Raw genomic sequence first — 144,179 nt, 5'->3', positions numbered from 1 at the left:
GCTGGTGCCAACGTACGTCAAGCGACCCAGCGGCCCTCGAAAAGAAACGAATAAACTAAGTAAAACTAAATTAAATTTAACGCCTAGCCCGAAGTTCAGGAACACTGGTGCCAACGTACGTCAAGCAACCCAGTGGCCTCGGAAAAGAAACGATAAACTAAATTAAATTAAATGTAAACACTAAAAAAACTACGATCAATCCTAGTCCAAAATTCAGGAAAACGCTGGTGCCAACGTACGTACGTCAAGCGACCCAGCGACCTCGAAAAGAAACGATAAGTAAAGTAAAACTAAATTAAATTACGCTTAGCGTGAAGCTCAGGAGCGCTGGTGCCAACGTACGTCAAGCGACCCAGCGGCCTCGAAAAGAAAACGATAATAAATTAAGTAAAACTAAATTCAAACTCTTCTTTACTAGTAATAGAATCTAATCCTATTCGTACTGATCTATTTTCTTGCTACACTTTATATCTATAATTATATTCTCTTAGCAGCTTAAGTACGTAACGTCATGTATTTATCCTATCGTTAGTGACTAGGCAAGCTCAGGTAAAAGCGTGTTTTGGCAGGTAAATAAGTACCTACTTACTTGCACCTTATCGTGGCGTGTGTGGGGCGGCGACTCCGACTCGACGACTCCGACTGCTAGACACCGACCGAAAGACAGCGACCAAGAGACTGCGACCGAGAGACAGCGACCGAGAGAGCGAGGAAGCCAGGGCACAGCGTACTTACGTACTGTAGTACTGGAGTCGTCCGCTGTAAGGCGCTTCAGCCCTTGAAGCGAACTCCGGCGGATGTATCCTGAAACTCTGTGTCTTACCCCGGTCGAGCCGGACCCCGCCAGCTGACGTCTCCTAGTTGATGTTTGAGCTACTAGAGCATAATTGTAGATGGAAGAAATAAAAATCATAACATGTCATTAACTAAAAAATATTCTCCTCTCAAAAAAATAAATATGCCTTATTTAAACCCCCTGTAAAAATGACATGTTACATCCCCCACCCACTTCGGGGAAACAAAATGAGAAAAAAGTTAAACTTTCGATTTCTATCAGTTGGATCCCGTATACGTTTTCACGTCTTTTACGTGGGCCGTTTGAGTCTTGTTCGTAGAACGGTCTTTTAACTCGACGATATTTGGGCCTTTAAACGTAACTACTTCAAATGGTCCTACAAAACGGGGCGCCAGCTTCGATGCGTACGCGTCAGGAGCTGAAGACAGGGTATGGTGTCTTTTCCAGACCAATTGTCCAACACGGAGGTTATGATCTCGTCGCCTGAGGTCATAATATCGAGACTGCCTCTGGAAGGCACGGGCTAAATTTCGATGACAGCTTTGATAAATCCTTTTAAATTCTTCCATTCGTTGTTCGTGTCGTTCTTCTCGTGTAGTCGTTTCCTGGTCGCCGGAGTACTCAAACGCAGGTCCACATATTGCTCTAGGTAGTCTCAGCTCGCGTCCAAAGTTAAGCATGGCTGGTGGCGTGAAGTTTGTTGATTCGTGGTTCGCTGTGTTTAATGCATATCTAAACTCACTTAGTTTAGCGTCCCACGATCGGTGGTCTTCACCAACGAATTGCGATATCAAGGTTCTGATGACGTGGTTAGAACGCTCTACTGGATTGCTCTGAGGACTATAAGGGGCCGTCAGCTGACAGTCGAACGTTCCAGTTTCTACAAAGATCTCGAAATATTTTCGAAACAAATTGGGACCCATTATCGGTTATTAAAACGCTGGGTGCACCGTATCTGAACAAAATCATCTCTTTGAAATTCTTTACCACATTAGCTGCTGTGGCCGATCTAAGTGGACTAAGATTTAACCACTTACTGTAGTAATCTTGACATACTAGTATAAAACCGATTTCCGCTCTTCGATCGTGGTAAGGGGCCCACTATAATATGCGGTAACCGTGTACCACGGACCTTGTGGCTTACGAAAATACATCCTCCCGGCGGGCTTCGTTTGTTCAACTTTATATCGTTGACATATCAGGCATTTTTTACGTATGCCTTTACATCACGAAACCAACCTGGCCAGTAATAACATTGGGAGAGCTTTAAGGCGGTTTTTCTAACACCCAAATGACCTGCAGTTTCTTTATCGTGATTTTCTTGCAGTACTTTCGGGCGGTCTTTCTTCGCGAACACACATTTTTCCAGTGGGCTTGTCTGCGTCCGTTATTTTCCTTTTACTACTATTCAACGATAGAGGTTCCCATCTTTTATAATTAGATTTGAGTCACCCTTTGTGGCCATCTTGTATAGCCTTTTATACCATAGGTTCCTATCAACCATCTCTACATCATTGGATTTATCCGTGATTTGTTGTTCATGGCGTGGTCTCCTGTTTATCTGCCTTCTTTCCTGAGCTGAACAATTTTCAGCCGTAAATGATCCTATATGTTGAATTTGTTGCTCATATACCGGGTTTCCGAGAGAGAGCGTCAGCCACTTTGTTTAGGGCTCCTTTCCGGTATCGTATCTCCATATCATGTTGCTGGAGTTCCAACACCCAGCGGGCCAGGCCGACCAGAAGGAGTCTCTAAATTTTGTAACCATCTCAAAGCCTGATGGTCCGATTCTGCGATAAAGTGATATCCCTCTAGGTATGGGCGAAATTTTTTTACGGCCCAGACTAGCGCTAAACATTCTTTTTCTGTGACTGAGAATTTGCGTTCATTTCCCGTCAACAATCTGCTACCGTACGCAATCACAACTTCTTTCCCGTTCTGTGTTTGTGTTAACGATGCTCCAAGGCCATCGCCCGAGGCGTCCACTCGTAAAACAAACGTTTGTCCAAAATCAGGACAGGCTAGGATAGGCGTAGTCGTTAATTTTTCCTTAAGAGTCTTGAATGAACTCTCCTGTTCTTCCGTCCATTGCCATCTAGTATCTTTCTTCAACAGTCTCGTGAGGGGGTGGTCAGAGATGCGAAGTTGGGGACGAACCTCCGATACCACGAGGCCATACCAAGGAAGCCTCTTAGAGTTTTCAAATTGGACGGCCTAGGAAATTTCTACAATGGCTCGAACTTTCTCTGGATCTGTCTTAATGCCCCTGTCGTTCACAACGTGACCCATCCAAATACTTCAGTTCAGTTTTGCAGAAGTGACATTTGGCAGGTTAAGTTTCAGACCTGCTCTTCTTAGTCGTTGAAAAACCCCTTGAAGAAGCTCTAGATGAGCCTCGAAGTTAGGGCTCACGATAACCAAGTCATCCAGATAGGCAAACACTTTAGGTTCCAATTCTGGTCCTATAACGGTGTCCAAGAGGCGCTGGAAGGTAGCCCCAGCCGAATGCAAACCAAATGGCATGACGCGAAATTGGAACAATCCTTTTCCAGGTACAGTGAATGCTGTCAGCGGCCGACTTTCCTCTGATAAAGGGACCTGCCAATATCCATCTTTGAGGTCGATGGTCGAAATATAACGGGCTTCCTTGAGTTTTTCTAGAATGGGGTTGATTTGTGGCAAGGGGTAAGCATCCTTCACCGTGACTGCATTTAGACGCCGAAAATCGATACATACTCTGTATGCACCAGATGGTTTTTTTGGTAAGTACAATCGGTGAGCTCCACGGACTCGAAGACGGTTCGATCACTTCAGCTTCGATCATACGCTCTAACTCTCCTTTTCTAGTACAGCCTGCATTGCCGGGATTTCTCGTATAGTACCTTTGTTTAATAGGTGTATTATCGATCAGGCGAATCTTGTGTTCAACTAGTGTTGTTTTACCCGTAACATCATCGAATTTAGGCAACTCCTCTGTTAGAAATTTTTCTAAGACCTCTTGTTCATCTTCTGATAGCTGGTTCAATCCGCTAACATCCCCTACATCACTCTTCTGTAAGAAGATATTACGTTCGTGTCGCGTCCTGGGGAGGGAAATCATATGTCAGCAACCCCAACGATTCAATCGAATCGACAGCAACTATCAGGTCCGAAGTAAGTGACGGCACGCAAAGTGCCTCGAACGTATGCGTCGTATCTCTATAGGAGATCAAGCCCTCGAACGTATAATATTCTTCTAACGATGTCTGTGAGCCATCAGCCATCCGGATTTTCATTGGGCGTTTAAATGGTAAATTTCCGTTTCTTCTCAAATGTTCAGCTAGTCTCTTTCCCACCATTGAAATCGTTGCTCCAGTATCTATTAGAGCAGAAAAATATGCTACCGTAGATTTCTATTTCGATGTGTGGTCTGCTGTCCATGTTTCTACTACTCTGCACCGATCCCGAAAAATTCGCTATTGTGCGAAGCCAACTCTGCAGTCTTCTGGGGTCGTTTTTAATTTCTTCGGTTGGGACTCAGGTGACCCCTTCTCGGCTGAGTCCACCATCCGTTTCCCGTCCGACAATTGCAAGCGGTAGTTGCTATAACGCTTACAATAAAAACACCTTAAGGTCTTGGGCCTTTGGCATTCTCGAAAAAAATGCCCCCCCTTTTTTCGCAGTTCCAACATATGCTATTGTCACGTATACGCCTCACTGTGGTTAACTGGGGTTTGGAACCTCACGTTAAGCTCACGTTTATCTTTTGAACGTTAGGTTTGACAATTTTGGTTTCTGTCGTCCGTCTTTGCGTGTGGTTCGCCTCGCCATGAATGGTGCAACTCATTTCATTTTGTACTTGAGCGGGTTTTGTCTTTGTAACGCCGTTCTTGCTAACCGCAGACGCTTCGTGAGATTTATCAGACTTCTTCTTTGCACAGTATGCCGTCTCTGGTACTAGGGCGAGTGATGGCAGTGGAGGAGGCCGGTAAGTGTTTCGGGCCCTCAAATATTCTTCATACTGCTCAGCCTGGTGAATCATATCCGATATGGTCCTACATTCTTGTCGTTTCATCGTAAGTTTATACTCGGGACGCATGTTTGAATATAAAATATTGAGTTTTTTCGTCTAGCGTTAACGAACCTCTTCTGCGCATTAATGTCATTAAAGCCACGACAAAGTCTTTAAATTGCTTCCTCTTGACCTTGTGTACGCTTCCGGATCTCGTCGTCAAGATTTTGTTTGTATCCAGGGAGGAAGAAACTGTGTTTCAAAGTCCCTCCGAAAATCCACATAATTGTTCCATAAGTCCTTATTGTTCCTATACCACAGGAGTGCAGAGTTTTGGAAAATCTCTGGCAAGGCTATAAGGATGTCGTTTCGCTCAATGCCGTACGCGTCGAGTAGCTCATCCAATCTCTCTAAGAACGAGATCGGTCCTTTCACTCCGTCAAAACGAAGATTCCATTTCCTTACTAGGTTGCATAAGTTAGGCGAGTTGTTCTGCCGATCGAAACCACCTGACTGTTTTTGTAAATCCGACAGCATTCGCTTCTGTATAAGTCGGAAGTGAATAGCTTGCTAACATCGATTGATAGCTATGTACTACGTTTGCGTGCGGAGTTCCCATCGTGCCATGAGCTGTAAGCTGGGATTCCCTACTGGTTTTTAATGATAAAATCATTTCCCTTAGGGTTTTCTGCTGTCAGCGTTAGGAGGGAGTCCAAGAATTTCACGAAGAGCCATGCTTTCGTTTTGCTCGTTGCTGCTCAGTATCCTGTGGGTGTGAGATACGGAATTGCCTCCTAAGACGCCCGCATAGTCCATCCTATTATTTTCTTTCTCGACCTCACGCTCTGAAGTCGTTAATTTATCCGACCGTAAATATGCTACGTATCGTTTTCTTAATTCGTCAACTTTTCCCTCACTATCAAGATTGTATTTTAATAATTCGTTGCGTAGTTGGGTTTTGTCTAAGCGATAGACCCATCCAACATATGGGTCGTTTTCCGTCGGGGATTTATCTTTTATTGTTTTCCGGTTGCCTAGTGGGAACATTAAGCGTTGCCGAAGGTCGAGTTTCTGTAGACAATGGTACAGGCGTATCTTTATCACCCTTAGTACCGTTAGCCTTATCTAAATCGGCCCTTTTGTTTGAGGTTGGCAAAATATAAAAATACTCCCAACAGCCAGCGTAAAACTGAAAAGAACTTGCAAAATATAACGTTTTCAAAACATTTAAACTAATTTCCTTAAATATACAGTATTTTAAAGAAAATTGAATCGTTTAATTTCGTCCAATTGTACGGGCGCCAAATTTATAACGTTTAATCGGGTCAGGGATAGTTTATAAAAATATATAACCCTAAGACACCGGATAGAACAGTCGAGAGGGGTAAAATCCAGGGTTCGAAAGGGAGAGGGTAGTTTTCCAAGTTCAGCTCAGAACCGAATTAATGTAAAACCAAAAGCCGAAGCAAATACAGCACCGATGATCAACGGATCAACATGCTTTCATCATCGCAGACTCGGAAACGAAAGGGAATAGAGGGAAGGCGTCAGCATTTGCTTTAGGATGACTGTTCCACCACCTAAACGTCCCCTAATACGACAGTTGTTAGTTCAACTGAAGCTCGAAAACGAGGAACGCTGGGGCCACCTTACGTCAAGCGACCCAGCGGCCAAAAAAAAAAGAAATGATAGCTAAATAAATCTAAATGCAAACACTAGTTTCGCTCGAAATCACACATAGCTCGACTAGTGCTCGAAAGTAAGGAAACGCTGGTGCCAACGTACGTCAAGCGACCCAGCGGCCTCGAAAAGAATCGATGAACTAAATAAAAACTAAATGCGAACACTAATTCACTCGAATTCGCGCCTAGCTCGACTCGAGCTCGAAACTAAGGAACGCTGGTGCCAACGTACGTCAAGCGACCCAGCGGCCTCGAACAGAAACGATAAACTAAATAAAAGCTAAATGTAAACACTAGCTCGCTCGAAATCGCGCCTAGCTCGCCTAGAGCTCGAAAACTAAGGAAACGCTGGTGCCAACGTACATAAAGCGACCCAGCGGCCTCGAAAAGAAACGATAAAACTAAGTAAAATTAAATCTAAATTTAACCTAGCCCGAAGCTCAGGAACGCTGGTGCCAACGTACGTCAAGCAACCCAGTGGCCTCGAAAAGAAACGATAAACTAAGTAAAATTAAATTAAATTACGCCTAGCCCGAAGTTCAGGAACACTGGTGCCAACGTACGTCAAGCGACCCAACGGCCTCGAAAAGAAACGATAAACTAAATTAAATTAAATATAAACACTAAACTACGTTCAATCCTAGTCCAAAATTCAGGAACGCTGGTGCCAACGTACGTCAAGCGACCCAGCGGCCTCGAAAAGAAACGATAAACTAAGTAAAACTAAATTAAATTACGCCTAGCCCGAAGTTCAGGAACACTGGTGCCAACGTACGTCAAGCAACCCAGTGGCCTCGAAAAGAAACGATAAACTAAATTAAATTAAATGTAAACACTAAACTACGATCAATCCTAGTCCAAAATTCAGGAACGCTGGTGCCAACGTACGTACGTCAAGCGAACCCAGCGACCTCGAAAAGAAACGATAATTAAGTAAAACTAAATTAAATTACGCTTAGCGTGAAGCTCAGGAGCGCTGGTGCCAACGTACGTCAAGCGACCCAGCGGCCTCGAAAAGAAACGATAAATTAAGTAAAACTAAATTCAAACTCTTCTTTACTAGTAATAGAATCTAATCCTATTTGTACTGATCTATTTTCTTGCTACACTTTATATCTATAATTATATTCTCTTAGCAGCTTAAGTACGTAACGTCATGTACTTATCCTATCGTTAGTGACTAGGCAAGTTCAGGTAAAAGCGTGTTTTTGGCAGGTAAATAAGTACCTACTTACTTGCACCTTATCGTGGCGTGTGTGGGGGCGGCGACTCCGACTCGACGACTCCGACTGCTAGACACCGACCGAAAGACAGCGACCAAGAGACTGCGACCGAGAGACAGCGACCGAGAGCCAGTGACCGAGAGAGACAGCGACCGAGAGAGCGAGGAAGCCAGGCACAGCGTACTTACGTACTGTAGTACTGGAGTCGTCCGCTGTAAGGCGCTTCAAAGCCCTTGAAGCGAACTCCGGCGGATGTATCCTGAAACTCTGTGTCTTAACCCGGTCGAGCCGGACCCCGCCAGCTGACGTCTCCTAGTTGATGTTGAGCTACTAGAGCATAATTGTAGGTGGAAGAAATAAAAATCATAACATGTCATTAACTAAAAAATATTCTCCTCTCAAAAAAATAAAAATGCCTTATTTAAACCCCCTGTAAAAATGACATGTTACAGGGTACAAGGATGAATGGATAGGTCTAGTGACTACTGTTGGAGTGGATGGAGTGTTAAGGACTAGGTACAGACAGACCGGTGTGTCACTTAATATGAGCAACTCTGTCGATGCCCAAGAGCGGCAAATCACTAACCGCAAATGTCGTGATATCAGGGTACAAGGATGAATCGATAGGTCTAGTGACTACTGTTGGAGTGGATGGAGTGTTAAGGACTAGGTACAGACAGACCGGTGTGTCACTTAATATGAGCAACTCTGTCGATGCCCAAGAGCGGCAAATCACTAACCGCAAATGTCGTGATATCAGGGTACAAGGATGAATCGAAAGTTCTAGTGACTACTGTTGGAGTGGATGGAGTGTTAAGGACTAGGTACAGACAGACCGGTGTGTCACTTAATATGAGCAACTCTGTCGATGCCCAAGAGCGGCAAATCACTAACCGCAAATGTCGTGATATCAGGGTACAAGGATGAATCGATAGGTCTTGTGACTACTGTTGGAGTGGATGGAGTGTTAAGGACTAGGTACAGACAGACCGGTGTGTCACTTAATATGAGCAACTCTGTCGATGCCCAAGAGCGGCAAATCACTAACCGCAAATGTCGTGATATCAGGGTACAAGGATGAATCGATAGGTCTAGTGACTACTGTTGGAGTGGATGGAGTGTTAAGGACTAGGTACAGACAGACCGGTGTGTCACTTAATATGAGCAACTCTGTCGATGCCCAAGAGCGGCAAATCACTAACCGCAAATGTCGTGATATCAGGGTACAAGGATGAATCGATAGGTCTAGTGACTACTGTTGGAGTGGATGGAGTGTTAAGGACTAGGTACAGACAGACCGGTGTGTCACTTAATATGAGCAACTCTGTTGATGCCCGAGAGCGGTAAAATCACTAACCGCAAACGTCGTGATATCAGGGTACAAGGATTAATCGAAAGTTCTAGTGACTACTGTTGGAGTGGATGGAGTGTTAAGGACTAGGTACAGACAGACCGGTGTGTCACTTAATATGAGATCTCTGTCGATGCCCAAGAGCGGCAAATCACTAACCGCAAATGTCGTGATATCAGGGTACAAGGATGAAATCGATAGGTCTAGTGACTACTGTTGGAGTGGATGGAGTGTTAAGGAACTAGGTACAGACAGACCGGTGTGTCACTTAATATGAGCAACTCTGTCGATGCCCAAGAGCGGCAAATCACTAACCGCAAATGTCGTGATATCAGGGTAACAAGGATGAATCGATAGGTCTAGTGACTACTGTTGGAGTGGATGGAGTGTTAAGGACTAGGTACAGACAGACCGGTGTGTCACTTAATATGAGCAACTCTGTCGATGCCCAAGAGCGGCAAATCACTAACCGCAAATGTCGTGATATCAGGGTACAAGGATGAATCGATAGGTCTAGTGACTACTGTTGGAGTGGATGGAGTGTTAAGGACTAGGTACAGACAGACCGGTGTGTCACTTAATATGAGCAACTCTGTTGATGCCCGAGAGCGGTAAAATCACTAACCGCAAATGTCGTGATATCAGGGTACAAGGATGAATCGATAGGTCTAGTGACTACTGTTGGAGTGGATGGAGTGTTAAGGACTAGGTACAGACAGACCGGTGTGTCACTTAATATGAGCAACTCTGTCGATGCCCAAGAGCGGCAAATCACTAACCGCAAATGTCGTGATATCAGGGTACAAGGATGAATCGATAGGTCTAGTGCCTACTGTTGGAGTGGATGGAGTGTTAAGGACTAGGTACAGACAGACCGGTGTGTCACTTAATATGAGCAACTCTGTTGATGCCCGAGAGCGGTAAAATCACTAACCGCAAATGTCGTGATATCAGGGTACAAGGATGAATCGATAGGTCTAGTGACTACTGTTGGAGTGGATGGAGTGTTAAGGACTAGGTACAGACAGACCGGTGTGTCACTTAATATGAGCAAACTCTGTTGATGCCCGAGAGCGGCAAAATCACTAACCGCAAATGTCGTGATATCAGGGTACAATGATGAATCGAAAGTTCTAGTGACTACTGTTGGAGTGGATTGAGTGTTAAGGACTAGGTACAGACAGACCGGTGTGTCACTTAATATGAGCAACTCTGTCGATGCCCAAGAGCGGCAAATCACTAACCGCAAATGTCGTGATATCAGGGTACAAGGATGAATCGATAGGTCTAGTGACTACTGTTGGAGTGGATGGAGTGTGAAAGACTGTTGCGAACCTGGATATGGAAACTACTGTCCCCTAGTCATTTTGTCTTAGAGGCTGAGGGAGATCCGCCCTTCCCCAAGGTGACATGACCTCTGTCATTATATCTCAATTTAATGTGCCCGTTATCCTTCCTCATTCCCATGAAAGGAAGCGGCCCCTGCCTGCAACCTTATTTATTTCGAATATCCTGTCACTCAGGAAGCAAGCTTATTGAGCCTTTTAGGACTAAGTACAAGGAAATGTTTCTATCTTCTTATCCCAAGTGAATGCAATAGTGAACCTAAAGGCTTGCGTGTGATTCTTAAGTAAAAGTAGACTATGTCCACCGAAGAGTGGAACATAATGTACTTACATAATTAACATAGAAACACGTGCACCCATAAAACCATAATAATTTTGGAACATTTATACAATTATTGTATACAAAATAATACAGGAATCTCACCCCAATGTCAGGGTAGTCTCGCAAGAAAGGATGGAAGTGATCATCGTGAAGTGTTGGCTGAACCCTGGGCGTTGCCTGGAACAAGAAACAAAGTAATGTCGGTGAGACGTAATAAAAAACTTTAAAATATAACTGTATCCATAAACTAATGTTTAATGCCAAAAATAACTTATCCTAAAAGTTGAAGTATTGGTTTTAATTAATCTTAAAACCAAATGAAACTTGGTCGATTGAATTAAATCACTGGTAATTCTTATAATATCTTAGTTTTTAGTCTTGATACAGGAGCGTCTATAAAGAGCCAGCTCAGGGTGCTCTAGTACCCCTCTGAAATGTCAAAAGACAAATTTTACGGTTGCACCCATTACTTTTTTAAGCTACAACACATTTACAAGGACACAATTTTCAGGGAGAATAGTTCCGAGTCGTTGTTCTTGGAAGATACTTTATACCTGCTAAATCACCCAGTGTATGAGCCTTGTCTAAAATAATATTCTATATCAGCTACTGTACATTCAATATTTAAAACTTTTTAGGATTAAATTAGGCTGGAGTATCTTTAAAGTCGTGCTTTAGATTTTTCATAACTCCTATAAAAATGCTGATCTAAATTAAAATTTAGTTACAGCAGATTTTTATTTGGTAATCCAGTACTCCCGATTCCTCAATTTACGATCACAATACGGAATACGACACACGCAGGCAAAACGATTGCAGGTAAAACACGGGTCTGGAAAAGGTTTATGAAACGTGTCAAATGTCAGAGCGATACGCACAAACTAGAGGGGGACACGCACACACTCTACTGTCAACTTTCGAAACTAGGGCAGTAGCGTCCTTGCGTGGTCGTTTACACCCCTCCCGACGCGACGTGTATATTCGTCCTTACTTCTCAGCCATTACACTTTCCAACATCCTGCTCATAACTGTTGGTAATAAGAATATCCAGAACGGATTAAAAGATACTTTCTATTTTATCAATACCTCTGTAATGAGAAAAAGATAAAAATTATTTAACATGGTCTATAATTACAAGAACATAATCAAAATGTTGGGTGTAACTATCAGGAAGGAAGTGTTCTCGTACCTAATATTACACGTAGGTGAGTGTTGAGAACCTAACTCTCGGCTGGAATATTGGTTTTGTCTGCACGAGATCTTAAGAGCTAACTGATCTATAGACTTGAAACTTTGCATGGAGCTTATTGTCTGTATGGGCAACATCGAGTTTGATGATGGTGCATGCCATTCCATGGAGTTTGGCTGAGCGTTAGCGAACAGTTTTGCATTGGTCTTGTACTTACCCACGCGACTAGAAAGTAGCAGAATAAATACATTTGTAAACAAAATGAAAACGATAATATGGCATTTTAACATTTTACTTATAAAGCTGTAGCCTATAAGAATAGAATGAGCTATAAAATATAAATTTTGTATACGACCTGAATAACTCTTGTTACACGTAGTGTGGCGTACTTTTGTGAAGAATATTGATTAGGAATCTTAAAAATCTTAGATCTTACTGAGTATATTAGACAATGTAATGATTTGATGACTGAAACAATACGTGGTGTTAATATGAAAACGGAAATAGTATTATTACGTTCTGCCCCATGCAATGATCTCTAACATATGATGACGTTATGTTTAATCCGAGCTAAATGAGGTTGAGGACAGGTTTGCCTGGAGCCTGTGCCAACATCTATCATATAAATTGTCGTTTTCCTATTGCGATTCGCCAACCACGAATAGAATATCATTATTTCTTGTATTGCAGACTTTTCTTACAAATTACTTAATCAACCACAAAGTTTAAACTCTTTATTTACCCTCATGGTAGCTGTCTAATACTAAAATCACTCTTCTGACGTGAAGATAGTTCAAGGAACTAATGTCTTATAGAAAACTAATCTAACACTGAAAAATATTAATTTAATTGGTAATTACTACACTTATAATATTCCGGTAAATTTCCACGGATTCTCCAGATGAAAATTGACAAATTGTCCATTAAAGCAGGTATTCAGAAGGCAATGGAATTAATGATGCTGCAACCTAACGTTACCCAGACGTAAGGTCAAATGAACGAAGGGGAGTTCAAATGACAGACTTAGAGCGTACACGATATTCAGTCTTTAGTTTGGTTATTCAGTATTCCAGACTTCAGCTAGCAGGAATTAATGATGCTGCACCTAACGTTACCCAGACGTAAGGTCAAATGAACGAAGGGGAGTTCAAATGACAGACTTAGAGCGTACAACACGATATTCAGTCTTTAGTTTGGTTATTCAGTATTCAGACTTCAGCTAGCAGGAATTAATGATGCTGCACCTAACGTTACCCAGACGTAAGGTCAAATGAACGAAGGGGAGTTCAAATGACAGACTTAGAGCGTACATTTACCACGATATTCAGTCTTTAGTTTGGTTATTCAGTATTTCAGACTTTCAGCTAGCAGGAATTAATGATGCTGCACCTAACGTTACCCAGACGTAAGGTCAAATGAACGAAGGGGAGTTCAAATGACAGACTTAGAGCGTACACGATATTCAGTCTTTAGTTTGGTTATTCAGTATTCAGACTTCAGCTAGCAGGAATTCACTCTCAAATATTCAGAAGGCAATGGAATTAATGATGCTGCACCTAACGTTACCCAGACGTAAGGTCAAATGACAGACTTAGAGCGTACATTTACACGATATTCAGTCTTTAGTTTGGTTATTCAGTATTCAAGACTTCAGCTAGCAGGAATTAATGATGCTGCACCTAACGTTACCCAGACGTAAGGTCAAATGAACGAAGGGGAGTTCAAATGACAGGACTTAGAGCGTACATTTACACGATATTCAGTCTTTAGTTTGGTTATTCAGTATTCAGACTTCAGCTAGCAGGAATTCACTCTCAAATATTCAGAAGGCAATGGAATTAATGATGCTGCACCTAACGTTACCCAGACGTAAGGTCAAATGAACGAAGGGGAGTTCAAATGACAGACTTAGAGCGTACACGATATTCAGTCTTTAGTTTGGTTATTCAGTATTCAGACTTCAGCTAGCAGGAATTAATGATGCTGCACCTAACGTTACCCAGACGTAAGGTCAAATGAACGAAGGGGAGTTCAAATGACAGACTTAGAGCGTACATTTACACGATATTCAGTCTTTAGTTTGGTTATTCAGTATTCAGACTTCAGCTAGCAGGAATTAATGATGCTGCACCTAACGTTACCCAGACGTAAGGTCAAATGAACGAAGGGGAGTTCAAATGACAGACTTAGAGCGTACATTTACACGATATTCAGTCTTTAGTTTGGTTATTCAGTATTCAGACTTCAGCTAGCAGGAATTAATGATGCTGCACCTAACGTTACCCAGACGTAAGGTCAAATGAACGAAGGGGAGTTCAAATGACAGACTTAGAGCGTACACGATATTCAGTCTTTAGTTTGGTTATTCAGTATTCAGACTTCAGCTAGCAGGAATTCACTCTCAAATATTCAGAGGGTTTAAAGTAACCGTAGCTGGAAAGGATTTATTCCAAGCTTTCTGGGCTTAAACAATATAGTGAGAGTATTTATTGAAATACTAGCAGTTACCCGAGGCTTCACACTCAATTTCGTTTGCTTTGCACTTGTATGATCCCTTGGTTTGAATAAATTATATTTCCGAAATGTTGAGTTTGCCTCGTTGCCACGATAAAAAACAAACCTCGTTTTATTATTTTTTTGCCATAGTTAATAACTTTTTCCGTATGAAGATAATATATGTATATACATGTACATATACAGTTTTGAGAAACCTACTTCTGTCAATAGATAACAAATATGGTTTTTAATATACATTCTAAATTTATAGCGAATATTAGATAGCAATTTTATCTTTCATAAAATATGCATTACAGTACTGACAAGTACTGCATATTTAATATATGGAAAAATGTACAGTTCAAAGTATAATTTTACTAAAACAGCTTTTATTATCTGTATACCTTCTTAGTCTGTCCTGAACAGTGGTTGCAGAAAAGGTTGTTACTATCAAGCTTACTCTATTAAAAACTATAAATGTGAAAATAGTCATTTCATTATTAAAAATGTGGTCGTACTGCCACAAAATAATGTTTACACGGAAGAGTTCATTACATTTAACAAACTCTTTCAACCTATAGAAATCTTTTCCTGATTTTTCCTTGAACTTTTACCATAATGTAGTATTTATTATATTATTCAGGGCTGAGACGGATGCAACAAATCAGAGATAATTATAATCTGTACATAGATTCTTGAAAGGATGTACAGAATGGTGGTCGGTAGTCCGACTTAGTTATGTTTATACTGTATAGATTAATATGAAATATACTACTTTGTAATAAATAATTCGTGCTTAATTACTAAATTAATTTCATAATCAAATAAATGAATTCTATAAGACATACACTATATGACAATTCACACTTAATTAATGCACATTAAGTTAAGCTATTAGGTTTGCAGAAACATAGTTTGTAGAAAACGTGGTTGCTTTGGTTCATGTCTTAAATACCGTAGTGTGCTCAATCGTGTACCTGATTGTCCTCTGCTTGGGACCTGTTTTGTAGTGCAGGGCGGGTGTGAGGATCGTCATGACAGTGTCAGATCTCAGGCGGTACACTAAGCGGACGTGAAAATGGAGCTAAACTCATCATTCTCATTAATTACTGTAGCTGAACGTATTGAAGTTTAACGACCACATGCAATCCTAAATTAAAAAATTCAAATCTCTTTCTGTTAGTTTCTTAATGCAATATTTGACGAAACAGTTTCTCTTTTATCTGAAATATAATTTTCTTATTCAATTCAATGGGGTCCAAGGAAGCGTGAAAATGGTTTTCAACAACGATCATATAATGGATTTGACATTTAATCAATCATGAGGCAACTATGCAATTTTACAGGCTGATTACAAAACCAAGGTTATATTTTGACTCGATTATGACCAAAGAGGGTGGAGCGCCAAGGTGGGCGCAGTTACTACTCCAGTGACTTGTATAATTTGCGTAATATTGGAAGGATCGCATACAAACTTGGTATAGATTTATGATTTATTATTTACACGGATTTGATCATAAATGCGTTTGAGGCAAGAGCCAAGAATGAAAAGATACTCCAAACAATGGTTTTTAACACGTTGATTGTGAAGGTGAACTAGACATAATGTTTTATGGATTGAATCCAAGGTAAAAGAAAATGTTCAATCAAATTCGATCAAACTTACCAAAGTCCATACTTAGCAAAGACTTTTTAAACCAGAGTTCATACTTTCATATAACATTTGAATTTGCTGTGTGTGTTTGTCTTAATGATTTTATAAGTTATTGAAATATAAGAATTGTATTATTTTAACTGATCAACACTGACATATTCCTTGGTTTCCGTACAACCTACTACACAACTTTAAAAACCGTGTATCATACAAATATATAAATATTGGGGATTATTTTGAGCACCCCTGACATATTCCTTCGTTTCCGTACAACCTACTACACATCTTTAAAAACCGTGTATCATACACATATTAAATATTGGGGATTATTTTTGATCACCCCTGACATATTCCTTGGTTTCCGTACAACCTACTACACAACTTTAAAAACCGTGTATCATACACATATTAAATATTGGGGATTATTTTTGATCACCACTGACATATTCCTTGGTTTCCGTACAACCTACTACACAACTTTAAAAACCGTGTGTCATACACATATATAAATATTGGGGATTATTTTAACTGATCAACACTGACATATTCCTTGGATTCCGTCCAGCCTACTACACAACTTTAAAAACCGTGTGTCATACACATATATAAATATTGGGGATTATTTTAACTGATCAACACTGACATATTCCTTGGATTCCGTCCAGCCTACTACACAACTTTAAAAACCGTGTGTCATACACATATATAAATATTGGGGATTATTTTAACTGATCAACACTGACATATTCCTTGGATTCCGTCCAGCCTACTACACAACTTTAAAAACCGTGTGTCATACACATATATAGATATTGGGGATCATTTTAACTGATCAACACTGACATATTCCTCGGTTTCCGTCCAGCCTACTACACAACTTTAAAAGCCGTGTATCATACACATATATAAATATTGGGGATTATTTTCTATTTTTTTAGACAGACTAATTAACTAGACAGGCTAGTTTTTCTGAAACCATTATTCAAAAAGTCGAACTTTTATATTACCATCCATAAAAACACATACCTGTAAAAACATATCGTAGAAAATTAGTTTTTCATATCATATTGATAGTACAATATATGCTAGTAGATAACGATTTTACTACTAACAAAACACCATTATCAACCGCGCTAAGTTCGGTGGGAGTTTTAAATATAAATTATTCAGCTTCAGCCAATATGGCGGCTTTGAGTCTTCTATATCTAATTGGCAGACGCTAATTATGCAGATTGGTTAAAGAGTGTACAACAAAAAAAACTTTTAATTATATTAACAATTAACACTTATAACATAACCCAAAGTTTTACAAACTTTTCGGATAACCAATTTATTTGTTTTAAGGTAAGCCATCTTACGAGAGCGTAAACACCCCCATTTTATTTGAAATTGGATCAAAATAAATACTTCGATAAGTCATGATAAGTAATTTCCAATTCAGTTCTCAACTTTCTCTAGTAACCTAATCCTAAAAGTTAATAAATATAGTAACTTTTACTGCAATAGCAACACGTGGTACTTATTAAAAAATACTAAAATTTGCTAACAATTGACGTACTTACAATGTCAAGCTCCTCTGCTGCCATATTGTACGATCGCGATCTCCGGGCCACTGAACGTGGAACTCTGCCCGAGACGGTACCGCAGCTGTCATTACTTCCCCGAACAACTTTTCTAACTTCCAGCCTATCTCAACACTACATTACTGCGCTCCAGGAATGGTTTTATTTAAATCCACCGACCCCCTAATACTGCTTTCCCACGACATTTCTGCATACGATATCGGTTTTATAACTCATCGTTGTAATCATGATCCCTCCGACTGTGGGATCTCGGAGTTATGCATCGATGTGATTTTTATTCTACCTAAAGTTTTGTTTGTGTGGTTAGCCGAGTCTTCTGAATAGGTAACGATACATTTTTATTCTTCACGTACAATACTAAAATTATTAATGTATTTTAAAATAAAAATTAAGATAGGCAATTGAATTTTCATAATTCGCTAGAATAGGTTGTAATGGAAACTATTAATCATTAGAATATTATGTAAAGTGAAATTCATATAAAACTATCACAGTGAAGATAATCATTGTTTATAGTTTTATCAATTAATGTGAAACTACAATCATAATGAAATTAATATGATATAAATATATATACGAGTATTTATATGGTTGTATGTATATGCGACCTTAGCAAAAACTGGGCACACACATACCTATAGGCATTACTCCCGGCGGAGCAAGTACTTTTTGTAACTCAATGTTTATTGAAATTATATATATATATATATATATATATATATATATATATATATATGCCTATATGTATAGGTAATATATTTGCATTTAAAATTGTACGTATATGTCATATGTTAAAATGATATAGATGACAACAGTTTGTTGAAAAATATATTTATTTTGCACATTTCTCGTTACCATCTTAATTACCGATAAGATAAATGTCAAAAATGTTTCTTACGCTCAAGAACAATCGCATGCAATGACATGCGCCATCGCCAAACTCAATGTTGCCTAAGTAAAATTGAAGCTCAATTCATAAAGTCAATAGGTCAGTTCGTTTTCGGAATATCCGAATATCGGCAAAAAGAAAAATCTCCCAATCACTCGATAGTATACATGATAATACCATGCCATTGCAATTTTTATAAATTACATCAAATTACATAAGTGTTTGGCAAGTAATTAATGTAGTAGTGATCCAACACAATTTACACCCTTACTATGAGATAATAACTGCATCTCTTATCATGAAACATATATTCTACATATTCTGAATAAGATGGCAGATCACAGTTGTTTGGCAAGTAATTAATGTAGTAGTGATCCAACACAATTTCCACTCTTACTATGAGATACTAACTGCATCTCTTATCATGAAAACATGTATTCTACATATTCTGAATAAGATGGCAGATAACAGTTGTTTGGCAATTAATTAATGTAGTAGTGATCCAACACAATTTCCACTCTTACTATGAGATACTAACTGCATCTCTTGTCATGAAACATGTATTCTACATATTCTGAATAAGATGGCAGATAACAGTTGTTTGGCAATTAATTAATGTAGTAGTGATCCAACACAATTTACACTCTTACTATGAGATACTAACTGCATCTCTTGTCATGAAACATGTATTCTACATATTCTGAATAAGATGGCAGATAACAGTTGTTTGGCAATTAATTAATGTAGTAGTGATCCAACACAATTTACACTCTTACTATGAGATACTAACTGCATCTCTTGTCATGAAACATGTATTCTACATATTCTGAATAAGATGGCAGATAACAGTTGTTTGGCAATTAATTAATGTAGTAGTGATCCAACACAATTTCCACTCTTACTATGAGATACTAACTGCATCTCTTGTCATGAAACATGTATTCTACATATTCTGAATAAGATGGCAGATAACAGTTGTTTGGCAATTAATTAATGTAGTAGTGATCCAACACAATTTACACTCTTACTATGAGATACTAACTGCATCTCTTGTCATGAAACATGTATTCTACATATTCTGAATAAGATGGCAGATAACAGTTGTTTGGCAATTAATTAATGTAGTAGTGATCCAACACAATTTACACTCTTACTATGAGATACTAACTGCATCTCTTGTCATGAAACATGTATTCTACATATTCTGAATAAGATGGCAGATAACAGTTGTTTGGCAATTAATTAATGTAGTAGTGATCCAACACAATTTCCACTCTTACTATGAGATACTAACTGCATCTCTTGTCATGAAACATGTATTCTACATATTCTGAATAAGATGGCAGATAACAGTTGTTTGGCAATTAATTAATGTAGTAGTGATCCAACACAATTTACACTCTTACTATGAGATACTAACTGCATCTCTTGTCATGAAACATGTATTCTACATATTCTGAATAAGATGGCAGATAACAGTTGTTTGGCAATTAATTAATGTAGTAGTGATCCAACACAATTTACACTCTTACTATGAGATACTAACTGCATCTCTTGTCATGAAACATGTATTCTACATATTCTGAATAAGATGGCAGATAACAGTTGTTTGGCAATTAATTAATGTAGTAGTGATCCAACACAATTTACACTCTTACTATGAGATACTAACTGCATCTCTTGTCATGAAACATATATTCTACATATTCTGAATAAGATGGCAGATAACAGTTGTTTGGCAATTAATTAATGTAGTAGTGATCCAACACAATTTACACTCTTACTATGAGATACTATCTGCATCTCTTGTCATGAAACATATATTCTACATATTCTGAATAAGATGGCAGATAACAGTTGTTTGGCAATTAATTAATGTAGTAGTGATCCAACACAATTTCCACTCTTACTATGAGATACTAACTGCATCTCTTGTCATGAAACATATATTCTACATATTCTGAATAAGATGGCAGATAACAGTTGTTTGGCAATTAATTAATGTAGTAGTGATCCAACACAATTTACACTCTTACTATGAGATACTAACTGCATCTCTTATCATGAAACATATATTCTACATATTCTGAACAAGATGGCAGACCACAGGTGGAATAGTATACTCGTATTTAATCTGCATTTGGAAATATAGATGACGTCTAATGCAGCACTTTCAGCAATTTCCTACAAACACTGGACGAACATTATAACATTATAAATATTTAAATATTTCTTAAGGGACACATGTGCACCAAGGCCCAAGTTGTCTATCCTTGCAGTACGATCTCAAGGGATAGCAATATAATGTGTGATGACTCCACAAAAATAGCAAACTTCAGTGGAGTTTAAATATTTCTTGAGCGACACATGCTGAGTTCACCGCAAACATTAAAATTCGTTTAGTTGACGATTGTATAGTTTGACGAACTGTATTACATTTGGCGAAGATGCTCGAACCAAAGATAGAACGTCTAAGTTATATAATCTGTAATAAATATTGAGTCAAATATTTATTGTTTTAAATGTGTTTAGTTAGTCAACATTGTTTCATCTTGTTAGAACTTGAAATGTGCGTGGTTTGTTGAATGGATATTCTCCATGTCCACAGCTTTAATCCAGGAATAGTATTAGAGGTAAGGCAGCGTGTCTGGTGACACGGCATTTCTCAGAAACTGAAACTCCTCTGGCGGGATTACCAGTGCTTGAAGCGCGTGTCCAAGCTAAACAACCACAAAAACAACAATTACAACTACAACTACAATTACGCTCAGGAGACTTAATATTCCTTGATTATGAAAGTCATATTAATTAAACAAAACTGTTTAAAGAGCAATGGAAAAGCATTTATAGTTAGAATCTTCTCATTCAATTTTTCCATTATAAAAATTGTCATTCTTCATATTGATAATACAAAAATATTTAAATGTTAGCTCTGCTCGGAGGCAACTCATATTACAGTTAGTTTTAAATCATAAAAACTAAAATATTTAAATATAAACTAAAAATAAATTCCTTATGTAACGTAACATCATGAGCGAAACTTAGGAAAACATTACAGTTTTTAATATGATCTAACAAAATATAGTAATTTAAAAATAAATGTTAGATTTGGAACTAAATGTTATACTAAGAATATTAGAAAACTATAACCACATAATATCTGATTGAAGGGTAAGTATAAATTGTTCATACATTTTAGTTATCACTTAATTTGTAATAAAAAGTGTACATTTTTAGAGTCAAATTTTAAAACGGTTTTTGATGTTTAGTAGCAGCTTTATTATTGCCTTCTTTAATTATTACAAATTTATGTACAATCTTCGTTTATAAAAGCTAAAACATAAAAAAGATTTACGATTACATACACTTGCTATATCATTTTAATTTCTGTTTGACAGCTTGTCTGGGCTATAAGGATTTCCAAAAAATTACTTACTGAGGTATTTTTGGCATTCGAAACATGTTTACGAATGAAGGGAAGAACAGTGGTACAAACGGCGTCCATGAGTCACGTGGTTTGGTGTGACGTCACGTGTGCAGCACGACACAGATGTGAGGACGAGTGAGGCACAGACCGCACTGACAACACTGTCTACATGGACACGATGGATGTCCTATCCTGTCCTGTCTTTGTCCTTAATTGAGCTATGACGATTGATTTTGTCCCCTCCCACACACCGCGGCACGGAACCTCTGACGGCTTAACCACTTGTACTCTATGTCTGTAATCGATATACTTGCCTTATTTTTAAAAGTCCAACCTCAATCACATGTGTTTGAATACAGCATCGGACTTCAGCGTTTCACGTGTTTATTCATCAGCCAGAGTTGAAAGAGCATTGGTAATAAAACACACAATTTGTTTATTGTTTTCTACCATTGAGATACAATAAATTACCACTACATTGGACTACATCGCTTCTATCCGGAAAAGTCCATCCCAAAAGAATTACACACCCTTATAGGAAATAAAATGTGAAATACAAGAAACAAATAAAAAAATAACGCACAATGAACACAAGATTGAGCGTGTAAAATAGCCATTTCAGCTCGATAGATCGACAAGTAATAACACTTAGAACGCTCGACACTACTTGAAAAACGCACAACTAGAGCAACACATTGCATCTTTTACAGTTCCCTGTAAAATTTTAAAGATTTTTAGAGAACATAAATAAAATACTAAAATTATTTGTCTAGAAGCGGAATACAAGGCTCAAAATGCGATCGATGCAGCTTCAGCTTCCACCTCCGTTACAACAACTACCACCGCACCTGAGCTGCATAACAGACTCGATCCCCTTTACGCATTGGACGAAGAAAAGGGATCCTTCAAAATGGTTAAACAAAAAAACAACAACAGAAATAACCATCCAAAAATAGCTCAAACCAAGCCCACATTCCCTAAAATATATAATAAAGCTAACAAAAATAAAGCACACATAGACCAAATTAGCTACCTTAAAACGAAAATACCCTTCAAAAAATTGTGATGTCGCAGGCGATGGCCACGCCCCAACGCTTTAGCCTCGTTGGTGTTGAATGCGACCCAGAAATCTCAGTCTCCGGGATGTGCAAGCCGGGTGCAGGTCTTCCGGACGTTGCACCAACTCCAGAGTCTTCATAACAAAACTGAGCAGTTCTTTGTTCTATTGGCTGGAGCTAACGGTATGAGTGCGGGACATCAAGATATAATTTTTAAACAAACAGAAAAAACACATTCAAGATTGTTCCAAGTCCTCTATGATTCTACTAACTCTACTATTCCCTAACGATGACCTTCCATCAAAACGTCCTATCCACTAGCGCATCACACTGGCAAACAACTACATGGCAGAGCTCTACTCTCGTTATGATGGAACCAAAATGCTGGACATCACAGATATTAAATCGTCAACATTTCACGCAGCACGGGCTGAATTTAAGAACAAGAGGGACTTTGCAGCTAGTTAACCTAATTTTTAACCACCTGGCCAAAATGTCACCCAAATTTCACAACTCGGTCCCGAGCCAGGTTCAACGCCAAGAGTGTGTGCATCCAATCCTGAATCTGGAGACCCAAAGATTTTTCCATTTGACTCAATCTTCGAGGCCGTCCAATAATCTCTGCCAAGAAGCCCTTGTGACTCCAAAGAATCTCCGCTTCAGAGAAACAGCAAGACACCAATACCGATAATTATTTCAAGTGTCACTATTTAAAACTTCTTCGGCAATCCACTTTCAGCCGAACTACAAAAATAACTCAGAACCGCCGGAAACAAAAAGTTTAAAATCAAACATCGCAAACAACCAGCTGCTAAGTGCTCCAAAATGCACAAATGGCAAAAACTTAAAGGGGATAAGCTAACTCTCATGTGCGAGAAATTGAGTTCCCAACTGCTAGTTGGCACTGAACACGGTTTTAACAACATTAATATTAATTTTTCCAAAATTCCGAATTAACAACCCGCAAGTTTGACTTTCCGCCCATCCACCAAAAGGGGAGATGTAGCTATTTTCTATAAAACAAACAAAAAAACTTTCACTCCCTACAAATTACAACGGTTTAGTTTCGCTTTCTTAGAAATCCTTCGTGAGATTGATCATCATCTCACGGTTAAATCCAGTTGGAGTGCGCACCTTCAATGATAGGATGCTAGAGTAATAGAAGCCGTTGATCAAATATCATCAGTAATGAGTCAGACACGGAGCGGAACGGTTGTGTATCGCTGGTCTTGTTGCGTTGCCTTATCTGTGTTCCTGTTTTGGACTGCTAAATATGCGATTTCTGCCATATGTATAATACTATTACTTTATAGTTTTTCAAAGTTGTTTTTTTACATTTTAACAATATTTAACTTTGAAGAAATTATTATTTTATTTGCGTATTTTAGTTTCTTAACTTTTTTTTATCAACTAAAATGGCCGATTGTTCAAAGTGCTTGAAGTCCTTGAAAAATGTTAAAGTCAAATTATCCTGCGTTGAATGTAAAAATAATTTTCACGGAAAATGTGTGAATATGAGTAACGACGATGTCAGTTATTTGGTGGAGAACGATGAAGTGTGGAGATGTGACCCGTGTGCTCAGACACGCCGTAAGAGTATGGTCCTTGAGTCCAAGACCAGTGTGTCTTACGATGATGTTCTCAAGCTTGTGACAGAGATTAAAGATGACTTCAAGCGAGTTGAGACTAGCCTCGGCGGCTCTTTAAAAAAACGCCTGTCACGAGGAGATAGCCCAGATCAAGGATCTGGTCAACAAGCAGAGGGAGGAGTTGACAGCGTGGGCGAAGATTGCTGAAGATCTGAGGAGTGAGAATGCTTCCCTTCGCCGTCAGGTCTCAAGTCTGGAGGCCAGGATGGACGAGGCAGAGCAATACTCGCGGCGTAACACCCTTGAGATACATGGAATCCCAGTGGAGAAAGGTGAGAACGTGGTGAGTCTGGTGAAGATGGTGGGAAGGGCCCTCGACTACCCCGTGGAAGACGGCATGATCGACGCGTGTCATAGACTCCGCACGAGGGACGGCTCCGGGAAACCACCTGGAATCGTCGTGAAGATGGTTAGGAGGTTGGACGCTGAGGGTCTGCTGCAGAAGCGGAGGGTGAAGAGGAACCTCAACACACATGACCTAGGACATACTTCGAGACCTGCAGATGTGGTGTATGTGAATGAGAGCTTGGCTCCTGGTCGTGTCGCAAACTTCTCAATGCTGCGCGCCAAGTGAAGAAAGACAAGGCTTACACCTACCTCTGGATAAGAGGTGGCAAGATCCTAATGAGGAAGAATGCAGGCGACCGTGTGAAGGTGGTAACAACTATGGACGATCTGACAAACTTGTAAGTTTTCTTTTTACACTTCGTCACCTCCTTTTAGTTTTGTTATGTCAAATTTTGCAGTAGGTGAGTGCTAACAACTTGTTTAAGTTAGTAAAATTTCTTGTAATCTTAGTACCTAATACTTAAGCATTTTAAATGAATATTTTTATTTTGCCAATTAGGTTCTTAATTTTTAAATTTGTATTTTTTATTATTGTAAACACCTTTTTTTAACGGCTTATGTAATTTTTTAACACTATAAAGATATCGGGTATTGGTATTTTGTCATTTTAATTAGAAATTTATGAATTGTAGTGCAGATTTTTTCAGTATTATTATTACTACAATACATATTTTTATAGTTTTTAAAATTTAAACTTTGTGTGTAGTTTACCTGTTATCACAATAATAATTCTTAATTTATTTTTGACGTGACCCACTCATTAAAACTTGTTGTTCAGAATATAAGAAGCTTACGTCAAAACTTTGAATTGTTTATTATTGAGCTTAATCTAATGAAGGTAAAACCTGATTTCGTCATTTTAACAGAAGTATGGGTAATGAGTAATGAAGTTAGTTTTTATAAAATTGAGGGTTTTGATCTCTTTGCTCATTGTAATGACTCATATCGGTCAGGCGGTGTAATTGTGTACGTACGCTCGTGTTATCGATGTTATATTGCAGACACGTGTTCAGAGCTCCTATCAGCTGACTGCCTAAAATTATCCTGTCACTCTGATAACGTTGACTTTGTACTTCTTGCTGCATACAGGTTACGTAGTTCATCAATAGAACAGTACCTTATTGATATTGAGCAGTTGATCATGTCGTGTCATGAGCAGAATATTATCTACACTGGAGACATTAATCTGGATATTTTATCTGATAACAGCACTGTCGATAAATACCGTGGTATGCTAGCAAGTCATGGTTTAGATTGTTTAGTATTCGAACCGACTAGAATAGTAGACTTAACTCAAACTTGTATAGATCATTGTTTTATCAGATTTAAAGTTAAGAAAAACTAAAAATACAGTATAAATCCGAAGTGCAGCATTTGGGAATCTCAGACCATTCAATGATTATTTTGTCAATATTTTGTGATGAATCAGCAAATATGAGACAAATCAGGAATGATAGTTACTTTAAACTGAATTATAATAGTTTAGAAAATGAGCTAGGATTAGTGAATTGGAATCTAGTCTTCGAAGAGCAATCTGTTTCGAATGCTTTTAGTGTATTTATTAATATGTTGCAGGCTTCGATAGACAAATGTAAACAACATTATCCTATCACTCATTGTTCGAAAAATGTAAAAAATTCCGTTTGGATGACTGACAGATTGTTTAAAGGTGTTCAGAGGAAGCATAAACTATATAAACTTATGATAGCTAGACCACACGACGATAAGTTAAAAAAGTATTACAAATCGTTAAGAAATAAACTAAAAACAAATTTATGAATACTTAAGTAAAAATCAGTTTGGGTTTAGAGAGGCATTAAGTACGGAAGATGCATTGATTACATTTTTAGAAGATATATATAATGGTTTTGAACAAAGGTAAGAAATGTGCAGCTCTTTATATTGATATAACCAAAGCTTTTCGATACAGTTTGATCATGAAGTGTTGTTGAAAAAGTTATGGATGGCAGGAGTTCGAGGGCTACCCCATGAGTGGTTTAAAAGTTATTTAACTAATAGAGAACAGTTCATAAAGATTGGAACTAATCTAAGTGATGTTGGACAGATAAAGTATGGAGTTCCACAAGGTTCTGTTTTAGGCCCAATCTTGTTTTTGGTTTACGTCAATGATTTATGTGAAGGTTATCTCAATGGGGAAAATTACTGCATTTGCTGACGATACGGCCCTTACTTATATAGATGAGGACATAAACACAGTTTACGAAAAGATGAGTGCTGATCTAAGACTACTAAATTATTGGTTCAACAAAAATTTTATGATAATGAGTGAAAAAAACAAAGTACATAATTTTTTAGTTTAAGAGGTACTCAGAGTTTTTGAAGATGAAATGGTTTATCATAATATCTATTGCATAAATGCCAACAACTGCCATTGTTTAAAAATTAGTAAGGTTAAAAAAAATTAAGTATTTAGGCCTGGTTATTGATTCTAACTTATCTTGGAAAAGCCACGTAGGAAAGTTTGAAAACAGAAATGTTAAAGAGTGTAAGAATATTTTATTTACTAAGAAGTATATGCCCTACAAAAGTTTTAGTGAAAGTATAATCACGCTTTAGTAGTTTCCAGACTGAGCTATGGCTTGGCATGTTGGGGAGGTACATATGTTACTACTTTATATCCTTATCATTGTACTCCAGAAAACCTTCATCCGCATCCTATCCAATGCTCATAGAACGGAAACATTCATGGCCACTTTTTATCAATTTCAAAATTCTTCCCATTAGAAATCTATATATTTTTAAAGTTTTAAAACTATTTTACATCAGAAGTACATCAAATTTATTTGGAGAAAATATCAGATACCAATTAAGAAATCTACTAGTGGAAGTTCCGAAGCCTAACTTAACTCTTTATAAAAAGTTTTATACATTTAATGCACCACGCTTATTTAATTTAATTTCGTTCAAAATTCAGAAAAAAGAAACTATTTCACAATTTTTAGTTGGCCTAAAAAAAACTATTGTTCACGTTTCCTGATTGTGAAAATTTATTTAGCGTTATTGAATAGTTTGTTCTTTTTTCTTTCACAAAGGGGATAAATGATTTTTTACATTTTAATATAGGTTTATCTAAAATTAGTTTCCTACTAGATTGCATACATATATAATCATTTAACTCATCTATCAATTAAGTTTTGTTTATTTGATCCAATTCTAAGTATAGCTCATTATAATAAATGTTTAGATATATTTAATTGTTTTATTTTACTTGTTATGAATAATAGCAAAAATGTCTAAGGCAGAAATAATAAATGTTTATTTTAAATGTCCTTTAATTTTTTTTACGTAAAAAAGATGTATTTTGATTTTTTTAGACAGCACAAGTGCAGCTGTTGTTTTCTGTGTTGTTTTTAAGTGTTTTTTCAAGTGACGGATATCCCACACGGGCCTTGCCTTTGGGATATACCTAATTTATTTCACTACAAAATTATGTTATTTTATTATTAATTATTTTAGTTTTTTTAGGATATTGTACTTAATTGTTTAGAATAATTATGCTGTGCTTAATTTTCTTTTAGTATTAGTACTTTACTGTTATTTATTTGTATTATGTAAAAAAGTGAAATAAATTTCTTTTTGAATTGAATTGAATATTCTCCCTCCCGGATGTAACAATATTGAAAAAGATAATCACTAACAATAGGTCACGTAATTGTCTTGCTGGTATCTGGTCGATAGTAACCTGCAATTTTATATGACGTATCCTGTAAGGTAACATGACATGATGTTGAACAGTGTTGGTGAAGGTAGTTGTAGCATCGAGACCCTCGTCAACCATCTCCGTAGATTTTAGAAATACGCTCACCGAGGTAAGAAGATACTTCTAGTATCCTGCAATGTAACATGACATGATGTTGAACAGTGTTGGTGAAGGTAGTTGTAGCATCGAGACCCTCGTCAACGATCTCCGTAGATTTTAGAAATACGCTCACCGATGTAAGAAGATACTTCTAGTATCCTGCAATGTAACATGACATGATGTTGAACAGTGTTGGTGAAGGTAGTTGTAGCATCGAGAACCCTCGTCAACGATCTCCGTAGATTTTAGAAATACGCTCACCGAGGTAAGAAGATACTTCTAGTATCCTGCAATGTAACATGACATGATGTTGAACAGTGTTGGTGAAGGTAGTTGTGGCATCGAGACCCTCGTCAACGATCTCCGTAGATTTTAGAAATACGCTCACCGAGGTAAGAAGATACTTCTAGTATCCTGCAATGTAACATGACATGATGTTGAACAGTGTTGGTGAAGGTAGTTGTAGCATCGTGACCCTCGTCAACCATCTCCGTAGATTTTAGAAATACGCTCACCGAGGTAAGAAGATACTTCTAGTATCCTGCAATGTAACATGACATGATGTTGAACAGTGTTGGTGAAGGTAGTTGTAGCATCGAGACCCTCGTCAACGATCTCCGTAGATTTTAGAAATACGCTCACCGAGGTAAGAAGATACTTCTAGTATCCTGCAATGTAACATGACATGATGTTGAACAGTGTTGGTGAAGGTAGTTGTGGCATCGAGACCCTCGTCAACGATCTCCGTAGATTTTAGAAATACGCTCACCGAGGTAAGAAGATACTTCTAGTATCCTGCAATGTAACATGACATGATGTTGAACAGTGTTGGTGAAGGTAGTTGTAGCATCGAGACCCTCGTCAACGATCTCCGTAGATTTTAGAAATACGCTCACCGATGTAAGAAGATACTTCTAGTATCCTGCAATGTAACATGACATGATGTTGAACAGTGTTGGTGAAGGTAGTTGTAGCATCGAGACCCTCGTCAACGATCTCCGTAGATTTTAGAAATACGCTCACCGAGGTAAGAAGATACTTCTAGTATCCTGCAATGTAACATGACATGATGTTGAACAGTGTTGGTGAAGGTAGTTGTGGCATCGAGACCCTCGTCAACCATCTCCGTAGATTTGAGAAATACGCTCACCGAGGTAAGAAAATACTTCTAGTGATTATTTCAGAGTATTTCTTTTATTCAAAAACTTTCTAAATTAAATATAACAGTAATTAATTCTTTGGAGATGTAATCCATAAGGGATTATAACCCGTTAAAATTAGTTCTACCTACCGCAACCGTGTGCATTTTCTTAATTATATTTTATTGATTTATAACTAGTAAAGAACAGCATTTATAGTATTAAAATTACTGAATCATATTTAATCAATATTCAATATTTTTATACAATTTAAAGGGTTAGCGTCGATTACATTTTTAAAATAATGTTAATTTTCAACAACGTACTTCTATATCATATGTTTTATTGATGTCGTATTTATTGAGACTGTGTACTTGTAATACTATGCTATAAGGGTCATGTTATTTTGTTTAAATAGAAATCACTTTAAAATAGTTAACAAATTTAGTAATAAATTGTACTGAATATTCACTAGGAGCTTACTAATCAAAAAATATTTTATATCGTCTTGGATGTCTCATTGATAACTGAAATATTAATACTCTGGAATATTAATATCTACAATCCAAATCGTTATATTGACTTCGCCACTCTGCTTCAACATTGGCATTGGTGTCCTGCACATTTGCAGGAAAGATGTCTGCTTGAGGAACTGTGGGGTTGTCAAGACCAGTGCTTCTCCCCAATTAAAGTTCACGGCCACAGTTCCAAATCTCTGATATTACAGGATGGCCACAGCACCTGCTCCTGAGGGTAGTACAAGTGATTGACAAACTGCGGAGCCTGCAGTATGTTCCACACAGAGAAAGTGCGGTTAGCTATGTTCCTCTCGGCTCTCTCGCGGCTGTTGTTGCAAAGGAACATTCCAAACATGTTGGAATATGTGTGTTGGCCAGCTTGATGAGATAGTTGGAGTTATTTAAATTGGGTAACTAAATGATGTACGTTTTCAGTTCAGTTTTTGAAAAGTAGGACAGTTAGTCCACGCCGACACCCGTGGACTAACTGTCCTACCCTGCAGAAAAGTGACGTCAGCCACCCTCGTCAAAACTAGGCGTGGACCTAACGTCCTACAATCATTAAACCCTCAGACTCTCTTTGATCAAGTTATCCGTGAAGACATCAATGAGCGATGCCCGGTGTTTTCAGTGGCTTGAATGCATCCACAATATCATTAAACAATATCCTTGTACATTTGAGTTAAACTCCAAATTATTAGTTATAAAAAGTAATTTCATTCTAGAGTAGACTTTTCCTGGGAGTATTGCACTGTATAGTAGCCGTATGAAAAAAGTGTATTAAAGATGCTTGTTTTCAGAATCCCGCACGTGCTGTGTCAGGCACATGGGATCATGTATCAAATAAAAAAAACTGTTAATAAATAAACATATTTGAACTGTGAACTGTGATATCCTCATCACATAACAGCTTATGAGATTTCCTTCAAAACGTTTGCATCCTTCGTACAGATTTGCTAAAAAAAAGTCTAAATGAGAGCAGCTACATTTCCAAGGCGTTTGATCCTATTCAGAGCACTTTAAAATTCGTAGTTCCTGCCAGTAGATCTTCTACCATATATAAAAGTTCCCTTGATATTCTTACAGAATAACAGCGGAAATCAATACGGCTGAGAATGGAGGGGCTGTCAATCATTCCTGTGATGACCTTATACAAGAACAGGACATCCTGAACATTCCTTCTACATGCGAGCGAATGGAGTCCCTTAAGAGTTCTAATATCATTGAGAGGAACCTGTGTATATGGAAATTCCAAAAGACAATAAATTAATTGCAGGAATCGAATTAAGGGGTCCACACTACACAAAAGTACTCTAAAATAGGTCTCACATGAGCTCAATATAACAATTTCAAGGCCCTTAAGTTGGTTATAGTACTGGTGTTACGAATTAACAATCCCGAGACCTTGACGCCTTCAAAAATATGCCATTTCATGCTCTGATGGATTCATATCCTGGCTGAAAACAACTCCAAGATCTTTACCGACTGGACAACGTGTCAGCATTTGATCCCCCAAATAGTACTGAAATATTAATCGGGTTCTTGATGTGATGAAAAGTTATTACAGAACATTTCTTCACGTTGAGCTTCATACTGTTCAGGCCACACCACTCCTCCATAGCCACCAAATACTCCGGGAGGGATTTACAGTCACTCTGAGATCCAACCCCCTGAACAGATAATGACTGCTTCTCAGCCTCATTCCAATATCGTTAATAAAAATTATGAAGAGCAGTGGATCCAAGATAGATAACTGGGGAAATCCAGATATTGCCAAGCCTTGAGAAAGACATCACATAAATGTGATCACAAGTCTCCGAATGTATAAATAGCTAGCAAACCAGTTGAAAAGAGAACCAACTATACCACAGGCTTAAAGTTTAGCAAATAAATGCTTGTGATCCACTCTGTTATGCTTTAGAAAAATCCAAATATATAACGTCAAGTTGTTTCTTACTACTGAAGACTTTTTATATCTTCTTCTTGAAGGATTAAAAGGTTGCAGACTGTAGATCTTCCACTCGCCTTCGGCTCGCTGGGGGCTACGCCCCCAGGCCCCCAAAGTAAACGCTTGCAAATTCGGGGATAAGCGGAATTCGGTGACTGGTTAAGTCCGGACATTAAGTAAATGACAAGGGATTTAAAAATTGACCTTTTTCATAGATTTTTTTCCGGATTCGTAAACATTTTTGACTTTGAGGGCATTTTGCGGTTAAACCGTTAGAGATACGACAAAAAGTGACTGGACCTTTCTTGTTGGAAATTTAATTTTGTCTTTCGATTGTGCCCTCAGATCTGATCTACGACCTATGGTTTAGCCAGAAATGAGCTCGGGAGAAAAGTCTGCACGGGTCAGCTATATTGAATTGTTTAGTATAAACATAATAAAAACCGACGGTTTTAATATCACCAGGAGACTATCTAGTCAAGGCGAGAAATTCCCTGGGTGGGTGATTAATGTTAAGGAGGTTAAGACAAGAGGGGGTTTAATTTCGTCAGGATATTGTCTGGTCATATGAACAAATTCCCAGGGGGGGTTAACGTTACCGGGGGATAAGTCTCCAGGGGGTTATCTGGTCATACCAGGATCTTCCCAGGGGGGGGGGGGTTAAGAGATTTGGTGACTGGTAAAATTCGGACATGAGGTCATGGCAGGAAATTCCCTGGGGGGGTTTAATGTTACCAGGGGGGTTAACACATCAGGGGGTTGAATGTACAGGAGGTTATCAGGTCATACCAGGAAATCCCCGGTGGGGGGGGTTAATATTACCGGGGGTTAATGACACACTTGGGCCTTTTTTAGAGGGTATTGTGTCTGTGAACATAATAAATATTCCTCTGTCCCTATCTACTATTGACGCTTAGCTAACGCTCAGCCAACTCCCGAAGTCACTGAACCTTTTCTGTAGATCACGTGATTTCCTAAATCCCGTTTAAAATTTGTTTTGAGTTACGACCAACCGTTTTAGCCGCTATCAAGCCCGGAATGTAAATTTTTAGGCGAAAATGTCCAATATTTTCACTTAATCGCGTTTTGCGGTCAAACTAAGGGAAATATAGTAAAAAAGTCACTGGACCTTTTTTGTAGGTCATCTTATTTCCTAAATAAAACGTTAGTCTTATTTTGACCTCCGACCAATGGTTTCGCCGCTATCGACCCCAAAAACAAAAGTTTCGCGTAAAAGTTACAACAAAATTGTACATAATCACGTTTTTTCGGCCAAACCAATCGAGATAGGGCAAAAGATTACTGGACCTTTTCTGTAGATCGCGCAATTTGCTAATTTGATGGGTCAATCAGATTTGAGCTACGACCAACGGTTCGGCCGCTATCGGGCTTGAAAACATTATTTTTATCGAAAAAATCTCTGGAATTTCAAATGTTCGAGCGTTTTGTCGCTTAAACCATGGAAGATAGAGCAAAAAGTCATTAGACCTTTTTTGTAGTTCACTTCATTCCTGACCATGAATTTTCCGTCAGATCCGAGCTAGCTCCAACGGTTCGCCCGCTATCGGGCTTACAAAAAATGCCTGCAGGGGTGAAGAATGCGCGATTTTTTGGGAATTTTTTTGAGGGGTTGAAAATGAAAAATTCTCACTTTTCGGGATTTTCCTGGTGGTTACACGTGGAAAGCTATCTGTGTACCAAATTTCAAGTCTCTAACTCATCTGGAAGTAGGTTAGAATTAGTATACGTGAGTGAGTGAGTGAGTCAGTCAGTCAGTTACACATGCGGTTGTATATATATTAGACTCGCCTTCGGCTCGCTGGGGGCTGCGCCCCCAGGCCCCCATGATGTACGCTTGCAAATTCGGGGATAAGCGAAATTCGGGGATAAGCGAAATTCGGGGATAAGCGAAATTCGGGGACAGGAGGGATTTTGGTTATTGGTTAAAATCGGGCTAGTTTTCAAGTTACGTGTCCCCTACAGTGTCCTTTCTCGTGGGAAAACGCATTGTTAAACAATATTTAGTGCATAACGTGGTCTACAAAAAAGCTCGAATAGTATTTTTGCTGTATCTCCCGTGGTTAGGCCGTAAAACGGGATTAGGAGCGAAATTCTTGTAATTTTTACACGAAAATTGAAATTTCGGGTCCGATAGCAGTCTAACCGTTACTAATATTGTTGACGTATCACGTTTGCAAGTTGGGAGATTTAGCGGTACATATATATCTGTCAAATTAGTTGCAAGTAAGTTTTAGTTCATAAAACTGTTGTTTGTCCGTTAGTATGTCATGTAAGCACGACGTATCCAGTCTCGCCACGGGGAGGCCGGCAAACATTGAGACCATCTATTATTAACAAAATTACAGCAATCGTTGGTTAATAATGTTCACTCATATCGTGTACAAATTTAGTTGTTTATATACTTGTGTCAAATGATTTGGTAATAACTTATTGAATATTGTTTACACATCACGTGTGCAAGTTGGAAGATTTAGCGGTACGTATATTGGTGTCAAATTAGTTACTAGTAACTTGTAGTTGATAAAACTTGTTTGCCCGTTAGTTTTGGGTCATATGCTTTAAATGCCATCATGACGTATCCAGTTTCGCCACGTGGAGGCCCTCAAACACGGAGACCACATATTTTTAACGGAATTACAGTTATCATAGTGGACAATGATGTTCTTTCATATCGTTTACAAATTTGCATATTAAGTTCTGTGTATACTTGTGTCAAATGATTTGGTAATAACTTAATGGTGTTGAAACTTTTGTTTGCCCGTTAGTTTGTGAAAGCTTTAACTGTGTCCTTTCTCGTGGGAAACACATTATCAAACAATAGTTAGTGTATAGTGTGGTCTACAATAAACTTAAAGTAATATTTTGCTGTATCTCCCTTGGGTAGGCCGTAAAAAACGCGATTACGTGCGAAATTCTTTTAATTTTTACGTGAAAATTGAGATTTCGGGTCCGATAGCGGTCAAACCATTACTAATATTGTTTACGCAATCACGGCTGCAAGTTGGGAGATTTAGCGGTACATATGCTTGTGTCAAATTAGTCGCTAGTAACTTTTAGTTGATAAAACTGTTCTTTGCCTGTTAGTTTGTCACTGCTCAAATACGGAGACCATATATTATTAAGAAAATTACAGCTATAGTTAGTCAATGATATTCTCTCATGTCGTGTGGAAATTTGCATATTTAGTTGTGTATATACTTGTGTCAAATGGGGGTAATAACTTATTACTGTTGATAATGTTGTTTGCCCGTTAGTTTGTCAATGCTTTAAATGCAAGCATGACGTATCCAGTCTCGCCACGGGGAGGCCGGCAAACGTGGAGACCATATATTGTTAACAAAATTACATCAATCGTTGGTTAATGTTGATCTTCAATGTCGTGTGCATCTTTGCATATTTAGTTATGTATATACTTATGTAACATTATTGGGTAATAATGTATTTTTATTGAAACTGTTGTTTGCCCGTTAGTTTGTCAATGCTTTAAATGCAAGCATGACGTATCCAGTCTCGCCACGGGGAGGCCGGCAAACATGGAGACCATATTTAATTGACAGAATTACATCAATTGGTGATTAATCTTTTATCTCTTGCGCATCTTTGTATATTTAGTTGTGTTTATACTTGTGTGAAATGATTTAGTAATAAACTTATTGTTGTTTAAACTGTTGTTTGCCCGTTAGTTTGTCAATGCTTTAAATGCAAGCATGACGTATCCAGTCTCGCCACGGGGAGGCCGGCAAACATGGAGACCATATTTAATTGACAGAATTTACATCAATTGGTGATTAATCTTTTATCTCTTGCGCATCTTTGTATATTTAGTTGTGTTTATACTTGTGTCAAATGATTTAGTAATAACTTATTGTTGTTTAAACTGTTGTTTGCCCGTTAGTTTGTCAATGCTTTAAATGCAAGCATGACGTATCCAGTCTCGCCACGGGGAGGCCGGCAAACATGGAGACCATATTTACATATATACAAAAAACTTATTTACATCTACGAGGAGTTTTGTTTTGGCAGGCCCTCTAGCCTACTGCCGCATCAATCATAATGGGGAGTTTTGTTTCTGGCAGGTCCCATTGCCTACTGCCTAATCAGTCACTACGGGGAGTTTTGTTTTTGGCAGGTCCCCTAGCCTACTGCCTAGTCAATCACGACGAGGAGTTTTGTTTGGGCAGGTCCCCTAGCCTACTGCCTAGTCAATCCCGACGGGGAGTTTTGTTTGGGCAGGTCCCCTAGCCTACTGCCAGTGTCAATCACGACGGGGAGTTTTGTTTGGGCAGGCCCCCTAGCCTACTGCCAGTGTCAATCTCGACGGGGAGTTTTGTTTGGGCAGGCCCCCTAGCCTACTGCCAATCTCAATCCGGTTCACTGAAGAAGTTCGCCGTACACGATGTTCTTCGCGTAGGCGACTTCATTTTGTACCCTTTCGGGGCGGACGAGGACAACGATGTCTTCCGGACATCGAACTCTACTGAGCAGGACGTACAGCTGTCCATGAGTGAAACAATCAGTGCGAAGATCGACTCCGACCTGATCTATCGTCTGACCTTGGCTCTTGTGGCCGGTCATCGCGTATGCCAGCATCAGAGGAAACTGACGTCGACGGACAAGTAACGGCGAACCTTCAACGATCGCGAACCTAAAGATTATTCTAGGAATACCGATAGGTTGCGCGTCGTGAGGGCGTCTGACGGTAATCAAAACCGATTGGTTATAGCCGTCACAATGACCTTAGTGCCGTTTACAAGGCCGTCAGCGATATTTAGATTCCTCATGATGAGGCACACTGAGCCGATCTTAAGTCGCAGCACGTGATCAGGAAACACCCTTGCCTGTAGCCTGGTTCAGTAGAGGGACTTCAACAGCCAGATTGTCATCGTTTTCACGATCCACAGTGTCGGCGCTTCGCAGCTCATGAAGGCGACCGTCTAAAGAGTTCAAGATTATGTCGTTGATCTCTCTAACGTTCACGTTCAGAGTCGAGAGGATCGCACGACGAGCACACTGATCGGGATCGCGGAGTACGTCGGCAGGAAAGACAGTTGAGATGAGGACTTGTAATGCAGTGACATACCTCACCTCGGCCAAGGGAATAAGTGTGTCACTCTCTCTACCCTCCCCGAAAGTTGTGGACGGAACAGTGCCGTTGCCTACTGCGAGAAGGAATTCAGAGTAGTCAACGGAAACTGCTCGTCCTGTGCGGTGTCGTCAGAGAGAAGACGCGGAACAGTCGCCACAGACGCGAAGCCCGAAGAGAAACGCACGCGACGGCATCTGCCGTTCGTGCCTTTACAACAACGGGAGCGATCTGCCGGAAATCTCCAGAGCACAGAAAGATCTTGCCACCGAATGGCTCATCGCGGTTCATGAGATCTCGTAGCGAGCGGTCGAGGATCTCAAAGATGTAGCGATGGGCCATCGGGGCCTCGTCGAAGACGATGAGCTGAGCAGCTCTGATCAGTTCTGCGCGCTGGGACCCGTTGGTAATGTTCCAAACGCCAGACCCGTCGCCCAGATCGAGCGGAAGCCGGAACATGCTGTGGGCCGTTGAACCACCAGGCATGTTTCCTGCAGCGATGCCCGAGCTGGCGACGGCCAGTGCAATCTGACGACAACTACGCACGTGTGCCAGTATGACACGAAGAAGTGACGTTTTGCCATATCCCCCGGGACCATCGAGGAAGATTACTCTTGAAGATCGGCGGTCACCGGGGTTGTCAAGAAGGGAACGCACGTGTTGCAGAACGCGTCTCTGGTCTTCTGAGAGCTTTTGTTCCCATTCCTCGACAATGGCCCGCTGTTGGTTCTCGCCATAGTCCAACAGCTCCCTTCCCACTTCCGTCGTGTCATCCTGCACGTCGGGGAGACCACAATCCAATAAAGACAATCCCTGCCGACGTAGACTGCGATCGATATCGATCAAGGAAAGTGTATACGCTCTTTCGGGGTCAAGTGGGCTCCTTTCCAAGTGGTCCTCGCAAAGGGTGTCACGGAAGGAATCCCACAGAATTGCTGCAGGAGCACCCATATTACAAAGGAGCACGAAAAAGGAACGAAGCCTCGAAGCGACCATGAACCCAGAAGCCTCTCGCAGCGCTTCGCGGTACTCATCCCTCGTCCTCAATCAAGCCCGAGCTGACGACAAACCTCCTGGAACGTACGGCAATCAGGACCAACCGCGTGACAGGATGGTCGGGAGTAGTAGCCGCGACAAGGTGTTGACAAGAGGAGCATCCGAAGGTAGTAGAGTTCTCCACGATTAGGCGAGACCCAAAGTACCCTACATACCTTCCCTCCACGCTGGCGAGGTGTGACGAAGTGTTTCCCGTCTTGATGTTCATATATAGGTTCTGTTTTTGGTCGTTTGTCATGAATTATGTAGTTCTCAAAAAATGTCAGGTAAGTTAAACTGTCAAAAGTTTTATCAACAGGTCTGTTAAAATACAATAACAACTTGGAGCTTGATCTAGTTATCGCGGAGGTGAGATCACTGGGACGAAAACAGACGTGCTGTTTACCCTCAAGATGGACGGGTAGACACTTCAACTGTTGGCTCTGACTTTGAGATTGGGAAGTCCAAGAGACGCCAGCATGCGTCGCTTGCACCAACCATTCTCTTAGTTACATAGTGTTCTACCTCGTCCTCTTGTTGCCACAAAGGAGTGACGGTTGACATTTTGAAGTGATCCACCCTTCATCAGGTACTTGAATAGATACTTGATGACGCGACGGGTAGAAGCAAGCTCCAAGTTAATATGTGCTTCATACTTTAGCAGTTAGTGCGGCGTTATATGGCACAACCCATCCATCGTGAACAGTAACAGACCTGTTGCGTGACTTGATTTTACCGGTATTACTATAGTCCCGCCTGTACTGAACGAATCCTCTATCATCTACGTGGGTTGTCTGGCATGAAGGCTTAGGATAGAACTTTGTGCAGTGACCCTTCACAGCGTCCCAGCATAGGAAGTCGGTGCGATGATCAGTGCCACAAGGACCGTGGATCATGTGCTGCAACACCAACTTCCTGAGTCTTCCACCGGCTTCTGCTTCCGAGGGGATGTCCGCGCGGATTGCAGAGTCGATTTCGTCTGCTTGTACTGGACCGTCTCCGTCAATCTTAAACACAATGTGGGCGTGAGGAAGGCCCCTCATTTGCATTTCGATGACGTAGACGATATAGTTCGTGCAGAGCCGAACATCGCTCCGCTCCGCAGATCTCGAAGAAGCTCGAGGAGTTTTGATCTGGAAGACTCTGCAAGCCGTGCTAGGGTCACTGCGTCCACTGCCGTGAGGACACGCTCTCTTGTTTTCCTCCCAAGTCGCGCTGTACGTGAATGTTAGGAAGTACGTTGGTGAACCCAGGCGTGTGACGAGAGCCATCGCGTTCTCGTAATGAATTTTCATGTACCTGGGCCCACCAGTGAACGTACTTGGGAGGTAAAATCTTTCCAGGCTGTGCCCCACCCTCGCCTTGGACTGTTTCATCCCGAGCGATGTCGTCGCTAAACCTGCCTTCCTGCCAGACCACTGCGTTGAGCGTCAAGAAGCTCGTTCAGTTGTCCTATCCGCATAGCATTTTGGGCTGAAGACCTTGACTGGGAATATTTTATGAAAACGAAGTCTCTCCTCTTCAAACCTCGCAAACATTTCGACCTGCCAAGCTTGAGAAAGACGGCCAAGATAAGAAAAACGAGGATTGGAGAGCAAGAGACAACGTGAATAGTTATACTGAGAAAGCTTTTTTCCCGTTATTATCCAGCATGCCGATGTGCCAACCCAAAGTGCCTTGCGGATAGAGAAGTGGGTACTGGAAGGGCTCCATCAGAGGACTAAAGAGGTCGATGGTAGAAGGTCTTCCAGCCCCCACTTTCCAGACGGTGAGCCGACGAGGCTCAGTGACTGCGTCATCACAACTAAGCACGGCGTGCACTTCAATACCTCTTTGCCTGTCACCAAAGAACATTGCCATGAGTAGCTCGACTTGTCAACTGGAATTCCAGGTGTGCGTTGATCGAGGGCTCATTACTCAAACGCCGAAATTCACGAACATGTGGATTTAGTGAATACAAAAAATTGGTAATGGCGTCAGTTATGTCGGCATCAAGCGATCTAGTCATGGCTATGTTCCTGCGTTCTTCACCATCGTCAATATACAGGCGGCACCGGTTTACGAATTGTAACGTCCCCACCCGCAGTAACGAACCTTTGGCCGGGGGCGTCCAAGCTGTACAACCTGGTGGTACATCCTCCCTTCAATTTTGAAGAAGGAGAGGCCCACTTGGGTGCCGGTATCCGCCTGAAATTTCTCTAGGGCACAGAGAGCAAAGAGGTCATTGTAAGCACGCGCTCTGTCGAGAAAGCGGCGATTAGAATAGAACGGTGCATTAAGGGGCTGCGGTAACTTTGTTCACATTATACGCGCCCACTCCACAGCACCACTTTTTTTTCTGCCCTCCTCTTCCTCGAACAGAGGTGGCTTGGCAGTGAGGACAAATGAAAAACGTCATCACACCAAAGACTTGTTTTTTTCAGTTTGTATTTGTTTATGTCATAGAGTAGTACACCGCTCCAATATGCCATTGGTCCGTGGGGCAACGATGAGACGAGCAAGTGAGATAGGTAAATAATGAAGTTCGGTAAGTTTTGGATTATTAAGACGAAAACAATCTAACTCTGTCGTGACATGCGTCAAGGTGTCGTTCCTCATACCGATGAACTGCCTTCCTGTGGACATCAGGATGTTGTTCATCGTAACGACGGACAGCGTCCCTGTGGACCTCAGGATGAAGTTGGTCGTAACGACGGACAGCGTCTCTGTTGACCTCAGGGTGTTGTTGGCCGTAACGACGTAACAGCATCTCTGTTGACCTCAGGGTGTTTTTGGCTGTAACGGCGTACGGCGTCCTCTGTGGATCTCGGGGTGCTGTTCAATGTATTGACGCAGATTATCACGAATAGTTTTAGAATTCCTTTTAAAATATCTTTTCTTTGCCTCTCTCACTTGCTCGTCTCTCGTACTTGTAAGTCGTTTAGGACGTCCACGGTGTATCTTTTTAGGCCTCCCAATGGCTTTATGTTTGATTATACACTCTAACGGAGACAGAATAACTCTAGGGCTTTTTTTAAGTTTGGGATCATCAAAGACGTTTCCTCCACGTGTTCTGGTTGGTGTATTGCATATTCGTGGTGTCTGGGTGTCAGACGTTAGAGAATCGGACTGGGCAACGATGTCGGTCGGTGGTCGATAAAAACTCATTCGGGTTATACTGAACTGTCTCCTCGACCCGTCAAAAGCAGTGTTAGACAACAATAACGAAGCCAGTCCAGGATAACTCTCGCACTGGAAGAGCCGTTGCCAGGTTGTTGTTTCTCATTAGCCAGATCCATAATTTCTTTCCTCATTCACTGGGATGAGGATCAAACAGATACAACTGCTCCTGGGCACGCCAAAAAGCCACTGTAACTGTTTGTCCAGTGAAGAGGAATCCACTGTTTTCACGGGTCTCGGCCATCAAACACTGCAAAACATTGGACAAAGACATGACGCAGTCGTCCATATCTGCTGGAGAAAGGGGATATAGGGCATCATGAAACAAATAAATATTTTCTGTTGTAGCGGCAACGGACTGTCCCTCGATGACAAAAATTTAGCGGGAAGTTCATCGGGGCACAAGTACCGGTTTCCACCCATACGATTCTCATTCCACAATGTATTGTAAATACCATCGCCAGTGATGAGAATAGTATCGATGGCCGCTGTAGAAAATTCCAATCCAAGGGCCTTCCATACAAGGGCACAGGCAGAAATCGCAGTGCACTGGGAGTTCTTGCTCCTCGGAAACAGCTGCTCGTTACCCTGATGGAAAGAGCCCTTAGCAACGCAATAAAAGGACATAGTACCGTGAACAAGCGAATTATCACAAGAGTTAAAAGAAAAATTTAAAACTTGGAAGACTAATGTAGAGATGTTCCAAACAATTCAAAGCCAAAGAATGTTTGGTATCCGAAAATTCCTGCCGTCCCTATCTACGAATTTTCGAAAGGATCAGCCTCTGTTTTCACACGGCCTAAGGTACTCTGTTACGTACCGTACAGAGCTAGCCAACCCTGCATTTCAAGATTAGTAGTTAGGGATAGACTGAATTTTACAACATGAACCAATCTTTTAACTTTGAAGACGTATTGTCGCTTAACCGTTGAAGATATGATAAAAAGTGACTGGACATTTCTTGTAGGAAATATAATTTGTTTTGGGTGTTCTGCCCTCAGAATTTTGATATAACCTCTAGTTCGGCCGCTATTTATTATTTACTAAAAGTCTGCACAGTAAAAACGAGTCAATCCGTCCCCTATTCTATTAATTTCATATTATTCTCAATTTTCAGGTTAACCGTTTAAAGATTACGCGGAAAACATGCAAACCGGACCATTTTTTGTAGATCTCCTCATTTTTCTAAACAGACAAAGGAAAAACCATTCTGTACTAATTGATGGATCGTTTCGGTTCGCGATCGGGATCTCAGGAGATAAAATATTGTTGAAAAATCGAAAAGAAAAATTATTGTTCAAACGCGTTTTGCAAGCCAATACCCAATGGAGAGAGAAGCGAAAAGTCACTTGAAAAACCTTTTTTGATAGACCTCATTGTTATTTGTATTAAAAAAGCCGATTTTTATATTCTACCCTCAACTTTAAAGGTTCCGCTACAACGCGCGGAGCCCAGAAAACAATATTTCCACATAAAACTAAAAAAAAATCGATACTTTAAAACCGCGTACTGCGGGGCCAAAACCGTTGATGGAATACAGGGCAAAATGGTTATTTAAACCGCTTTTTTGTAGATCACGCAATTTGACTAAATCCCCACTGAAAATTTGTTTTGAGCATACGACCAACCGTTTAGGTTAGCCGCTATCGAGCCCGAAAGGTATAATTTTTGGGGCGCGAAAATTTCTAAATATTTTAAATTTCCAATCTCGTTTTTGCGGGCCAAACCGATGGAGATATATGCAAAAAAGTCACTGGACCATTGTTTTGTAGTTCACTAAATTCTCCTGACCATAGAATTTTTTTCGTCCAGATCGAAGGCTAGCTCCAACCAGTTCGCCCGCAATCGGGCTTCAAAGGAGAAAGCCTGCAATGGGCAAAAAGAGGGGTCACTTCACGAAGATTTTTTTTTGTGAAGGTGAGGTGTCAAAATTAAAAAATTTCCGGTTTCAGACTTTTCCCCGGTGGTTTTGGATGATTCCAGCTAGGATGTGTTGCAAAATTCGGTGTTTCCCCGCAGCACTTCTAGAAGTGGGTAGAATTTGTATAACCGCTAATCCAGTGAGTGAGTCCAGGTGCCAGTTACAGCATGGCGGCTGTATAATATATGGGATAAGTAAAACCACTATTTTGGGCGGGGTTCCATTAAGTTCCTAAAGAGAGAGTTATGATCTTGATTAGAATATGTTTATCATAATAACTTTGTCCATATGCTGGTTGGAATTAACACAGGGCTGAAGTTATACGACGTATTTTTTATCCAAAACTTGTGTATAATGGTAACCACACGTACTTAGTCCTTCGATATCTTTGGAAAAAAACCTGTTTCTAAGGGGACTTCGATGTGAAAAACAAAAGTGCTAAAGTACTAGAACAAATGGTAGAACTCTCTCAGTATATTTTAAAGACCATTGGAGGTAATTATATTCTGGACCACAATACTCTTGGAACTATCGTAGTTTGTCCCCACCGCTTTAGTGAACTTCATGCGCGTTCAGTGAATGGAAAAGCTGACGACGAAGGGTAAGCAAGAAGTTGTATTTGTTACTTCTCCAACAACATCCGAAGTGGAATAAAACAGAGATGAGAAAGAAAAGTTTCGCAAAGAATATCAACATAGCTCTCCCCCTGTGGAGAAACTTTATCGATAAATCCAGAAGCTAACACGGGTTCTTGTGAGCTTTGCATTTAAAGATGCTGACTATTTCATCTTGAAAAAGAACTAGGTTATTTGATTAAATGAAGGTGTGTTTATGATTTGGGGCTTGTTCCAAATCTGTTTCTTATATTGCACGTATGTAATCAATTGTAATTTAAAGGTAATATATGTCCTGTTATGAGGCATGTAAATCTTTATCTATGTGTTTTTTTAAATATTTTATCGCATGCAAAATAAACCTCCGTTAAAGATAGAGTTTTAAAGGGGTGGGGGTGGGGGGGGGGGGGGGTGGGGGGGGGGGGGGGTGGGGGGGGGGGGGGGTGGGGGGGGGGGGGGGTGGGGGGGGGGGGGGGTGGGGGGGGGGGGGACAAATTAGAATCAATAGGAGTAAGGGGAAGTGCTCTAAAATGGTTTGAAACATTTCTCACTGAAAGGAAGCAGCGTGTAAAAATACAAAACTCTTTAAGTACCCCCACTGTTGTCAGAGCTGGAGTGCCCCAAGGTTCCGTGTTGTCTGCTACTCTTTTTTAATATTTATAAACGATTTACTAGAATCAAATTTCTGTTGAATTCCAAGCGCTTTTGCCGATGACATAGTTATTTTTATTCTAAAAAAAATATTCAGGATATATTCGTTAACATCTCAAATGATTTGCTTCTTTTGAGGCTTTGGTGTTACATTAATAAAATGGAATTAAATGTAAAAAAGACAAAATATGTAAATTTTCATTTTAATGGATTCAGTTTCTTGTCAAATTTAAAGTACCACAAATTAGACTGCGTTGACATGAATTGTGACTGCTTGGTCATAAATAAAGAATTTAGTTTCAAATATCTTGGAGTTATTTTAGATGAAAAACTTACATGGGAAAAACATGTACATTCGATACTTACACAACTGAAACCAGCTTTGAGAAAATTCTATTTTTTGAAAAACTTTTTTAATGAAGTTTTATTAAGAACTCTTTATTTTGCGTTAATACATTCAAAATTACAGTACGGGATTCAATGCTGGGAAGGAACTTTTAAGTATAAAATTGAAAAAATACGTGTTCTTCAAAACTATTTTATAAGAATAATTCTTAGAAAACAAAAGAGAGAAAGTTCTTTTCCATTATACCATCAATTAACAATTTTACCAGTACAGCACCTGTTTGTCTACAAGGTTCTACGCTTGTTTTACATTAAAAGTGGTGACACAGGAACAAACCAACTTTTTTACAGTACAAGAAGTTGCATTAATAATGTTTTTTAGAGTGCCTAAAGTTAGAAAATCACTATTCAGACAATATTTTATTTATGTAGGCCCAAAATATTTCAATAAACTACCAATTAATATAAAAGTATGTTCAAATATTAGAGCTTTTTCTCGGGATGTGAAATACTGGCTGTTTAGTTACGATGACTTAAGTTTTCTAAACAATGTGATTATGCAAGATAAATGTATGTTGTGTTAAAAGGAAAAAATGGAAGATACGGCAGTTATATGATTACTTTAAATTTTGTTTTTGTTTTCTAATATTAATAATGTTTTAGTTGTAGAATGTATAGAATAAGTAATTTTAAGTTCTCAATTATGTATACAATCTTCATACAGTTGGTGTAGCAAAGTGTATATAGTGTATAGTGAGCACAGACGGCACAGAGCGTGGTGCTGCTCTTATCAAAGGACAGTTACTTTGCTGGACTGAACAATATTCATGTTTTTGTTTGTGTAGCGCTGCCACGCTACTTGAAACTGTGGCAGTGTAATTCCTGTCTAAAACTCTGTAAAATACCTGTATTTATTCTGGAATACATCATTATTATCATATACTTTGTATACATCTTATGGTTGAAGAGGCATTCGTGCTGCTGTATCATCAATTACTCCATGTCACACTTGTATAAATACTCATTGTGGAGTACAGGTTATTGTGAAGCTCTAGCCAAATGCTCACCTCACTGACGCGCTCCACCACCAACTCGAACGTTCCCTCTCTACTCCATAGAGAAACACCAAAACATAAACACAACTTTTTCCATAGTATAACAATGCTTTTATTTACTCATAGAGCAGGTTATTGTGAAGCTCTAGCCAAATACTCACCTCACTGACGCACTCCACCACCAACTCGAACGTTCCCTCCCTACTCCATAGAGAAACACCAAAACATAAACACAACTTTTTCCATAGTATAACAATGCTTTATTTACTCATAGAGCAGGTTATTGTGAAGCTCTAGCCAAATGCTCACCTCACTGACGCACTCCACCACCAACTCGAACGTTGCCTCCCTACTCCATAGAGAAACACCAAAACATAAACACAACTTTTTCCATAGTATAACAATGCTTTATTTACTCATAGAGCAGGTTATTGTGAAGCTCTAGCCAAATGCTCACCTCACTGACGCACTCCACCACCAACTCGAACGTTGCCTCACTACTCCATAGAGAAACACCAAAACATAAACACAACTTTTTCCATAGTATAACAATGCTTTAGTTACTCATAGAGCAGGTTATTGTGAAGCTCTAGCCAAATGCTCACCTCACTGACGCACTCCACCACCAACTCGAACGTTGCCTCCCTACTCCATAGAGAAACACCAAAACATAAACACAACTTTTTCCATAGTATAACAATGCTTTATTTACTCATAGAGCAGGTTATTGTGAAGCTCTAGCCAAATGCTCACCTCACTGACGCACTCCACCACCAACTCGAACGTTGCCTCCCTACTCCATAGAGAAACACCAAAACATAAACACAACTTTTTTCCATAGTATAACAATGCTTTATTTACTCATAGAGCAGGTTATTGTGAAGCTCTAGCCAAATGCTCACCTCACTGACGCACTCCACCACCAACTCGAACGTTGCCTCACTACTCCATAGAGAAACACCAAAACATAAACACAACTTTTTCCATAGTATAACAATGCTTTAGTTACTCATAGAGCAGGTTATTGTGAAGCTCTAGCCAAATGCTCACCTCACTGACGCACTCCACCACCAACTCGAACGTTGCCTCCCTACTCCATAGAGAAACACCAAAACATAAACACAACTTTTTCCATAGTATAACAATGCTTTATTTACTCATAGAGCAGGTTATTGTGAAGCTCTAGCCAAATGCTCACCTCACTGACGCACTCCACCACCAACTCGAAAGTTGCCTCCCTACTCCATAGGGAAACACCAAAACATAAACACAACTTTTTTCCATTGTATAACAATGCTTTATTTACTCATAGAGCAGGTTTATTGTGAAGCTCTAGCCAAATGCTCACCTCACTGACGCACTCCACCACCAACTCGAACGTTGCCTCCCTACTCCATAGAGAAACACCAAAACATAAACACAACTTTTTCCATAGTATAACAATGCTTTATTTACTCATAGAGCAGGTTATTGTGAAGCTCTAGCCAAATGCTCACCTCACTGACGCACTCCACCACCAACTCGAACGTTGCCTCACTACTCCATAGAGAAACACCAAAACATAAACACAACTTTTTCCATAGTATAAACAATGCTTTAGTTACTCATAGAGCAGGTTATTGTGAAGCTCTAGCCAAATGCTCACCTCACTGACGCACTCCACCACCAACTCGAACGTTGCCTCCCTACTCCATAGAGAAACACCAAAACATAAACACAACTTTTTCCCATAGTATAACAATGCTTTATTTACTCATAGAGCAGGTTATTGTGAAGCTCTAGCCAAATGCTCACCTCACTGACGCACTCCACCACCAACTCGAACGTTGCCTCCCTACTCCATAGAGAAACACCAAAACATAAACACAACTTTTTCCATAGTATAACAATGCTTTATTTACTCATAGAGCAGGTTATTGTGAAGCTCTAGCCAAATGCTCACCTCACTGACGCACTCCACCACCAACTCGAACGTTGCCTCCCTACTCCATAGAGAAACACCAAAACATAAACACAACTTTTTCCATAGTATAACAATGCTTTATTTACTCATAGAGCAGGTTATTGTGAAGCTCTAGCCAAATGCTCACCTCACTGACGCACTCCACCACCAACTCGAACGTTGCCTCCCTACTCCATAGAGAAACACCAAAACATAAACACAACTTTTTCCATAGTATAACAATGCTTTATTTACTCATAGAGCAGGTTATTGTGAAGCTCTAGCCAAATGCTCACCTCACTGACGCACTCCACCACCAACTCGAACGTTGCCTCCCTACTCCATAGAGAAACACCAAAACATAAACACAACTTTTTCCATAGTATAACAATGCTTTATTTACTCATAGAGCAGGTTATTGTGAAGCTCTAGCCAAATGCTCACCTCACTGACGCACTCCACCACCAACTCGAACGTTGCCTCCCTACTCCATAGAGAAAACACCAAAACATAAACACAACTTTTTCCATAGTATAACAATGCTTTATTTACTCATAGAGCAGGTTATTGTGAAGCTCTAGCCAAATGCTCACCTCACTGACGCACTCCACCACCAACTCGAACGTTGCCTCCCTACTCCATAGAGAAACACCAAAACATAAACACAACTTTTTCCATAGTATAACAATGCTTTATTTACTCATAGAGCAGGTTATTGTGAAGCTCTAGCCAAATGCTCACCTCACTGACGCACTCCACCACCAACTCGAACGTTGCCTCCCTACTCCATAGAGAAACACCAAAACATAAACACAACTTTTTCCATAGTATAACAATGCTTTAGTTACTCATAGAGCAGGTTATTGTGAAGCTCTAGCCAAATGCTCACCTCACTGACGCACTCCACCACCAACTCGAACGTTGCCTCCCTACTCCATAGAGAAACACCAAAACATAAACACAACTTTTTCCATAGTATAACAATGCTTTATTTACTCATAGAGCAGGTTATTGTGAAGCTCTAGCCAAATGCTCACCTCACTGACGCACTCCACCACCAACTCGAACGTTGCCTCCCTACTCCATAGAGAAACACCAAAACATAAACACAACTTTTTCCATAGTATAACAATGCTTTATTTACTCATAGAGCAGGTTATTGTGAAGCTCTAGCCAAATGCTCACCTCACTGACGCACTCCACCACCAACTCGAACGTTGCCTCCCTACTCCATAGAGAAAACACCAAAACATAAACACAACTTTTTCCATAGTATAACAATGCTTTATTTACTCATAGAGCAGGTTATTGTGAAGCTCTAGCCAAATGCTCACCTCACTGACGCACTCCACCACCAACTCGAACGTTGCCTCCCTACTCCATAGAGAAACACCAAAACATAAACACAACTTTTTCCATAGTATAACAATGCTTTAGTTACTCATAGAGCAGGTTATTGTGAAGCTCTAGCCAAATGCTCACCTCACTGACGCACTCCACCACCAACTCGAACGTTGCCTCCCTACTCCATAGAGAAACACCAAAACATAAACACAACTTTTTCCATAGTATAACAATGCTTTATTTACTCATAGAGCAGGTTATTGTGAAGCTCTAGCCAAATGCTCACCTCACTGACGCACTCCACCACCAACTCGAACGTTGCCTCCCTACTCCATAGAGAAACACCAAAACATAAACACAACTTTTTTCCATAGTATAACAATGCTTTAGTTACTCATAGAGCAGGTTATTGTGAAGCTCTAGCCAAATGCTCACCTCACTGACGCACTCCACCACCAACTCGAACGTTGCCTCCCTACTCCATAGAGAAACACCAAAACATAAACACAACTTTTTCCATAGTATAACAATGCTTTATTTACTCATAGAGCAGGTTATTGTGAAGCTCTAGCCAAATGCTCACCTCACTGACGCACTCCACCACCAACTCGAACGTTGCCTCCCTACTCCATAGAGAAACACCAAAACATAAACACAACTTTTTCCATAGTATAACAATGCTTTAGTTACTCATAGAGCAGGTTATTGTGAAGCTCTAGCCAAATGCTCACCTCACTGACGCACTCCACCACCAACTCGAACGTTGCCTCCCTACTCCATAGAGAAACACCAAAACATAAACACAACTTTTTCCATAGTATAACAATGCTTTAGTTACTCATAGAGCAGGTTATTGTGAAGCTCTAGCCAAATGCTCACCTCACTGACGCACTCCACCACCAACTCGAACGTTGCCTCCCTACTCCATAGAGAAACACCAAAACATAAACACAACTTTTTCCATAGTATAACAATGCTTTATTTACTCATAGAGCAGGTTATTGTGAAGCTCTAGCCAAATGCTCACCTCACTGACGCACTCCACCACCAACTCGAACGTTGCCTCCCTACTCCATAGAGAAACACCAAATCATAAACACAACTTTTTCCATAGTATAACAATGCTTTAGTTACTCATAGAGCAGGTTATTGTGAAGCTCTAGCCAAATGCTCACCTCACTGACGCACACCACCACCAACTCGAACGTTGCCTCCCTACTCCATAGAGAAACACCAAAACATAAACACAACTTTTTCCATAGTATAACAATGCTTTAGTTACTCATAGAGCAGGTTATTGTGAAGCTCTAGCCAAATGCTCACCTCACTGACGCACTCCACCACCAACTCGAACGTTGCCTCCCTACTCCATAGAGAAACACCAAATCATAAACACAACTTTTTTCCATAGTATAACAATGCTTTAGTTACTCATAGAGCAGGTTATTGTGAAGCTCTAGCCAAATGCTCACCTCACTGACGCACACCACCACCAACTCGAACGTTGCCTCCCTACTCCATAGAGAAACACCAAATCATAAACACAACTTTTTTCCATAGTATAACAATGCTTTAGTTACTCATAGAGCAGGTTATTGTGAAGCTCTAGCCAAATGCTCACCTCACTGACGCACACCACCACCAACTCGAACGTTGCCTCCCTACTCCATAGAGAAACACCAAAACATAAACACAACTTTTTCCATAGTATAACAATGCTTTAGTTACTCATAGAGCAGGTTATTGTGAAGCTCTAGCCAAATGCTCACCTCACTGACGCACTCCACCACCAACTCGAACGTTGCCTCCCTACTACATAGAGAAACACCAAATCATAAACACAACTTTTTCCATAGTATAACAATGCTTTAGTTACTCATAGAGCAGGTTATTGTGAAGCTCTAGCCAAATGCTCACCTCACTGACGCACTCCACCACCAACTCGAACGTTGCCTCCCTACTCCATAGAGAAACACCAAATCATAAACACAACTTTTTCCATAGTATAACAATGCTTTAGTTACTCATAGAGCAGGTTATTGTGAAGCTCTAGCCAAATGCTCACCTCACTGACGCACTCCACCACCAACTCGAACGTTGCCTCCCTACTCCATAGAGAAACACCAAATCATAAACACAACTTTTTCCATAGTATAACAATGCTTTATTTACTCATAGAGCAGGTTATTGTGAAGCTCTAGCCAAATGCTCACCTCACTGACGCACTCCACCACCAACTCGAACGTTGCCTCCCTACTCCATAGAGAAACACCAAATCATAAACACAACTTTTTCCATAGTATAACAATGCTTTATTTACTCATAGAGCAGGTTATTGTGAAGCTCTAGCCAAATGCTCACCTCACTGACGCACTCCACCACCAACTCGAACGTTGCCTCCCTACTCCATAGAGAAACACCAAATCATAAACACAACTTTTTCCATAGTATAACAATGCTTTAGTTACTCATAGAGCAGGTTATTGTGAAGCTCTAGCCAAATGCTCACCTCACTGACGCACTCCACCACCAACTCGAACGTTGCCTCCCTACTCCATAGAGAAACACCAAATCATAAACACAACTTTTTCCATAGTATAACAATGCTTTAGTTACTCATAGAGCAGGTTATTGTGAAGCTCTAGCCAAATACTCATGTCCCTGACGCACACCTCACTGCTAATTTGTATTCCTGTAAAGGTAACTTCCTGTAAAAATCTGTACATAGCATTTATCTATTGTTTTATTTTTTACAGTGTTACTGTCGTGAAAGGTGACATAAGTTCACTTAAATTTAGCAAACTATATTTTTTATAATGCCAAGCTTTGATAGCGCACTAGTTGATTGCCGACCATGCATCTGAGACTGCTTTTAATATAGGGATAAAGTTTAAAACAGCGTTATTACATTTGAACTCAACCCCGTAAATGTCTACCATTTATATTGAAAATAGAGTTTCTCATTGGAAATCTGCACTTAATATAAGTTATAATCAACAAATATTAAACAGATCATTGTAATTTTCTCAATTCATTACCACTGAAACACTAAAGTCTGTGTCTGCCGTGAAAGATTTATGGGATTGAGAAAAGTGCAATTTCCCATAAAATTTGAGCGCTATGTTAATAACGGAATATTATATGAGCAGGCGGCAGCTTACCAGAGTACACTTTTCCGTACGGGATTTTCGTCAATCAAGCTGTATTATATACAGGTTATAAAAACTTCACAGTGACGATAAAAAAAATCCAAAAACTAGTCTAATGAGTGAGTGATCCACTAAGGTGAGTAAAAGATGGGGTTATAGCAAAATGAACCTTAAAGGCCACATCACAGTGTCATCATACCCACCCCCGCACAAGATCAACTCTGTTGCTGCCTTCACTCTTACTTAGAGGGTAGCTACAAAAGCCTCTTTCTTGTAACGTAGTCAACTTATGCGTTTGCGCTGACACTCCATGTAATGTTTGATCTGATTAAAGTCGACTCTAAAGTAACTCGGGCCTGTTTTAATAACTTTTTGGCTCGGTTTTTGTACAGTAATCTATTCTTGTCATTGTTCTCCTATTTGCCGCACCTTAAACCTGCCGTCCTCTGTGGCCGCCTAGTTGGCCTAATTGCAAGATTGGATCTCCATCTGTACAGATTCACCACTTCACAAGTTACAGTCAATAACTACACAAACTTATAGGTTTTAAAATGTCACAGGACACTTGTTGGTTGTAGTAACACAATAATTGTAATAACCTAAAATAATTAAACACCATGTATATATCATTTGGCACTCACAATTAAATTCCTGAAACGTAATGGCCTTGCTGTGGAGAACTACGATATCTTCAGACAACAGATCTTAAACCGAAATAATATTGTCACTGAGGGTAGTTTTTCATGGTTAGACCGAAGGAAATCAAGAATTTAATTATGTAAGCATTATTTTTAAGCAGTGTATATTGGTAAAGATAGATTTTGGTTATGACACTGGCCGTGTAAGTCTAGTAAGTAACCTTTTTACTATGTACTTGGATGTATATTAATTTGAAGGAAAAGCATCACGCCTAATGAAAACTGAATAAAATGATATTGACTCGTTGACTGCGACTGCATATCTTCAGACAACAGATCTTAAACCGAAATAATATTGTCACTGAGGGTAGTTTTTCATGGTTAGACCGAAGGAAATCAAGAATTTAATTATGTAAGCATTATTTTTAAGCGGTGTATATTGGTAAAGATAGATTTTGGTTATGACACTGGCCGTGTAAGTCTAGTAAGTAACCTTTTTACTATGTACTTGGATGTATATTAATTTGAAGGAAAAGCATCACACCTAATGAAAACTGAATAAAATGATATTGACTCGTTGACTGCGACTGCATATCTTCAGACAACAGATCTTAAACCGAAATAATATTGTCACTGAGGGTAGTTTTTCATGGTTAGACCGAAGGAAATCAAGAATTTAATTATGTAAGCATTATTTTTAAGCGGTGTATATTGGTAAAGATAGATTTTGGTTATGACACTGGCCGTGTAAGTCTAGTAAGTAACCTTTTTACTATGTACTTGGATGTATATTAATTTGAAGGAAAAGCATCACACCTAATGAAAACTGAATAAAATGATATTGACTCGTTGACTGCGACTGCATATCTTCAGACAACAGATCTTAAACCGAAATAATATTGTCACTGAGGGTAGTTTTTTCATGGTTAGACCGAAGGAAATCAAGAATTTAATTATGTAAGCATTATTTTTAAGCGGTGTATATTGGTAAAGATAGATTTTGGTTATGACACTGGCCGTGTAAGTCTAGTAAGTAACCTTTTTACTATGTACTTGGATGTATATTAATTTGAAGGAAAAGCATCACGCCTAATGAAAACTGAATAAAATGATATTGACTCGTTGACTGCGACTGCATATCTTCAGACAACAGATCTTAAACCGAAATAATATTGTCACTGAGGGTAGTTTTTCATGGTTAGACCGAAGGAAATCAAGAATTTAATTATGTAAGCATTATTTTTAAGCGGTGTATATTGGTAAAGATAGATTTTGGTTATGACACTGGCCGTGTAAGTCTAGTAAGTAACCTTTTTACTATGTACTTGGATGTATATTAATTTGAAGGAAAAGCATCACGCCTAATGAAAACTGAATAAAATGATATTGACTCGTTGACTGCGACTGCATATCTTCAGACAACAGATCTTAAACCGAAATAATATTGTCACTGAGGGTAGTTTTTCATGGTTAGACCGAAGGAAATCAAGAATTTAATTATGTAAGCATTATTTTTAAGCAGTGTATATTGGTAAAGATAGATTTTGGTTATGACACTGGCCGTGTAAGTCTAGTAAGTAACCTTTTTACTATGTACTTGGATGTATATTAATTTGAAGGAAAAGCATCACGCCTAATGAAAACTGAATAAAATGATATTGACTCGTTGACTGCGACTGCATATCTTCAGACAACAGATCTTAAACCGAAATAATATTGTCACTGAGGGTAGTTTTTCATGGTTAGACCGAAGGAAATCAAGAATTTAATTATGTAAGCATTATTTTTAAGCGGTGTATATTGGTAAAGATAGATTTTGGTTATGACACTGGCCGTGTAAGTCTAGTAAGTAACCTTTTTACTATGTACTTGGATGTATATTAATTTGAAGGAAAAGCATCACGCCTAATGAAAACTGAATAAAATGATATTGACTCGTTGACTGCGACTGCATGTTATGATCGACAGTTGTCACTATTCTTATTAGGCTTCACAGTGTATAAAGCTACAGAGGTGTCAAAGAAAACTTTTACTTCAACTTAACACTGTTAGTAATTATAACAAGACTTGTCACAGAGACAACAATTCAAGTTTGCTTTTATGAATTTGGAATTTAGCTGAGGAAAACACGACCTAACAAATACTTAGTGTGTGTAAAGGTTTACACACGAAATCAGTTCTTCAACATCAGACATATTTATTTAGACATTCCATAACTGATAAAAAATAATTATTGCTTGTGGACTAAAAATAATAAAAAAACAAACAAACTATAATCATTATCTACGTTTTACTAACAACTTTGTGTTCCTAAAACAGTACCACAATTTACACTATTCTACTTATAACTAACGGCCTAACAGATATATTTCGTTTTCAGATTAACTTCGTATAGAATTCCATTTTCCTTTCTCTCACATCGCATTAACAATTTGTATTATTTCTTCACCGGTCTCTATTTTAAGGTTCGAAAAATTCTGTCAATTGAGTTTTTGCAGTAAAAATTCCAATTAATTTTTTATTATTTATATCGGTTTCTTTGATATGCATTGTATATATAGTTTATATATATCTAAAAAAGTTTACCAGTTAAAAGAAAAATTAAAAATATTACAATGGATTTTTGAAGAGAATTGGCCAGTTCTTTAACTTATACATGTACACGTATATATTACCAAAACGATCGATACTTATGTAGTTTCAATAAAGATTGAATCACAAAAAGTAAGTACTCCAACAGTACGGTTTGATCAGTTATGTATAATAAGAATATTTTTTAATCGGTAAAATGTAATAAAACGGAATATAAAATATATTAAGTTTATATTAACTTAATATAAACCATTGAACAACGGTATTTTGTTCTACCAATGTAGTTTGTTCTTTACCGACACCAAAATAATACTATAAAATAATACTAATACATGCTTTTTATTTAATTAATATATTTGCATCAAATGTATTCACACTCATTTTGGAAGAAAACGCTGATTATTACAGTGTAAGAGGAACGGCTGCCGCCGCCGCTCGCCCCTGATCGCGCCGTAGTGGACTAACGGTCAATGGAGTAATTAAATGCTTTATTTTATGGGATCGTTGGGCCAACGACCCAGTGGACTAATCGAACCTCTATAATTTATAAAGCGTGTCGTTGGCCCAACAAACAGTGATGTAAGCGAACCTGTATTTTAAAATCGTACTACTTATAAAAATGGGGTCGTTAGCCCAACGACCCACATAAGCTATTAGTTTTTAATAGACAATTTTAGGTTTGTTAGGCCAACGAACCTTGAGTGTATATTTACTTTTTAAATTGCAAATAAAGTTCGTTGGGCCAACGAACTGTTTAGATTATTTTTTGCTTTATTAAGCAAATCGGTCCGATTAAACAACTGATCGTTGGCCCAATGATTCTCTTGTTTATAAGTAAACTGATTTTGGGTAGTTGGGCCAAGGATCTGTGCAGTAATCGATAACTACGAGCTCGTATTATGCGTAAAATCACGAAAAAGAATATTACTGCGTCATCCTAATCATGAATAAACATCTTTATTACGAGCAGCAATAGTTTTATAAACCCCATTGTATAGTTACTTAATTTCATTATAACATTAATATATCGTGGGCTTGGTGTCCATGGTTTTACAAGGAAGCAAACTTGCAAAACTTATGTTGTTCAAGTTGTAAATTTGTATCTCAGGTTTAGTTCAAGTTAAATTGTTGTGATATTTGTTGTACTTCTTTAACTATGCTTTATTCACTATTAGATAACAACACTTTTAAATTATCTACGCCGATAACAAAAAATGTTGCACTACGAAGAATGTTTTTAGGTGAAACTACACGCTTGCTGCTAGTTATTTCATTAGAAATGGGAAGTTCTGTGGTATTTGAGAAACTAATTTCTCATTTAGGTACAACTGGAAATTTTGACTGACATTATTATGATAGACTACTCACTCCAGCTCCTTCTGCTTGGCAATCATCTTGAAATATACCTCGAGGCGCCATGCCGGATCACTCGGCAAAACTACGGTGATGTCTTCCTCCCCGGGCAACTGTTCCATCGACATCTCGGTGACAAGAGGATCACTGACTGGGGAAGTTCTTCAGTCGTCAGGAGGCAACAACCGAGACACTCCTGTACGTATTATGGCCGCACCTTCTTTATTTTCAATAAAAGAACATCCGAGATATTACGTAGATTAAAAATGTCACGTCAAACACTGGTTCCATACATTACCACATTGACAACAACTTTCCGGCAAGAAAAATCAAACATAAGTGCACTATGTAACTCATAAGAACGTAAAATATGTCTCCATAGAATTTCAAACCACTTGCAAAAAGATTATTTTACAGCAAGATAATCTTGCTAACAACAAGCTTAAGTTATTTGTAACTTAAAAGTTTAGTAGATCCATAAAGTTTCCTTCTTTTTAAGCAAAATAATTGTAGATCGGGTATGAATCAATGAATCGGACAGAAAATTTTTTCAATCATGTTTTGATATTATTGTTTAAAGGGCCAAAGTAAGATTTAGTTAGTTACTTATGATAACCATACAATAACAAAAATTATAATTATTACGAATAAGAATATCAAAATTTAAAAATGTATTTATAAATTGGAAAATATATTTCCATCATAGAGAACTGTAAATAATGAACAATAATAAATATATGGGGAGAAACTACAATAATATTCTCGAAAACAGGAATAAAATGAGTAAGAGTAACCACGAAAGCGGTAGAGCTCTCTGCGGCGCGGTGAGAGCGTGGACTGACAACAACAAGTGGATAAACTGTGTTTAGACAATGGTTGTAATACACTAGGGGTGGTTGGAGGGGAGAGGCGGGGTAGTTCCACCTCCCCTGACTCAGGAGTTGGCTGCAGCGATGTCATTCATAAATACTCTATAACTGTCAACCTGGTGTGCGGACCACGTGATGTATGAAGAGTGGTGTGGTCCTGTACAACATGGAGGAGACCTTTTATTATTACTGTCAGCGTGAATATATCAGTAATTGATTCCGACTTTCCTTGTACTTTATTGAATTTGGGATTTCACTGATACTGTTCTGTTTTGGGATTGAAATAAAGCTGTTAGAAACTGTTTTTTTTTGTTTTAATAAACGTTCAATTTCATTATGGCACTAGATAGAACAGTCTATTGCTATTATTTAACTAAAGGTCTTATTAAAGAACATCTCATCATAACTTTAGCCAGAATTACCCACGTATAATGGTTCTATATTCAATCAAATCGGCAACGGGTGCAATGCACTTTGTTTTTGTACGAATGTTGTTCATTAGATGCATTAATTTAAATAAATATAATTATGTTCAACAAAATATATGAACTATTATATTTTTAACTATTTATCAAATTATATTATGATTATTCAGGATTCGAGAGGTTCTTCTTAGGCTATAATATATATGTGTGTATGTGTGAGTTTATATATATTTTATATATATATATATATATATATATATATATATATATATATATATATATATATATATATATACAGTAACATGCTGACTGACGTTATACCACAAATCAAAATCCAGCAGGGTAATGAGGAATTCTACTTCCAACAAGATGGAGCTCCTGCCCACTATGCGGCAATCGTGCGTGACCTACTAAATCGGGAGTTTCCTATAACTCGTGGATCGGTCGAAGAGGATCGGTTTGAATGGCCAGCAAGATCTCCCGATCTGACACCGATGGATTTTTTCTTTTGGGGAGTTGTCAAAGACAAGGTTTTTTCGAAAAAACCTCGTGATCTTAATCAGATGGTTGAATTCATTCGCCAAGCTTGCCAAGACATAGATGAAAATAAAGAACTTTGCCGAAAAGTGTGTTTAAGCGTAACTTCAAGGTTACAGCAGTGTGTTGACTGTGAAGGCAAACAATTTGAACACAAAAGGAAGTAAGTGTATTGGTGAAGTACAACACTTTTAAGAGTTAATTTCTGTTTCTTAACGCTCTTAAAATAGATTGTAAAAGTTTAGTTTTTGTAGAAATAAACCTACTTATTCTTTAACATATTTAATTACTGTATACCTACTTTTGCACCCCCCTGTATATATATATATATATATATATATATATATATATATATATATATGTGTGTGTTTCTTTACCTAACGAAATAAGGAGACATGGACTTAACTGTCTAAACCATGCAAGGAAGGGTATTAAGCGACTTTCAAGGCATAACGGCAGTTGAAACACAGTAACATTACTGCCCAGGAACACTTTAAGTACTATTTCACGCATTAACGTATCTTAACCCACAGATTCGCTTAATCCATGGGCAACTATTCCACACCTCAGAGGCAGTTCAATGGAGAACTGGAGGTTTGAAGTGAATATTCGTCATTGTTCTGTCTATGCAAAAATGACGGGGAAGTTGCATGTTCCGCCGGTGCGTGCCGAGGATTGAGGCGTGTCAAGTTCCGGGGTTCTCATCCTACAAAACACTTCTTTACATTCTTTGAAGGAACAAAGGAGTATGAACGAGTGCTACGGAAAAATTTTTATCTGCTTTGTACAGTAAATATACACTTGATATTTCCTGTACAAGATGCTTTATAATACATCTCATTTCATTTCAAACAAATTTTATTTCAAGGTGCTTTATCATACATCTCATTTTATTTCAAACAATTTTATTTCAAGGTGCTTTATCATACATCTCATTTTATTTCAAACAATTTTATTTCAAGGTGCTTTATCATACATCTCATTTTATTTCAAACAATTTTATTTCAAGATGCTTTATAATACACCTCATTTTATTTCAAACAATTTTAATTCAAGATGCTTTATAATACATCTCATTTTATTTCAAGCAATTTTATTTCAAGGTGCTTTATCATACATCTCATTTTATTTCAAACAATTTTAATTCAAGATGCTTTATAATACATCTCATTTTATTTCAAACAAATTTTATTTCAAGGTGCTTTATCATACATCTCATTTTATTTCAAACAATTTTATTTCAAGGTGCTTTATCATACATCTCATTTTATTTCAAACAATTTTATTTCAAGGTGCTTTATCATACATCTCATTTTATTTCAAACAATTTTATTTCAAGATGCTTTATAATACACCTCATTTTATTTCAAACAATTTTAATTCAAGATGCTTTATAATACATCTCATTTTATTTCAAGCAATTTTATTTCAAGGTGTTTTATCATACATCTCATTTTATTTCAAACAATTTTATTTCAAGATGCTTTATAATACATCTCATTTTATTTCAAGCAATTTTATTTCAAGGTGCTTTATCATACATCTCATTTTATTTCAAACAATTTTATTTCAAGGTGCTTTATCATACATCTCATTTTATTTCAAACAATTTTATTTCAAGATGCTTTATCATACATCTCATTTTATTTCAAACAATTTTATTTCAAGGTGCTTTATCATACATCTCATTTTATTTCAAACAATTTTATTTCAAGGTGCTTTATCATACATCTCATTTTATTTCAAACAATTTTATTTCAAGGTGCTTTATCATACATCTCATTTTATTTCAAACAATTTTATTTCAAGGTGCTTTATCATACATCTCATTTTATTTAAAACAATTTTATTTCAAGGTGCTTTATCATACATCTCATTTTATTTCAAACAATTTTATTTCAAGGTGCTTTATAATACATCTCATTTCATTTCAAACAAATTTTATTTCAAGGTGCTTTATCATACATCTCATTTTATTTCAAACAATTTTATTTCAAGATGCTTTATAATACATCTCATTTTATTTCAAACAATTTTATTTCAAGGTGCTTTATCATACATCTCATTTTATTTCAAACAATTTTATTTCAAGGTGCTTTATCATACATCTCATTTTATTTCAAACAATTTTATTTCAAGGTGCTTTATCATACATCTCATTTTATTTCAAACAATTTTATTTCAAAGTATTAACAAAATTTAAAAGAGGTTCATACAAAATAAAAATATCAAACAATACAAAAGCATCAATCATAAAATATTTACAAACTTACAAATAAGTAAATAATAATATAATCTTCAAACAAATAAAATGTAGACAACAACAAAAAAACACTTACGTCAAAAAAAACTCAATAATTGTGACATCCAAAAGGTAAAAACGCGATGAAGGATGCATATAAGATAAATCTAACATAGTAAAATAAAACTCGAAGAAGGATTGAGCCACTACATAATATATAATAAATCAATACAAAATGTATAAATCAAGTCATATATATATATATATATATATATATATATATATATATATATAAATAATATAGATTAATTGTAATTCAATATAAAAGGTAACAAAAAGCGAACTAAAACATACACACTATTAATTTTTTTAATTGGGCAATTCTCAGAAAGCTTTCGCAATCACACATTTTTTTCCTTTTAAAAATCGATTTAATGCTGCTAAATGATTTATTAAAACGGAAATAAGATAAAATAATCTTGGAGCATTAAAAGTTTGAAAATAGTTAGATTAGGCTTTAGACAAGCAAACTTCGGAAATTATACCTTACATTACGTGTGAGGGCCGGGTATGAGCTTCTTACGAAAAATAGTTTCCATACTTTATCCGTATTTCCATATTTACGGATTTCGTAAATGGGATATTTTTAACTTTAAAAATAGTGGCAATGATCGGTCTTATTTGATTTAGTAATAATGCGAATATCATTCAGCAGCAAGCTTAGAGGACATACATCACTCAACAAATAAAAATTTCACAAACCTTTATAAAACTCTTTTTTCAGTGAATTTACATGACCTTTCCAAAATAAATTTGGGGTAATCTTTAGCCCAAGGTATTTGTATCTTCTCACTTTTTCAATCTTAATATAATTGCAAACGTTACTCACAGAGCAGGTAAAATTATGATTGTAACATCATATTCAAAATCACTTGTGCCTCGTTAAACATGATGAATTTAGTTTTGTCACTTAGAATTATTGAAACTTTATTAAACCAAAAATTTAAAACTTCATCATTAATCATTCATTTGTCTACGAATAGTATCTAAATAGTAATCAGAGTACATCAGTGCTGTATCATCGGCAAAAGCCGTCAATTTGCCATTTAGTCCTCCATTACATAGGTCATTTATGTACAAAAGAAAATAATTGGACCCAGAACCGAACCTATTCTCACACACTGCTTTCTATCTTTTAAATAACTTTCAAACCATTTGTGGGGAAGACCCCTCACACCCGCTAACCATAACTTTTCTAATAATATCTAACGATCCACTTTATCAAAGACGTTATGTCAGTATGGAAAGCTACACATTTTTGCCATCATAAATATCCTTCAAAAAGCCAACAAAACATCTTCCGTACTCATTCTTTCTCTAAATCAAAATTATTTTGTGCTTAGGCAGCCACACGTTGATAAAGATAAAAAAATCGTTTTTTTTTTTGCGAACACAAAAAGCATAGAAATATGTCTATAACAATTATATTTTCTCTACTTCCACGTTTAAACGGTGGAATTAAAACGGATACTTTTAAGCAAGATATATTTCTAACATGCTTCGATTGAATGTATCTGTCAGAACTGGAACAATATTCAGGTCATCTCTCTAAAATGGAATTGTTAATGTTTTCGTTTCCAGACGATATATTGTTTTTCAAAGATTGTATGGTTTGGTTTTGAGTATTAATAATCATGTTTTTAATGGCTTTCGGTGCATAAAAGAGTTTCTGATGCAATCTCCTTTTCATCAGTAATTGTGTGTAAGTGATCCTTTTCTATTTTATTAATTTAATTTTTTTCTCGATTTTCTCCAATAAAATCATTTATTACTCTCCATTGGTCTCGTGAGTCTCAATTTTTTCAAAGAATACTTTTCTATAGCTTCTCTCATATTGACTTTCAGACTATTTCTAAATGATCTGTAGTATTCCTTCAATTTATAATTGAAGGTCAAGAAATCATAAGTCTAAAGATCATTTTCCTTCTATCAACTCCTCTATATAAACAATCAGTTATCCAAAATGTTTGTTTACATAAGATATTTTTAATTTCGGGTTTCTCGTTGCATTAATTTATAGGATTTTACAAAATATTAATAAACAAATCAAATGAATTTAAAACTCAATTATCATTACAGATTTGTGCCCATTTTATGCTCTCCAATTCCAATTCCAATTTGCTATAATCGATCTTTGAAACAGTTATATCATTGTGCATTTTATTAAAGTTTTTCGTTTAATTATTTACTCTTAAAACAACCATCAAATGATCTGTAATGCCAAGATGCAACATCGTATTTAACGTTATGCGTGATTTTATTAAGTGTGACAAATCAGGAATGAATGCACGATTTACTTTTGCCTACTATTGTAGCCGGTTCATAGATGGGATACTTAGCCCATAGTTATAGCCAAAATATTACAGTTTTTATCACCTGTAAAAATCACGGTTTTTTCAACACAGCATGCTATCAGGTGCTCGATATCAATGAGGAATCGCGCTATCGGGACGCCATGCAACCTGTACACTGCTATCTGTGTGGCAAGTGAGTTGGAGACAGTCAGCCGACCGCACGTCTGTCAGTACGTCTGTCTACACTGCACTGATAACAGGACCGAGCGTACACCACGGCTCCACCCGATCGATAACCTTCGTTACAATGACTGAGAGTTTTGTAACCATCAATTTTATACAAATTTATTTTGTTACTAGCAATCAAAACTTCAGTAAGCACTACGAAATTTAAAAAAAGTTAAGATTATACAATTCATCAACTAAAAATTCAAAGTTTGGCCACATACTTTGTATATTTGAGTAACATATAATAAATCGTTACTTTCCAAGAAACTGCTGTGATTAATATTAGTGACCATCAGAAGTTATAGAAAATATAAATAACAATACATATTCCATTAGACTAATCCTCGTTTATATAGTTAAATATTAACAAATTCCAAGATTACTCAAATTTTCTGTGAACATGCATATAGATAGAAGATAAACATTCCAATTAATTTTATGTTGCAAAAACACATCTTATTGAATAAAATTAAGATTCAATCAACAGAATATTAAGAAGTTAAATTGGATACATTGTTACAAAATATGAAATGAATATTGCATTAAGATAGTTGTTTGACAATTCCCTAACATATGATTCATATTTCATAAATTTGTACAAAGAGTTTGGAAAAATGAACTATAAATTAACCTCTTCAGAAACCACACTTGGAAGTATTACACCGAAGTTAGCCGTTCCACTGATCCAATTCGTTCACGAAAGAACAACCAGACCCTTTTTCACTTATCTTTCCAAAACATCTTACAATCACTAAGAGAGCATCCATCATCTATGGTATTAGCCGTTCCACGGATCCAATTCGTTCACGAAAGAACAACCAGACCCTTTTTCACTTATCTTCCCAAAACATCTTACAATCACTAAGAGAGCATCCATCATCTCTGGTATTAGCCGTTCCACCGATCCAATTCGTTCACGAAAGAACAACCAGACCCTTTTTCACTTATCTTTCCAAAACATCTTACAATCACTAAGAGAGCATCCATCATCTATGGTATTAGCCGTTCCACCGATCCAATTCGTTCACGAAAGAACAACCAGACCCTTTTTCACTTATCTTTCCAAAACATCTTACAATCACTAAGAGAGCATCCATCATCTATGGTATTAGCCGTTCCACCGATCCAATTCGTTCACGAAAGAACAACCAGACCCTTTTTCACTTATCTTTCCAAAACATCTTACAATCACTAAGAGAGCATCCATCATCTATGGTATTAGCCGTTCCACCGATCCAATCGTTCACGAAAGAACAACCAGACCCTTTTTCACTTATCTTTCCAAAACATCTTACAATCACTAAGAGAACATCCATCATCTATGGTATTAGCCGTTCCACGGATCTAATTCGTTCACGAAAGAACAAACGGACCCTTTTTCACTTATCTTTCCAAAACATCTTACAATCACTAAGAGAGCATCCATCATCTATGGTATTAGCCGTTCCACGGATCCAATTCGTTCACGAAAGAACAACCGGACCCTTTTTCACTTATCTTTCCAAAACATCTTACAATCACTAAGAGAACATCCATCATCTATGGTATTAGCCGTTCCACGGATCCAATTCGTTCACGAAAGAACAAACGGACCCTTTTTCACTTATCTTTACAAAACATCTTATGAAAAAAATAATTTATATACGTAATCTGAGCTATTACAGTGATCCGATTTTTTCAGACAAACACACCTATCGGACACATCAAGTCTGCGGAAGTTTGATGTTGCTACAAAAATAGATACACACCTGGGATATACACATGATGCTACAAAAGGCGTAGCATTATTACATGCCTATATTACATGATTGTGGATCAAATATAACATTACAATTTTTGTTTACATTTAAGTAAGATAATAATAATGATTAAGCTAACTTTTGCGTCAATGTGTTATCTATGTAAAGTAGATAGTCAAAGAAAGATAAATTAATCATATTAACTATAAATACCAAAGCTAAATAAATAATAATTCGATAAACCACTTATACCAACACTCACAAGTTATGTGGCGTAGGTGGGTTGTTGCGTTGTCGCTCCACCAACTTGTAGTAATTATGTGTGCGCCAGGCTTTGTCACTTGGCAGGACTATCTGCAGGTACCCCAGCTCCCCCTCCATCTGTACATAGCACAATACAATTATAGTTTTGATACCAATTATCGCTGGTGTCAACACTCAACAACTTGTAGTAGTTGTGTATGCGACGGGTCTTGTCACTTGGCAGGACTATCTGCAGGTACCCCTCATCTCTTCCATCTGTACATAAGCACAATACAAGGATAGTTTTGATATTAATTATTACTGGTGTCCACACTCGACAACTTGTAGTAGTTGTGTATGCGATGGGTCTTGTCACTTGGCAGGACAATCTGCAGGTACCCCTCATCTCTTCCATCTGTACATAGCACAATACAATTATAGTTTTGATATTAATTATTACTGGTGTCCACACTCGACAACTTGTAGTAGTTGTGTATGCGATGGGTCTTGTCACTTGGCAGGACTATCTGCAGGTACCCCTCATCTCTTCCATCTGTACATAAGCACAATACAAGGATAGTTTTGATATTAATTATTACTGGTGTCCACACTCGACAACTTGTAGTAGTTATGTGTGCGCCAGGCTTTGTCACTTGGCAGGACTATCTGCAGGTACCCCAGCTCCCCCTCCATCTGTACATAGCACAATACAATTATTATAGTTTTGATACCAATTATCGCTGGTGTCAACACTCAACAACTTGTAGTAGTTGTGTATGCGACGGGTCTTGTCACTTGGCAGGACTATCTGCAGGTACCCCTCATCTCTTCCATCTGTACATAGCACAAAATAGACGCAGTCTTTATCGCTGGTGTCAACACTCAAAACCTTTAAGTAGTTGTGTACAAGCTGGCCTTTGTCACTTAACCGGACTGTCTTCAGGTACCCCAGCATTTATCTGTACATAACGCAATACAAGGATAGTTTTGATACCAATTATCGCTGGTGTCAACACTCAAAACCTTTAAGTAGTTGTGTACAAGCTGGCCTTTGTCACTTAACCGGACTGTCTTCAGGTACCCCAGCATTTATCTGTACATAACGCAATACATTGACAGTTTTGACAATTATTACTGGTGTCCATACTCAACAACTTGTAGTAGTTGTGTATGCGCCGGGCGTTTTAACTTGACAGGACTATCTGCAGGGACCCCAGCTCCCCTTTTATCTGTACATACTACAATACAATGATAGTTTTGTTACCAATTATCGATGGTGTCCACACTCCACAACTTGTAGTAGTTGTGTATGCGCCGGGCCTTTTAACTTGACAGGACTATCTGCAGGGACCCCAGCTCCCCTTTTATCTGTACATACTACAATACAATGATAGTTTTGTTACCAATTATCGCTGGTGTCCATACTCAACAACTTGTAATAGTTGTGTATGCGCCGGGCCTTTTAACTTGACAGGACTATCTGCAGGGACCCCAGCTCCCCTTTTATCTGTACATACTACAATACAATTATAGTTTTGTTACCAATTATTACTGGTGCCAACATTACTTAACAAGTAGTTGTGTTTTAGTTCGTCTTGGAACTGCAAGCACTCGCTATTCATGATCCGGAAAAGGTACATTTACACTGGTACGCATTTATGAGAACTTGTGTGAAATACTTGTTGTATTAACATATCCGAAAATATTTGCTCATGGAAAACTCACATATTTCTTCATATGAGATGCAACACTTGCCAACTGTATACATTTTGAGTTTAAAATATGGGATTTAAACACTGACTTGAGTGTAGTGATACGAGTAATTAAACCTCTTCGATTTAGACAAACATTTTTACGTTATTTTGTGTTTAAAATGTTGTAACAATTATTTTTTTTTTTTAATGTTTTTGGTTGATATGCCTTTAGACTAGAGTCGAAAAAATACTGTTACTAATTGAAAATATTTTGGCTTCGTATGGGATGTATTTTTTTATTTTTATTTATTTTATAGGTTTTTATTGTCGTTAGGCAATCCATAGAAATGCAATTGTCAAAGTCATAACTAATTATTTACAATGATCACAGCATATAAACCGTAAAAAATAGCCCTACATATTAGGCACATATTTTTCATGTAAGTCAATTGAATAAATATGAAATCAATAAATAAACTAAACTATGTACATAAATTATTTACTAAAGTTAATGTAAGATTTAAAATTTGAATCTACACACAGTTAAAAATATCATAAATAAATGAATAAATAATTTAAAATCTTAGGCTACTAATATCACAGTTCAAAAAATCATTCACTGAATAAAAAACATTTTGTTTAAACCACCTTTCTGTTATTTTTTTAAAACTTTGCAGGGGTACAGTCCATGCCTTTTCAGGTAATTTGTTAAAAATTTTAAGTTTCATTTTAATGTGACTTCTATTGGTTTTCTCTAATTTTATTTGAGGCAATTCTAAGAAATAATTTGATCTAGTTGGATATCTATGTACTTCCTGCCGTACTTTAAACAACTCAAGACTCTCTTTAACACTAATTAAACAGCAATATATATATATATATATATATATATATATATATATATATATATATATATATATATATATATAAATGATAAAGGGTCATTACTTCTAGTTCTTTAAAATTTTTCTACACACGACGCCCAAGGTTTAACATTTTTTATTATCCTAAGGGCTTTTTTTGCCATACAAAAACTTTTACGGAATTACAAGAGTTACCCCATAGGGTTATGCCATAACGCAAATGAGATTGAAAAAATGCATAGTAGGCCATAATTAGCATATTTCTTGATACACAGTTTTTTAACCTTCTCAAAAAATAGGATACCCTTGCCAGTTTTTTACACAGTTTTTCAATGTGATAATCCCAGCTTAACCTACTATCTAGATACATTCCCAAAAGCTTTACAGGCTTAATGTCTTTATATATTGAGCGATTCAAAGAGAAATTGATTTTTTCAGTTTTGCTGTTGTTTACCATAAGTTTATTAGCCCCAAACCAATCTAATGCCCTTTTAACAGCCTGGTTTCCTAACTTAACAAGTTCATCAAGATTTTGATCAAAATTTACGAGAGTGGTATCGTCAGCGTACAATATTGTTGTACACGGTGTATTAAAAGCTAAGTCATTGATGGCAATAACGAAGAGTAAAGGTCCTAACACTGAACCTTGCGGGACACCCACTTTTATTTCTCTAAAATTAGATTTGTCTTGCCCTTGTACAACCATCTGCTCTCTATAACTAAGGAATGATTTGAAAAGATTTAGTTCATTATTCTTAATACCATAACAAAACAATTTTTTCACTATTAATTCATGAGAAATACAGTCAAAGGCCTTTGATAAATCTATCAGTGTTGCAGACGTCAGAAACTTACTTTCAAAATTTAAAAGAATTTTTTCCACTACTCTTTCTACAGCTTTTACAGTACTACTTCCAGAGATGAATCCAAATTGTTGATCGGAGAACAAATTATTTTGTACAAAGAAAAGATTTAGTTGCATTTTTATACACCCTTCTAAAATTTTACTAAATATTGGTATCAAGGAAATTGGGCGATAACTTGATGGATTAAGTTTATCTCCTTTTTTATAAATGGGTGTAACTTTACTTATCTTAAAAGCTTTTGGATATTTACCTTGTTCCAGAATCATATTAAAAATAAAGGTAAGAGGTCTTAAGCTACAGTTAAGCCCAAAGGTTACAGACATAGTAATAAAAGGAAAGACTTTTAAACTGGTATAGAACAAGACTTAAATTTCTATGTTAAAGAGATCGAGATTAAATAGCATTCTGTGAAAAGCTCTTTTTTCTCTTTGTTGCTCCTTTCTTTGAAAAATCACTTTGCATATTTTTTCTGTCAACATCAGTGGGCAAGTACAAAAACTCCTCTTCATCACTCTCTTCATAATTAATAATGATAAAAATTACTAAAATAACCAATATTTACAAAAAACTAACTCATATTCTAGAATCAATATGTGTGCATTGTAAGCTCTCAGACGTCAGTAAACATGTATTGGAATTCAGTAGTCAAACTAAAAGCATGTACCCACACAAAAATATCTCATACGTTTTCGTACTTTATCAATTGAAACGTAACTAAATCTGTACCTTGCCATAAATTAACATGTTTGTAATATTTAGTCTGGAATCACTAATGACTAGGGCGTTTCCACTGACCAAGTCCAATTAGTACGGTATTTTATCTGTCATTAGCTCTTCAGCAAGCTTGTGTTATTTTTATATTCCACATGCAACGAACTTTATTCATTGAATAAAATAAAAAAATTAGAATAGAAAAAAATTACTTTTTTTAAATAATCTGCTATCAGTAATAGCTCCCCAAAATATATAGCCGTCTGGAGCACGTGCACCATAACTGGGACAGGGAGCTGCGTGCTGCATCAATGTGTCACGACGCAGTTGCCAGACAGTGGAAGCCGTCTGGAGCACATGCACCATGGCTGGGACAGGGAGCTGCGTGCTGTATCAATGTGTCACGACGCTTCTGCCTGACAGTGGAAGCCGTCTGGAGCACGTGCACCATGGCTGGGACAGGGAGCTGCGTGCTGTATCATTGTGTCATGACCTAACTCCCAGACAGTGGAGGCCGTCTGGAGCACGTGCACTATGGCTGGGACAGGGTGCTGCGTGCTGTATCAATGTGTCATGACCTAACTCCCAGACAGTGGAGGCCGTCTGGAGCACGTGCACCATGGCTGGGACAGGGAGCTGCGTGCTGTATCAATGTGTCACGACGCTTCTGCCTGACAGTGGAAGCCGTCTGGAGCACGTGCACCATGGCTGGGACAGGGAGCTGCGTGCTGTATCAATGTGTCACGACGCTTCTGCCTGACAGTGGTGGCCGTTTGGAGCATATGCACCATGGCTGGGACAGGGAGCTGCGTGCTGTATCAATGTGTCACGACGCTTCTGCCTGACAGTGGTGGCCGTTTGGAGCATGTGCACCATGGCTGGGACAGGGAGCTGCGTGCTGTATCAATGTGTCACGACGCTTCTGCCTGACAGTGGAGGCCGTCTGGAGCACGTGCACTATGGCTGGGACAGGGAGCTGCGTGCTGTATCAATGTGTCATGACCTAACTCCCAGACAGTGGAAGCCGTCTGGAGCACGTGCACTATGGCTGGGACAGGGAGCTGCGTGCTGTATCATTGTGTCATGACCTAACTCCCAGACAGTGGAGGCCGTCTGGAGCACGTGCACTATGGCTGGGACAGGGAGCTGCGTGCTGTATCAATGTGTCATGACCTAACTCCCAGACAGTGGAGGCCGTCTGGAGCACGTGCACTATGGCTGGGACAGGGAGCTGCGTGCTGTATCAATGTGTCATGACCTAACTCCCAGACAGTGGAGGCCGTCTGGAGCACGTGCACTATGGCTGGGACAGGGAGCTGCGTGCTGTATCAATGTGTCATGACCTAACTCCCAGACAGTGGAGGCCGTCTGGAGCACGTGCACTATGGCTGGGACAGGGAGCTGCGTGCTGTATCAATGTGTCATGACCTAATTCCCAGACAGTGGAGGCCGTCTGGAGCACGTGCACTATGGCTGGGACAGGGAGCTGCGTGCTGTATCAATGTGTCATGACCTAACTCCCAGACAGTGGAGGCCGTCTGGAGCACGTGCGCTATGGCTGGGACAGGGAGCTGCGTGCTGTATCAATGTGTCATGACCTAATTCCCAGACAGTGGAGGCCGTCTGGAGCACGTGCACTATGGCTGGGACAGGGAGCTGCGTGTTTTATGAATGTATCGCGACGCAGCTGCCTGACAGTGGAGGTATTAATTTAACTTGCCTTCATCAACTTTAATAGAATACTCTACATTACAGTCCGCAAACTTTTTTAATAAGGAACTTGTTTTCCTTCGCAGTGTCTTCCATTCTTATAAAGTGATTTTTCTTTTTACACTCCTGCTTTAAAATAGATTATTATGAATATCTGCTGTCTTTATCCCAAAATAATATGATCGAAGTGGCTAGTATGATTTTAAAATATATTTTATTGTTTTTTTAATTATTAAAAGTGTGTTATAAATATGTACGTGGAGGAAACCAAAATGTCCAGTATTTTTATATTTATTGAACATATAACCTACATGTTGTATATGAGGTGTAGTGGTAACACACTCACCCGGTCAGAGATTCGGGTTCAAGTCCCAGCGAATTAAGTACTCTTTGTGATTCAATTTTGTTGAAATTAAATTCGGTTATTCCCATTCATACCAATTTAATGAATGTAAATTAATGTCGTTTAATAGATACTTGGTATTCAGATTATATGTTAGTTTGGTTATTTAAACGCTTATGTGACAGAAACAGCTAAGTATAATATAATTGAACAGTACAAATTAAGGGCTCTGTGTTATAGTGGTAGCATTCTCACTCGGCAAGTGAGAGGATCCGGGTTTGAATCTCGGTGGAGCAAGTACTTTTGTGATTCAATTTTTATTGAGATTATACACAAGTAGATGTGAATATGAGGATTCTAGGGCAATTTTGGAGCAAACAGAAATTGAATAAAAATACTGTTTAAAAGACCACAAACGAATCTAAAATGAAACAGTAAATTTAATGAAAAAAAAATCTGATCTATAACTGTTTTACAAGTTAATGAACAACTCAGTTTATGGAAAATGTGCGAAATAGTTGCGATATAAACTTAGGAAATGAACAATTCTCAATGAAACTAGCAAACCAAAAAACAAACATTAATTGCTTCGTGAAGATATTTGATGAAAATTATATTGCTAGTTATATGTACAAACAAAAAGTTAAATTTAACAAAACAACTTATATTGAATTTTTAGTTCTTGAAGTATCAAAATTGTTAATGTATAAGTTTTATTATGATAAAATAAAGAAACGTGATACAGATTTGAATCTATGTTACATGGATACAGACAGTTTTTCATTCCAATGAAGAAGAATCCATATAAAATTATTAAATAAAATATAAATGATTTTGACACAAGTGATTATCCAAAGAATAATTAATGAGAATTATTCATAAGATTCATGAGAGTCTTTCACTAATAAATATAAGAAAGTTATAGGAAAATTCAAAGATGAATTGAATAGTGAAGTTTTAGTAGAATTTTGTGAATTGAAATCGAAAATATACTTGTAAAAATATCTAGACAAAAATCCAGTTAGATTTTACAGGAATGACGAGAAAAGTAGTGAATAAACCGATAACAATAAAAATATAAGAACATGTTTGTTCGAAAATACTTCAGTTTTTAGTGAAACTATTTGCATTAGAAGTTATAATCATCAATTGTATACAATTACAATAAACAAGTTCGCACTGAGCTCAAAATATGATAAAAGAATTGTCTTGATAATAAGATTGATGCACTAATGTTCTTTTTTATAAGAATAAAGCAAAATCTGGTATATTGAAGATGATTTAATTCACTGCCACAAATTAGAAAAAAAACTAAAAATATAGATTCTAAAATTGTTTAAAGTCAAAATGGATTGTATGTGTTTGCAAAAATTTGCCAAATGTAAAACAAAAAAAAGTAAATTTATAAAAAATCCAAATTGAACACCGATGATTGTCAAAAGGAATTGAAGAAACAAAGATTTAAGCTAGAGAAATTCATGTACAAGTAAGAAACAAGTTTAAAAGGAGAAAATAGTAACTGTATGAATTCATGATTTATGGGCAGCAGATTTAGTTATAATTTCTAATTATTCAGAGCTAGATGATGAATTTAAGTATATGTTAAATGTTATTGATACTTTTTCAAAATATGTTTTGTCAAGATCAATCAAGAGGAAAACGGAAAAGATGTTCCAAAAGCGTTTGAAGACATTATAAACGATGCGATAAAGATCATTTATAAGCCTCCAAATGTACTAAATATAGATAAAGGTTTAGGTTTTAACAATTAAGATTAATGATGTTTTTGAGGAAACATAACATTAAGATTTATCATGGTAAAAATTAAAAGAAATCAAGTATTGTAGAGAAATATAACAGAACTCAACATGAGAGAATACAGGTTCTTTTTTAGATAAAATTTGCTAAAAATGGTGTTCAAGTACGTTCCAGCAGAAATTCACAAAAGAAAAAAAACAAAATTTGCAATTAATGATCATGTAAAAATTGCTAATTTAGAAACAAAAATGAAAAACAATTGGTTTAGAGAAATTATTGTAATTGATAAAATTAAAAACACAGATCCTGTAACATGTAGTATAAAAGATTTAAATAATGAAGAAATAACAGGAACATTTTATGAATATGAATTGAGAAAGTAGAAACTGTAAATTTTTGATAACTGGAGACTCAAAAGAAATGTACAAAGTGTCAAGAATTTAAAGTTTTATTCGAAGATTTATCGATATTAGATTTATCGAAGTTTTATGAGGAAAATAGTATATCAAATAGATTAAACATTTATTGTAAAGATTGTTTAAATTAAAATTGCAAAGAATTATATGACGAAATGGAAAAATTAACTATAGAAGAGAACAAAATTTATATTTGTAAAGATATTAAGAATATTTCTGAATTTAATAATTGGCAACAGGAAAGATAAAAGCTTTTTTGTAAGTGTTTCGCTAGAAGAATTTTCCGAGAAAGTCGGAAAAAATGAAGTCATTGTAAATGTGGAAGAATTCTTCAATGGTTACCTAGTTATGGAAGACATTTATAAACAAAAACATCGTGCAAGAGTTTAGTAAAATTTTTCATCACGTAATTTAGATATTTGATAAATCAATCGAGATTCTGTAATATTCGTAGTAAAATGATTTCCGTTGTATATATCTAAAGATTCTTTCATTTGGTTATAGAGATTTATACAATTTGGATCAGGATCTATTAATGAAATTTTCATTTCTGGGCAATCAATTTCAAGTTCTTTTAATATTTTATGTATTTATCTTTTTCGAGCTCATAATAATGATATTTCCACATTTATGATTATTTGTAAAAGACGAATAAGTGGTATTTTCGTTTATCAAAATCTTTACAGACAAGATCTAATTTCATTAAGTCAATTTGTATACTGTACTTTGTTTTTCGATATTGCAGTTTTTGTTTAATCTTTGATTTGTAGATTTTTCATTTCATTTCTTAATTTTTTTATTTCTTATTTTCTATTTGAGGGTAAAACCTCTTTTGTCACCCAACTTTTTGCTTCTTTTTTGTGTGGTCCTAACATCAGAGAATAAAGACAGTGTGAGGTTAAAAGTTTGATGGTAGGCGATTCGAATCACCTGCCTTGTTTATATCAAAATAGAGCATTCAAAATATTATATTCAAAATCAACTTCCTCTCTAACAGCTTTTTTCGTATCTTGATATTCTAAAATTTTACAATTATCTTTCGCTTAGAACCAGAATGCATTATTTTCATCTTCAATAGTTAAAATATTTTTGTTATTGAATTTGAATTGGTTATTTGTTAGGTCTACAACTGTCTCCATTGTAGACCTAAAAAAACTAATCTCTGTTATTATCGTCTCCCTATTCAGTTGTTCTTGTGACCACGTGGTATGAGGTAGATATTAATTTAAATTTTTACGTTCTCAAATGAGGAGGCATTCCAGATGCTTATGGTGTTAGGGGAATGTTTCCAAAATTACTCAGCTGCCGCTCTTCTTTATGCCCAACGTTACCCAGACCGCGAACATCACTTCAGGAACGTTTTTCAAAGACTTGCTAGTCGAGTTCGTGAAACAGGTCATGTTCAACCTGACCACAACAAAGGAAAGGAACTCGCTAGACCCGTGAGAAGTGATAGGGCACCCGAAGTTTTGGCAGCCTTTGAACTGAATCCGCATGATTCTACACGAAGAGTAACTCTTGATTCTGGTATGAGTCAAAGATCTGTTTTAAAAATCGTTCATGATCATAAAATGCACCCATATAGGATGTCATTACATCAAGAACTCCTGGAGATGATTACCTTCATAGAATGAACTTTTGTTTGTGGGCTCGAGAAAAACCACAACAAAATCAAAACTTTCACCGTAACATTCTGTGGTGTGTTGAGGCCACGTTTAGGAGTAATGGAGAAGTGAACCGTCACAATATGAGATACTGGGCGTTTGAAAACCCACACTGGATGCGAGAAGTGGACAACCAAAGGTACTGGGCACTAAATACCTGGTGCGTTATTATCGGTGAAAAAATTGTAGGGCCATTCTTCTTTGACGATCGCCTAGACCGAGTAGTTTATATCAACTTTCTCATTTGTCACTTGCCTAATTTATTGATCGAAATCCCTGAGGAAATCTTACAACGTATGTGGTTTATGCACGATGGGCCACCAGCACACTACGCTGTAGATTCTCGATTATTTCTAAACGAGCAATACCATGACAGATGGATTGGAAGAGGCGGCCCTGTGAACTACCCAGCGAGATCTCCTGATTTAACGTGTATGGACTTTTACTTGTGGGGTAGACTAAAAGAACTAGAGTATAAATCAAGACCAACAACTAGAGAGGACATGATGCAGCGGATAAGGGAGGCTATAAACACGATCAGTAGAGAAGAGATAATTAGAGCTGTTGATAGCTTCACCTCAAGGATTGAACTCTGTCTGGAAAACAATGGGTTGCAGTTTGAGCACCGGTTTTAACACTTCACTTAACTGACCTCAGTCAGTTACTAGGTTATTGTTGGTTTTAGTTTGATAATTGATAATTATCATATTGGTAATTTACCATGATGCTGCTGTAACATGGTAGATTTATTTTCAAAGCCAGTTTGAAGTGTTTCCTTTTTTTTAATAATGACAGGATACTCCTTCCTTCCATGGCACTCACATCAATGATTAAATAACAACAGGTTTTCTCCTATACATTTTGTGTAATTTAAGTGTAAAACTTTTTATAATTGAAAATTTACTAATTTAATAACTGGGTAATTTTCCTGTTTCATGAGAGTACTCAGCACTTATCGTAATACATTGTAGTTTACAGTGTTCCAATACCTTTATAAATTAAAAAAAAAAACTTTTAAAAATTGTATACGGTACTTTTTCAATCATGAACGAAAGAGACGAGTTTACTGTTGGAACTTTTTTTACTTGCACATTGCACTGACTTTTATAATAAATACATTGAGTAAAATTATTAAAAAATCTATTTTTGTACTACAGTATTGAAACTCTTGGAGATAGAGACAAACTTTAAACGTACAAAATGTTTATTTTTTAAAGAACTTTCTAATTATGTACAACACTACTTAGGTTGCTATTTGATTTTTTTTAGATTGGGGCGGTTAAGTATTTCAAAATTCTATGTATTTTTAAAATGTGTAAATTTTGGGGTAGGGTGGCATTTGATGATATTTTTCAATAAGCCATCTCATCTTTATTTTTCAATGAAAATATCGTCTCTCTACATTTTTGCAGGTAGTTGAAATAAATTTACCCACAAACCCCTGACTTTTTAACGTTTTGGTGTACTCTGTACATAAGCGGCAAGATATGTTCAAAATGTATGCATCAAAATAATCAGTGAAGAAATAACTTTAAAATGAGGTATAACTCAACATACCTTTACATTTGAAAATTTTCCAAAAACCACCCCTACCCCCCAAAAACTACCCTTTTTGGGGGTTTTTTAGAGATTTCAAAATAATTTCTCCGAATTCTTTGGAGTGGAAATAGGGGGGTTTAAGTTGTTACGAATAATCTACCTCGTTTGGTTTGGCCGCTATACGTACTGTACGGGTGGTCTGCCTCACCCTGTATAGAAAAATATTTTAACTAGTATTGTTTATTTTTATAGCTGCAGTGATTTCTTGAATAAAAACTGTGTTTGATATATTTTTGTAAGTGTGCATGTAAATGACCCATTTTTAAAACAAAATACTGTTATTTGAAATATTTTGTAAGTTTCTTTCTTCAATCTTAAATAAACTGTTGATTAGCTTTCATTTTGTAATAGCCTACATTTCCTTCCGAATCTTGATAAGTTAGCAAAATGTATTGTATTCTTTGAATATTTTTACTAATTGGAATTTAATCGATTTCATTTGGTTTCTAACTAATTTTTGAACCATATGGTACATTTGGAAAAAAGGGTACAGTATTTCCGATTCCTTGTGAGAATGTTTGGAATGTTTTTCAAAACTTGACTCAACAAAATTACAATGTACTTCAATTACATCCAAATGGTCTAAATTTTTGCAGTGTTATTTCCTAAATATATCGAACGATTTGGTACAATTGTTCTTGTTCCAACCTTAGTAATTATAATATAACTGACAGTAAAATAATTCTATCAGATGATTTTTTAATTTCCTGTGTTCATTTAGAAGTCATTTCCATTAAAGTTTAACTGATTGTTTGTATATTTTCAGGTATTTTTAATTTGATCAAAAGTATAACATCCTTTATTAAACCCATAATATTTTCTTATATTTATTCCTTAAATCCTATACAATAAGGTACATCCTCAATAATATTTGTTACAAATTTTTCAGAATAAAAACCAATTAAACCAATAAAATAAATCAATTCTTCAACTAAATGAATAGGATATTCTAAGTTTAAAACTAATTTGGAGTTTACTCAAGTCAATTTCAACATTTTCATTTTGTCTATTTAAATGGAGAAAGTTTTCAAACAAAAGGATTAAATAAAAATGCAAACTTTTGGAGAATCTAAGAGAGGTCAACCAATCAGATTATTAATTGTTTGTTCAAGCGGATGTAGAAAAACAATGTTATTATTGAATATCATCAAAAATATATCAATTCCTTATTAAATATATTTGTTTTAGTATATCTTTGCAGGAAACGTAAAAAAATTGGAAGAAAGATTTAGAAAAACATTAGCAAGAAGGTACATTTTTATCATGCTTCAAAGGATATAGTTCCATTAAGCGAATGTAAACCAAATTCTTCAATCGTTTTCGATGATATTGGAAAACGTTCAAAGTTTTATTGAAGAAATTGGAATACAAGAAAGTTTGAAATTTTAGCTATATCAATGGAGAGGAAAGTTAATTACAGAAAAAAATACAAGATAAAATCAGCTTTTAAGAAGAAATATCTGTTGGTATTCAATTTAAAATAGATCAATTCAAAAATGGTAATGATGAGATAATTTTAACAAATAAACACTAAACTCTAAAAACACAAGAAAAACCAGAAAGGATTCAGAATATAATTTTCATATCATTAATTGAAAGAATTTTAAAACGGTGGATTGTTGAACGATTTATTCGATTTTTTAGAAGATATTCCAAATGTGAAAAATGTTGTTCCATATGTTAGAGAAAAGCCGCTCCTATTATTAAAAAAGACATAATTCCTATTGTTAGAAACATTTTGAATTGGTTAGATAAGGAGTTAGAAGAAGATGTTACAGGATCTTAGATGAAAAACTGTGAATTATGTGAAATCAAACATTAAAACTAAATTTAAATCAAATACAAGAACCAATGGATATCCAATATTAGTTGTGGCATAAAAACATAATTATTTTTACCAGTTGATATAGATCTGGCGTGGACATATAATTAAGCTATTTAATCTAACAATGAGTGTAATGTCTAACACACCAGAAAATGCTTTTTATTTGCAACCTATCTGAGTTTGTAACAGAGCCTTGTAGTTACGTAACTATGCAGTGTTATCTATAGAGCTTTTCATCAAAGCTAAATGTACTTTCAAATGTATTGTGTTTTTAATGTTCCAAAACAAGTTTTTTTACATAACCTTTTTTAGACAAAAAACTACTTGTAATGAACTATTTAGACTATACTAGGAACTAAATATAGCAATGATAACCCAAGAGTGTTTTGCCCTTACAAAACTAGGAACTAAAACGTATTAAGATAAAAAATACATTTTCCTTATATGATATTAAATAAATCATAAAACTTATCACCTGGTAAAGCGATGAGTGCGGCAGACGCCTTACGTCTATTAGGTCTCACTCAGTGAGGGTGTTACACGATAAAAGTTTATTTATCTGAATACAATGTGATATACGGACAGTAATCAACCATCTTGCGACAGAAATACTAAATGCATCAATCTATCTTCTTTTGAAACTGATATCTATACTACATACGTGGCTTTGAAAACAACCCCTAATTTTCATACCATTTATATAAATAAAATATACAGGGTTTAAATGTTCTATTCTTTAAATATGCAGATCTTAAAGCCAAATGTAGAAAAAACATTATCATTTATATTATTTTGAAACTAGATGACTCGCTTGTCTGTAAAACTTGCTGTTATAATGTTAAAATCTTGCGGTTTTAGTAAATGTATTTTTAAAATGGAACATTCATGTTTATATATTGAATTGTTTTCTGGATAACTGAAGTTGGAACAAACAAAGAATCAATATTTACCCCGTATTTAATTAAAGGATTCACTATATGAACCGAGTTATTCTGGTATATTTGCATGAGTGTCATCATCCTGTTTACATTTTTTTACGACTGTAAACCATAAATTGAGAAAACGCAGTTTTAAATCAAACTAAAACATCTTATTATTCATGTACTATTGATTCTAAGGAGATTTTTCTCTTACCGAAGTTCGCTACCGGAACGGATAGCCACTATCAGTATTGTTACGTTGCGCGCCAGGAGTGGGTGTTGTGTGGGGAAGGAGGTGGGGTAGTGCCGGTGAGACAAAAGTGCAATGTTATTACTAGAACTGACCTAGTGAGTGCGGGGGGAGGGGGAGATGGCGTGAGATACTCACTGATGCACCACTGCTAGCAGCGACCGCGTGTCTCACTGTGAGGCCTCTCTCCCTCTCTGACATGCGCTACCTCTCCCAACTGATAATTTAACCCACTTCTGTCCGCAAACCACCGATATTTTACCCCATCGATTCCCATTTTAGTATATTTATGTGATTTATTCACAACTATTTCCCAGCCCTCTGATATGTTATCCTTGGACGACCGCGATGGTTCGTCCAAGCGTGGCACTGGTTTATCGCGAGTGTTTCTCTTTTAGATACATAATAAAAGAAAATATCGACTAATACTAAACTAAACTAAAAATAATATCGTTTGAAATACGAGTCGGGAAACCAAGAACTGAATAAAGTAAAATGAGGTTTACATGTTTTCGTCAGATTCCTTCGTGAACCACTTATTTTTAGAACAGTTTCATGCACATTAAGGAGGTGTTTAATAACTTGGCATCGCTGAACTTATCACTGTCTATAAGCACAACAACAAAGGGACAGATATTGCAGGCAATATGTTTGAAAAAAAGAGCAAATGAAAGCTGTACATGTCTCTAAGGTGATCACTGATCTAAATGATTTGTCAGATTTTTATCTTAAATGTCCAAGGTAAGAAAACAATATTTAATGCCAATGGAGAAATCTTAAAAATCTTGGTGACTTAAAGATCTGACCGATTATTTACTAAGATTTGTACGTTGTAGATTAATGCTCCATCGTCTCACTACGCACCAAGGTACGGCATTATCATATTATTGGTCTGTCAACATTGTCCAACTCCAATAGATTCCGAGTCGTGTTGTCCTCATGAGCGACCTTATTAACGTAAGAGAATACTCTAAACGTTTTAAATTAATGCTCCATCTTCTCACTAGGCACCACGGTACGGCATTATCATATTATTGGTCTGTCAACATTGTCCAACTCCAATAGATTCCGAGTCGTGTTGTCCTCATGAGCGACCTTGTTAACGTAAGGGAATACTCTAAACGTTTTAAATTAATGCTCCATCTTCTCACTAGGCACCACGGTACGGCATTATCATATTATTGGTCTGTCAACATTGTCCAACTCCAATAGATTCCGAGTCGTGTTGTCCTCATGAGCGACCTTGTTAACGTAAGGGAATACTCTAAACGTTTTAAATTAATGCTCCATCATCTCACTAGGCACCAAGGTACGGCATTATCATATTATTGATATGTCAACATTGTCCAACTCCAATAGATTCCGAGTCGTGTTGTCCTCATGAGCGACCTTGTTAACGTAAGGGAATACTCTAAACGTTTTAAATTAATGCTTCATCATCTCACTAGGCACCAAGGTACGGCATTATCATATTATTGGTCTGTCAACATTGTCCAACTCCAATAGATTCCGAGTCGTGTTGTCCTCATGAGCGACCTTGTTAACGTAAGGGAATACTCTAAACGTTTTAAATTAATGCTCCATCATCTCACTAGGCACCAAGGTACGGCATTATCATATTATTGGTCTGTCAACATTGTCCAACTCCAATAGATTCCGAGTCGTGTTGTCCTCATGAGCGACCTTGTTAACGTAAGGGAATACTCTAAACGTTTTAAATTAATGCTCCATCATCTCACTAGGCACCACGGTACAGCATTATCATATTATTGGTATGTCAACATTGTCCAACTCCAATGGGTTCCGAGTTGTGTTGTCCTCATGAGCGACCAGCAACCTTGTTACGTAAGGGAATACTCTGAGCGTTGTTGGTTAATGCTCCATCTTCCCACTAGGCACCACGGTACGGCATTATCATATTATTGGTCTGTCAACATTGTCCTACTCCAGTGAGTTTCGAGTCGTATTATCCTCATGAGCGATCAGCAACCTTGTTACGTAACAGATACACGAAATAGCAAAATGGCAATTATCCAAAAGGTTTTCTCTTCTCACATTGGTAAAATTAGAAAATCTCTCATATAAAAATAAATGTTCTAAACAAGTTAAGAGCTATTTGTTAAACTCGGAATTCACTGGAGTAGGACAATGTTGACAGACTACTAATTGGATGATGCCGTACCGTGGTGCCTAGTGAGAAGATGGAGCATTAACCTACAACGCTCAGAGTATTCCCTTACGTAACAAGGTTGCTGGTCGCCCATGAGGACAACACGACTCGGAACTCACTGGAGTAGGACAATGTTGACAGACTACTAATTGGATAATGCCGTACCGTGGTGCCTAGTGAGAAGATGGAGCATTAACCTACAACGCTCAGAGTATACCCTTACGTAACAAGGTTGCTGGTCGCCCATGAGGACAACACGACTCGGAACTCACTGGAGTACGACAATGTTGACAGACCAATAATATGATAATGCCGTACCGTGGTGCCTAGTGAGAAGATGGAGTATTAATCTACAACGCTCAGAGTATTCCCTTACGTAACAAGTTTGCTGGTCGCCCATGAGGACAACACGACTCGGAACTCACTGGAGTAGGACAATGTTGACAGACTACTAATTGGATGATGCCGTACCGTGGTGCCTAGTGAGAAGATGGAGCATTAACCTACAACGCTCAGAGTATTCCCTTACGTAACAAGGTTGCTGGTCGCTCATGAGGATAACACGACTCGGAACTCACTGGAGTACGACAATGTTGACAGACCAATAATATGATAATGCCGTACCTTGGTGCCTAGTGAGAAGATGGAGCATTAACCTACAACGCTCAGAGTATTCCCTTACGTAACAAGGTTGCTGATCGATCATGAGGACAACACGACTCGGAACTCACTGGAGTAGGACAATTTTGACAGACTACTAATTGGATGATGCCGTACCGTGGTGCCTAGTGAGAAGATAGAGTATTAATCTACAACGCTCAGAGTATTCCCTTACGTAACAAGGTTGCTGGTCGCTCATGAGGACAACACGACTCGGAACTCACTGGAGTAGGACAATGTTGACAGACTACTAATTGGATGATGCCGTACCGTGGTGCCTAGTGAGAAGATGGAGCATTAACCTACAACGCTCAGAGTATTCCCTTACGTAACAAGGTTGCTGGTCGCTCATGAGGACAACACGACTCGGAACTCACTGGAGTAGGACAATGTTGACAGACTACTAATTGGATGATGCCGTACCGTGGTGCCTAGTGAGAAGATGGAGTATTAATCTACAACGCTCAGAGTATTCCCTTACGTAACAAGGTTGCTGGTCGCTCATGAGGACAACACGACTCGGAACTCACTGAAGTAGGACAATGTTGACAGACTACTAATTGGATGATGCCGTACCGTGGTGCCTAGTGAGAAGATGGAGCATTAACCTACAACGCTCAGAGTATTCCCTTACGTAACAAGGTTGCTGGTCGCTCATGAGGACAACACGACTCGGAACTCACTGAAGTAGGACAATGTTGACAGACTACTAATTGGATGATGCCGTACCGTGGTGCCTAGTGAGAAGATGGAGCATTAACCTACAACGCTCAGAGTATTCCCTTACGTAACAAGGTTGCTGGTCGCTCATGAGGACAACACGACTCGGAACTCACTGGAGTAGGACAATGTTGACAGACTACTAATTGGATGATGCCGTACCGTGGTGCCTAGTGAGAAGATGGAGTATTAATCTACAAAGCTCAGAGTATTCCCTTACGTAACAAGGTTGCTGGTCGCTCATGAGGGTAACACGACTCGGAACTCACTGGAGTAGGACAATGTTGACAGACTACTAATTGGATGATGCCGTACCGTGGCGCCTAGTGAGAAGATGGAGTATTAATCTACAACGCTCAGAGTATTCCCTTACGTAACAAGGTTGCTGGTCGCTCATGAGGACAACACGACTCGGAACTCACTGGAGTACGACAATGTTGACAGACCAATAATATGATAATGCCGTACCTTGGTGCCTAGTGAGAAGATGGAGCATTAATCTACAACGCTCAGTGTATTCCCTTACGTAACAAGGTTGCTGGTCGCTCATGAGGATAACACGACTCGGAACTCACTGGAGTAGGACAATGTTGACAGACTACTAATTGGATGATGCCGTACCGTGGTGACTAGTCAGGGATGGAGCATTAATCTACAACGCTCAGAGTATTCACTTACGTAACAAGATTGCTGGTTGCTCATAAGAACACCACGTCTCGGAACTGACTGGAATAGGTGACTGTTTACAGACCACTAATTTTATAATGATCTACCGTGGTGACTAGTCAGAGGACAGAGTATTAATCTACAACGCTCAGAGTATTCACTTACGTAACAAGATTGCTGGTTGCTCATAAGAACGCCACGTCTCGGAACTGACTGGAATAGGTGACTGTTTACAGACCACTAATTTTATAATGATCTACCGTGGTGACTCGTCATAGGTCAGAGCATTAATCTACAACGCTCAGAGTATTCACTTACGTAACAAGATTGCTGGTTGCTCATAAGAACACCACGTCTCGGAACTGACTGGAATAGGTGACTGTTTACAGACCACTAATTTTATAATGATCTACCGTGGTGACTCGTCATAGGTCAGAGCATTAATCTACAACGCTCAGAGTATTCACTTACGTAACAAGATTGCTGGTTGCTCATAAGAACACCACGTCTCGGAACTGACTGGAATAGGTGACTGTTTACAGACCACTAATTTTATAATGATCTACCGTGGTGACTAGTCAGAGGACAGAGTATTAATCTACAACGCTCAGAGTATTCACTTACGTAAAACATTTACTGGTTGGTTATGAGGTAAATACGACTCGGAACTCACTGGAGTAAGAGAATGTCTACAGACAACTAATTTTATAATGATCTACCGTGGTAACTAGTCAGAGGACAGAGTATTAATCTACAACGCTCAGAGTATTCACTTACGTAAAACATTTACTGGTTGGCTATGAGGAAAATCGGAACTCACTGGAGTAAGATAATGTCTACAGACCACTAATTTTATAATGATCTATCGTGGTGACTAGTTAGAGGATTACTCTACAACGCTCAGAGTATTTACTTACGTAATAAGATTGCTGGTTGCTCATGAGGACATCACGACTCGGAACTCACCGGAGTAGAACAATGTTGACAGACCACTAATTGGCTAATGACGTCCCGTGGAGCCTAGTCAGAGGATAAAACATTGATCTGAGATTGCGTGCAGGACGCTCCTCACTATGTACTGGGTTTATAAACGTTGTCAAACGCTGGCTTGACATCATGAGTCCTCTTAGTTGCTCTGAGTGCCTTTGTCTGGATTTATATAGATAAGTTTGTGAAATAACGCTGTTTTGTGTCTAGTGTAAGGATTTGATAATTTAGATTAAAGAATACATATTTTAGTACCTTCACGCTTAAACTTTCTTTATACTTCATATGCCATATTAATTATATATTTAATCCTTTCAATGTCATGTTGGATTTGAAAAACCAATCTCATTTTATGGAACTACACCTTTTCTCTATAAAGCTTTTAATATTATGAGTTGAATTAATAATTTTATATAAAATTAAAAAATCAGGTTGTTGTAGGCGCGCGCTCTGTTGAGGAAATGTCGATCTGAATAAAATGGTGCACTGAGAGGGGGCAAACGTGTTACGTTGTACGCACCTTCACTACAACACCATTTTTCCTATCCTTTTCTTTCTCGAACAGATGTGCTTCGCAGTGTGGACATACAAATATATCATCTTCAAAAAGGCAAGGTTTTTTTCAATTTGTATGCATTTATGTCACATAACAACTTACTGCTCCAGTGTGCCATAGGCCCTTGTGCAACAATATTTCGAGCAATTGAGTTAGGTAAATGTCGAAATTCGCTGACCTTTGGATTCATCTGACGAAATACCTGAACCCTATCCTGACCTGAGCCGGAATGTCGATCTTCGTAGCACCGAACTGTGGCTCTGTTAACTTCGGGAAGTTTTTCGGTATAACGACGAACAGCGTCACGATTTGTTTCAGGATTTTGCTGAGCGTATCGCTTTTTTGCCTCTCTCACTTACTCTTCTCTAGTAGTTTTCAGTATTTTCGGGAGTCCAGGTTTTATTTCCTTGGGAATTTCAAAAGCTTTAGGTTTTGTTGTGGAATTGCTAGCGGTTTCCTGCATTGTGAGGTTTTGTATATTTTCACTGAATGTTGATGATCTAAATGTGAGCCTAGTAATAGAGTACTGTCTTACAGATCCATCAAGAGCAGCATTGAACAACAACAACAACGAGGCCAAAGCAGGAAAAGTATCACACTGAAAGAGCCGTGCCAGGTTGTTGATATCATTTGCCAAATCATGCGTTCGATTTTCGTTTACTGGATGTGGATCAAATAGGTGCAATTGTTCCTGAGAGCGCACTGTCACTGTTTGTCCAGAAAACAAAAATCCAATGTTTTGAAGTTCCACGGCCATCAGAAATTCTAAAACATTGGACAGAGAGATAACACTTTCGCTTACATCCTCCTCTGTCACAGGATATAAGGCATCGTGCACAAATACATTTTCTTCAACGTCTACGGTTTGGCCCTGGATGGAGAATTCGCCTGGAAGATCATCAGTGCACAAGTACCGATTTCCACCCATACGATTCTGATCTCTTAACGTTCAGTAAATACAGTCACCAGCGATGAGAATCGTATCGATGGCAATTGAATAAAACTCAAAACCAAGGGCCTTCCATACAAGGCCACAAGCAAAATTCGCAGTGCACTGAACGTTTTTGCTCGTAGGAAATAACTGTTCGTCTCCCTGATGGAAGGAGCCCTTCACAATACAAGAGAAAGACATTGTTATGTTAAATAAACTGTAATAATTATTTTAAAAAATTAAGAGGAACTGTAGTGTTTGTAAAAAGCGAGAATAGAAAACGGAAAGGAGAGCAAATATCGTATATGAATAGGTAGACCAAGAGGTTAACTGCGAAGTAAAAAGAGATTCAATCTGAATCCAATAAGAAAGTGGGAAAATTTAAACAAAAGACGATGTTCACTCTTTCCCTATCTACTAATTAACCTAATTAGCAACTGAGGCGTTCAAGGTAGAATAAAAGTGATCGTGATAGCTATCAACTTAGCATAGAATAACCACCAATAAATAAAACGAATCAAAAACAGTTGAAATAATATAAAGCTTTTACTTTCCAGAGCCTGCGTATCTTGCTTTGTTACGTACCGTACAGAGCTCGCTGCTCTAAAATAAACTTCAAATTGTAATACAAAAATGAAGAGGAAACTGTAGTGTTTGTAAAAAGTGAGAAAAGAAATCGTAAACGAAAGGAAAACCCGTATATGAATAGGTAGACCAGTAGGTAACTGTCAACTAAGAAGAGATTCAATCTAAAACCAGTAAAAATGTGAGAAAATTTACACAAAAGCGATGTTCACTATGTCCATATCTGCCAATCTACTGTTGCTGACACCAACCTATTCCGATTAAACCGTTCTAGGTAGAATAAAAGAGCAACCTCGATAGTTATCAATGTAGCATAGCATATCACCAAGAAATGAAAAGAATCAAAAACAGGTGAAATAATATAAAGCTTTTACTTTTCATAGCCTGCCTATTGTCTCGAGCATAATCAAATTACTCAGAATTACTTAAGCCTTCTTACTAGTCACGGTTTTACTCAGTTTATTAATAAACCAACCCGAATTACAGAAATATCCAAAACTTGCACTGACCACATTTTTATAAGGCATAGACTGTTGAACATATTTCAAAGTGCAGTTCTGGACACAGGTTTAACATACCACTGCTTACTAGGTTTGAAAATGGATCAGTATTGTAAATCAAAAACACCTGATATATCTAAAGAGCGCTTTGTAATAGATTATGTATTGTTACATCGCAAATTGCAAAATAGACTGGAATTGTTGTTATAGTTTGGTAGATGTAAACACTTGTTTTAATATGTTTCATGGTATTTTAAGCGAAACTGTTGGTAGTTGTAAGATTAGGGCTAGTGTAAAACTCAGTTAGACAAAGCAAGGTCTATAAGTCCTTGGATTAATGATAAACTATTAAATAAATTTAAAAGAAGAAAACAACAATTATAAAATTTACAATAAAAGGCCTTATGATCGTTTGTTTAAAACTATTTTTAGAAGTTTTGTATTGAATTAGCTAATGAAATGGATAACGCTAAAAATCGATATTACGCTAAACAAATTGAAAACTGTAATGGCAATATTGCAAGGCAGTGGAAAGTAACAAACCAGTTAAGTGGTGACCATGTGAAAGTAGGTGTTAGTGAAATAGAATTAGATAACGGGCTAACTGTTTCAGACCCACAAACAGTTGCAGAAGAGATAAACAAATACTGTATCTCGGTACATTCCTGTGTTGACCTACACGATAGTGCAGTCCCTACTTTAAATTTATAGCAAAGTTGTGATTCTTTTTTTATTATGCCAACAACCCCCAACGAAATTTTAAATATAATAAATAATAATAAAAATAAGAAATCCTCTGGTTTTGACAGTTTTAATTCCTTTTTAATAAAAAACATCGCGGAAGTTATTTCTCCGGTATTGTCTTACATTATAAATTTAAGTTTTTCCCGAAATTTTAAAAAGTAGTGTTGTTGTTCCTATTTTCAAAAAAAGCTCTATTACAAAATTAGATAACCTAAGACCTATCAGCTTGTTGTCAGTTTTCTCCAAAATAATCGAAAAACTTATGAAAAATCGGCTCATAAATTATCTTGATAATGAAAATTATTTTAGTAGTTGACAATACGGTTTTAGGAAAGGGAAGTCCACCGAGGATGCTCTTGCTGAGGCTACGGATTACATTTACACAAAACTTAATGAAGGAAACAAATCCACCGGTTTATTTATAGATTTCAAAAAAGCATTTGACTTGGTTAATCACAAAATACTATTACTGAAACTAGATGCACTGGGAGTAAGAGGAATAGCCCTAAATTGGTGTTCTAAATAGTTTTCTCCAGGGCAGATCCCAAAAAGTAAAAATTAAAAATATTTTTAGTTCAAACCTTTCTGTGAAATCAGGTGTGTCGCAAGGCTCTGTCCTTTCGGCTACTCTTTTTTTGATTTTTATTAATGACCTTTTAGGGTCTAATTTTAATGGCGTCCCTAGCGCGTTCGCGGACGATATTGCTCTGTTTTATTCTGAAAAAAAAAAAAAAATATTTTACCGCTCTGGAGATAAATAACAGAAGATCTAACAATTTTAAGAATCTGGTGCGATAGTAGTACAATGGAAATAAATGTAAACAAGACTAAATATATAAATTTTGATTTTAGAAGTTTTCATTTCCAATCTGAGTTGAAGTACCACACCCTAAACTGTGCTGAAATTAATTATTGTAACTGTCTAAGTATAGGGAAAGTAGACAGCTTCAAGTATCTTGGAGGATTTTTAGATACAAAACTAACTTGGGAAAATCATATTAATTATTTATTTAAAATTTTAAAATCATCATTACGAAATTTTTTTTAATATTTGTGGTGAAAAGCTGTTGAGAACACTATATTTTGCACTAGTTGACTCTAGGCTGCAGTATGCGATACAATGCTGGGGAGAAACTTTTAAATATAATTTAACAAAAATACGTGTTATTCAGAACCATTTTTTAAGAATAATTTTACAGAAACATAAGCGTGAAAGTTCGTTTCCCCTATACTGTCAGCTAAGAATATTACCTTTGCAACATCTTTTTGTGTTTAAGGTGCTAAGGCTCTTCTATTTAATAAGTGGTAATAAAGGCAAAATAAATTTAATATATAGAACTAGAAACTTAGTACAACACTTTTTTAGAACACCTAAAGTGAAGAAATCGTTGTTTAGAAATTCTTTTAAATATGTTGGGCCGAAATACTTTAATCAACTACCTTCTGAAGTTAAAGACTGTAGCACAGTAAAATTGTTTAGTACTAAGTTGAAAAAATGGTTATTTGAAAATAGTGATATCAGTTTCTTAAATAATACCCTTGTATAATTATTTATTGTTTGTTAGCTTATTTATTGTTCTAATGTTATATTTATTTTGTTAAACTGTAGATAGTGTGTGTATTTATTTATTACCTCATTGTTATATTATTTATTTGTATATGTGCGTTATATTTATTTTTATATTTGCTGCTGTTGAATGTTTAATGTTCGTTTCCTTAATAAGTAATAAGAGAAAGATTTAATGGCTAATCAATCGGAAGTACATTAGTCAAATAAGGCAATTTGTATTGATAAGATTAAGTAAAGTGATTAGCAGGCGGCACGGAGTGAGCAGTCTATAAAGAAGAGTTTGGACTCTCGCTAATAAACATTATTTCTCTATTATTGCGCTGCCACACTACTGATGAAGTGGCAGTGTATATTCCTAGAACGTAGATTGTTGCAAAACCGTATTTTTGTGGAGGAATTAACTCATTATTTCATTTCATTATTTCATTTATTTTGCTCTGTGAAGTACCGTACAGATCTCAGTGCTCTATATTTCTGTCCCTATCCATTGATCAATTTGAACGTGTTTTCGATTTATTTTGAGGGGTTTAAAATAAAAAATTCCGGTTTTCAGACTTTTGCCGGTGGTTTCACGGCACTACGTGCCAAATGTTGTGTTTCCACACTTCTAGAAGTACGTTAGAATTTGTATACATGAGTGAGTTACACATGCGGCTGTATATATATTAAGACATGCGGCTGTGTATATATTAGACTAGTAGTTATCCGCTGCTTCCAAACGCAATTTTCTGTTGAAAAACAAGACATTATATATAGGTATTCTTTTTATACGACATTCTAAACACTCCTGAGAGATTTGAAAGTCACTCATAGCTATTCCAATCTCCCGATTCATTTTAGATTTAAGTTGAAAGAACAGTGTTTTGGGACCATGAAGTCGTACTGTTAAAACGGTGTTTATAAATTTCTCTAATTTCTCTCCAACATTCCAAGATGCTTGGATTCGTTGCTCCAACGATTTCACTAACAATTGAACTATTTTATGCAAGTGTGGAGGAATCTTTAAGTCAAAGACGGATCCTGGTGGATCCAATGTAAAACATTTCAAAATCAACAACAGTTTATAAATAAAAAATTTTAAACCGTTTATACAATGTTACTTTCTTCATTAAATTATCGTAATAAAAGTTACTCTGAAATCAAAAAGGTATCAATCCAACTGAACATAATTGAACCACCTCAAAAATAACTGACAAATATTATTTTTGAAATTGAATAAGTTCAAAAATTTTGTATAAATTTCATTCAGGTACTAAAAACAGAGTCGAAAGAATGAATCCGAATTTTGGTATTTTCTTCATTAAATCGATGCCAATGATTTATAGAACAATAATAACACACTAATGAATGTCTGGATTATCAAATCACCATAATTCTAATCAACTTGAGTTTATAGATTAATAAAACATACAACCGTAATACGTTTATTGTTATACCAACATAGAGTTACTTGTTTTAAAAGTCCAAATGAAAACAGATGTTTCATTTACAATTTGTTTGTTTCAATAAGAAATAATAAAAAATAAAAAGTATTCACACGGATTTTATATTTACTAACAAATAACAGGATTATGAGAGTGCATATGTTTAGCTTTTATTTTCAGAATACAGTAACTTTACAAAGTCAGGGGAGTATAATACAAAATCGACTAGTCAATTGTAATTGAATTGAGGCCAACTCTCAAATTCTGCCCTTAAATCTATAATTCTGCAAGTTAGAATACACTGCTGTGGAAGTAACAGCGGTCGAAAGTAAAAAACCACATACAAAATTCGATAGTAGGCAAGCGTCAAGGAAAGGGTCGTTTTATTCTTCAGTTTGATATTTCAGTCATCAATCCAGTTGTTTTATATAGATATATATCTATAGAGGCACCGCAACCACCGCCACTGACGGATCGGGCACCACAACTGCTGAGAGAGACTGCTGGTGCGCATGCGCCAATGAACTACATGTAGTTTTTTATATCTCCGGTTTAAATTAGTTTTTTTAAATGTTGAACAATTTTAACATTTGGTTCCTGATGTGCATTGTGGTTCTAATAAGACTGCAGACACTTTAAACATTGCACTAATTGCAGTAAAACGGACATTGACGGTATGTACTGTGTCCCATATACGTGTATATATATATATATATATATATATATATATATATATATATATATATATATATATATATACAGCCGCATGTGTAACTCATTCACTCACTCACTGATTGATACATATATACAAGTTCTAACATACTTATAGAAGTGCTGGAAACTTGAAATTTGGCATGCAGATACCTTTTGCCGGATAGCCAATAGGAAAAGTTTGAAAACCTGGAATTTTTAATTTTAAACCCCTCAAAAAAATTTGCAAAAAAACGCGCATTTTTTACCCTTGTAAGCCCGATAGCGGGCAAACCGTTGGAGCTAGCTCGGATCTGACGAAAAATCGTTAGTCAGGAATAAAGTGAACTACATAAAAGGTCCAGTGACTTTTTGCTCTATCTTCCATGGTTAAGTGACAAAACGCTAGAATATTTGACATTCCAGAGATTATTTGCTTAAAATAATTTTAATCTGATTGACCCATAAAATTATAAAATTACATGGTCTACAAAAAAGGTTTAGTGACTTTTTGCTCTATCTCCATCGGTTAAGCGACAAAACTCCCTCAAAGTGAAATCTTTGGTTCACGGTGTATAGTAGATAGAGCCTGGCGAGCTCTGTACGGTACGTAACAACGTACCTTATGCCATATCAATCACTGTTGCAATAATTATATTTTGTTGGCTTTGTTTTTTAATAACTCTCTGGAGAAATCTTCATTTGTCTTCAAAAAGAGTACAAATACATTTACAAACTTTTATCACATTGTTTGTACACCTGTTACGTTTTTTACAACCACATATGCGGATTACTGTAGAAACAATGTCTTTTAGTTGTGTTGCTAGGGGCTCTTTCCATCATGGGAACAAGCAGCTGTTTCCGACGAGCAAAAACTCTCAGTGCACTGCGATTTTTGCTTTTGCCCTTGCCTGGAAGACCCTCGGATTAGAATTTTCTACTGCGGCCGTCGATACGATTCTCATCTCTGGTGATCATATTTATTGTATATTGCGGGATGAGAATCGCATGGGTGGAAACCGATATCTGTGCCCTGAAGAACTTCCTAGCAATTTTGTCATTCAGGGACAGGTCGTCACCGTTACAGAAAATTCATTTGTACACGATGCCCTATATCCTCGTGCAGAATAAGATATGGTCGATAGAATTAAGTTATAGTTACATATGTGTTTATGGCAGAAAATATCAAATTCAATTTCTTTACAATCTTTATCTCTATTAAACAATAATAAACATTTACATTTAGAAGTATTGACAAGAAGTTTGCTTTTTATTAACCATTGTGATATCATATTTAAATCGTGACTAATTAAAATTTTCAACCTTTCTTTATTGTAGGTAGAGCATACTAAAGAAGTATCATCAGCGTAGGAAAAAATAGAAGAATATAGATTTAGTGTTAGTAATTCATTTATATAAATTATAAACATTAGAGGACCAAGAACTCCTCCTTGTGTAACACCATATCTCAGTTCTAATATGTTACTGGTAAAAGAGTTTATTTTCTATTTTTACAAAAGGTTGTCTAATGCCCTCCCGCCAATTCCATAGTACTGTACTTTTTTTAAGAGAATGTCAATATCAACAAGGTCAAAGGGTTTTTGAAAATCAAGATAGATGGAAACTGTGTTTTTATTTGCGTTTCTATAGTCAGAGATGTACTTAATATGGTTTTCTAATGCTAAATCTGCTCCTTTTTTCGGGACAAATCCAATTGTTTATTTGAAATGATTGATCTAGAATTTAAATATGCCAATAATTAGTCCTTTACTATTGTTTCACAAATCTTAGCTATACTACTAATCAACGAGATAGTCCTGTAAGATGAGACTTCCTTGCAATCACCAGCTTTATAAATAGGAACAACAAGAGCCACTTTAAAAGAGTCTGGAAATATGCCTTCAATTACAGACAAATTAAATATATGAAGTAAAATTGGAGCAAATATGTCCATATTTCTTTTGATGGTAATAATATTAATGCCATCACTTCCAGAGCTCTTTTTTTATTTTCATCTTATTAATAGTCTCAACTATATTATCATAACTAACACAAAAATTATTTAAACCCACATGACAGTCTCTACATTCATCGTCAAAAAACATATCAGATCCAAATGATTGTTCCTTGAGTTCTGTGGTTATATTTACAAAATAATCATTAAAATAGTTAACTGTACATGTGAAAAAATAGAAATAGTTGATAAAGTTAAATATCTAGGATCAATAATTGACCGAAATTTAAAATGGAATTATTACATTGATGCATTAAGTGTTAAGTTAAGAAAAATCAACTACGCATTGTACCATATGAAAAATTTTATTACAGCAGAACATCTAAAACAACTGTACACCTCGTGGTTCGAGGGTACTTTAAGATATGGAATTATTCATTTTGGTAGTACGTATGAAAATATCCTTCAGCCTGTAGTACTAAATCAGAGATCTGCAGTGAGAAATTTATCCTGTGATTTTTCTTATCTATAATTTAAGAAAGTTTGATCCTGTTACACACTTATTTCAACAAGAAGATATTTTTAATTTTAAACAGTTGTATGCTTTATGTACTCTTTGTCACATTTTTAAAAACATTAAAAATTATAGTTTTAAAGAAAATAGAGTGAACACACGCTCTTCCAATAATGTAATCTTATTATTACCTACATTTTCAAAGGACATTTCTAGAAGGCAATTTTGTTATTCTGGTGTTAGGTTGTTTAATAGGTTTCTTTTAGAGTATGGTAGTACATTGCTGTTTGAGGGTAAACCAAAGTTTAAAATTAAAGAAAAACATTTTTGTAGTCGATTATTTTTAGGATAGGTAGTAATCGAAAGTAAATTATTGTTATTATTGTTGTTACTTTTATATATTAATTTTATTTAAGCATTGTATTAATCTTGTCGTTGTTGGATTTATCTTGTTGCTGTTGTATTTATGCTGTTATTGTTGAACTTTTCTTGTTATTCACTCATTTTGTTATTGATTTCCTTGTTATTGCATTGTTATTGTCATCAGTTATTCTTTATCTGTTATTGTTGTTCCAGTTTTGTTAATTTATTTATAATTGTTTGTTTTGTTTGATTTGCAAATGTTATTCAAATATAGTACAGCATAGCATCCACACAAGACAAGAGACATTTTAAGCTTTCAAGAATTGTGCCAACAATATTTTTTGCCACACGTGCTTTACAGCATTTGGCAACATTTGTACTGTACTGTACTTTGTATTTTTTCGAAATAAAGATGATTTGAACTGTGAACAATTTCCGCCACTGGTGGATCGCAGACCACAATCACCACTACAGCCGGATCGGGCACCACAACCGCCGCCACTGACGGATCGGGCACAACAACTACCGCTACAGCCGGATCGGGCACCACAACTACCGCTACAGCCGGATCGGGCCCCACAACCGCCGCCACTGCCGGATCGGGCATCACAACTACCGCTACAGCCGGATCGGGCCTCACAACCGCCGCCACTGCCGGATCGGGCACCACAATCTCCGCTACAGCCGGATCGGGCCCCACAACCGCCGCCACTGCCTGATCGGGCACCACAACTACCGCTACAGCCGGATCGGGCACCACAACCGCCACCACTGCCGAATCGGGCACCACAACCAACGCCACTGACGGATCGGGCACCACAACCTAAAGGCGTCGTCAGCAGTGAATGGGTTAATGGGTTTCTCCCTGCTATCTGTCATGGAACCAATCATCAGTAGTGTGTGACTTGCAAGTTGTACTGTAGTGGGGTATCTGCCGCACATCACATGTCTGTGAAACCATGTTAGTATTTCACTTTTTGAAAAACTAAAAACTCAAACACATCTGTATAAAGTGTATTTATTGTCTATCACTACCTTCTGTCTTCTGTCGATATTAGATATCATTCAGTTGTGCACCTTTACAGTGAATGGGAGTTGTAGACCAAACAGAGCTCTTTTATTCTCTAGTTGTCTTTATTATCGAAACTATAGGAACATCTTTGTCGCTGATGTTTTGTGGATCAATTTAGGCGGACGTTGGCTCCATATGTCAGGAGTCAACTCTGTGACAGTGTCCTATTTCTGAGGCTGTACTGAGTTTAAGTTGAAATAGAGCTAAACTCAACATTCGAACAACCTAGTTTCTACGTTAATGTTAATGATATCTTAAAATAAAGTATATTTTGAAGTCGCAAATATCATAATATGATCAACTACATAAACACTTAGACATAAATATGGAAAGGAGAATAAATGAAGAAAACGTCAATGTTCCTACAGCTTTTCATCCTACAGCTCTTATCTGCTATCGTTAAATGCTTAAATTAACTCTACCACAACGATTTTATTCCTTTAAAATTACTAATGCATAATAGAAAGATTGCAAAATGTAACATTTAACATCTTTTTAATAGCGTTATTGTAACTAATCTCTCGCTTATTACTACGAAATTCAAATATTCTGTATTTGAGCGTGTATTTTTCAAATAGAGAACGTTGTACATTCCTATTACATTTTCTTACTTTGATGTATTTTATTTCATTTCTAATATAACATGTTGATACATCATGTGTCCACAAGTTCTTCTCCGATCAATATATAGGTTTAAATGAATGCAATGAACGCCGTGCAGCAATTTATACCACTGCCCAATATTACCACACACAATTTTATCAAGATTTAAAAACAAATGTCGGTCACATTTTTTAAAGATTGTAATTTAATTCTAATTTTAAACGGACGATCAGATAATCATATCCCAGACCGTACTGATAGTGGTAATAACATAATATAATACCATGTGGTTAAAACTATGCTACTTTAGTGAAACAAACACGCGATGTGATGTATCCATTTATTTGACACAAAATTATCAAATGCATTATTCTGAGCAAGATGATTGGCTGATGCATAAAACAAATAAATGATCATATCCCAGACCGTACTGATAGTGGTAATAACATAATATAATACCATGTGGTTAAAACTATGCTACTTTAGTGAAACAAACACGCGATGTGATGTATCCATTTATTTGACACAAAATTATCAAATGCATTATTCTGAGCAAGATGATTGGCTGATGCATAAAACAAATAAATGATCATATCCCAGACCGTACTGATAGTGGTAATAACATAATATAATACCATGTGGTTAAAACTATGCTACTTTAGTGAAACAAACACGCGATGTGATGTATCCATTTATTTGACACAAAATTATCAAATGCATTATTCTGAGCAAGATGATTGGCTGATGCATAAAACAAATAAATGATCATATCCCAGACCGTACTGATAGTGGTAATAACATAATATAATACCATGTGGTTAAAACTATGCTACTTTAGTGAAACAAACACGGGATGTGATGTATCCATTTATTTGACACAAAATTATCAAATGCATTATTCTGAGCAAGATGATTGGCTGATGCATAAAACAAATAAATGATCATATCCCAGACCGTACTGATAGTGGTAATAACATAATATAATACCATGTGGTTAAAACTATGCTACTTTAGTGAAACAAACACGGGATGTGATGTATCCATTTATTTGACACAAAATTATCAAATGCATTATTCTGAGCAAGATGATTGGCTGATGCATAAAACAAATAAATGATCATATCCCAGACCGTACTGATAGTGGTAATAACATAATATAATACCATGTGGTTAAAACTATGCTACTTTAGTGAAACAAACACGGGATGTGATGTATCCATTTATTTGACACAAAATTATCAAATGCATTATTCTGAGCAAGATGATTGGCTGATGCATAAAACAAATAAATGATCATATCCCAGACCGTACTGATAGTGGTAATAACATAATATAATACCATGTGGTTAAAACTATGCTACTTTAGTGAAACAAACACGCGATGTGATGTATCCATTTATTTGACACAAAATTATCAAATGCATTATTCTGAGCAAGATGATTGGCTGATGCATAAAACAAATAAATGATCATATCCCAGACCGTACTGATAGTGGTAATAACATAATATAATACCATGTGGTTAAAACTATGCTACTTTAGTGAAACAAACACGCGATGTGATGTATCCATTTATTTGACACAAAATTATCAAATGCATTATTCTGAGCAAGATGATTGGCTGATGCATAAAACAAATAAATGATCATATCCCAGACCGTACTGATAGTGGTAATAACATAATATAATACCATGTGGTTAAAACTATGCTACTTTAGTGAAACAAACACGCGATGTGATGTATCCATTTATTTGACACAAAATTATCAAATGCATTATTCTGAGCAAGATGATTGGCTGATGCATAAAACAAATAAATGATCATATCCCAGACCGTACTGATAGTGGTAATAACATAATATAATACCATGTGGTTAAAACTATGCTACTTTAGTGAAACAAACACGGGATGTGATGTATCCATTTATTTGACACAAAATTATCAAATGCATTATTCTGAGCAAGATGATTGGCTGATGCATAAAACAAATAAATGATCATATCCCAGACCGTACTGATAGTGGTAATAACATAATATAATACCATGTGGTTAAAACTATGCTACTTTAGTGAAACAAACACGGGATGTGATGTATCCATTTATTTGACACAAAATTATCAAATGCATTATTCTGAGCAAGATGATTGGCTGATGCATAAAACAAATAAATGATCATATCCCTAATTCCTGATTAGGAATAGAACCACATCCTTGCTTTATTTTTGAAGGAGTGGAATCTACCACGTTCTATTGGGTGTGTCCAGTTAGTATATCAAGAAATTCATAATCGACCGATCAAATCAACGAATTGTACAAATTAGTCGGTTTCGAACACCTACTTGGACGAATCACGTGGCTAACAATTGAATCCCGTAGATTTAAATCAAATAACAAGCGGTTTTAACACGAATCTAAAGAGGCCATTATGTTTCCTGAAGAAGTCTTTGAATGTAACCACATTAGGTGCGTGATTATCTGTAATGTATTTTAAGAAATTGATTTTGTGTTGCATGTACTATTAGGCTATTGGCTTTCTTTCCATGACTGATTGGTTACGTTCTCAATTTATAAATATCAAATGTCGACTCTTGATAAAGGCGTACGTTTGTCCCACTGCTAAGGTCTTATCAGACATAAATTCCAACCGGAAGCATACTTTTAATGACGGTCAGCCTTATCCGAAATTTCAAATATCTGAAATGGGCTTCGCTCAATGTCAGATAATAGCGTCCACAATGTAATAGTTTCAGTTTTTTTTTACGATAGGAAAATGCATTATGCACCGTCAGGAACAGGTGTTCGCCCTGGTGTGTGAGAGTCCAACTATTAGCTTTGATTACTATGGTTATACTATTTTATTAATAACCAGGATCTATTATAAATTAGTAGACTGCAGCGTGTCTGACGCTGTCACACACTTGACTCATGGAATTTGGAGTAATATTTGTCTCAAGAGATCCAAAAAATTCGGCGAAGAAGATGGCCAGAATGAGCTCTTTACATCATTTCGACATCAGAGACACTAGAATACAAAATATAGTGTATTCCAGATGAAGAGGTATTCTCATTGTCCCAGCAGGTGCACAATTGAATGCACTACAACTTAGAGATGCTGTAGACACGATCTATAAACATGATAGAGAAACTGAGTTTTCTAAATATAACGTAGCTATGGTGGAAAGTGTTGATTCAATATGAATGTTGAGTTTGTCTCCTGTTCACCTTCCTCTTAGTCCAGCGTTTGCAATCTGACGCTATCATAGACTTGAATACGGGAAACTGGAGTCATGTTCGTCTGAAGACATCAAAACTATTTCGGCGACAAAGAAGGTCAAAACGAACTCGTCACATCGTTTCGACATTGCTAAAGACGCTGTACTAAGTGGAAGGTGAACTGAATCTAAACTTAAAAATTGCATCTTATCAACCCTTCCCACCATAGCTACGTTATGCGTAGAATTCAGTAGAGAAAGCTTTACGTCGTAATCAAGATTTGCGACGTAATGTTTAGGAAAGATGAACTTGACAACTCTGTTTAAGCAGCTATGGCTATCAGTAAGACTTCCTTGTTTTCCTACATCGTGTGTTGTAATATAAATAATGACAGGACGAACTGTTTGTGAAACATACGACAAATGCCAGTCTTAGTCGTGACTGCTTATGAACTAACCACAGAATGAGACACTCATTTGTTTCTTTCCTTGTGTTATCAATCATAATCACCCAGTTGAGGCACTTCACCTCCATTTACAAGCCACTTATTTATTCTCTTTAGAGTGTACCAAAATCCCAGGTCATCTTTTCATTTTGTTAGTTTTCAAAGTCAAGTTCGCTAATTAGTGCATCTCTTGCTCATGACAGAATACCCAATTGGGTAAACTAAGTTCTAAATAAAGAAGAAGAAGAAAGAAACTTTATTTCTCACAAATAAAAATGACATATACAATTTTTATAACATTGCACAGACTGACCAAAAAAAAAACATTACATGTACTTACACATAAACAATACATACATATGCAACTACAACTACTATTTCACTATACATCAATATGATAAATAAAGAAAAAAAGCTCCAAGGCAAAGCCTGTTTGGAGTGATACATATCATCAAATTAACAGAAAAACTAGCAGCATTACAAACAGCACAGTAATACTTTTAGCAAAACTTATTCATTTTAAATCTTAGTGAAGTTCGTGAAAACTGTACTAAATTAATACAAAAATCTTAACTATATATAAAATAATCCGTAATGTAGGGTAACATCTACTGCATAAACAGATTATAGTAAATTTACTATTTACTTAGTAAATTCAGTTTAAAAATGGAAAAAAAAATGGCTTTTTTTTCAAAATTCGGGTTTCTCGCGTATAAAATTGGGAAAAACCATACCAAATCACTACCCTACCCACCCGCATAATAACTTGACATAATACAGATATATTTCTCAGGGCATTACACACCACTTATCATTGTTAAATATTACCAGGTGCATTCTCATTACGAAGTTAAGGTTCAGCATATGCACTGTTATGGAACATCGTGTAGAAACTACCGCTGCCTTTAGTGCTCCTTAGTTTTAAAGAATTACAATATTTTAAAATGGGTTTTACTGCTTGTATAAATCCTATTTCATAGTCATGCTTTGATATTACACTAGGAAAATTAATTTTTTCATAAGAAAATACTCGCATCTTAATAACTAACAATTTAAATAACAATGTTATGGGAAAATTAAATTATACAAAATGAATTTAACGTAAATACGGTAAATAAATGAATAACAATCATTTAGTGGAAATTAGCATTAATTAGGATATATTATTTTATATATATATATATATATATATATATATATATATATATATATATATATATATATATATATATTAACAGTAAATGTTCTAATTTTTTTGGATTTTAAATATTTATTATTTTTTAATTTATTATTGAGAAATTTATATTTTCTGTGATTATTTTTTAACTTTAACCCTACATCTATTTATACATGAACTACATGATTAGTCTGAAAAATCTTTTAAAACTGTAAACTAAGTATTTAATGAAATAAAGACGGTAGACATTAAAGAATGTAGAAAGCTCTTGGCGCTATCTTGAAAAACGTTGTGGTACATTGACTTATGCAAATATGACGTGACAGTAATAAAAATAAACTGTGAAGATTGACCAAGAGACTGCGCTTAATCTCTCCCGCCGCTGCCGAACACTCGACCCGTCACTAGCGCCAGCTGGCTCAGACTCCTAGCTTAGCTCGATGCCTGCACGTAATACGGCTTTCCACATAGCACAAGATATCCATTGTATATACACAACATCCATCACATATCTAATGCATGTACAGTGTATATCCATCAATGTACATCCACCTTATGGATATGTATACTCATACACTCGATATCCACCTGGAGATGATCTACCACGAAACATGTGAACAATATACAATGGATCCATTTCGTGAAAAGTAGTAGATTTATATCATTTTATGGATTAGTTAAGTATAATTTTGAGTTTTCTCATTTTTAAGTTTAATACCAGGAAGTCACAATTATAGAATAGTTATGTTAATTAATCTTAATAAAAGAAACCTTTCGTAAATATGTTTATTTCTTAAATTTTATTTTATTCACACTAGAATCAAGTTTACTGTTCCGTTACTTATAAATAATGCATAACGTTCAGCCTGTTGGGGTTGATGTTTACGTGATTTACTATGTCCATATCGAAGAATTACTTTCTGTCCGGTACATTATCAAAGTGCTAAAATTTGTTAATGACCGTGTGCTGCTAATTCCTATGGTAATGTGGGAAGTATTGCATCGATTAGACTAGGCTCTCTGAGAGAAAATAAAGTCCCGATTCGCACAGTTACTCACAATAACTCCTGAAATCATATTGTCATCATTGCTTGATGCTGCCCTTGGATAGCCGACTCCACAAACTACGAGACCAGTGTTCTCACTCATGTCGTACAAGGATGCTGTTATTGGATCCCCTGTACTGAGCAGATACAGTAACAGAGAGCACTTTTATGTTGTACAATCTTCGACAATATTGACTTAGGTAAAGAAATATTTCATGTCCAGCCTCAAACGAGACATAGTTCAAAACCGTATAAGATCCAAAATGTTAAGTTCCATACTGAAAAAAAAGTTTTATATATTTACTAGAATGTTCAAATAGTAAAAAAGGGTTCATAAAATGACGAAGAGCTAGAACGTGATGTTTCCTTGGTATCAGAGTAATCTATATCTTTAAATTAAAATTTTGAAATGAGCAAAATATTTATATCAGAAGATTTCATAAAGATTCTAAATTCATTCACGATTCTGAGCAAGATGTTGAAGCTGAATGAGTCAATATCATGTCAAGGTTTTAAGTAAAACCCCATCATCTTGCAATGGAAAATTTGAAGGTTTGTTTTTAATTCCTCATTTCCAAGTATAAAGATGTTCTAATAGTAAGTGATATCATTAGCTAAATTATGTTGCAGCAGTAATGCTGACACCTTTCTCGTGATCACATGGGCAAATTTTGCTATCGACAATATGACTACAAACAATCCGAGTCAATTAGTCAAGATTATGGTTCACATATGCAACCGTGATATTCAATAACCATAATTAAAAATTTCAAGGTGTATTAGTCAAATCATTAATCTCCGAGCATTTAAACCTAAACTACTTTTGGAAAACGAAAATTTTCACAGTTGTGGAAATGCCACTGACATGTAACTTATGTAGGCCCTACAACATGTAAATGTAGATGTATTAACGGTGTCAATTATTATCCGCAGATTGGACAACAATACAGAAACTAATTAAGCAATAATCCTGAAAAAATTTGATTGTCAACTAGATAAAATCTTATTTTTTAGAAAGGTCATAATAATTTTATACAACAATAATTAACACTTTGACTACCGAGTGGTGTAAAGAGTAGTGTTAAGGGGATTCCCTACTGAAAAATGGCCAATATTGACCAAAAATTTTTTAAAAAATTTTATTTTTTTTCTTGTTCTATGTCTTATAAGGTATCTGAAAAACACAACATATGGCATAATATAGCTTTTTATCACTGTACAAAAAATATTTGAAGCTGAGTGTGCACACCTACTTTTGGAGCGTTCAGCCAGAACCAGGCTGTGGGTGCCTCTAATGTAACATTACTAATATTTTATTTTGCTCCTTATTCATCTTAGAAAGTAATACTTTCACTATATCTATTTTTATATAGTTATGCTAATCATCTAAGTACAGTACTTTTTCTTTTTCATCTATGTAACTGGCAGAATAAAAAAAAACTTATTACAAACAGTTTATGTAATCTGTCCGCTGATTCCTGTTTGTTTACAATTGTTTTTCAGTTGAACTAGTTTTGAGGTTATAGTGTTTATTCAGTGTAGTGTACCTAGTGTAGAGTGTAATATGGTGAAAGTAAAGAAAAATAAAAGACTACAATCAAAAAGAAATAAAGAGAAAGCTAACCTAAGGTGGAGTGAGAAAAATAAACCTAGGCCTAGATTTAGCCAGCAAGAGAAGTGATGTGGGTTGTGATGCAGAAAACTTGATTAGGCCTAGCACAAGTGATTCAGGTGATGAACAGTGTAAGGACCAAGGTATGCCTTCTAAACCTACAGGTTTTGCTTTGTACAATAGTTACAAGCATGAAGTAAATATTGAAAACAATAGTGTTGAATATATTCTTGTAGATTCTAAAAAAACTTATGGATTTGCTTTCTTCATTTCCATGCAAAGAATGTTTTCACGACAATGTGGAGGTAAAACTAGTAGTTACTAAAGGTTTTGCCCACACTTTTAGTCTAGTTTGCTCAGCTTGCGGGAACAAAACTCTCTTTCAGACATCGGATCGACTATCGACCAAGGAATCAAAACGGCCAGCGTTTGATGTAAATCGTAGGGCTGTAAAGGCGTTTTCTTCTATTGGTAAAGGGCACAGAGCTTTAGAAATGTTTTGCGTTGCTATGAACATGAAGCCTATGCAGTTTTTGTCGTACAACAAACATATAATAGCTCTTAGAGATGTGTACAGAAACGAAGTAAATAAATCACTCATTGAAGCTCGAAACGAAGTTCGTAAATGCTATGGGGACTTGAATGATGATAATAGTATTCTTGACATTACAGTAAGCTATGACGGAAGTTGGCAAAAGAGAGGGTTTACCTCTAAATACGGAATTGGGTGCTGCATTGAAGTTCTAACTGGGCTTGTTATTGACTTTGAAATTATGTCCAAGTACTGTAAGCGGTGCCAGCTACAGAAAGCTAAAACTAAAGGTAACATGGACGCTTTTGATGCATGGTTTGAAGCTCATAAGCCTATGTGTCAATGTAAATATGTTGGATCTTCCCCTGCCATGGAGATAACCACAGCTGAAAGGCTCTGGGCCCGCTCGGAATCTTTAGGTTTCCGGGTATACAACATTGGTCTCAGATGGCGATGCGAAAACCCAAACTCACCTAAATGAGTTTGTTAATCCATACCAAGGTGTGCAAATTGAGAAGGTTGAATGTCTCAACCATGTAGCAAAAAGGCTTGGTACTGGGCTCAGAAATTTGGTCAAAAAAGTATGTTAGTTCACACGAAAAAATGGGTGGGAAAGGGCGAGGAAATTTGACAGAGCCTGTGATCAAAAAACTAACACGGTACTACCGAAATGGCATTACTAAGAACCTGGGAGATGTAAACAAAATGAAAAATTCCATTTTTGCAAACACTTTCACATTGCATGTCTACAGACCAAAATCCACAACCACAACAAGTGTCCTACCGGAGAGAATTCTTGGTGTTTTCTATCAAAGAGCTAAGGCCCAAAACACAGAACCAGAATCACATGACACTGCAGTGAAGACACCTTTGACCGAGAAAATGTAAGGAAAATGTTGCCACTTTACCAAAGATTGTCATCAGACAGTTTGTTGGAAAGATGCCTAGCTGGTAAGACTAACAACGCAAACGAAGCGTTACATAACATAATATGGACCAAGTGCCCGAAAAATATTTTTACTCAAAAGTGAAGATTGATATTGGGGTTTGTGAAGCTATCAGTATCTACAACACTGGATACTTGAAAACTAGTGTTAGCTTCCAAAAATGCTGCTGGTATAAGTCCCGGGCGGTACGCGGCCAAAATAGCAAAACATTTAGACAGTAAAAGACTTCGGCTTTCGCGTGCACGGAGAACTAAAAAATATGAAGCCTACAGAAGAAAGTTGAGGTTAGCACAAGCTGAAGAAGAGGAAATACATCAACAAAATGAACGAATGACTTATGGTGCTGGCTGTTTCTGAACTGAAACAACGGGTTCACTACTGTACTGCTATTACAACCTAATAGTGACTTTTTCATAATGTATTACACATTTTTTTTTTAATAATACATAAAAATATGGCCTTTCATAGTGTTTGTTAGTGGTTTACTAGACCTACATATGTCTTCAATATATAAATATACCATTCATTGAATACAAGTACCTGTGGGGTAAGTTATTTTTTCCTCTACAGCTACAAAATAACTAGTGTAAACTTCAAACGCTGTTTCCCGCAACTTATAAATTTTGATTTATTTCACACAAATGTTCTTATAAACTTTTGAAACTATTATAGATAGAGCAATGACAATTTTATCATATATTATTTATACTATATTGCCACTTTTCGTGCATTGAACAATACTGTAAGTTAAATACAAAATTATTTATAAAAATTTTTTAATTATGACAAAAAAAGAAAATAAAAATATATTTTTGTCAAGCCATAACATTTACCACTATTCAAGAAATAAACATGAGTATGCACAAAAAAGTTAGTACTTTTTAAACACTTTAAGATGAGACATCAAGCACTAAATATGGTATAGTAGTTAAAAAGTTATAAGACATTATAAAACTTATGTATTATGAAGAAAAAAAACTGATAACAATCCAAAACTATATGGATGGATAATTTTTTTTTACTTGAAACAGTGGGGATTGTTCTAGGACCAAATTAACCAAAAAATGTAACATAAAATAATTATTAAAAATAATTTGAAGAAAATTACTAGTTTCAGTAGGGAATCCCCTTAAACACAATACATTACTCCTGTAACCTTTAGTAGATAGTGAACATGTTGTGTGTGGACACTAATACAGCTATGGTACATAATTTTAAAACAATATGAATAATATGATCACCTGATAGAATTTTAGCTGAAAGCGATTTTAGGATCATCTGTATTACATTCTGATACGCATAAACATCCCTCTTATGTTTAGTGTAACCATGTAAGTGTACTCGGAATGGCAATTCGCAGGTGTATTATTAAATGTTTGGTATTTCAGTGTTACTAGTAAAAATGACTCGCTCTCGTGTACTTACAGGGGCTGTTCTCTTCCGGAGCCGCATGGTGATCGCGACGGGCGTGGGCGAGGGTGCTCGTACACGGTCCATGGGATCACGCCGACTGATGCCAGTCAGTCAGTGACGAACGCGTGCCGTGCACGTCACACACGCGTGTTAATAATTACTGTCGGCCTGGTCGATCTCTCCTCATCACTCATCGGGCTCGTGTTGTTTGTGATGATGAAAACACACTACACTACTCATATACATCAAACTCGTATATAAGACCGAACTCACAGGGTGCTCGTACTCGGTCCATGGGATCTCGCCGACTGATGCCAGTCAGTCAGTGACGAACGCGTGCCGTGCACGTCACACACGCGTGTTAATAATTACTGTCGGCCTGGTCGATCTCTCCTCATCACTCATCGGGCTCGTGTTGTTTGTGATGTTGAAAACACACTACACTACTCATATACATCAAACTCGTATATAAGACCGAACTCACAGGGTGCTCGTACTCGGTCCATGGGATCTCGCCGACTGATGCCAGTCAGTCAGTGACGAACGCGTGCCGTGCACGTCACACACGCGTGTTAATAATTACTGTCGGCCTGGTCGATCTCTCCTCATCACTCATCGGGCTCGTGTTGTTTGTGATGTTGAAAACACACTACACTACTCATATACATCAAACTCGTATATAAGACCGAACTCACAGGGTGCTCGTACTCGGTCCATGGGATCTCGCCGACTGATGCCAGTCAGTCAGTGACGAACGCGTGCCGTGCACGTCACACACGCGTGTTAATAATTACTGTCGGCCTGGTCGATCTCTCCTCATCACTCATCGGGCTCGTGTTGTTTGTGATGTTGAAAACACACTACACTACTCATATACATCAAACTCGTATATAAGACCGAACTCACAGGGTGCTCGTACTCGGTCCATGGGATCTCGCCGACTGATGCCAGTCAGTCAGTGACGAACGCGTGCCGTGCACGTCACACACGCGTGTTAATAATTACTGTCGGCCTGGTCGATCTCTCCTCATCACTCATCGGGCTCGTGTTGTTTGTGATGTTGAAAACACACTACACTACTCATATACATCAAACTCGTATATAAGACCGAACTCACAGGGTGCTCGTACTCGGTCCATGGGATCTCGCCGACTGATGCCAGTCAGTCAGTGACGAACGCGTGCCGTGCACGTCACACACGCGTGTTAATAATTACTGTCGGCCTGGTCGATCTCTCCTCATCACTCATCGGGCTCGTGTTGTTTGTGATGTTGAAAACACACTACACTACTCATATACATCGTACTCGGTCCATGGGATCTCGCCGACTGATGCTATGTTGAAGACATACATATACATCATACTCGTATACGAGACCAAAGTCACATGGTGCTTATGGACTGTTACGGTACACAGATTGGCTGACGATAGTTTCTTCAGATTCTGCAAACATTTCATAATAGTTTTTGAATAAGAATTAAACTCGATAAGTCTACATAATTATCTTATATAAGTACATATATCTCGTCGTCCTGAAACACGTACAACAGGATTTAGTTTCATCTGAACAAGGAGCTCTATATTCCAGGATGCAGTAGGAAATTTATACTTTATTGGCCCTCGGTTTTCGCTAAAATCAAAAGATAAATTTCCTATCAAATGAACATATTATTTCCACTAATTTTGATGAATTCAAAACGAGAGTATTTTTAAGATTTCAAATATTATTTACTTTGGCAAACTCAAAAACAACCTGCACAAATTGTACAATAATAATCATGCATTTTAATAAGATAAGGTAAACAAGTATTTGTACTTTTTTCCTAATATTTTGATTTATTCCTAATTAGCTATACAATTTCAATTATAACCCTCCACATCAAAAGTCTCTTACTTTCTAAATATTAAAAGTCCCACACGAACAGAACTAAAAAAATAATTACTTTTCCTCTAAAGATATTTTGTGCTTATGCTATCTAATAATACCCGGCTGAATACTATTTATTTGAAATAGAAAAAAATCGGAGTGATTCCTAAATGGTCCAATTTAACTTACGGAAAGTTTTAAAGTTTATATTCTCTATCCAATAACGTTCAACTTTGTAAAGAAATTTGTATTTCAAACCTGAAGAAAAGGAACGAGGTGATCATGCATAGAAATAAAAACTTCTTATTTCGTCGTATTCGATTACTAAACATTATATGATGAAACGCGTATGATCTTTCAAATTAATTAAACTGTGTAAAAATAACAACCAACAAGATCACGTGAATAAATATTACTAGTAACGTTAAAGTCTAATTTAACTTTATACTAAGGAGTTTTCATACAAATTGAGTGGTACGAACACCAAAGAAGAAAAGTTCACTTCTGGGTGGTTTATACCTACCACGTGAGCCTCCACTAGGTACAGAAAACCCATGTGTCACTTAATCTGAGCAACTCTGTCGATGCCCAAGAGCGGCAAATCACTAACCGCAAATGTCGTGATATCAGGGTACAAGGATGAATCGATAGGTCTAGTGACTACTGTTGGAGTGGATGGAGTGTTAAAGACTAGGTACAGAAAAACCCATGTGTCACTTAATCTGAGCAACTCTGTCGATGCCCAAGAGCGGCAAATCACTAACCGCAAATGTCGTGATATCAGGGTACAAGGATGAATCGATAGGTCTAGTGACTACTGTTGGAGTGGATGGAGTGTTAAGGACTAGGTACAGACAGACCGGTGTGTCACTTAATATGAGCAACTCTGTTGATGCCCGAGAGCGGCAAATCACTAACCGCAAATGTCGTGATATCAGGGTTATAACGTTTAATCGGGTCAGGGATAGTTTATAAAAATATATAACCCTAAGACACCGGATAGAACAGTCGAGAGGGGTAAAATCCAGGGTTCGAAAGGGAGAGGTAGTTTCCAAGTTCAGCTCAGAACCGAATTAATGTAAAAACCAAAAGCCGAAGCAAATACAGCACCGATGATCAACGGATCAACATGCTTTCATCATCGCAGACTCGGAAACGAAAGGGAATAGAGGGAAGGCGTCAGCATTTGCTTTAGGATGACTGTTCCACCACCTAAACGTCCCCTAATACGACAGTTGTTAGTTCAACTGAAGCTCGAAAACGAGGAACGCTGGAGCCACCTTACGTCAAGCGACCCAGCGGCCAAAAAAAAAGAAATGATAGCTAAATAAATCTAAATGCGAACACTAGTTCGCTCGAAATCACACATAGCTCGACTAGTGCTCGAAAGTAAGGAACGCTGGTGCCAACGTACGTCAAGCGACCCAGCGGCCTCGAAAAGAATCGATGAACTAAATAAAAACTAAATGCGAACACTAATTCACTCGAATTCGCGCCTAGCTCGACTCGAGCTCGAAACTAAGGAACGCTGGTGCCAACGTACGTCAAGCGACCCAGCGGCCTCGAACAGAAACGATAAACTAAATAAAAGCTAAATGTAAACACTAGCTCACTCGAAATCGCGCCTAGCTCGCTTAGAGCTCGAAACTAAGGAACGCTGGTGCCAACGTACATAAAGCGACCCAGCGGCCTCGAAAAGAAACGATAAACTAAGTAAAATTAATCTAAATTTAACCTAGCCCGAAGCTCAGGAACGCTGGTGCCAACGTACGTCAAGCAACCCAGTGGCCTCGAAAAGAAACGATAAACTAAGTAAAATTAAATTAAATTACGCCTAGCCCGAAGTTCAGGAACACTGTTGCCAACGTACGTCAAGCGACCCAGCGGCCTCGAAAAGAAACGATAAACTAAATTAAATTAAATGTAAACACTAAACTACGATCAATCCTAGTCCAAAATTCAGGAACGCTGGTGCCAACGTACGTACGTCAAGCGACCCAGCGACCTCGAAAAGAAACGATAATTAAGTAAAACTAAATTAAATTACGCTTAGCGTGAAGCTCAGGAGCGCTGGTGCCAACGTACGTCAAGCGACCCAGCGGCCTCGAAAAGAAACGATAAATTAAGTAAAACTAAATTCAAACTCTTCTTTACTAGTAATAGAATCTAATCCTATTCGTACTGATCTATTTTCTTGCTACACTTTATATCTATAATTATATTCTCTTAGCAGCTTAAGTACGTAACGTCATGTACTTATCCTATCGTTAGTGACTAGGCAAGTTCAGGTAAAAGCGTGTTTTGGCAGGTAAATAAGTACCTACTTACTTGCACCTTATCGTGGCGTGTGTGGGGGCGGCGACTCCGACTCGACGACTCCGACTGCTAGACACCGACCGAAAGACAGCGACCAAGAGACTGCGACCGAGAGACAGCGACCGAGAGCCAGTGACCGAGAGACAGTGACCGAGAGAGCGAGGAAGCCAGGCACAGCGTACTTACGTACTGTAGTACTGGAGTCGTCCGCTGTAAGGCGCTTCAGCCCTTGAAGCGAACTCCGGCGGATGTATCCTGAAACTCTGTGTCTTACCCGGTCGAGCCGGACCCCGCCAGCTGACGTCTCCTAGTTGATGTTGAGCTACTAGAGCATAATTGTAGGTGGAAGAAATAAAAATCATAACATGTCATTAACTAAAAAATATTCTCCTCTCAAAAAAATAAAAATGCCTTATTTAAACCCCCTGTAAAAATGACATGTTACAGGGTACAAGGATGAATGGATAGGTCTAGTGACTACTGTTGGAGTGGATGGAGTGTTAAGGACTAGGTACAGACAGACCCATGTGTCACTTAATCTGAGCAACTCTGTCGATGCCCGAGAGCGGCAAAATCACTAACCGCAAATGTCGTGATATCAGGGTACAAGGATGAATCGAAAGTTCTAGTGACTACTGTTGGAGTGGATGGAGTGTTAAGGACTAGGTACAGACAGACCGGTGTGTCACTTAATATGAGCAACTCTGTCGATGCCCAAGAGCGGCAAATCACTAACCGCAAATGTCGTGATATCAGGGTACAAGGATGAATCGAAAGTTCTAGTGACTACTGTTGGAGTGGATGGAGTGTTAAGGACTAGGTACAGACAGACCGGTGTGTCACTTAATATGAGCAACTCTGTCGATGCCCAAGAGCGGCAAATCACTAACCGCAAATGTCGTGATATCAGGGTACAAGGATGAATCGATAGGTCTAGTGACTACTGTTGGAGAGGATGGAGTGTTAAGGACTAGGTACAGACAGACTGGTGTGTCACTTAATATGAGCAACTCTGTCGATGCCCAAGAGCGGCAAATCACTAACCGCAAATGTCGTGATATCAGGGTACAAGGATGAATCGATAGGTCTAGTGACTACTGTTGGAGTGGATGGAGTGTGAAAGACTGTTGCGAACCTGGATATGGAAACTACTGTCCCCTAGTCATTTTGTCTTAGAGGCTGAGGGAGATCCGCCCTTCCCCAAGGTGACATGACCTCTGTCATTATATCTCAATTTAATGTGCCCGTTATCCTTCCTCATTCCCATGAAAGGAAGCGGCCCCTGCCTGCAACCTTATTCATTTCGAATATCCTGTCACTCAGGAAGCAAGCTTATTGAGCCTTTTAGGACTAAGTACAAGGAAATGTTTCTATCTCCTTATCCCAAGTGAATGCAATAGTGAACCTAAAGGCTTGCGTGTGATTCTTAAGTAAAAGTAGACTATGTCCACCGAAGAGTGGAACATAATGTACTTAAATAATTAACATAGAAACACGTGCACCCATAAAACCATAATAATTTTGGAACATTTATACAATGATTGTATACAAAATAATCTAGGAATCTCACCCAATGTCAGGGTAGTCTCGCAAGAAAGGATGGAAGTGATCATCGTGAAGTGTTGGCTGAACCCTGGGCGTTGCCTGGAACAAGAAACAAAGTAATGTCGGTGAGACGTAATAAAAAACTTTAAAATATAACTGTATCCATAAACTAATGTTTAAGTGCCAAAAATAACTTATCCTAAAAGTTGAAGTATTGGTTTTAATTAATCTTAAAACCAAATGAAACTTGGTCGATTGAATTAAATCACTGGTAATTCTTATAATATCTTAGTTTTTAGTCTTGATACAGGAGCGTCTATAAAGAGCCAGCTCAGGGTGCTCTAGTACCCCTCTGAAATGTCAAAAGACAAATTTTACGGTTGCACCCATTACTTTTTTAAGCTACAACACATTTACAAGGACACAATTTTCAGGGAGAATAGTTCCGAGTCGTTGTTCTTGGAAGATACTTTATACCTGCTAAATCACCCAGTGTATGAGCCTTGTCTAAAATAATATTCTATATCAGCTACTGTACATTCAACATTTAAAACTTTTTAGGATTAAATTAGGCTGGAGTATCTTTAAAGTCGTGCTTTAGATTTTCATAACTCCTATAAAAATGCTGATCTAAATTAAAATTTAGTTACAACAGATTTTTATTTGGTAATCCAGTACTCCCGATTCCTCAATTTACGATCACAATACGGAATACGACACACGCAGGCAAAACGATTGCAGGTAAAACACGGGTCTGGAAAAGGTTTATGAAACGTGTCAAATGTCAGAGCGATACGCACAAACTAGAGGGGGACACGCACACACTCTACTGTCAACTTTCGAAACTAGGGCAGTAGCGTCCTTGCGTGGTCGTTACACCCCTCCCGACGCGACGTGTATATTCGTCCTTACTTCTCAGCCATACACTTTCCAACATCCTGCTCATAACTGTTGGTAATAAGAATATCCAGAACGGATTAAAAGATACTTACTATTTTATCAATACCTCTGTAATGAGAAAAAGATAAAAATTATTTAACATGGTCTATAATTACAAGAACATAATCAAAATGTTGGGTGTAACTATCAGGAAGGAAGTGTTCTCGTACCTAACATTACACGTAGGTGAGTGTTGAGAACCTACCTCTCGGCTGGAATATTGGTTTTGTCTGCACGAGATCTTAAGAGCTAACTGATCTATAGACTTGAAACTTTGCATGGAGCTTATTGTCTGTATGGGCAACATCGAGTTTGATGATGGTGCATGCCATTCCATGGAGTTTGGCTGAGCGTTAGCGAACAGTTTTGCATTGGTCTTGTACTTACCCACGCGACTAGAAAGTAGCAGAATAAATACATTTGTAAACAAAATGAAAACGATAATATGGCATTTTAACATTTTACTTATAAAGCTGTAGCCTATAAGAATAGAATGAGCTATAAAATATAAATTTTTGTATACGACCTGAATAACTCTTGTTACACATAGTGTGGCGTACTTTTGTGAAGAATATTGATTAGGAATCTTAAAAATCTTAGATCTTACTGAGTATATTAGACAATGTAATGATTTGATGACTCAAACAATACGTGGTGTTAATATGAAAACGGAAATAGTGTTATTACGTTCTGCCCCATGCAATGATCTCTAACATATGATGACGTTATGTTTAATCCGAGCTAAATGAGGTTGAGGACAGGTTTGCCTGGAGCCTGTGCCAACATCTATCATATAAATTGTCGTTTTCCTATTGCGATTCGCCAACCACGAATAGAGTATCATTATTTCTTGTATTGCAGACTTTTCTTACAAATTACTTAATCAACCACAAAGTTTAAACTCTTTATTTACCCTCATGGTAGCTGTCTAATACTAAAATCACTCTTCTGACGTGAAGATAGTTCAAGGAACTAATGTCTTATAGGAACTAATCTAACACTGAAAAAAAATTAATTTAATTGGTAATTACTACACTTATAATATTCCGGTAAATTTCCACGGATTCTCCAGATGAAAATTGACAAATTGTCCATTAAAGCAGGTATTCAGAAGGCAATGGAATTAATGATGCTGCACCTAACGTTACCCAGACGTAAGGTCAAATGAACGAAGGGGAGTTCAAATGACAGACTTAGAGCGTCCATTTACACGATATTCAGTCTTTAGTTTGGTTATTCAGTATTCAGACTTCAGCTAGCAGGAATTCAGAAGGCAATGGAATTAATGATGCTGCACCTAACGTTACCCAGACGTAAGGTCAAATGAACGAAGGGGAGTTCAAATGACAGACTTAGAGCGTACATTTACACGATATTCAGTCTTTAGTTTGGTTATTCAGTATTCAGACTTCAGCTAGCAGGAATTCAGAAGGCAATGGAATTAATGATGCTGCACCTAACGTTACCCAGACGTAAGGACAAATGAACGAAGGGGAGTTCAAATGACAGACTTAGAGCGTACATTTACACGATATTCAGTCTTTAGTTTGGTTATTCAGTATTCAGACTTCAGCTAGCAGGAATTCAGAAGGCAATGGAATTAATGATGCTGCACCTAACGTTACCCAGACGTAAGGTCAAATGAACGAAGGGGAGTTCAAATGACAGGCTTAGAGCGTACATTTACACGATATTCAGTCTTTAGTTTGGTTATTCAGTATTCAGACTTCAGCTAGCAGGAATTCAGAAGGCAATGGAATTAATGATGCTGCACCTAACGTTACCCAGACGTAAGGTCAAATGAACGAAGGGGAGTTCAAATGACAGACTTAGAGCGTACATTTACACGATATTCAGTCTTTAGTTTGGTTATTCAGTATTCAGACTTCAGCTAGCAGGAATTAATGATGCTGCACCTAACGTTACCCAGACGTAAGGTCAAATGAACGAAGGGGAGTTCAAATGACAGACTTAGAGCGTACATTTACACGATATTCAGTCTTTAGTTTGGTTATTCAGTATTCAGACTTCAGCTAGCAGGAATTAATGATGCTGCACCTAACGTTACCCAGACGTTAAAGGTCAAATGAACGAAGGGGAGTTCAAATGACAGACTTAGAGCGTACATTTACACGATATTCAGTCTTTAGTTTGGTTATTCAGTATTCAGACTTCAGCTAGCAGGAATTAATGATGCTGCACCTAACGTTACCCAGACGTAAGGTCAAATGAACGAAGGGGAGTTCAAATGACAGACTTAGAGCGTACATTTACACGATATTCAGTCTTTAGTTTGGTTATTCAGTATTCAGACTTCAGCTAGCAGGAATTAATGATGCTGCACCTAACGTTACCCAGACGTAAAGGTCAAATGAACGAAGGGGAGTTCAAATGACAGACTTAGAGCGTACATTTACACGATATTCAGTCTTTAGTTTGGTTATTCAGTATTCAGACTTCAGCTAGCAGGAATTAATGATGCTGCACCTAACGTTACCCAGACGTAAGGTCAAATGAACGAAGGGGAGTTCAAATGACAGACTTAGAGCGTACATTTACACGATATTCAGTCTTTAGTTTGGTTATTCAGTATTCAGACTTCAGCTAGCAGGAATTCACTCTCAAATATTCAGAGGGTTAAAGTAACCGTAGCTGGAAAGGATTTATTCCAAGCTTTTCTGGGCTTAAACAATATAGTGAGAGTATTTATTGAAATACTAGCAGTTACCCGTGGCTTCACACTCAATTTCGTTTGCTTTGCACTTGTATGATCCCTTGGTTTGAATAAATTATATTTCCGAAATGTTGAGTTTGCCTCGTTGCCACGATAAAAAACAAACCTTGTTTTATTATTTTTTTGCCATAGTTAATAACTTTTTCCGTATGAAGATAATATATGTATATACATGTACATATACAGTTTTGAGAAACCTACTTCTGTCAAAAGATAACAAATATGGTTTTAATACATTCTAAATTTATAGCGAATATTAGATAGAAATTTTATCTTTCATAAAATATGCATTACAGTACTGACAAGTACTGCATATTTAATATATAGAAAAATGTACAGTTCAAAGTATAATTTTACTAAAACAGCTTTTATTATCTGTATACCTTCTTAGTCTGTCCTGAACAGTGGTTGCAGAAAAGGTTGTTACTATCAAGCTTACTCTATTAAAAACTATAAATGTGAAAATAGTCATTTCATTATTAAACATGTGGTCGTACTGCCACAAAATAATGTTTACACGGAAGAGTTCATTACATTTAACAAACTCTTTCAACCTATAGAAACCTTTTCCTGATTTTTCCTTGAACTTTTACCATAATGTAGTATTTATTATATTATTCAGGGCTGAGACGGATGCAACAAATCAGAGATAATTATAATCTGTACATAGATTCTTGAAAGGATGTACAGAATGGTGGTCGGAAGTCCGACTTAGTTATGTTTATACTGTATAGATTAATATGAAATATACTACTTTGTAATAAATAATTCGTGCTTAATTACTAAATTAATTTCATAATCAAATAAATGAATTCTATAAGACATACACTATATGACAATTCACACTTAATTAATGCACATTAAGTTAAGCTATTAGGTTTGCAGAAACATAGTTTGTAGAAAACGTGGTTGCTTTGGTTCATGTCTTAAATACCGTAGTGTGCTCAATCGTGTACCTGATTGTCCTCTGCTTGGGACCAGTTTTGTAGTGCAGGCGGGTGTGAGGATCGTCATTACAGTGTCAGATCTCAGGCGGTACACTAAGCGGACGTGAAATGGAGCTAAACTCATCATTCTCATTAATTACTGTAGCTGAACGTATTGAAGTTTAACGACCACATGCAATCCTAAATTAAAAAATTCAAATCTCTTTCTGTTAGTTTCTTAATGCAATATTTGACGAAACAGTTTCTCTTTTATCTGAAATATAATTTTCTTATTCAATTCAATGGGGTCCAAGGAAGCGTGAAAATGGTTTTCAACAACGATCATATAATGGATTTGACATTTAATCAATCATGAGGCAACTATGCAATTTTACAGGCTGATTCCAAAACCAAGGTTATATTTGACTCGATTATGACCAAAGAGGGTGGAGCGCCAAGGTGGGCGCAGTTACTCCAGTGACTTGTATAATTTGCGTAATATTGGAAGGATCGCATAGAAACTTGGTATAGATTTATGATTTATTATTTACACGGATTTGATCATAAATGCGTTTGAGGCAAGAGCCAAGAATGAAAAGATACTCCAACAAATCAAATCAAATCAAATCAAATCAAATTCTTTTATTGTCGTAGACATTGTACATGCATAGACATTGTCAATAAGCCGAAATACTACTCTTTGTCACAATAATTAGAGACAAATTATAGTTTGAGTTAACTTAAAATATACTGAACCAGTTACAAATTACAAATTATGCCTTCCAGTTGGATCAATATCGTAAATAAACTATTAAATAATCAACAAACTATTTACAATAACATATATAATAACAAAAAATATAAACATATGGTTAAAATCGAAGGGTAACAATAACAGGACAAAAATTACATTAAAAAGTTGTGTCAGAAAGCTCTAGGAATTCATTAAAACCATAAAAGGGATTTTTTTAAAGCCAATAATTTAATTTTTTTTAGGAATACCTGTTGCGGGTATTTATTTATATTGGAAACTAATTTATTATACACTTTCTTACACATTACAACATGACTTTTTAAAAAACTTACTTAAACGACAGTGCTGAAAACTAATTTTATTTTTATTGCGGGTATTGAATGAGTGTATATTTTCATTTAGGACCATGTCAGGTAGTTTTTTTAAGGAATAGACAGCCAGTTCAAATATGTAAAGGTTAATTACTGTATTTATTTCTAATCTTTTAAAAATAGGCTTACAATGATCAGATGGATTTGAACCGTCAATTATTCTAACGACTTTCTTTTGCAATTTTAAAAATTTCTATAATTCTTGAAGAGTTGCCCCACACAAGTAAGCAATACTTAATTATTGATTGGAAAAAAAGCAAAGTAAGCCATTCTAATATATTCAGATGTTACACAATTTTTCAATCGTCCCAACAAATATACAACTCTAGATAGCCTAGTTTTGATATAGTCTATATGAGTACTCCATGTAAGCCGATGATCAACACTTATACCTAAAAACTTAGTACTAGTAACTGTTTCCATTTCCACTAGTCCTTCATCAATCAACAATGGTTTTAACACGTTGATTGTGAAGGTAAACTAGACATAATGTTTTATGGATTGAATCCAAGGTAAAAGAAAATGTTCAATCAAATTCGATCAAACTTACCAAAGTCCATACTTAGCAAAGACTTTTTAAACCAGAGTTCATACTTTCATATAACATTTGAATTTGCTGTGTGTGTTTTGTGAATGGGTCTTAATGATTTTATAAGTTATTGAAATATAAGAATTGTATTATTTTAACTGATCAACACTGACATATTCCTTGGTTTCCGTACAACCTACTACACAACTTTAAAAACCGTGTATCATACAAATATTAAATATTGGGGATTATTTTGAGCACCCCTGACATATTCCTTCGTTTCCGTACAACCTACTACACAACTTTAAAAACCGTGTATCATACACATATTAAATATTGGGGATTATTTTGATCACCCCTGACATATTCCTTGGTTTTCCGTACAACCTACTACACAACTTTTAAAACCGTGTATCATACACATATATAAATATTGGGGATTATTTTAACTGATCAACACTGACATATTCCTTGGATTCCGTCCAGCCTACTACACGACTTTAAAAACCGTGTGTCATACACATATATAAATATTGGGGATTATTTTAACTGATCAACACTGACATATTCCTTGGATTCCGTCCAGCCTACTACACAACTTTAAAAACCGTGTGTCATACACATATATAAATATTGGGGATCATTTTAACTGATCAACACTGACATATTCCTTGGATTCCGTCCAGCCTACTACACAACTTTAAAAAACCGTGTGTCATACACATATATAAATATTGGGGATCATTTTAACTGATCAACACTGACATATTCCTTGGATTCCGTCCAGCCTACTACACAACTTTAAAAACCGTGTGTCATACACATATATAAATATTGGGGATCATTTTTAAACTGATCAACACTGACATATTCCTTGGGTTTCCGTCCAGCCTACTACACAACTTTAAAAACCGTGTGTCATACACATATATAAATATTGGGGATCATTTTAACTGATCAACACTGACATATTCCTTGGTTTCCGTCCATGCTACTACACAACTTTAAAAACCGTGTGTCATACACATATATAAATATTGGGGATCATTTTAACTGATCAACACTGACATATTCCTTGGATTTTCCGTCCAGCCTACTACACAACTTTAAAAACCGTGTGTCATACACATATATAAATATTGGGGATCATTTTAACTGATCAACACTGACATATTCCTTGGATTCCGTCCAGCCTACTACACAACTTTAAAAACCGTGTGTCATACACATATATAAATATTGGGGATCATTTTAAACTGATCAACACTGACATATTCCTTGGTTTCCGTCCAGCCTACTACACAACTTTAAAAACCGTGTGTCATACACATATATAAATATTGGGGATCATTTTAAACTGATCAACACTGACATATTCCTTGGGTTTCCGTCCAGCCTACTACACAACTTTAAAAACCGTGTGTCATACACATATATAAATATTGGGGATCATTTTAACTGATCAACACTGACATATTCCTTGGGTTTCCGTCCAGCCTACTACACAACTTTAAAAACCGTGTGTCATACACATATATAAATATTGGGGTTCATTTTAACTGATCAACACTGACATATTCCTTGGTTTCCGTCCAGCCTACTACACAACTTTAAAAACCGTGTGTGTCATACACATATATAAATATTGGGGATCATTTTAACTGATCAACACTGACATATTCCTTGGGTTTCCGTCCAGCCTACTACACAACTTTAAAAAAAACCGTGTGTCATACACATATATAAATATTGGGGATCATTTTAACTGATCAACACTGACATATTCCTTGGGTTTCCGTCCAGCCTACTACACAACTTTAAAAACCGTGTGTCATACACATATATAAATATTGGGGATCATTTTAACTGATCAACACTGACATATTCCTTGGGTTTCCGTCCAGCCTACTACACAACTTTAAAAACCGTGTATCATACACATATATAAATATTGGGGATCATTTTAACTGATCAACACTGACATATTCCTTGGTTTCCGTCCAGCCTACTACACAACTTTAAAAACCGTGTGTCATACACATATATATAAATATTGGGGATCATTTTAACTGATCAACACTGACATATTCCTCGGTTTCCGTCCAGCCTACTACACAACTTTAAAAACCGTGTGTCATACACATATATAAATATTGGGGATCATTTTAACTGATCAACACTGACATATTCCTCGGTTTCCGTCCAGCCTACTACACAACTTTAAAAGCCGTGTATCATACACATATATAAATATTGGGGATTATTTTCTATTTTTTAGACAGACTAATTAAACTAGACAGGCTAGTTTTTTCTGAAACCATTATTCAAAAAGTCGAAACTTTTATATTACCATCCATAAAAACACATACCTGTAAAAACATATCGTAGAAAATTAGTTTTTCATATCATATTGATAGTACAATATATGCTAGTAGATAACGATTTTACTACTAACAAAAACACCATTATCAACCGCGCTAAGTTCGGTGGGAGTTTTTTAAAATATAAATTATTCAGCTTCAGCCAATATGGCGGCTTTGAGTCTTCTATATCTAATTGGCAGACGCTAATTATGCAGATTGGTTTAAAGAGTGTACAACAAAAAAACTTTTAATTATATTAACAATTAACACTTATAACATACCTAACCCAAAGTTTTACAAACTTTTCGGATAACCAATTTATTTTTTTTTTAAGGTAAGCCATCTTACGAGAGCGTAAACACCCCCATTTTATTTGAAATTGGATCAAAATAAATACTTCGATAAGTCATGATAAGTAATTTCCCAATTCAGTTATCTACTTTCTCTAGTAACCTAATCCTAAAAGTTAATAAATATAGTAACTTTTACTGCAATAGCAACACGTGGTACTTATTAAAAAATACTAAAATTTGCTAACAATTGACGTACTTACAATGTCAAGCTCCTCTGCTGCCATATTGTACGATCGCGATCTCCGGGCCACTGAACGTGGAAACTCTGCCCGAGACGGTACCCGCAGCTGTCATTACTTCCCCGAACAACTTTTCTAACTTCCAGCCTATCTCAACACTACATTACTGCGCTCCAGGAATGGTTTTATTTAAATCCACCGACCCCCTAATACTGCTTTCCCACGACATTTCTGCATACGAATATCGGTTTTATAACTCATCGTTGTAATCATGATCCCTCCGACTGTGGGATCTCGGAGTTATGCATCGATGTGATTTTTATTCTACCTAAAGTTTGTTTGTGTGGTTAGCCGAGTCTTCTGAATAGGTAACGATACATTTTTATTCTTCACGTACAATACTAAAATTATTAATGTATTTTAAAATAAAAAATTAAGATAGGCAATTGAATTTCCCATAATTCGCTAGAATAGGTTGTAATGGAAACTATTAATCATTAGAATATTATGTAAAGTGAAATTCATATAAAACTATCACAGTGAAGATAATCATTGTTTATAGTTTTATCAATTAATGTGAAACTACAATCATAATGAAATTAATATGATATAAATATATATACGAGTATTTATATGTTGTTGTATGTATATGCGACCTTAGCAAAAACTGGGCACACACATACCTATAGGCATATATATATATATATATAATATATATATATATATTATATATATATATATATGCCTATATGTATAGGTAATATATTTGCATTTAAAATTGTACGTATATGTCATATGTTAAAATGATATAGATGACAACAGTTTGTTGAAAAATATATTTATTTTTGCACATTTCTCGTTACCATCTTAATTACCGATAAGATAAATATGTCAAAAATGTTTCTTACGCTCAAGAACAATCGCATGCAATGACGTGCGCCATCGCCAAACTCAATGTTGCCTAAGTAAAATTGAAGCTCAATTCATAAAGTCAATAGGTCAGTTCGTTTTCGGAATATCCGAATATCGGCAAAAAGAAAAATCTCCCAATCACTCGATAGTATACATGATAATACCATGCCATTGCAATTTTTATAAATTACATCAAATTACATAAGTGTTTGGCAAGTAAATTAATGTAGTAGTGATCCAACACAATTTACACCCTTACTATGAGATAATAACTGCATCTCTTATCATGAAACATATATTCTACATATTCTGAATAAGATGGCAGATCACAGTTGTTTGGCAAGTAATTAATGTAGTAGTGATCCAACACAATTTACACTCTTACTATGAGATAATAACTGCATCTCTTATCATGAAACATATATTCTACATATTCTGAATAAGATGGCAGATCACAGTTGTTTGGCAAGTAATTAATGTAGTAGTGATCCAACACAATTTACACTCTTACTATGAGATACTAACTGCATCTCTTGTCATGAAACATATATTCTACATATTCTGAATAAGATGGCAGGCAGATAACAGTTGTTTGGCAAGTAATTAATGTAGTAGTGATCCAACACAATTTACACTCTTACTATGAGATACTAACTGCATCTCTTATCATGAAACATATATTCTACATATTCTGAATAAGATGGCAGATCACAGTTGTTTGGCAAGTAATTAATGTAGTAGTGATCCAACACAATTTACACTCTTACTATGAGATACTAACTGCATCTCTTATCATGAAACATATATTCTACATATTCTGAATAAGATGGCAGATCACAGTTGTTTGGCAATTAATTAATGTAGTAGTGATCCAACACAATTTACACTCTTACTATGAGATACTAACTGCATCTCTTATAATGAAACACTAGCCTAAAACCCGCGGCTCCGCTCGCGTGGCAGTAGAGAGGGCTACATCAATCAAGCATCGAAAAGAAATACTAATTTTTATTATACGTTTTTCCAATTAATTTATTGCTCTACTAATACATCGTAGCATATCATAAAATCGTTGCTTTGATTATTACGAATTCGTTTTGTTGCTATCGCACGTGCGCTGTGACGGCTTAAAGCACTTTTTTTTTCTTGGCGGCATTATGTTATTTTCCAATAAAATTCGTCAAAAAACTGCTCAAAGGAATTCTGTAAAAAAAAATGTTGAGAAAAACATTCTTCAAAGAATATTTACATGAGAAAACAAAAATACTTGCCTATTTTTTTAAACCTTTTACTGATGGAAAATAACACTGTTCTTGGAAATTGTAAAAAAGATATCAAATCACGTTTATCAAAAATTTGACATTTGTGACACGTTGTAAATGTCAAAAAATGTTTGTTTACATAGAAACGTTCAAAAATATTTATGTTTACTTAGTTACTGTCAAAAATAACAACAATTTTTTGTCGCATTATATATGTTTACAAAGAACAGCTGATTAAAAATTTGAAAAGACTCTTTCACTTAATAACATATGTTTGCTGCAATGCATTTCTTACGGGTATTTCTGTAACCAGTGGGGCGGAATCCTGAATCGGGAAAGGGATAAAAAGTATCCTATAACCTTCTACAGATCAAGACGAACAAATTAAAAAAAAAAATTAGGCGAATCCGTCCAGCCGTTTGTGAGTGGATGCTGTTACAACACGAACAGTTTCATTTTTATATATATAGATATATTCTACATATTCTGAATAAGATGGCAGATAACAGTTGTTTGGCAAGTAATTAATGTAGTAGTGATCCAACACAATTTACACTCTTTACTATGAGATACTAACTGCATCTCTTATCATGAAACATATATTCTACATATTCTGAATAAGATGGCAGATCACAGTTGTTTGGCAAGTAATTAATGTAGTAGTGATCCAACACAATTTACACTCTTACTATGAGATACTAACTGCATCTCTTGTCATGAAAACATATATTCTACATATTCTGAATAAGATGGCAGATAACAGTTGTTTGGCAATTAATTAATGTAGTAGTGATCCAACACAATTTACACTCTTACTATGAGATACTAACTGCATCTCTCTTGTCATGAAACATATATTCTACATATTCTGAATAAGATGGCAGATCACAGTTGTTTGGGCAATTAATTAATGTAGTAGTGATCCAACACAATTTTACACTCTTACTATGAGATACTAACTGCATCTCTTGTCATGAAACATATATTCTACATATTCTGAATAAGATGGCAGATAACAGGTTTGGCAATTAATTAATGTAGTAGTGATCCAACACAATTTTACACTCTTACTATGAGATACTAACTGCATCTCTTGTCATGAAACATAATATATTACATATTCTGAATAAGATGGCAGATCACAGTTGTTTGGCAATTAATTAATGTAGTAGTGATCCAACACAATTTACACTCTTACTATGAGATACTAACTGCATCTCTTATCATGAAACATATATTCTACATATTCTGAACAAGATGGCAGATCACAGGTGGAATAGTATACTCGTATTTAATCTGCATTTGGAAATATAGATGACGTCTAATGCAGCACTTTCAGCAATTTCCTACAAACACTGGACGAACATTATAACATTATAAATATTTAAATATTTCTTAAGGGACACATGTGCACCAAGACCCACCTTGTCTATCCTTGCAGTAATTAAGGATTGTTATCCTTGTGTATCCTTGTATTTCTCTCATGGGATAGCGATATAATGTGTGATGACTTCACAAAAATAGCAAACTTCAGTGGAGTTTAAATATTTCTTAAGGGACACATGTGCACCAAGGCCCAAGTTGTCTATCCTTGCAGTACAATCTCAAGGGATAGCAATATAATGTGTGATGACTCCACAAAAATAGCAAAACTTCAGTGGAGTTTAAATATTTCTTGAGCGACACATGCTGAGTTCACCGCAAACATTAAAATTCGTTTAGTTGACGATTGTATAGTTTGACGAACTGTATTACATTTGGCGAAGATGCTCGAACCAAAGATTAGAACGTCTAAGTTATATAATCTGTAATAAATATTGAGTCAAATATTTATTGTTTTAAATGTGTTTAGTTAGTCAACATTGTTTCATCTTGTTAGAACTTGAAATGTGCGTGGTTTTTTGAATGGATATTCTCCATGTCCACAGCTTTAATCCAGGAATAGTATTAGAGGTAAGGGCAGCGTGTCTGGTGACACGGCATTTCTCAGAAAACTGAAACTCCTCTGGCGGGATTACCAGTGCTTGAAGCGCGTGTCCAAGCTAAACAACCAACCACAAAAACAACAATTACAACTACAACTACAATTACGCTCAGGAGACGTAATATTCCTTGATTATGAAAGTCATATTAATTAAACAAAACTGTTTAAAGAGCAATGGAAAAGCATTTATAGTTAGAATCTTCTCATTCAATTTTTCCATTATAAAAATTGTCATTCTTCATATTGATAATACAAAAATATTTAAATGTTAGCTCTGCTCGGAGGCAACTCATATTACAGTTAGTTTTAAATCATAAAAACTAAAAATATTTAAATATAAACTAAAAATAAATTCCTTATGTAACGTAACATCATGAGCGAAACTTAGGAAAAAACATTACAGTTTTTAATATGATCTAACAAAATATAGTAATTTAAAAATAAATGTTAGATTTGGAACTAAATGTTATACTAAGAATATTAGAAAAACTATAACCACATAATATCTGATTGAAGGGTAAGTATAAATTGTTCATACATTTTAGTTATCACTTAATTTGTAATAAAAAGTGTACATTTTTAGAGTCAAATTTTAAAACGGTTTTTGATGTTTAGTAGCAGCTTTATTATTGCCTTCTTTAATTATTACACATGTATGTACAATCTTCGTTTATAAAAGCTAAAAACATAAAAAAGATTTACGATTACATACACTTGCTATATCATTTTAAATTTCTGTTTGACAGCTTGTCTGGGCTATAAGGATTTCCAAAAAATTACTTACTGAGGTATTTTTGGCATTCGAAACATGTTTACGAATGAAGGGGAAGAACAGTGGTACAAACGGCGTCCATGAGTCACGTGGTTTGGTGTGACGTCACGTGTGCAGCACGACACAGATGTGAGGGACGAGTGAGGCACAGACCGCACTGGACAACACTGTCTACATGGACACGATGGATGTCCTATCCTGTCCTGTCTTTGTCCTTAATTGAGCTATGACGATTGATTTTGTCCCCTCCCACACACCGCGGCACGGAACCTCTGACGGCTTAACCACTTGTACTCTATGTCTGTAATCGATATACTTGCCTTATTTTTAAAAGTCCAACCTCAATCACATGTGTTTTTGAATACAGCATCGGACTTCAGCGTTTTCACGTGTTTATTCATCAGCCAGAGTTGAAAGAGCATTGGTAATTAAAAACACACAATTTGTTTATTGTTTTCTACCATTGAGATACAATAAATTACCACTACATTGGACTACATCGCTTCTATCCGGAAAAGTCCATCCCAAAAGAATTACACACCCTTATAGGAAATAAAAATGTGAAATACAAGAAACAAATAAAAAAATAACGCACAATGAACACAAGATTGAGCGTGTAAAATAGCCATTTCAGCTCGATAGATCGACAAGTAATAACACTTAGAACGCTCGACACTACTTGAAAAACGCACAACTAGAGCAACACATTGCATCTTTTACAGTTCCCTGTAAAATTTAAAGATTTTTAGAGAACATAAATAAAATACTAAAATTATTTGTCTAGAAGCGGAATACAAGGCTCAAAATGCGATCGATGCAGCTTCAGCTTCCACCTCCGTTACAACAACTACCACCGCACCTGAGCTGCATAACAGACTCGATCCCCTTTACGCATTGGACGAAGAAAAGGGATCCTTCAAAATGGTTAAACAAAAAAACAACAACAGAAATAAACCCATCCAAAAAATAGCTCAAACCAAGCCCACATTCCCTAAAATATATAATTAAAGCTAACAAAAATAAAGCACACATAGACCAAATTAGCTACCTTAAAACGAAAATACCCTTCAAAAAATTGTGCCGTCGCAGGCGATGGCCACGCCCCAACGCTTTAAGGCCTCGTTGGTGTTGAATGCGACCCAGAAATCTCAGTCTCCGGGATGTGCAAGCCGGGTGCAGGTCTTCCGGACGTTGCACCAACTCCAGAGTCTTCATAACAAAACTGAGCAGTTCTTTGTTCTATTGGCTGGAGCTAACGGTATGAGTGCGGGACATCAAGATATAATTTTTAAACAAACAGAAAAAACACATTCAAGATTGTTCCAAGGTCCTCTATGATTTCTACTAACTCTACTATTCCCTAACGATGACCTTCCATCAAAACGTCCCTATCCACTAGCGCATCACACTGGCAAACAAACTACATGGCAGAGCTCTACTCTCGTTATGATGGAACCAAAATGCTGGACATCACAGATATTAATCGTCAACATTTCACGCAGCACGGGCTGAATTTACGAACAAAGAGGGACTTTGCAGCTAGTTAACCTAATTTTTTAACCACCTGGCCAAAAATGTCACCCAAATTTTCACAAACTCGGTCCCGAGCCAGGTTCAACGCCAAGAGTGTGTGCATCCAATCCTGAATCTGGAGACCCAAAGATTTTTCCATATGACTCATTCTTCGAGGCCGTCCAATAATCTCTGCCAAGAAGCCCTTGTGACTCCAAAGGATCTCCGCTTCAGAGAAACAGCAAGACACCAATACCGATAATTATTTCAAGTGTCACTATTTAAAAACTTCTTCGGCAATCCACTTTCAGCCGAACTACAAAAATAACTCAGAACCGCCGGAAGAAACAAAAGTTTAAAATCAAACATCGCAAACAACCAGCTGCTAAGTGCTCCAAAATGCAAAAATGGCAAAAACTTAAAGGGGGATAAGCTAACTCTCATGTGCGAGAAATTGAGTTCCCAACTGCTAGTTGGCACTGAACACGGTTTTAACAACATTAATATTAATTTTTCCAAAATTCCGAATTAACAACCCGCAAGTTTGAATTTCCGCCCATCCACCAAAAAGGGGAGATGTAGCTATTTTCTATAAAACAAACAAAAAAACTTTCACTCCCTACAAATTACAACGGTTTAGTTTTCGGCTTTCTTAGAAATCCTTCGTGAGATTGAATCATCTCTCGGTTAAAATCCAGTTGGACGGGACCGTGCGCACCTTCAATGATAAAGGATTGCTAGAAGTAATAGCAGCCGTTGATCAAATTATTCTCCCTCCCGGATGTAAAACAATATTGAAAAATGATAAATCACTAAACTATAGGTCCACGTAATTGTTCCTTGCTGGTATCTGGAGTCGATAGTACACCTGCAATTTTTAAATTATGACGTATTATCCTGCAAACTGGTAAGCATGACATGATGTTGAACAGGTGTTTGGCGTGAAGTAGTTGGGTAGCATCGAGACCCCTCCAGTCAACGATCTCCGTATGATTTTTAGAAATTACGCTCGACCGACAGGTACAGAAGATACTTCTAGTATCACTGCAATGTAACAAGACATTGATTTTGAATCTCAGTGGTTTGGTGAGAGGTAAGTATGTAGCATCGTGACCCTCGATCAACCATCTCCGTAAGATTTTTAGTAAATACTGCTCACCGAGGTAAGAAGATACTTCTAGTATCCTGCAAATTGTTAACAGTGACATGATGCTTGAAACAGTGATTTTGGTGAAGGTATTAGAAGTCATTCGAGACCCTCGTCCAAACGATCTCCGTTAGATTACTAGAGAAATAACGCTTCACCGGAGGTAAGCAAGATAACTTCTAGTATCCTGCCAATGTAACAATGACAATATGTATGTTTAACAGGGTGTTGGTGAAGGTAGTTGGCGATGGCATTCCAGAGACCCTCGTCAACGATCTCCATAGATTTTTAGAAATACCGCTACACTCGGAGTAAGAAAGATACTTCTAGTATGGGGCTGCAAATGTAACATGACATAGATTGTTGAACAGTGTTGGGTGAAGGTAGTTGTAGCATCGATACCCCCTCGTCAACTCGATCTCCGAATAGATTTTAAGAAATATCGCTCAACCGAGGTAAGAAGATACTTCTTATTATCCTGCCCCAATGTAACATGATTGACAAGATGTTGAACAGTTGTTGGTAGAAGGTAGATAGTAGCATCGAGAACCCTCGTCAAACGATCTCCGTAGATTTTAGAAAATACGCACACCGAAAGGGTAAAAAGATACTTCTAGTAACCAGCAATGTTACATGACAATGATGTATGAACAGTGGTTATGCGAGAAGGTAGTTGTAAGCAATCGCGTAGACCCTCGTCAACGATCTCCGTAGATTTTAGATAAATACTTGCTTCACCGGAGGTAAGAAGATAACTTCTAGTATCCTGCAATGTAACAATGACATGATGTTTGAAACAGTTGTTTGGTGAAAGGTTAGTTTGTAGCCATCGAGAGACCTCATCAACGATCTCCGTAGGATTTTTAGAAATATCGCTCACCGAGGGTTATAGTAAGATACTTCTAGTATCCTGCAAGGTTTAACATAGAAATGAATGTTGAAACAGTGTTGGGTTGAAGGGTAGTTGTAGCGATTCGAGCAACCCTCGTCAAACGATCTCCGTATATTTTAGAAATAACGCTTTTACCCCCCGCACCGAGGGTAAAGAAGATACTTCTAGTATTCCCTGCCATGTAACATGACATGATGGTGGAAACAGTGTTTGGTGAAGGTAGTTGTAGCGATCTGACCCTCGTCAACCATCTCCGTAGATTTTAGAATTAACGCTCACCGAGGTAAAAGGATACTTCTAAGTATCCTGCAAACTTGTAAAACATGACATTGATGTTTGAACAGTGTTGAGGTGGAAGGTAGTTGTTAGCCATCGAGACCCCTCGGTCAACGATCTCCGTAGATTTTAGAAATACGCTTCACCGAGGTAAGAAGATACGTCTAGTTATCCTGCCCAATTGTAACATGACATGATGTTGACACAATGTTGTTGTGAGAAGGTAGTTGTCTTGGCATCGAAGACCACTCGTCCCAACGATCTCCAAAGAGTTTTTAGAAAAACGCCTCACCGATTGTATGAAGAAGATACTTCTAGTATTTTCCTGCAATGTTTACCATGACATAGATGTTGAACATTGTTGGTGAAGGTAGTTGTAAGCATCTGAGAACCCTCGCGTCCAACGATCGTCCGTAGATATTTAGAAATACGCCTTCACCGAGGTAAGAAGATACTTCTAGTATCCTGCAAATTGTAACATGGACAATGATGTTTGAACAGTGTTTGGATGAAGGTAAAGGGTTGTTAGCAGTCTGAAGACCCTCGTACAAACGAGATCTCCGTGTAGATATTTTAGAAAATTACGTGCTCAACCGAGGTAACGAAGATACTTTCAAGTATCCTGCAAATGTAACATGAAATAAAAAACATGGATGTTTGAACAGTGTTGGTGAAGGTAGTGCTGTAGCATCTAGTACCCTCCGTCCAGACGATCACTCCGTAGATTTTTAGAAATACGCTCACCGAGGGTAAGAAGATAACTTCCTAGTAAGCCTGCAATTGTAACATGACATGATGTATGAAACCAGTGTTGGTGAATGTAGTTGTGTAGCATCGAGACCCTCATCAAACGATCTCCGTAGATTTTTAGAAAATACGCTCACCGAATGGTAAAGACATAGTATACTATCTAGTATCCTGCAATGTAAACATGACAGTGAATTTGAAACAGTGGGTTGGTGTGAAGGTAGTTTGTAGGCATCGAGACCCACGTCAACGATCTCTCCGTATATTTTAGTAAAATATCCCGCTCACCGCTGAGTAAGAAGATACTTTCAAGTATCCTGCAAAGTAACAATGTAACATGATTATGAACAGTGTTGGGTGAAAGGTGCGTTGTAAGCATCGAACCTAACCCTCGTCAACGATCTCCCGTAGATTTTAGGGAAAGTACGCCTCACCGAGGTAAGGGAAGATACGTTCTTAGTATCCCAGCAAATGTAAACGGGATTGGACATGATGTTGTGAACAGTGTTTGGATGAATGGTTAGTTGAAGCATCCGGAGGCATCTAGCAGAGTATCCGAGAAGATGAACCTAGTAGTAAGGCAGAGAAAGAGGGAAAAAGAGCGAGATTAAGAGAGAGTGAAAAAGTTAAAAGAAAGGAGAGAGAGACGTCTAGAAGCGGGAAATAAAAAGATTGGGAAGTAATAAGAAAAAAAGGCTAAAAGAGGGGAGGAGAAAAGGAAGATCGAGTAAGAGAAGAATGTCCAAAAATGAAGCTCGCTCGTCAACGATCTCCGTATATTTTAGAAATACGCTCACCGAGGTAGAGATAGATACTTCTAAGTAATCCTGCAATGTAACATGACATGATGGTTGAAACAGTGTTGGAAGTGTGTAATGGTAGATTGTCCGCATCGAGACACCTCCGTCAACGATATCTCCGAGATATTTTAGAATATACTCTCACAAGAATGTAATAAGATACTTCTAAGTCATCCTGCAAATGATAACATTGACATGATTTTAGAACAGTGTTGGTGAAGAGGTAGTTCAGCGAAGACATCATGAGACGCCACCTGACCAACGATCTCCGGTAGATTTTTAGAAAATACGCTCACCGAGGTAAGACGATACTTCTAGCTATCCTTCAATGTAAAACATGGACATTGATGTTTGAACAGTGGTTGGTGAAAGGTAGTAGTGGAGGCATCGAGACCCTCGTCCACCAGTCTCCGTAGAATTTGCGAAATACGCTCCCGAAGGTAAGAAAATACTGTCTAAGTGATTATTTCAGATTAAATTTCTTTTATTCAAAATAACTTTTCTAAGATTAAAATATAGACAGTAATATAATTCTTTGGAGTAGTGTAATCCCATTTAAGTGGATTATAGAGCCCGTTAAAATTAGTTCTACCTACCTGCGAAACTCGTTGTGCAATTTCTTAATTATATTTTAATGATATTATAACTAGTTTAAAGAACCAGCAATTTATAGTATTTAAATTACAGAAATCATATTTAATCAATATTCAATATATGTTTTATACAATTTGAAAAGGCGTTAGCTCCGATTACAATTTTAAAATAATGTTAATTTATCAAACAACGTACTTCTATATCATATGTTTTTATTTTGAGATCGTATTTAAATTGAGACTGTGTTACTTGTAAATACTATGCTTATAAGGGTCATGTTTATATTGTTTAAATAGAAATCACTTTTATCAATAGGATTAAACAAATTAAGTAATAAAATTGTAACTGAATTATACACTAGGAGCTTACTAATCAAAAAATATGATAATATCGTACTTGGATGTCCCCCTCAATTGATAACTGAAATATAAATACTCAGAGAATATTAATATCCTACAATCCAAATCGTTAATATTGTACTTGCGCCACTCTGCTCTCAGGACATGGGCATAGGGTGATGTCCTGCACAATGTTGCAGGTGAAAGATGACTGCTCTTGAGGAACAGTGGGGGTTTCAAGAGACCAGAGCTTTCTCCCCCAAATTAAAGTTCTACCGGGCCACACTGTTTCCAAATCACTGATATTTACAGGATGGCCAACAGCACCATGCCTCCTGAGGGTAGTAACAATGTGATTTACAAAACTGCGGAGCCTGCAGTATGTTTCCACACAGAGAAAAAAGTAGCGGTTAGCAAATGTGTCATCTCTCGGCTCTTCTCCCCCGCGGCTGTTGTTGCCGAAAAGTAAACCAATTCCAAAACAAGTTGGAAATATGAGTGTTGGGCCAGCTTGATGTGAATAGTTGGAATTAGTTAAATTGAGTCCCCCCCCCCCCCCCGTAAACTAAATTATGGTACGTTTTCAGTTTTCAGTTTAGTAGAAAAGTAGGGACAGTTAGTCCACGGCCCGACACCCGTGGACTAACTGTCCTAACCCATGCAGAAAAAAAGGTGAACCCCCTTGGGGGGGGGGGGGGGTGGGGGGGGGGGGGGGTGGGGGGGGGGGGGGGTGGGGGGGGGGGGGGGTGGGGGGGGGGGGGGGTGGGGGGGGGGGGGGGTGGAGAACCGGTTATGCTTCTTTGGCTCCTAAAACACAATCCTAGGTCAACTCCATCTCAACTATATAACTTATTAGTCAATATTGGTACTATTAAAGTCTGGTACTTGAGAAGAAAATATGAGTGGCTTAATTTTCCCTCTACAGGGAAATTTATCATCAATTTGGATTAAAGCCAACACAATATAATTGCGTATGGAGTGGATAAGCATAAATCTGTAGTAGTAATTGGAGTTTATTACAACAGTGATATTACATACAAAAAACATTACGTTTATATTTAAAGGAAGCACTGAGAACTCGTACTGTATAATTGGATCTACCTTTTTGATTACTCCTTATATTAAAGTGGCAACAAGGCCGAGTTGGACGAGTAATTACACTGTCTGAGAGATTCTCGTACTGTACAATTAGATATATATTTTAGATTACTCCTTATAATAAAAGTGGCGACAAGGCCGAGTTGGACGATTAATTACACTGTCTGAGAGATTCTCGTACTGTACAATTAGATATACCTTTTTGATTACTCCTTATAATAAAGTGGCGACAAGGCCGAGTTGGACGAGTAAATACACTGTCTGAGAGATTCTCGTACTGTACAACTAGATATACCTTTTTGATTACTCCTTATAATAAAGTGGCGACAAGGCCGAGTTGGACGAGGTAATTACACTGTCTGAGAGATTCTCGTAATGTACAATTAGATATACCTTTTTGATTACTCCTTTATAATAAAGTGGCGACAATGCCGAGTTGGACGATTTAATTACACTGTCTGAGAGATACTCTTACTGTACAATTAGATATACCTTTTTGATTACTCCTTATAATAAAATGGCGGCAAGGCCGAGTTGGACGAGTAATTACACTGTCTGAGAGATTCTCGTACTGTACAATTAGATATACCTTTTTGATTACTCCTTATAATAAAGTGGCGGCAAGGCCGAGTTGGACGAGTAATTACACTGTCTGAGAGATTCTTGTACTGTACAATTGGATCTACCTTGTTGATTACTCCTTATAATAAAGTGTAGACAAGGCCGAGTTGGACGAGTAATTACACTGTCTGAAGTAATGAGATCCTCTTACTGTCCAATTGGATCTACCTTGTTGATTCCTCTAGAGAATAAAGTGTCAACAAGGTTGAATTAGACGAGTAATTATACTGTCTGAAAGTAATGAGATCCTCTTACTGTCCAATTGGATCTACCTTGTTGATTCCTTCAGAGAGTAAAGTGGCGATATGTACGAGTAATTACACTGTCTGAAGGTAATGATATCCTCGTACTGTACAATTGGATCTACATTGTTGATTACTCATGAGAATAAAGTGGCGAAAAGGGTGAGTTGCATGAGTAATTCATTGCCTGAAGTTAATGAGATCCTCGTGCTACACAATAGGATCTACCTTATTGATTACTCATGAGAATAAAAGTGGCGACAAGGGCGGAGTTGCATGAGTAATTACACCGTCTGAAGGTAATGAGATCCTCGTGCTACACAATAGGATCTACATTGTTTATTACTCATGAGAATAAAGTGGCGACAAGGGCGAGTTGCATCAGTAATTACAACGACTGAAGGTAATGAGATCCTCGTACTGTACAATTGGATCTACCTTGCTGATTACTCCCGAGAATAAAGTGGCGACAAGGCCTAGTTGGGCGAGTGATTACATTGTCTGAAGGTAATGAGATCGTTGTATTGAGATAAATTTTATAAATTGGAAAAACATTAGTTTTGGTTTCCTAGCGTTTAAAACACTATGTTACTATCAATTTTAAAAAATACAGCAGTTGTTAACGTATTATTAAATAATGTGCGGCATTTATATAATGTTGTAGTAAAAGTATTTTTGACACATTTCATGAAAGTTATATCAAATTAAGACTACAGAATTTTTTCAAATTACAATTTACACAATATACTCTTAATAATATATTACAGTTTAACAATTGGAACAGTGTTCGTAGGTATGTCAACGGAACTCGGAAATCTGCATATAGATTGGTATTTAGTTATTGACGGCACAGCGTTCAAGTTAATATTAATTTAATCACTAATTTAATACAATTTACTGGTTTTAAGGATGTTCAATTTGAAAAAAGTGATGTTTTGTGTGTTTATTTTTCTTGTTAGCACAAACCTACTTACTGATTTGCTTGTCTTAAAGTCTGTGAGACGCAAAGTTTTATGTTTTGGAGAGAACATATTTAGTTAATTATTAGTATTTAGTTTGGTTCTTAAGCTTAACAATGCCGGAGGCACCATCTAAATAAAAATGTAAAATCTGTTTACTCAACTGTGAGACCGATATATTTCAATGATAAATAAGAGAATATTTATAGCATATGGATGTGGAGTAAACCCATCTCGTTGTAAATTCACGGACTATTTTAAATCTGATGATATTTTGAAGATAAACAAGAGAATAAGATATAACATAGTCTATGTAGTAGAGTTTTTTATCAGTAGAAAAAAACAAGTCTGCAATACATTTGTAACTGTATTTTTATATTTGAAAAGCAATTAGGTAATACGGTTTGTAGCAAGAAATAATTTATTATTCATTTGAATGTGTTAATACAAATATTAAGTTCTCTGAAAAACTGTTTAATGAATTCCCAAGAAAAAAGGAATTTTCTAAATGTACCTACATTTAAAAGGTAATGAGACTATGACCCGTTGGCCGATCATTTTAGATAACAGTTACTAGATTTAATACATCTATCCAAGTTTATGTAGAAGGTACTAGACGCGGTTTCACCCCTCAGTCAAATGTGCTTGGAATTACGTAGATCTCGATGCAGGATCAGTAGGACCAATTGATTTCTCAATTTATAGGATACAAATTTGGGTAAAATTGTTGAATAATGAAAGATTACAGACCAGTTACTTTAGTCACCGCTTCCATCTTATGATTCCATCCCGTCTTTCATATTTGACTGAAAGCAGGCCTAATTTTTCATTATAACATTATTTTAACCTTAATAAATTAAGATCGGTTGAATTTCAAGACGAATCATGTGACCATTGGTCAAATTGGACTATATTACATGATTGTGACCTCTGCATAACGTAATTAAGTGTGGTATTTACAATATACAATGTGGTAATGTTTACAGAATGACACGCCCTACATGTCGAGAGTAGGATTCACTGCGTTGAGGCAATCAAAATATGGGAGCAATTAAGATTTGCCAATGTTGTGAGCTTACAAAACTTAGATGCTTAAAGGTAAAGCAGATATTTATTATACTTAATGTAATACAAATATTAAATACTTTTGTAGATGCTTACACAGAATAGTATACAATATGGTATTAATAAATCCAAAAACAGAACTGTTCTATAGTACTATAGTTTCAGGTATGCACTGCAAGTCAATAAAGTAAAATTTTAAAAGCCATGGCGAGCTAATAAACGCGCCACAGCGCTGGTGACCCAGCTGTCAATAAACTGCGCCCATCCAATATTTATGTCTCCTACACCACTACTTGAGTCTGTATATTGGCAAAGTATTTACAGACCCTGGACAACAAGAAAGGACATGACAGGAAGTGGAGTGTTACACACGGTACTGACTTCAGCCGATTACCACATGTGGTACAGGTGTGTAAATTACACCAATTTATTCCTATCACTACAGCTGATTGGATCTCTGACAGAGTGTGAAAATGTATCCTAGTCGGCCGAGTTATATAGATTATAATATTTTCTCAGCACACATATATCTAAAACACTGTACAGGTGTGTAAATTACAGCGATTTATTCCTATCACCTAATATCACTAAAGCGGATTTCTGACAGAGTGTGAAAATGTATCCTGTCGGCCGAGTTATATAGATTATAATATTTTCTCAGCACACATTATATCTAAAAACACTGTACAGGTGTGTAAATTACAGCGATTTATTCCTATCACCTAATATCACTGAAAGCGGATTTCTGACAGAGTGTGAAAAATGTATCCTGTCGGCCGAGTTATATAGATTATAATATTTTCTCAGCACACATATATCTAAAACACTGTACAGGTGTGTAAATTACAGCGATTTATTCCTATCACCTAATATCACTTAAACCCCGCGGATCTCTGACAGAGTGTGAAAATATATCTGTCGGCCGAGTTATATAGATTATAATATTTTCTCAGCATACATATATCTAAAACACTGTACAGGTGTGTAAATTACAGCGATTTATTCCTATCACCTAGATATCACTAAAGCGGATTTCTGACAGAGTATGAAAATTAGTATCCTGTCGGCCGAGTTATATAGATTATAATATTTTCTCAGCATACAGATATCTAAAACACTGTACAGGTGTGTAAATTACAGCGATTTATTCCTATCACCTAGATATCCACTGAAACCCGCATGAAGCGGATTCTCTGACAGAGTGTGAAAATGTATCCTGTCGGCCGAGTTATATAGATTATAATATTGTCTCAGCATACAAGGAATATCGTAAAACACTGTACAGGTGTGTAAATTACACAAATTTATTGCTATCACTAGATATCACTGAAACCCGCATGAAGTGGATCTCTGACAGAGTGTGACAATTAGTAGTCGGCCGTGTTGTATGGGATAGTACTTTATACATTTCAAAATAAAGGCTACTCTCGGTATTGTGATGTAAAAACTTATTTACAGGATAAATGTTGAAATTGAAAGCTTACACTAATTCATCTCAAGAGACTTACAATATACTTATATTTCAATACAAGTATTTCATCACAAATACAAATACAAGTATTGTATTTCAATAACAATATACTGTTTACTTAAACACTTTGTTATCTTAGAGACCTTATATCAGTTTGGAAACATCGTTTTTGTTTGTAAAACAAAATAACTGGCTGTCCAGTAAGTGAGTGTCATTATACGTTTCTATCACATAACAAAATTACTGTCGTCCAGTAAGAGAGTGTAACTCTACGTTATAGATCATACACCAAAAACTGTCCTTCAGTAAGAGTGTGTCATTATACGTTCTATCACATAACAAAATTACTGTAGTCCAGTAAGAGAGTGTCACTATACGTTCTATCACATAACAAAATAACTTTTTTCCATTAAAAATAGTGTCACTCTAGTTCGATCACGAAACTACATTATTGTACGTTCTAATGTTCCAAGGTAATTTACAATTAAAGTTTTATAATATTAATAAAATAATATCTAGTGTTATAATCTAATTTTTTGTGGGGTTTGTGTCAAATATATCCTTATTTTCATTTAATGAAAACAAAATAACTCTCCTACTATTATTCAAAAGCAAACGTATATTCCAGACTTATAAGTGGCAGCAGCCGGCTGTAGGCTAATTTCGTCTCAGCAGCAGAAAAACTCTATTTTATTCTTTAAACGAAACTGTAAACGTAATGAGGTACAGACCATTATTTCAGCGACAAGCTCTTTGTGGGAACTGATGCGGGCTAGAGGTTCTTTTTGTTTCAAATTTTAGTTAGAAATGTATTATTGATATTATTTTTAGTGCTATTATATAATTCTTTTATATTTAATTTTATTACAGTATATAAAAACCAATTAATTGTATCCATGCAAATGACTTGGTTAGTTCTTATGTGGTCACGAAGAATTCAGATTTGTGAGTTTCTAAACGTCATATGACATTGAACTGTCAGTCGATCAAATTAATTCTTTATACAAATTGCAAGATGGGTATAAAATTGAAATTTTCATAAATTTAATAATTTTTATGTGTGTCTCTATGAAAAACCTTGATGATCAGTAGCTTCAATGGTGGTTTTGCAATACATACATGTGGCTAGATAATCTAAAGCGAGTCAAACGTATCAATAATAAAGACTTTACGCACTAATTTTATAAGGTACACAGACATTGTTAAAACTAAAACACCAACAAGTAGAAATCTCATATGGCCCCAGATGGTAGGCCATGTGAACAATAGCTATTTTATTTATCCTCACACTTTGTGTATTGTGTGATGTACATTTTTAATTTAAATTAAGGAACTATATGATACAGTTAGACAGTTAGTTTCGTAAAAAAATAACTTATTTTAAATTTCGTAATTATGTTTAATTAGCTAATAATCTTGCTTTACATATTTAATCGTAATTTAATACTCTATGTTGTTTACCTTTGCGTCATTTTTAGCATCGAGCCAATGTGAAGTCTTTGGTTTTGTTTTGGATCTCAAGCGACGATTTTGCTTTTACTTCTTAAATATGATAAGGTCAAGGTCGCCTGAAACGTACGGCAATTTCGTCAATGAATACCGTCATGTTGTGGTTTTTGAGCTGGAAAGTTATAAAAATAGAGTTGCTGATTTCCATAAAGATGTATTCGTAGTCTTTTTTGACAAAATGGAAAACGAGTTCAGGGAATTATTTGAAAGAACTATGTCAATAAAATATTATATGTTCCTGGTTCTAAAATTATGGATCGTGTTTTTTCTACTGGTATTACACAACCTCAAATATAGGGTTCTAGATAGTAGTAAGAGATACTAGTACGAGTAGGTTCTCAACATCTAACGAAGGCCACGGATAACAATGAAATGCCTCTGAAACGTCATTGAGAGGCTAGACACATAAAAAATGTATAAGTTAATGCATATTGCGTAGATTACGGAAAACAGAAACTTTCTCTGATGTCTGAAGTTTGCTGACAAACTTGTATGACGAGGACCGTCATGTATATTGCAATCGTCGCTTATTTTTGTCGAGTTTAAAACAAAATATAATACTAAATATAAACATAGATTTCAAAATATTTTTCAATATTAGATTTTGAATGTGCATATTAATACTAATATCAACACGTTATAGACTATAAAAAGGCACTAAGAGAATTATAAGTTAAAACGACATCAGTAAAATTCTCCACATCTATTATATATCTAGAATAATTTATTCTACAGTCTCTTATGACAGAAAATGTACAAATATTTCTCATACCAACAAGACAATGTTCAATGTCATAAACTCCCCAAAAACGGTTTAACTATCTATCGTTTTTCAGTGTACGAGACTGCATATACACTTTGTTTAATCCGTAATTATATAAAACGTTGTGTAATAAACATAGCATCATATAATTACCAAATGATGTTTAAAAATAAACAAATGTTTTACATATATTTTAACTATACCAATAATTAAGAAAGGAGGTAAATTGAAATGAGACAAAAACAAAGCTGTGTTGGTAGCAACATTCGAACGATGCATCATTATCTGCAAGTTATGTTCCTAAGGCGCCTATGAGAAATTTAACTCATTTTGGAAAAATCAAATAATACTGGCTTGAAAAATGTTAAAAATTCTTTACACAACTGCAACCCTTTAGAAGTCCGGCGATTTTCCGAAACTTTTATGAAATTCTCTTTACAAAAATCAAGACACTAACTTAAAGTATTCAATAATAAAACCGACTTAGGCATCGTGGTTGAATAAATATAGTAATAAAATGAATAAAATAGAATTGAACGTTAGTCAGGTGTTCCAACATTTGTTAATCACGAAACTTTATAAAGAGCGGCAAACTTGTGCGCTTTCAGAGAACGGTTTCCCAAGTTTTGACAGGCGCCCAAACTTGTGGTAGAAATCTTTACTGAAACAGTTTTTCAATCTTCTTTGTGTCAAAAGTTTAAAATTACCGATTAGTTCACGATTTCACAGCAACGTACAACAATAAATATTTATAATATAGTTTTTAATTATGATTATAATTATAAAAACGAATAAATTGAAACTTTTGTTTCCTACCTGACGTTAACACGAAACCGAGCTGTAATTTTGTATGATTGATCAATTTTTTAATTGTTTCAATCCAATGAAATAAAATATTGAGTTCTCCTCCATGTGGTGCAGATATAAAATTGAATTAATTGGAAAATGGGGGTGGGGTGTTATTACAGTAAATATCTTAAATATACAGGCTTCTTTTTATATTTGAATTACTTTATTAATCAATATACCAGACATTTTCCATTACAATTAGACATTTTTTTATTTAATATTTCCAACCAGTAATAATGCATTTTATTATAGGTAGACCGTTTACAAAAAGAACCTGGGTGATTTGATTTCACGCGAAGGACATAGGACTGGAAAAAAGAGGTTTTATTGTAACGTAAAGAAGTAATTTTTTTTAATTTAGAGTATTATAACTCTTAAACTCTAAATCACATATTCATTCAGACAAAGTATTAGACTCTGACTGCTATGATAGACTGTGAGTTTGAGAATATTGTCCGAAAATTCAAAATCTCATGGTTAGCCTGCGTACTCATTTTAAGTACACTTTACAGGGTGGGGGGGGGGAGAAACTCGGTCTATCAAATATTTTAAATTAAAGCAATTTAAAACGTAGATTATTGAACCTATATCAATCAGTTTTAAAATAAACGGTACCAAACTGGATTGAAGGTAATACTGTATAAACATATAGAGAATACTTGTTTTTTGTATTTGAAACATTAGTATTTCATGTACTGCCATAAATACACAGTTTTAAGCTTACGAAAAATGTAATTTTTAATCAAAATGGCAATAAAAAAATAATACTTTGTAACTGCCTGAAAGAGTTTTTTCACCTATGAAGTATCAAACGATGTAACGATGAAACGTTGCACCGGGAAAAGTATATATGTAAACTATTTAAATTGAATTAAAAGCTAGTTTATAGCCGAACAATGTTCCATAATTGATGGATGTAATAGTTTAAAGAGAGTAGGGTTTGAACTACAATATATGCAGAAAATATGTATTATAAATTCACTTGTTAGTATACGATATTATATTCTCATGGAAAAAAGAATAAATTATAAATGCACTATATCTCATCTCCATGAAAAATTGCTTATTTATACGTATTCGCAATCTCTTGCTTAAGATTCGATGGGTATGATTTTCCATTAAACACAACCCATAACACAATAAAAACTAAATTGTTGTATAATATATGGTATTCATGTCCCTTTGTCGCAGGTAAACCAAATCATGCTTGTTTCCATTTGAAAAATACTCTCTGCTATTTTTATAATAAAAACACCTTATATTCAATAATATAAATTCATCAGTCCTTCGCATCCAAGCAAAGTGGAAACAATAAGAACGAAAAAAATAGATTAAACAATAAAGAATTCGGAATCAAAACATACAGTAGAGTCAGGGAATGATTGGATGCCTGATGCCACAGAGTCGGCACGTTCTATATGTCACTTCTAATAAATAATATGAAATAGTCTTTACATCTGAATAATGTGGATACATTCAGACCTTAGTTACGATACAGTTACTCCACAATACAGAATCAATACCTGCATTATAATACGGGTGTCACGGTCTGCCTGACTTACTCGAGTTCCATATACAGCGTTATCACTTTTAATAAATACTAACTTGTAGATTTTATATTTGAATAATGTGGATACAATCAGACCTTAGTTACGATACAGTTACTCCACAATACAGAATCAATACCTGCATTAGAGTACAGGTGTCGTGGTCTGACTGACTTACTAGAGTTCCATATACAGCGTTATCACTTTAAATAAATAATAACTTGCAGTTTTTGTATTTGAATAATGAGGATACCATCAGAC

This window comes from Homalodisca vitripennis, chromosome 3 (genome assembly GCF_021130785.1).
Source record: "Homalodisca vitripennis isolate AUS2020 chromosome 3, UT_GWSS_2.1, whole genome shotgun sequence".
NCBI lineage: Eukaryota > Metazoa > Arthropoda > Insecta > Hemiptera > Cicadellidae > Homalodisca > Homalodisca vitripennis.
Note: the sequence above shows the minus strand (reverse complement) of the source record.